The 106,337-nt window shown below is 38.6% G+C and overlaps 4 protein-coding genes and 1 long non-coding RNA gene across 6 annotated transcripts in view; 3 read left to right on the plus strand and 2 right to left on the minus strand.

The window, feature by feature from the left end:
• Positions 1–3,578: 3,578 nt before the first annotated feature.
• On the plus strand, positions 3,579–17,256 carry LOC116042529 (calpain-8-like). The gene is made up of 22 exons (XM_031288725.2): positions 3,579–3,747; positions 5,099–5,353; positions 6,266–6,335; positions 6,413–6,531; positions 6,880–7,013; positions 7,123–7,297; positions 9,064–9,138; positions 9,319–9,404; positions 10,079–10,153; positions 10,876–11,033; positions 12,449–12,606; positions 13,192–13,203; positions 13,327–13,535; positions 13,726–13,765; positions 13,917–13,985; positions 14,302–14,359; positions 14,519–14,580; positions 15,014–15,082; positions 15,215–15,293; positions 16,461–16,577; positions 16,803–16,855; positions 17,059–17,256. Exons 2-22 carry the CDS (start codon positions 5,117–5,119, stop codon positions 17,083–17,085), a joined length of 2,082 nt encoding a protein of 693 aa, XP_031144585.1. The 5' UTR covers positions 3,579–3,747; positions 5,099–5,116; the 3' UTR covers positions 17,086–17,256.
• A 10,748-nt stretch (positions 17,257–28,004) lies between these two features.
• LOC116042430 lies at positions 28,005–28,864 on the plus strand. The gene is made up of 3 exons (XR_004103224.2): positions 28,005–28,118; positions 28,349–28,401; positions 28,606–28,864. It is a non-coding gene; the product is annotated as an uncharacterized LOC116042430 (long non-coding RNA).
• A 3,516-nt stretch (positions 28,865–32,380) lies between these two features.
• On the plus strand, positions 32,381–53,572 carry LOC116042471 (calpain-8-like). Its single transcript, XM_035994945.1, has 20 exons — positions 32,381–32,631; positions 33,541–33,610; positions 33,687–33,805; positions 33,891–34,024; positions 34,134–34,308; positions 36,075–36,149; positions 36,330–36,415; positions 36,707–36,781; positions 37,453–37,610; positions 39,038–39,211; positions 40,692–40,983; positions 42,050–42,095; positions 42,270–42,338; positions 43,696–43,753; positions 43,907–43,968; positions 44,642–44,710; positions 44,921–44,999; positions 46,031–46,147; positions 52,185–52,237; positions 52,560–53,572. The coding sequence occupies exons 1-20, from the start codon at positions 32,395–32,397 to the stop codon at positions 52,584–52,586; spliced, it is 2,175 nt and encodes a 724-aa protein (XP_035850838.1). The 5' UTR covers positions 32,381–32,394; the 3' UTR covers positions 52,587–53,572.
• A 3,828-nt stretch (positions 53,573–57,400) lies between these two features.
• Positions 57,401–86,211, minus strand: tpo (thyroid peroxidase). Of its 2 annotated transcripts, XM_035994673.1 has the most exons (13): positions 85,244–86,211; positions 84,431–84,497; positions 84,146–84,306; positions 83,191–83,320; positions 81,987–82,116; positions 80,919–81,107; positions 79,823–80,314; positions 70,854–71,112; positions 65,550–65,720; positions 60,410–60,647; positions 60,046–60,254; positions 59,760–59,933; positions 57,401–58,173 (listed from the first exon to the last, which is right to left on the minus strand). In XM_035994673.1, the coding sequence occupies exons 1-13, from the start codon at positions 85,449–85,451 to the stop codon at positions 58,160–58,162; spliced, it is 2,442 nt and encodes an 813-aa protein (XP_035850566.1). In that variant the 5' UTR covers positions 85,452–86,211; the 3' UTR covers positions 57,401–58,159. The 2 variants fall into 2 exon arrangements, with proteins under 2 accessions (XP_035850566.1, XP_031144567.1); XM_031288707.2 differs by lacking the exon at positions 80,919–81,107.
• A 7,326-nt stretch (positions 86,212–93,537) lies between these two features.
• Positions 93,538–106,337, minus strand: part of sntg2 (syntrophin, gamma 2) — an 80,482-nt gene continuing 67,682 nt past the window's right edge. Inside the window, exons 15-17 of the mRNA XM_031288699.2 lie at positions 95,472–95,564; positions 94,540–94,650; positions 93,538–94,258 (exon numbers count right to left, since the gene is read on the minus strand). Coding sequence (XP_031144559.1) covers positions 94,133–94,258; positions 94,540–94,650; positions 95,472–95,564 — 330 coding nt within the window. The 3' untranslated portion in view covers positions 93,538–94,132. The remainder of the gene's footprint in view (positions 94,259–94,539; positions 94,651–95,471; positions 95,565–106,337) is intronic.

Genomic DNA, 106,337 nt, shown 5'->3' on the forward strand with positions numbered 1-106,337 from the left:
CCTCCCTACGCCTGCGGGTTGTGGGGGGGAAAACTCTGACTGTTGTTTGTGCGTATGCACCAAACAAGAGCTCGGAGTATTCGGCCTTCTTGGAGACCCTGAATGGAGTCCTGTATGGTGCTCCAGTAGGGGACTCCATAGTTCTGCTGGGGGACTTCAACGCGCACGTGGGCAATGATGGAGACACATGGAGAGGCGTGATTGGGAGGAACGGCCTCCCTGATCTAAACCAGAGTGGTTGTTTGTTGTTGGACTTCTGTGCTAGTCATGGATTGTCTATAACGAACACCATGTTCGAACATAGGGATGCTCATAAGTGTACTTGGTACCAGAGCACCCTAGGCCAAAGGTCAATGATCGATTTTATAATCGTTTCATCTGATCTGAGGCCGTATGTTTTGGACACTCGGGTGAAGAGAGGGGCAGAGCTGTCAACTGATCACCATCTGGTGGTGAGTTGGGTCAGAGGGTGGGGGAAGACTCTGGACAGACCTGGTAAACCCAAACGGGTAGTGCGGGTGAACTGGGAACGTCTGGAGGAGGCCCCTGTCCGACAGACTTTCAACTCACACCTCCGGCGGAGCTTTTCGTGCATCCCTGTGGAGGCTGGGGGCATTGAACCCGAGTGGACAATGTTCAAAGTTTCCATTGCTGAAGCTGCGGCGGGGAGCTGTGGTCTTAGGGTCTTAGGTGCCTCAAGGGGCGGCAACCCACGAACACCGTGGTGGACACCGGTGGTCAGGGAAGCCGTCCGACTGAAGAAGGAGTCTTTCTGGGATATGTTATCCCAGGGGACTCCGGAGGCAGTTGCAAGGTACCGAAGGGCCCGAAGGGCTGCAGCCTCTGCCGTGAAAGAGGCAAAGCAGCGGGTGTGGGAGAAGTTCGGAGAAGACATGGAGAAGGACTTTCGGTCGGCACCAAGGTGCTTCTGGAAAACCGTTCGCCACCTCAGGAGGGGGAAGCGGGGAACCATCCAAGCTGTGTACAGTAAGGATGGGACGCTGCTGACCTCAACTGAGGAGGTAATAGGGCGGTGGAAGGAGCACTTTGAGGAACTCCTAAATCCGACTAATACGCCCTCTATGGTAGAGGCAGAGCTGGAGGATGATGGGGGATTGTCGTCAATTTCCCTGGTGGAAGTTGCTGAGGTAGTTAAACAACTCCACAGTGGCAAAGCCCCAGGGATTGATGAGATCCGTCCAGAAATGCTTAAAGCTCTGGGTGTGGAGGGGTTGTCTTGGTTGTCACGCCTCTTCAACATTGCGTGGAAGTCGGGGACGGTGCCTAAGGAGTGGCAGACCGGGGTGGTGGTTCCCCTTTTCAAAAAGGGGGACCAGAGGGTGTGTGCCAATTACAGGGGTATCACACTTCTCAGCCTCCCCGGTAAAGTCTACTCCAAGGTGCTGGAAAGGAGGGTTCGGTCGATAGTCGAACCTCAGGTTGAAGAGGAACAATGCGGATTCCGTCCTGGTCGTGGAACAATGGACCAGATCTTTACTCTCGCAAGGATCCTGGAGGGAGCCTGGGAGTATGCCCAACCAGTCTACATGTGCTTTGTGGATCTGGAGAAGGCGTATGACCGGGTCCCCCGGGAGACACTGTGGGAGGTGCTGCGGGAGTACGGGGTGAGGGGGTCCCTTCTCAGGGCCATCCAATCTCTGTACGACCAAAGCGAGAGCTGTGTCCGGGTTCTCGGCAGTAAGTCGGACTCGTTTCAGGTGAGAGTTGGCCTCCGCCAGGGCTGCGCTTTGTCACCAATCCTGTTTGTAGTATTTATGGACAGGATATCGAGGCGTAGTCGGGGTGGAGAGGGGTTGCAGTTTGGTGAGCTGGGGATCTCATCGCTGCTTTTTGCAGATGATGTGGTCCTGATGGCATCGTCGGCCTGTGACCTTCAGCACTCACTGGATCGGTTCGCAGCCGAGTGTGAAGCGGCTGGGATGAGGATCAGCACCTCTAAATCTGAGGCCATGGTTCTCAGCAGGAAACTGATGGAGTGCCTTCTCCAGGTAGGGAATGAGTCTTTACCCCAAGTGAAGGAGTCTTGTTCGCGAGTGAGGGAACAATGGAGCGGGAGATTGGTTGGAGAATCGGCGCAGCGGGTGCGGTATTACACTCATATTTATCGCACCGTTGTGACGAAAAGAGAGCTGAGCCAGAAGGCAAAGCTCTCAATCTACCGGTCAGTTTTCGTTCCTACCCTCACCTATGGTCATGAAGGCTGGGTCATGACCGAAAGAACGAGATCCAGGGTACAAGCGGCCGAAATGGGTTTCCTCAGGAGGGTGGCTGGCGTCTCCCTTAGAGATAGGGTGAGAAGCTCAGTCATCCGTGAGGAGCTCGGAGTAGAGCCGCTGCTCCTTCGCGTCGAAAGGAGCCAGTTGAGGTGGTTCGGGCATCTGGTAAGGATGCCCCCTGGGCGCCTCCCTAGGGAGGTTTTCCAGGCACGTCCAGCTGGGAGGAGGCCTCGGGGAAGACCCAGGACTAGGTGGAGGGATTATATCTCCAACCTGGCCTGGGAACGCCTCGGGATCCCCCAGTCGGAGCTGGTTAATGTGGCTCGGGAAAGGGAAGTTTGGGGTCCCCTGCTGGAGCTGCTACCCCCGCAACCCGTTACCGGATAAGCGGAAGAAGATGGATGGATGGATAAACAAACCAGATCAAAATGAGTTCAGGCTAAAAATAGGAACTCTCTCTCTGTCTTTCTCTTTTTTTTCTATTAAAATTCTAAGCTTAAAATTGTCAGCTTTTGTTGTTCGCTTCACGCTACTAGGGAGAGGAGAGGGAGAGAGGAGGAAAAGAGGGAGACAAGTACAAGGAAGGTTCTACGCAGGCGCGCGGACTTGGTGGATCACATTTCACACACTTTTGCGGCACCGTATGCACGCAGATTTCCCCCCCCCATAACGCTTGTCTAAACGCAAAATAAAAAGTGAGAATGCAATGCTACTTTTGCGTTTTCTCTTCAGATCGTTTCCGTCTAAACATAGCAAAAAAACATGAACTTGTGTCATTTTAGTCTATATACATTAAAAAATAGCAATGAATAATTTTTCCAACAAATTTATTTATGCTTGCCCCTTTAAGGGTTAAACAACAGCGCAGCTGTAGTTCCAATGAGACAACCTGTAAGGGGACCAAAGCGGGAAAAGTTACATAGTGTTGCTTTAACCGACTTTGTTATGAACCTAAGTCCGTGACTTGTTTTAAGCCAATCCATGATCTTTTCTTAACCCTAACTAAGTCTTTTTGTTGCCTAAACCTAAACTTAAGTAGTTCCGTTTCACAACGTTAAATCAAATGGTCATGTGTTACGGTGACATGATTACAACTTCCACCGCGGTTGCATGTTTAAAACTGCCAGTGTGACCGTTAAATAGAACGATCTTATATGTCATTGTTGGAGCAATTGGGAATTGCCCTCTTCTGTTATTTAGGTATGACAGATATAGGGCACTAAAAATCCAATAAAATTCTAATGGACTTCGTCCTTCTGGAGAAATGGAGTTTGGCACTACAGCTCTACTTCTTGAGAAGTGTGAAAGGAAACATCTCCTGACAATAAACGTTAGAGCCGTACTAGATTACGCTGCAGGTGACCGCAGGCAGTGTTTATTCAAAGATAAAGATAAGTTGTTAAGAAACACAAGTTCCTTGTCAGCCAAGGTAGCCTCAGGCATTTACAGACAAAGCCTCTCCGTCTCTTACCCGCAGGTCCAACCACACTTTCTCTCTCGAGTTGTTGAGGTAAGATCTTCAAAAGTGGTTGATTCAGATTTCACATTTTAGCAGATTGCTGCATATTGACATATAGCCTAGCATAGTGCAATAACTTTTGCTGCAGAGAATCAGGCATAATAACATGTTCTAGTTTACATTTTAAGAGACTGAAGTGTTGTCTATAGTGACAGGGTATTCTAAGGAATAAATGCTGTACGTTTGCACTTTGCACTGTAAAGTGATATGTTATGAAGATATTGTTTCAAATATACTTTTACTATTTATTTTACTAATAGTATTGATGGTAATATGTTTTATAAATTACAGGAAGAATAGTTTTTCTTTTGGACTGCAGTGATTTTTGTATAGTTCTAAGTCACTTGTCTCTTGAAAGTTGTTGTTACGTATCTGATACAGACAGGTGACAAATTAAATGCAGATGTTTCTACAGGGCACAACGGTCACTGAATAGTAATAAAATAATATGAATATGAAATGTTGGACCTAAGTGAAAGATAACAACAACAAAAAAACTTACTTTTACTCCTCCTCACAACTGATTTATTACATTTCTTATTACTTAAAAATAATCTTAGACTTAATTTGATTAAGAAAAGATCCTAGATGGCTGCAGTACAAAAACAGAGGTGTGCCCATACCATCATAATAATACTATGATGAATAATATTCTTGCTCATAATATATAACTTTTAAATACTGATTTGAAAGCAATAGTATTTTCAAATTAGACTAGCCTATTATTTGCATTTCATTTGTAGATTTCATACATACAATGTGACACCATTTGTCATCTATTTTATATTTTTTTTAGGAGTGCAGACAACATTAATTTTAGTGGCTCAGTGGTTAGACTACAAGATCTGATTGATATTTTTTAACAAACTGTAAATAAAATATAACTAAGACAACCCTTTGCTCTGAACACTAAAACGCTTATCAAAGTTATAGTATCATTTTGTAAAAGTGTGAAACATTGTTTAGGCAGAATATCAGAGCAATTTACATTCTATTCCTAAACCTGTCAGTTTCTGACCTACTTTTTTTCCTACCTTCCCATCCACCTATCACTCTCTGCCATCTGTGCTGTCCTATTTTATACAGTCTATATGGTGCAGTGAGGTCGCTTCTTCTTTTTTTTCTGTTTATGACGGGTGGCAACCAGACTTAAGGTGCATAACCACCGCCTAGACTGAGGTCGCTGACCAGGCTCAGTAGCTTGTAAGCAAACCCCTTTGACAGAAAAAAAGAAAGCCCCGTGATAGTTCTGATTTCCTTTGATTTCTCGACCATCTCTCAAATTTGTATGCAAAATAATTGTAAATGTCAAAATGGTTCTGCATCTTATTTTACTTAACAGAGCCCAAACACTGCAGCAATGCCTCCTCCCGGTGTGTGTCTGAACATTATGGAGGCTCGTCAAAAGCAACACGGTTATGGTAGCTTCACCAACCCTGACAGGTTCTTCAACCAAGACTACCAGGAGCTGAAACAGTGCTGTGTCGCCCAAGGAGTAAAATACATCGATCAAACGTTCCCCCCGGACAGGAACTCCATCGGCCAAGGGATACTGAGACCCTCTGACCTGGCCCGTGTTGTGTGGCTGAGACCAGAGGTGAGTGCTTTGCACGGGTTAAACAGAAACAGAAGAGAGCCCATATAACAGTAAATGTCATACATTAATCATGTATGTTATTCGTCGTAGTCTGTCACCAGCAGGCCACTAAACCGATATAGCCGAGATAACATCTTTCAGTGATTCACTGTGTAGCACTGTCGACTCAGGTTCTGAGTTCAAAATCAACCTGATTGCAGGTTAGAGTGAAAATGGCATGTTGTCCCTCTGTTCAAATGATTTGCTTCCCACAGTGCAAACACAGGTAAGTGTCTGGCTATGTATGTAACAGCACAAACACAAGTTTGTTTTGTTTTTTACATTTTTTGAATGACTGCTATACTAGTTGCTGATTGAGGCTATACGAAAACCAGAAGTTCAAAAAACAAACGACATTTCTTCAACACACCATTTTAATAGTGTATGTTTAGGGACCGTACTGTACACAAAGTATTGGTGTCGTGTGGGGGGGCTAAACCTTGTATTTTACTTTTTAAAATGTCGTGGCCCTCCCCACTATTATTACAGTTTCTTTGGTACTTCCTCTGACTTAGAAAAAACTGCAACGCCCTCCCTTAAATATCCTAAAATGATAACAGTACAAAAATAATAATATCCAATTATTAATAACTAAAAAACTAAGTGTCTTGGTTGCAGATTAGCTAGCTCTGGAAGAACAAATGATAAAGTATGTGTGGTCAGATCTCCTGTGAAAAAAACATTATGTGATCATATTAGCAATAACTAGCAATATTAGCAATATTCTTTTTATGTCTATGCTAATAAAATACTCACATGCACATTTCTGCATATAAAGAATCATTAGTAATTGTATTGTATTAGATATAAAATGTGAACCTATCCTCTTTTTTCAAAGTCGTTTTTGACTTGTTAACACTCCCTCCGTTTCAGAAAATTGCTCCTTGTCCAGCCTTCGTACTTGATGGGGTCTCCAGGTTTGACTTTGCTCAAGGAGTACTTGGTAGCGAAATTTCTTTATTCATAATTTTTTACTGTTATGCCTTCTTGTCTCTCTAACAACAATTTTTTTTTACTCAGGAAACTGCTGGTTTCTTGCATCTATTGGAGCTCTAACATTCCAGGACGACATCCTTGGACAAGTTGTTCCTCTTGAGCAAAACTTTGATGAGAAATACTGCGGGCTGTTCCACTTCAGGGTAAATACTAACATATACTAGCATAACTGGTTATTATTTTAAGTGCTATATTTTCATTGAACATTGATTGAAGTCAGACTTACTGTGCTGAGTATGTGATGTCACTTTCCACATTCTTATGGACTGCATTTAACATTTTGGCAATTTAATTAGCTGAAATTCATTTTTTACTGTGAATAATGTGAAAAAGAAATATTTTTGCACACCTAAAAATAATGACTGACCACACATTGACATTTAACTTCAGTCATGACACATACAGTGCCATGCTTTACTTGTAAATTGATCTTTTTTCTTTTTTTTTTTACTTATCAACCTTTATATTCTCATCTTTTTTAACGAATTCAGTTCTGGAGATTTGGAAGGTGGATGGAAGTTGTCATTGATGACATGCTACCGACAATCAATGGGAAACTAATCTTTGTTCACTCTAAAGACCAAAATGAGTTCTGGCCTGCTTTGATGGAGAAAGCCTATGCCAAGTATGAAAACAAAAGCACATCATTTCTCAGACATATTTGTTTTGTTAGCATGAGTTTTGTCCTATATCTGGAGTATCTGTAACAATAATATCACATCCATTTGTGTCAGAGTGTGTGGTTCCTATACCGACATGAATGCTGGAACTCCTGCAGAGGCTATGATGGACTTCACAGGTGGTGTTCACATGTGTATCAATCTGTCAGATCCCCCTGCAAACCTGTGGACGCTAATGTGCAGAGCTGGCCTATCCAAGTCACTGATGGGCTGTGGCACACCCCAAGGGGTAAGCACAAATATACCACACAAAACCAACCATGGCTGGTTCTTTTGTCATCTCACTTTACCAAGTCATTTGTTTCCAAATGCTCTTATAGTATATTGTATAGTTTTTATTTTTTATTCTACTGGAACTAAAGCACCGACACATCACTGACAGTATGATAATAACATCCAAAACACAAAATTCACTTTCAGTGGTTTCTGTGATGACAAATACAATATATGAAAAAATACTTTCAAATATGTTTAAAAATAAAAATAAAACAGCTCAAATACACAGAGCTACCTGTGGCATCGTGGACAAAGCAACCGAATGAGTATGTTCTTCCAACACATTCTCACTCTCCCATCACGTAAAATACGGACGCTTGGTCATTTGCCTTTGGCGTTTGTTATTCTCACTAAAAGTGAGTCCTTTGGCGTTTGTTATTCAGGCTGAAAGTCTCCTTTAGCGCCGGGACTCTTGACGTCACTTTTGACGCTCTGGGTCGGGAACCGACTTACATATGGCACAAGAATGGGACAGTTAGGTTTAGGAAAAGATTGTGGATGGGGTTATAAAATGTACGTTTCAGTGACACACAGCACAAGAACGGGACACGAACCCCATGTCTCCTGGGTCAAAGTCCTATGTTGTTTGACCCATCCACCACCCCAACCACCCTCCTTACGCAGCATTTCGGTCTTTCATTCTACTCGCTATCGTTGTCGCTCTTAATACTACGTCATCTTACAGCGGCAAGGTCGTGCTGCTCTGCCTGGTGCGTTCCATACATACGCTGAAGGGTGCTTTTTGCGTCGTACCTGATGCTGAGAGCCACCGACCAAGCGTCCGTATTTTACGAGTTGGGAGTGAGAACGAGTTGATACTTCCGCTTATGCACAGGACGTCAGTTGAGTAGGCGGTCCTTCAATGTGGCCAGGACACATTGGCATGACCACCTCAGAATGTGGTATGAGCGATCGGGTCTCAATCCATCCTCAATACATCTCGGGTAATATTCCCACCTGTACATAGAGCTGTCCACTTGTGATCACTTAGGACGTATGTTATTAGCAGGTCTGAACAGGGCCATAGACTAGTTAGAAAGATGCTGAAGAATAAACTGAACTTCAACTTGAACAAAAATACATGTTGAAATTGAAGTTATATTCCTCAAGTGAAGAGCTGCACTGGAGGCAAAAAGAGCCAGAGCAAGCCTGGTCACTTGATGGGTTCATATTCTTCCTGCACAAATTGTTGAAGAGACATGTTTACATTATTTGTGTCCACACTTACTTAGCCATTAAAGCTGAAGAAACTTTTGGCGGAAAGAAAGACATTTCTTCTTCAAAAAATGTTACCACTGTCATTTCTGTCTATGAAATATAAAGCTACAGCCAGCAGTTGGTTAGCTTAGCTTAGCACAAAAACTGGAACGGGGAAACAACTAGCCTGGCTTAGCAAGTTTTTATTTTAAAAATTGGGCGCTATCTTAAGGTCCAGTATCCAGTTCTCATGGTCGAGAGCATCCTGTTTCCAGTTTTTGTGCTAAGCTAGCTGTCGTCTGTATCTTCACATTTAAGTACAGACACGAGAGTATACTATCTAACTCTAAAGCAAAAAGTGGATTTCCCAAAATGTTGAAATAATGTTATAGCCATTAGCTAACATCCATTTTCGTTTATTGTAACGGAGACATGAAAATCACTGTTGTGTCTACAACACATATACTGCATTGTTTTTTTGTCAGTCAACTTTTATTAACGACAAATGTTTCTGGCTTGTAGGAGACACCTGCCAACAACAAATTGCCAAATGGATTGATCCAAGGCCATGCCTACACTGTCACGGGTGTGAAACAGGTGAAGAATTATGCTTAAGAATGCACTTGGAATTGGAAGTAACAACACAACAAACATGTATCTAAAGGTTATCATGAAGATTGTATGATCAACAGCTAGCAATCAGGTTTTTAAACTCCTACAGAAGCATACCTTTGCAAATGATTAATGGAATACATTCTGTTTATGATTGCTGGTCAGATGATAAGCCGAGGGAAACCAGTAAACCTGGTGCGTTTGTGGAACCCCTGGGGCCAAGGAGAGTGGACTGGAGACTGGAGTGATCAGTGAGTACGACTGCCACTCATTGACTCTCTCACAGAGACATGACTCTGATTTGCAGAAATATTTTGATTATTTTCTAATTCAATTCAATTCAATTCAATTTTATTTATAGTATCAAATCATAACAAGAGTTATCTCGAGACACTTTACAGATAGAGTAGGTCTAGACCAAACTCTGTACTAATGACAAGATAAGTGAAGATGTATTTATTGTCACGTCATGTCTTTAATATTCTTATCATGTGCGCAACAATTGCAGAGAAGCAGTTGTTGGCAATGAAAATCTTAGGCCTCAGCCACAACCCAACAATGCTCATTACTCATCTACTTTTAGCTGAAAGCCACCAGGTTGGTAACAGCCAGGGATCTTCTGCTTTTCTTTTACAGTACACATAAAAGACTTAAACAGGTCATTTGGAAGAGGTGCATGAGAAGCCTGTGAAACTGTCCAGTAATCTGCTGTAATGTCCTGCCTTAAAGGCAACTTAAAACAAGTTTTTTTCATTCACAGAAAATACCACCTGTACTGTATTTGCATACTATATGTGTTGAGAAGAAAACTGAGAGGCAGCGTTATCTAAGCCTCAGGACGTATGTTAGAACTTGCCTCTGAATGCCTCAAAACAACTCATAATGAAATATTATCTCCCTTCTTGCTTCACAAACTGTTTTCAAGGTCATCTCTGTGGAAAACCGTGAGTGCTAAAGATTGTGAAATGTGCCAATCAGTGGATGATGATGGAGAGTTTTGGTAAGCAAATTCAACCCAATGTTAGAAACTTTTCTAAGCATCTGGATGTTTTCTGTCCCACTCATACCCACCATACAAAATAACTACTATAAAAACTATGCTATGTATTTAAAAAGTAAGATATTCCCAAACAATGCTTTACAATGGCAACAAATAAAACAGTACTACTTATGTAGCATTATAAAATATAACATATTTAAACATTAGAAAAATTGAGCCAATTTCTATTTTAAATAGATTTTACTGTGGCGGTTAAGATATATTTGTGATTTTAGTGTGATGTCACACTAAAATCACAAATATATCTAGCATATGCTAGGTAAAACGCAGCATGCATACTGTGTAGAAAAGAATGACAGTTGTCTGTTACAGGATTGTGAAAATACTGTGAAAGCACCTTGAAGAACTTGCTTGTTTGTCGCTCCTTCACAAACTCACTAATTCACAAATACACAGAGGGAGCTGTTGTTTAGTAGTAGACGTACAGTAGGTATGTTTGCTGTGTTGTGAATGTAAAAGATTCCATCTACACTCCTAAAAAAATGAAATTTCCCAAGAGGGATTAATAATAAAAGTACTTCTAACCCATACTGAAACAGACGGAATATATTTATCTTTATGAATCGTATACTGTATTTCTCAAGGTCAGGGTTTCTTAGTTTCAGCATCACATCCAGAGGGAAAAAATGACATTATCCTAAATCAATATCTAATGTCAACAGGATGACGCTGGAAGACTTCTGTAAGTTCTACTCGGATCTTGACATCTGCTCCCTATATCCCGACTTCCTTGATGGAAATTCCTCTCACTGGAAGACCTCCATGTATGAGGGCAGATGGGTTGCAGGAACAACTGCTGGGGGTTGCATGAATAATAAAGGTAATTCCAGGATGTCTGGACTCAAATTTAATAAGACCTGGTATTATTTGTCATACCATGTGTTTGATAACACCATAAATTCTAGTACGTGGCATCTGCCATATCAACATTAACCACAATTTGACAATCTGTCACTGCAACAGACGTGAATATCCTTTTAACCCTCTTAGATTTGTATTTGCCTTTTGTCTAGGAAGTTACTTATTCAAAAGTAAAAGCAAAATGCAGCAGGGGAGAGTTCTGCACAGAGAAAGCTGGACTAAATGAGAGTGGAGCAACAACCAGATCATCCTTCATATTCCCAACTCCCTTCGAGCCTTCAAAAAATAAATAAATAAACACTAGAATAAACCATAATTATAAATTATAGAACACATTGTTAATAATACAAATAATAATAGTATGTCTGTACTGAACAAATAGATTATCACTGAAATTCTGCACCAAGGTGTTTTGGGCAAGGGCCATTATCTACACTTAATATTTATGAAAACCACAGTTCTCTTCTTATCTTATAATATATAATATAATGTATGGATTTATGAGAAATCCATGTTGAAAAAATTAAGAGACTAAAGCAGTAATGGAACTAGCTTCAAGAGCCCAGATGCTCAAGTTATCAGTGCAACTGTGCAGCACTGTCAAACTTGTTTTTATTTCCGTAGCTTCAGCCATTGTTTTTTCAGTTATGATCCCAGCTGAGTTAGGACCGAGATCTTGAAATGCTGTCACTTACAACAGGTCCAAAGGGGCAACAAGTTATCAAATTATTAACCTAATTTGCTTTATTAACAATTCCTCTCAAATGATACATATGTTCCACACACTTAAGATTAGATTAGATACGGACGTATCTAATAAGCAAACCTTGCTCACAGTCACATCAATAATTAACATCATGCTGTAAAAGCAGGACAGTTTAAATTTGCAATAAAAAGAATTGTGTCACAATGTTTGTGTTTGGATTTAGCGCTGGTAGAGAGGAGAGGCTGGTGTGTTTACGCCAGCAGCTAACTTTACAAGAATTTGTTCAAATTTCAAAATTCGCGGCAGACTAAGATAAACAAAAAAATAAACTGACAGCTTTTATTTAGGCTTGTTTGTAAAATCACTATTTGCAGAGTAGCATGCTGTTTGTGTAAATTACAAAACTTATTCAACTACTTTACTTTGTTATATAGTACAGAATATAAAAACTCACAAATCCTCTACTGATGCAAGCGATGATACTGTAGATTCAATAACAGATAACATTTGACATTTTGAGAACAATTCAAACTTAGTGAGATTGTTTTTCAGTTCATTAGTAATAACTAAAAAACATTCAATTTTAAACCTGATAATCAAATCACTTACCCTACTCTTTGCCACATGATACAATGCAAAAATATGTTACTCCTCTCTTTGTCTTCCAGACAGTTTCTGGACTAATCCTCAGTTTCGGGTCAAGATTGACGGTGAATATTTGGAGACAGATGGAGAGAAAAACGTGCTGGTATCTCTCATGCAAAAGTCTGACAAGAGGAACAGACACCTGGTCCAAAATCTCCACATTGGTCTCGCTGTATTTGAGGTAAATATTAGCCTTTGTAATATTATATAGAAGTTGTCAGTTTAAGTAAAAAAACAACATAGAATTTTGGTGTAGACCACAGAGCATTTAGTGCCATGTTGAATTTATGGGAATACTACTGCTGGAGCAGAGAAAATGTCTAAAAAATAAAATCTAAAATGGGATGACCACGATATGTGCCTTTCACAAAATGCCAGCTTCACTTGTATGATTCCACACGTGTGGCTGTAAGTCAATAAGAATAACTGTGGGTTGTAAGAATTTCAGAAGAATAGAAATAATAAGAGAATGAATAAGTGACTTAATTAGGGTTAGAAGGCTTAGGAACCATATTCTAGGACATGCATCCGGCAGAATTTGCTGCAGCACCGGAGCAATCGCGGAAGTGAAACGTCAAAGATATAGACTAGACAACAGTCGGCTAGCAATGCTAAAGGCTAATTCAGAGTCTGCTTTTATTTGCAGGAACTGTATGTATGCATACAATAATAATACATGATTTTAACTGAAAATTTGACACTCATTTATTGAATTCATGTTTTGTTGTCCCTAAAATGAACTCATCTTCCACTGATTTTCCTCAAGGTGAAGGACAACGTAAGAAACATTTTTTTTTATCTTAATCCCTATCCCATAGTAAACCTTCTCCATCCACATTGTGCAGCTCAGGTAAATGATATAAACTGCAGAAAACTGAAAATAATATATTTTTTACTACAGTACAAGGCGCAGAAGGGAAAATTCCCAGCCTCTTTCTTCAGCAGCCACGCGCCTGTTGCCCAAACTAAAACCTACATGAATGCACGTGATGTGATGGAGTTCCTTTTGCTAAAGCCTGGTGAATACGTGATTGTGCCATCCACCTTCAATCCCAATGAGATATCCTCCTTCATCCTGACCATCCTCTCCAAGGAAGAGACCCACGGCTAGTAAGCTCACTCTCTTCACCACCCACTGCTTGTCTCACTGTTTGTATTAAAAATGACAGACATGACACCATGATGCAAAATCATCCCAAAATAATCTGCATGGCATATGTTGCAGATTACTGGTGTTTTATATTTGGAAAGATTGAAAAACAATAATCCAATTTGGAATGTCTTTGGTCTTTCCTGACAGTGAGAATTCTGCTGACCATAAGCATGAGCCAGTCAGGAAGGTGCGCGAAATTTAACGTCATATGTTGATGATGTTCATATTATACTGATATTGTGTTACATTTTCTTATACTTTATGTGAAATATGCTTTGACAAATTTTATTTGGGGTAAAATGACTTTCTCTTTCAATTCCTCTTCTTTTATTTCCCAGTTCAAAAAAGTCATAAATGTTCAGGAAGACGAAAATAAGAGAAAGCTTTTCAGCCAATACTCCGACAAGGTAATATTTGTATACTTGCTAACTAGCACATTTCTATTGAGTTTGATTACTATTTGGAACCTCTTATTAAAAATGTATTAAAAATCTATCCATTTTCTAACTGCAGTAATCAATGTTTTTATATGAACTCAGTCAAATAACTATGTATATAGTGTACTTCTTATCACTAATGTAATATATATATATACACAGTATATAGTGTATATAATACATACATATAGATAATACATATGTGTGTGTGTCTACTGACTAACTAATGAAAGCTTAAAAGAAAGTTTGCCACAGTTTATTATACCTTGTTTTTATTTATTTGTAGTATGAAGAAGTGGATGCTGAGCAGCTTCAAAGGCTTCTAAATGAAAAAATCCTGAAAGGTTTGAACTGTTAAATAACAACCCAAATAATATTAATAGCCTTGGCAAACAGCATAAGAGCTCAACAAATAAATTAATGAATAAATGATATGTGCATTGCTATATTGCCAGGTTTAGGCCAAAGTATGTCTCATACAAATTTGTCTTCTTATCTTTTAGGAGACTTGAAATCTGGAGGCTTCAGCATTGATGCCTGTCGCAGCATGGTTGCTCTGATGGATGTATCCTGTTGTGATGCATGTGACATTGATTATGATTTGGTATATTTTACCCTGTAAATAATAGATTTATACTTTTTTAAATTTTCCTCTATTCAAGCTGCTTAAATGTTAAAAGAAAATACCTCACAATGATTGTAGCTACACATTACATAGAATATATGTAATGTATTGATGTCAGATTTGTGAACGAATTGTTCTTTTTTTTACTTTAAAAGAGAAACTTTCGCATTGGGCTGATGGCTATTTTGCTTGTGTTTTTTTTAATAATTGTGGCATGTTATTACAGAGTTACCCATCTTCTTATGTAATACACATGAAAAAAATGCCAAAACCTGCCTGCCCTTTTGTCTATTTTAAACACACAAATAGATTTAAAGGTCAGGCTAAGACATGAAACAACATATACAGCGCTTATACCTTAATGTTGGGTTAGACATCAATCACCGGCAAACTGAATGGTGAGGAATTTGTCCGTTTGTGGAGAAAGGTCATCACATACAAGGTAAAATAAACCAAGTCCAGGTTAAACACAACTGTTTTTGTATTACTGTATAGCAGCCTCTTAATTCTACCATTAATACATTGATATGGAAGATTGGCCTGATCATTGTTGGTCTTTTCTCTTATTCACCAGGACGTTTTTTTCCACACTGATGTTTCGCGAACTGGAACACTGTCACTGAGTGAGCTGAGGAATGCTTTCTTAGCTTCAGGTAAACCAGTTTAGGATTCATTCATTCCCTTGAATATAAATATATTGAATGGCTTACAACAACAGAACTAAATGACTGTGCCATTTACAAGTCAGTGCCAAACAACACTGGGAAACATAACAAAGTTGACCAAAATGACCAGATTTGCAGCAGCCTACCTACCTACAATTTGCAGCTGGGAAATCCAGATTGTTTAAAAAAAAATTCTATATAGCATCTTTCAGCTCATTGTTTTGGCTTAACAGCCTGCAACCTTAACATTTGGGTTCAGTCTCGCTACTCTCATACAAGTCGTATTGTATACAACATCATCAGAGTAGGCAGCTGTTTTTAGCAAAAAATCTCTAATAAACCCAATTTACACCACAAGCTCAGCATTAAACAGCAGACAGGCAAAGTTAGCGACTAGCTGGTTAACATACTGGAGCATTTAGCAGCTAAAGAGCCAGATAGTTTCGCCAGGAATTGGTGGAGACCAAAACAGAGCTAAAACAGGTTAAATATTTGACTTACATGTGCCAGGTGGCCAGAAACACAATTCCAAATAACTGCTCTGTATCCACTCGATGTGTCGGCAACTGTTTGCTAACAAGGTGATAGTAATTTGCCAGTTATGTGTTCACAGCTTGTTTCTGCTGCCCCCAAGTGGCCTTTACTTTAATGCTTCCCACCATGCCATGTAGCACTATCGAGAAAAACACCTAAAAGTTAAATTTATGTATTAGATTTGAATTAGTTAATCGGAGTGATACATAGCCTAGGTGCAATCACTGTTTGACATGATAGGTGCTAGGGAAACAAACTCCTTTCCACTATTGTTACAATGATGAACAATATTTATTTTCGGAGATTGAAGCCTGATTTGTATTTGACTTGTATAATCAGAAACTATTTATTCCAGTTTGATAATTGTTTGCAGAAAATTGTTAAAAATGTTGCAAGACCTTGTGCATATTGCTGGGATTTGCAGAGTGCCAGACCATGGACAGCATATTTCCAAACAAGGTTGAATGTGTTTGTTTGTGTTTGATGCTGACATGCATTTGTGGCTAATTGTGTAAGATGGAACTTGGCTTGTGCAAACATGTGATTTTACCCTAAAATGCTAGAAGAATAAACTAAATTCCAAAACTTCTCCTAAGCTCTTGCTGTGTGTATGTTTAACAGGAGTCAGTATCAGCGATGACATGCTCAATTTGATGGCTCTGCGCTACGGGGCCTCCTCTGGACACATGACGCTGGAGAGCTTCATCAGTCTCATTCTTCGCTTGGACTGCATGTACAGTAAGTGAAGTCAAGTGGGACAAATGATGACAATAAATGACACTATGTACTGTAAGAAGTAACTGTCCACCACTCTTGCTGTGTAAAATGTTAAAATAAAATACATATCTTCATATTGGAAAGATTAAAAGTTCCCAATTAGTAGGTCTAGTCTATATTACAAATGTATCAAGCTTATGGCATAAGGTGATGCAATTTATTCACAATTTGTGTGTTGCTCAACAGAAATCTTTAAACAACTGTCTAATGGAAAAGCCATGAATCTTCAAGAGTCAGAGGTAATATAACTTATACTTCTTGTCAGAAATTCATCTTTGAACTTTACACACACAGTTGTTGATCGAGAAGACAGAGAAAATAAATACTTGTCTTAGAATTACACAATTACATAATGTAACTTAATTATATGTCCTGTGATAAAAGGTATATTATTGCTTATATGTTCTACTTCATTAATAACCTGTCTCTTCTTTATTTTCAGTGGATCTGCATTTCAATGTACACTTAACCCAACAAGGGAGATGGATGGTACAAAATCATCAGGACATACAGGAGTACATATTTCAAAAGAGTGTTTTCTTTTCATTTGCCAAATTGCATATTAGAAAACAAAGATGTATTCCTCTGCGAATGAGCCATTAGACATTATCTAACTAAAGAGCATTTTCTTTTTACTACTTTGTTAAAGATCCCATATTATGCTCATTTTCAGGTTCATAATTGTATTTTAAGGTTGTACCAGAATAGGTTTACATGGTTTAATTTTCAAAAAACACCATATTTTTGTTGTACTGCACCGCTCTCTCTCACTGCTGCAGATCCTCTTTTCAGCTGGTCTCTGTTTTAGCTACAGAGTGAGACCTCTTTTCTTCTTCTTCTGTACTATCTTTGATTGCACTCCCACATGTGCAGTAGCTCAGATGTAGATCATGTCAGCTAGCTAGCTCCATAGACAGTAAAAGAAAGGCTGACTTCGGTCAGTTACAAGGCAGGATTAGCTGGGAGACTTCTAAATGAGGGCGCACATGTAAGTAGTTCTTTTGTATATTATGGTGAACTTGTGTGTGTTGTAGCAGTGCTTTGCTATTGAGAACGAGGTAGCATGCTAGCGTTAGCATTAGCGTTAGCATGCTAACGCTAACACTATGAGCTAATGGTTGCGGTTAGCCAGCTCGTTTCGGCTTGTGACGTCACAAGCCGTGCCGATTTTGAACAGCTCACCCGGAGACTGAAGGCAGGACACATTCAGAAACCGTATCTCACTCTAAACAGCATGGATGTTTTTTTTTCAAAGTTTGTATGTGTGTGGAAGCACCAGAGACACAAAAGAACACCCCAAATAGCCCAGAAAAAGTGTTTCATTTTCATAATATGGGCACTTTAATGCATTGCATTGTGAAAACATTACATAACCAATCTTATAACAAAAAGCAGAAGCACCTTTGTAGACTTTGTGTTTGATGGAATATTATAACAATGTTAAAATGATAGACTGGGTTTTTGAATTATAATTGTAATGTCTGATTATCTCATCACTAAGTGCTTTAGAAAACAAACACATTATACAAATATATTTGAGGTTTCATACAAACTATACGACATGGCTTTATTTTTACTGCAAAAAATATGTAGACTAAAAATATGTGAGAATGTGTGTATCTGTAAAGGGTTGGAAGGTGATTTGGGCTGTGCACCTTTAACATACTGTATGTCAACCGCCTGTTTTCTGCAATCAATTATTAATTATTAGTAGTAGTTCATTATTAACACATTGATTTTATCACAGAGAAGAATATCAACCTTTAATCACATTTATACAGTCAAAACCCAAAGGTCTTTCTTTTTTATTGGAAAAGCACCCTGGTCCAGTTTACTAATCACATTAGCTATTTTCTAAATCATAATGAATAATTTCTTGCTCCATGAAATTTTTCAATCACAAAGTGTTACAATGTAAAATTAAACTACATTGAAAAATGCCCATTTTCTGTGCTCTTTCAGCAAAGAATTGAGAAGTATGAGGTTCTCCTCTCAAACTATTAGATGTTGCAAACAAAGGTTGAATGTTAATTCAAAGGTGTACGTCTAGCCTGGTTAGGATAAAAAAGGTGTATAATTCAAGTTTTCATAAAGACTTTGCCACTTAGATAAGTAAGTGTTTCATTCTGGCTCTCTTGTGGCTGAAAACAGCACAGGGTACAATCTGAAGATTTTTAGAATTAAAATCAGCTTTATTGGACAAGTATGTGAACTGAACACATACAAGGCATTTGACACTGGCTTTTTGTTGCTCTCAGTGTACACACACAACATACACAGAAATGTACAGCTAAAACAATGGCAACAAAGCTGAACAAGGTAAACAAAATTTGCCTACTATGTACAGATATAAATATGAAGAAAAAAGTAAACGAGATGAAGTGCCCTATAGGGTGCTCTTCTAGTGGAGAAAAAGTGGTAAAGCGTCCTTACAGTGCCCTACCATTCTCTAGCGCTGACGCAGAACTGTGGAGATATAACCTATTCCAACTTCTCCAACTTGAATATTTACAGATAGAACATTTACAAATCTCAGTACACTTGTATATCTGAATACAGATCTGGAGTTTTTGTTTTTTTTTACACATTAACCAATCTGATTATGTCAGGAGTGGGGGACAGAACTCAGGCGCAGAATCAGATTTTATTGAAACAGAGTGTGAGCTGGCAGTGGGGGTGCTTGGTCCGAATATGGTTTGGGGTCTGGGCTGTGTTCCTCAGTGTGGCTGCAGACTTGATGATCCAGTGTGTGGCGTGGCTTATTTGTAGCAGATGATTCCAAAGGTGGGTTATTTCTGAGGACAAAGATCTTCCAGTTAGACATGTCAGGAAACAGGACAAGACAGGTAAGTACAGAGACAAAAAACTAGACTAGGCATAAATATCAAAGGCTGGTGAATGCACATACTCAGACTATGTTTACACGTGGCCGGCTATTTTCATAAACAGACATTTAGAACGTCTACGTTTTTAGAAAAGTGTTCGTTTAAATGTACCCGTGTATATATGCCGTCAATGCCGTCAAGAGCATGCCACACCTTTAGGTGGCAGTGTAACAAGAAGCAAAAGCCCACGTTAGCCAATCAGAATCCCGAAAATAGCAACAACAGCAACGACTCACTTCCTCTTTCTCTCTCTTGGCTGCCTAAACCTCGAGTGCTGAAAAACCAGTGAAACCATGAGTCCTCTAACTTACGTCTGAGAGGTTTAAGACAAGACCAAGTAACGTTAACGTTAACTTAAGTGGTCTCGAAAACAAGAACGGCCTTGAGTAACGTTAACATTACTACAGCACTGTTATACTAAATCAAGTTACTGAATTCGTTTTCAGCAAACAAAGGTTATAGTATAAATATAAAGCTATACATGCAGATATTGTATCAGCTAGTATTAGATTATTTTCAAATAAAATGAATGCTCGCTAAACCTTAACGTTACTTGGGTTACTTAACTAAATGCTAGTGAACCAATTAAGGCATTGTCATTGCTAGCAGGAGAACAAATGTAACTGACCATTAACGTAAACTTAATAAAGTTACTGAAACAAATAAGAAATAGCTTTTGATAACAACAAAAAGATGCAGTTACCTCTAAGTGTTTTTTTCAAATTCGATGGTGAATTCTTGAAAGCCAGCAGTTTGTGGTGTTTCGGTTGGCACAATTTGCAGCACATTATAACAACGTATATTCCCATCCAATGAGGTTGAATTCTGTATTGATGACACAAAAAATAATAACGGTAACTCCAAATGCTCACAGACCCCGCTGTCAGCTGGAAGTCTCTCAATAGAATCATGGACAAGTTTATTTCCTGAAATATGGCTCGTTTTCCATTTGAACACATTGTCATCAATATTAACAAGGTTTAAAATGACCCTTTTTTCAAATTTGGATATTGTTTCAAAATCGGAAATCAAATGAATGAAAAAGTACACGGGCCCAATTACAGTAATTACATGAAAACTTCACTTGCATGAAATGTCGTTTGAGTTTAGCCTACGTCATCAGTTTCTATCATCTAATGTGAAACAAGAGGCCAAGCCAGCCTGGTAGCAAAGCTGCAAGCCAGATGCTCCTCAACTGTATTTCCCAGCAGTCAGCTCCCCCTGCTGTCCATAAGGTGCCTCTACACCCCTTTTGTTTCAGACCCTCCCACCAGCCTTTGGGCCACGCCTCCACTTTTTGACATCTGTCAGTGGAAAAGCCGAACGTTGAATCGAAATGGGAAAGGCCAAATGTTAAATCGAAAAGTCTATTGTTAAATCAAAATGGGAAAAGCCAAATGTTAAACTGAAAAGCCAAATGTTAAATCGAAATGTAAAATTCAAAAGATAAATCATTTTACATTTCAACTTTGCCTTTTCAGTTTCCTTTTTCTTTTTTAAATTCAATTATGGCATGGTTTTTCCTAGTAGCGTAGTAAAATAATAATATTTTTAATTTGATCTTGCTTCGTTTTCTCTTTGGACTTTCAATTTGAATTATGAATAAATATATCCTCCATAGATAGATAGATAGATAGATAGATAGATACTTTATTGATCCCCAAGGTGAAATTCAAGGTCCCAGTAGCTTGATGATAAAATAACAAATCCACATGAATAGCATGGACAATAAAAGAAAAAATACTTAAAATAAAAACTAAAAAATCCACATGAATGTACTAAGGGATGTATAAGCATGAGACGCTTGCAGTGACAGGGCAGGAACTGACCTTGTGATTCAGTATGAGAGTGTGTCATGGTGGTAGTGCAAATAGGTCCAATAGTGCAAGGATAAAGTCTAGAGACCAATCTATAGACCTAGTTGAACAACAAAACAATTTTGAAATTAAAATTAAAAAGCTGCCTTGCCTTGCCTTGCCTTATAACTCAATGGTGCCCTGGCCAAGAAGGCAGCAAAGTTACACATTGATAACATACATACATACAATAAAACACAAATGGTACAGAGTAAACATATCCACCTTAATGAAATCCAAGGTGCAGTAGTTACTGTTTAAATGGGTTAGCAGTATCTTTCCACAGATATTGAGACACGCCTACTATACTGGGATATAAGCTATAGATGCGCCAATGATCACATCATTTCTGCAGAACAAATATTTGAATAGATTCCAGTTTTACTTGGTAGCTGTTGAAGCATGTCTTGCACCAATGATAGCTTCTTCTTCTCTCTGAAGCTTCTTATGAGCCTGAAGGTGCAGTGGTTAATCTTTCAATGGGTTAGCAGTGTCTTTTAACAGAAAGTGAACCACACCTACTAGTCAGCTGCAAGTATGGCTTGACCCCAAAATAATTCTAACAAAAGATTTCTCAGTGGTTCACAGTAGTATCAGATGTACTTAAAAACATACTAAAAGTTTACAAAAGTTTGACTCCAAGAAAGGCCCCATTTTCAAAATGGCGGCCGTCAGGTCCTTAAAATGACCATTACTCCTTTGTATTCCTCCTAGACCAGGAATACTGGTGCCTATTACATTTTTTGGCCATGTAATATTCTAATTAGCATATTTGCATGATAGATAAGTGATTACAAGTACAATTATATATTAAAGTGCCCATATTATGAAAAAAACACTTTTTCTGGGATTTGGGGTGTTATGTTGTGTCTCTGGTGCTTCCACACACATACAAACTTTGAAAAAAATCCATCCATGCTGTTTACAGTGAGATACAGTTTCTGAATGTGTCCTGCCTTCAGTCTCTGGGTGAGCTGTTCAAAATCGGCACGGCTTGTGACGTCACAAGCCGAAACGAGCAGGCTAACCGCAACCATTAGCTCGTAGCATTAGCGTTAGCATGCTAACGCTAATGCTAACGCTAGCATGCTACCTCGTTCTCAATAGCAAAGCACTTCTACAACACACACAAGTTCACCATAATCTACAAAAGAACTACTTACATGTGCACCCTCATTTAGAAGTCTCCCAGCTAATCCTGCCTTGTAACTGACCGAAGTTGTAGAAACAGCCTTTCTTTAGCCCTGTCTATGGAGCTAGCTAGCTGACATGATCTACATCTGAGCTACTGCGCATGTGCAAGTGCAATCAAAGATAGTACAGAAGAAGAAGAAGAAAACAGGTCTCACTCTGTAGCTAAAACAGAGACCAGGTGAAAAGAGGAGCTGCAGCAGTGAGAGAGAGCGGTGCAGTACAACTAAAATATGGTGGTTTTTTTAAATTAAACCATGTAAACCTATTCTGGTACACCCTTAAAATACAATTATGAACCTGAAAATGAGCATAATATGGCTGCTTTAAAGCAATTGGTTACAAGCATATTTATGTGAAAAATAAGGGTGAATACAATTACATACAATTTAATAATACAATTTCCCTTAAGTAATTGCATATTTCTCCTTTCTCATATGTTTGAATAAATTCATTAGAACTGTGTGGTACTGTAAAATTAGTCAAAACAGGGCTGCCATGTGATGGCTCAGTACCGCTAACCCCTTTTATTTTTTGTGTTTTATTTTTTTTTTTACAGATGTTTTAATATTTTTTATAATGCGTTTTGGTTTTTTTGCCTTTTGTTTTTCATACTTTTTTTTAATACTTTTCTTATTTATACATATCTTTTTCTATTTTCTTCAGTTGTTTCCTCTTATTCTGGTTTATTTTTTAGACTTTTTTGCACTGTGACCTTCACTAGATTTACCATTAGTCGTCACACTCTTCCTCCCATAGAGGTTGATTATAGTCAGTGCTTAATTTGTAAAGTGGGAGGTCCCGGAGCGCAGAGGGGGGGTGGATCCGGCGACTCAAAACGGGGGTTGGAGGTAACGGAACCAAAACAAAAATTACACCTGCCTACGTATGCTTCTCTGACTCTGACTAAAAAAGCCTAAACAACGCTGTGTGTACATCAGGGCAATGTTTATTTTTATTTCAGAACGTGCACTGCATCGGTGCGAAATGTAAAAAAAATACACTGCAACGATCGTTTTCAAAAGCAGCAACTATCCATCGGACAATTAAAACATAAAACCCACCGTGGTCTCCACATTCTTGATCGGCAGAAACGATTTTTGCTTGTTTGGGATCCGACTGGCCAGCGTATTTGAAAAAGCAAACTTTGTTGTCTTTTTGACATTTTTATCCTCAACCAGCACAAGCGCTTGTGTCACTTGGAGTGCAGCGCCGCGCTGTTGAAGTGCCGATCCCCTCCCTCCGTCCCTCTCCAGCAGGCAGGTGAGAACGTGGCAATCGAACTTGGGTGCGCACCAAAAGCAGACCAAACAAGCGTACCAAGACCTGCTTGAAGAGGTGGTCTCGGTACGCTTTCAATCGAACACTGGAGCGGTTCGTTTGTGGTGAGAACGTGATCTGTACTCGAACCGCACCAACTAATATGTACTCCGCAAGTCTGAGCTAATGTCTCCTGTAGTCAGGTGTGTTTAGCAATCTGTGATGCAGCAGAGCAGCAAACTGTAGCAGCTTGCAGTGTTTCTCTCACAGAAATAGACTGCGGTCAAGCTCGCCGTCTGTCACTCGTATCTCTGTGGTCAAACCAGCTGCCGCTAAAATTGGACACAGACGCCGGCAGAGCGAAGGAGGAGTCAGGACCTTCTTCCTGTATTTACTTTCGTGCTCCCTCCCCCAGACATATCCGACCAATAAGAGGGCTGGACGTTCTTGCCTGATTTGTAATGACGCATTTTGGTACGCTTGGATTTTTCCAGGTGTGAAACCAAACCAAACCAAACCGACCAAGGGCAAATCGCTCCAAGTTTACTATCTCACCAACTGATTCGGACCAAAGCAAACGAACTACAGGTGTGAAAACGCCCTAAGTCTGTATCCTCCCCTATCAAGGTTTTGGGCTAATGTTCTGAGGCTTTGACTGCAGCTTTGACAATGTCAACGTCTGCATCACCTGATGCATTGATAGCAGTGCAGCCCTTCTTCTCTAGCTCCTCGGTCATAAGATTGATACGTCCTTGTTTGTTGCAAGATCTAGAAAGGAAATCATCCTTTCTTCTCACAAACTCAGTCTCTGCATTGAAGTTAACAATGGGGTGAGTGTTTTCACCACGTCTCTGATGCGTATTGTCTTTGATGGAAGGACCTTCGCTATAACCAGTGGTGGAGGGAGTACTGAATATTTGCATATTACCATTTTAAATGGTAATATGCAAATAAGAAAAAAGGTTGGTTAGTTCGTTAGTTTGCACCTTGGTCAGTGAGGGCACTGTGTCTAGCGACCCGTGGTTTACAAAGGGGTGGTTCAGTTATTTTGATGCTGAACTTCGACAGTATCCATACTGTCCACTACCACAAACAAGGCCTGGCTTTTAAAAAAAGTTCCTATCCTAACCAGCATAAAACGAAAATATGTTGTTAGAATCGGAATGCGGTTGGTTTTATTCATGGATGTATTTTAAGACAGTTTTATTTCCTTTAACCATGGGAGCGTAAGCAAATAAAGTGTGTGAAGCAGTGGAAAAGGGGGAGCAGATGTGAAGAGGTCCAGCCAAATAAATAAGATATGAACGCGTGTTACGAAGCCTGGCGGAGAAGTAAACAACACTGTGGAGAGAAATAGATGGCAACTATGATTTAAAAACAGGAATAATAAAAAAATAAAACATTTTCATTTTCACTTTTACCGGAGGCTGTATTACTGAGGGTCAGCGGCGCTGCGACCGGGCTCTGGAGCACCGGAGCTGTCTTGGAAGCCGATGATGGATCGGCGGTGCCCCATATCTATGGCAACCAAACTTCACTAGTGAGACAAACTTGTGATGGTCAGGAAGACGTTTTGGCAGGGAGAAAAACTAATCAAAAAATGTAACGGAACGTTGTAGAAATGTAGTGGAGTAGAAAGTATAGATAATTGCTGCAAAATGTAACAAAGTAAAAGTCAAAAGTATGCACTATTGATTCTACTTAAGTAAAGTACAGATACCTGAAAAATGTACTTAAGTACAAAGTATTTGTACTTCGTTACATTCCACCACTGGCTATAACCATCAAAAACGACTGTTGCTTTACCATAATGGCGTATGGTAAAGTCTGCATATGACTGTGCAATGGCACCGTAACTGTAACCCTTTTTCCATGCCAAGCGGTGAACCAGGGAGACACCATCAAGAACATAATGCTCAGTTGGTGGGATGGACTCCAGGACAGTTTTGTTAGATTTCTTTCTTGAGAACTCAGTGACTGCCTGTGCTAGTTGGGGCTTGTTGGCTTTACAGAAGATTTCCTTGCCTTCGAACAGGGCTGCAGGAAATGAGCAGAGCTCATAGCTCATTACCTTTTCCAGTGAAAACCATCCTGGATGGAATCCAGGATAGTTTTGTTAGATTTCTTTCTTGAGAACTCAGTGACTGCCTGTGCTAGTTGGGGCTTGTTGGCTTTACAGAAGATTTCCTTGCCTTCGAACAGGGCTGCAGGAAATGAGCAGAGCTCATAGCTCATTACCTTTTCCAGTGAAAACCATCCTGGATGGAATCCAGGATAGTTTTGTAAGATTTCTTTCTTGAGAACTCAGTGACTGCCTGTGCTAGTTGGGGCTTGTTGGCTTTACAGAAGATTTCCTTGCCTTCGAACAGGGCTGCAGGAAATGAGCAGAGCTCATAGCTCATTACATCTTACAGTGAAAACTGTCCAGTTTTCGACATGATCAGGAACTGTTGGAACAGCAAAGCAGGATCAATGGTTCGATCTTGGGCAACTTTGATGGTGGAGTCAGGTTTTTGCCCGGTTTTTCCGTTTGAAGGATATTCCAAAATGTTAAATCCTTACTTCTTCTTCAAAGCCCTGCCCAGGGGAAGGTTGTCTATTAATTAAGAAAGTGACTAATCAAACTTCTTGGGAAAACACTTGTGTGTTCAGCAAAACAATTACTAGTCAGATTCATCTCTTATTAAAAGAAATCTCATTGTAGGCAGTATTGGCATCACTGAGTACCTGTGTGTCGACCAGTGTTGTTAAATTATTTTTTTGATAATTATTGATACTCTGGTAATAATGGCAGGAGGAGAGACAATATTATTTATGGTATCAAATAAAACCTTGGGGTTTCTCTTGGAAGAAGAGATTAAATTAGAAAAATAGGCAGACCTGGATTTCTTGACTAAATTATTAAAATCCTGCATAAGTTCCTTAAGAAACAGACGGTGTACTTCAAGCCTAGTGGATTTCCACAGGCGTTCAATCATACGGCACTTCCTCCTTAGACAACGCACATTGTCCGTCATCCAAGGCGAGGCATTACAAATGGGATTAGATTTTATCTTTAAAGGAGCCACTTTGTCCAACACAGAAGAGCAGAGGTTGTTAAAAGACTGCATTAAGAGCTCAACATCATTACTACCAATAGTATTAAAGTCACAGCTAAACCGAGAGATGAATTGCTCGACAGTTGTTTGAGTAATAATGTGCAAACGTGCCAGACGTTTCCGGCAGGGGGGGTCATTGTTTTGGCTTAACAGCCTGCAATCTTAACGTTTGGGTTCAGTCTCACTACCTTCATACAAGTCGTATTGTATACAACATCATCAGAGTAGGCAGCTGTTTTTAGCAAAACATTTCAAATAAACCCAATTTACACCACAAGCTCAGCATTAAACAGCAGACAGGCAAAGTTAGCGACTAGCTGGTTAACATACTGGAGCATTTAGCAGCTAAAGAGCTAGATAGTTTCGCCAGGAATTGGTGGAGACCAAAACAGAGCTAAAACAGGTTAAATATTTGACTTACATGTGCCAGGTGGCCAGAAACACAATTCCAAATAACTGCTCTGTATCCACTCGATATGTCGGCAACTGTTTGCTAACAAGGTGATAGTAATTTGCCAGTTATGTGTTCACAGCTTGTTTCTGCTGCCCCCAAGTGTCCTTTACTTTAATGCTTCCCACCATGCCATGTAGCACTATCGAGAAAAACACCTAAAAGTTAGATTTATGTATTAGATTTGAATTAGTTTGATAACTTTAATAATGGTTAATCGGAGTGATACATAGCCTAGGTGCAATCACTGTTTGACATGATAGGTGCTAGGGAAACAAACTCCTTTCCACTATTGTTACAATGATGAACAATATTTATTTTCGGAGATTGAAGCCTGATTTGTATTTGACTTGTATAATCAGAAACTATTTATTCCAGTTTGATAATTGTTTGCAGAAAATTGTTAAAAATGTCGCAAGACCTTGTGCATATTGCTGGGATTTGCGGAGTGCCAGACCATGGACAGCATATTTCCAAACAAGGTTGAATGTGTTTGTTTGTGTTTGATGCTGACATGCATTTGTGGCTAATTGTGTAAGATGGAACTTGGCTTGTGCAAACATGTGATTTTACCCTAAAATGCTAGAAGAATAAACTAAATTCCAAAACTTCTCCTAAGCTCTTGCTGTGTGTATGTTTAACAGGAGTCAGTATCAGTGATGACATGCTCAATTTGATGGCTCTGTGCTACGGGGCCTCCTCTGGACACATGACGCTGGAGAGCTTCATCAGTCTCATTCTTCGCTTGGACTGCATGTACAGTAAGTGAAGTCAAGTGGGACAAATGATGACAATAAATGACACTATGTACTGTAAGAAGTAACTGTCCACCACTCTTGCTGTGTAAAATGTTAAAATAAAATACATATCTTCATATTGGAAAGATCAACAGTTCCCAATTAGTAAGTCTAGTCTATATATACAATTTATGAAGCTTATGATGAAGCTTAAGATGATGCAATTTATTCACAATTTGTGTGTTACTCAACAGGAATCTTTAAACAACTGTCTAATGGAAAAGCCATGAATCTTCAAGAGTCAGAGGTAATATAACTTATACTTCTTGTCAGAAATTCATCTTTGAACTTTACACACGCAGCTGTTGATCTAGAAGACAGAGAAAATAAATACTTGTCTTAGAATTACACAATTACATAATGTAACTTAATTATATGTCCTGTGATAAATTATTCTATTATTGCTTATATGTTCTACTTCGTTAATAACCTGTCTCTTCTTTATTTTCAGTGGATCTACATTTCAATGTACACTTAACCCAACAAGGGAGATGGATGGTACAAAATCATCAGGACATACAGGAGTACATATTTCAAAAGAGTGTTTTCTTTTCATTTGTCAAATTGCATATTAGAAAACAAAGATGTATTCCTCTGCGAATGAGCCATTAGACATTATCTAACTAAAGAGCATTTTCTTTTTACTACTTTGTTAATGCATTGCATTGTGAAAACATTACATAACCAATCTTATAACAAAAAGCAGAAGCACCTTTGTAGACTTTGTGTTTGATGGAATATTATAACAATGTTAAAATGATAGACTGGGTTTTTGAATTATAATTGTAATGTTTGATTATCTCATCACTAAGTGCTTTAGAAAACAAACACATTATACAAATACATTTGAGGTTTCATACAAACTATATGACATGGCTTTATTTTTACTGCAAAAACTATGTAGACTAAAAATATGTGAGAATGTGTGTATCTGTAAAGGGTTGGAGTGTGATTTGGGCTGTGCACCTTTAACATACTGTATGTCAACCGCCTGTTTTCTGCAATCAATTATTAATTATTAGTAGTAGTTCATTATTAACAAATTGATTTTATCACAGAGAAGAATATCAACCTTTAATCACATTTATACAGTCGAAACCCAAAGGTCTTTCTTTTTTATTGGAAAAGCACCCTGGTCCAGTTTACTAATCACATTAGCATGTAGTGTTTGACATGACGGTGTTGGGTAAAATAATTCATCTAAATCATAATGAATAATTTCTTGCTCCATAAGATTTTTCAATCACAAAGTGTTACAATGTAAAATTAAACTACATTGAAAAATGCCCATTTTCTGTGCTCTTTCAGCAAAGAATTGAGAAGTATGAGGTTCTCCTCTCAAACTATTAGATGTTGCAAACAAAGGTTGAATGTTAATTCAAAGGTGTAAGTCTAGCCTGGTTAGGATAAAAAAAAGGTGTATAATTCAAGTTTTCATAAAGACTTTGCCACTTAGATAAGTAAGTGTTCATTCCTGCTCTCTTGTGGCTGAAAACAGCACAGGGTACAATCTGAAGATTTTTAGAATTAAAATCAGCTTTAAGTATGTGAACTGAACACATACAAGGCATTTGACACTGGCTTTGTGTTGCTCTCAGTGTACACACACAACATACACAGAAATGTACAGCTAAAACAATGGCAACAAAGCTGAACAAGGTAAACATAAAATTTGCCTACTATGTACAGATATAAATATGAATAAAAAAGAAAACGAGATGAAGTGCCCTATAGGGTGCTCTTCTAGTGGAGAAAAAGTGGTAAAGCGTCCTTACAGTGCCCTACCATTCTCTAGCGCTGACGCAGAACTGTGGAGATAGGTCTGGCAATGTGAGATACAACCTATTCCAACTTCTCCAACTCGAATATTTACAGATAGAACATTTACAAATCTCAGTACACTTGTATATCTGAATACAGATCTGGAGATTTTTTTTTACACATTTACCAATCTGATTAGGCACACAGGGATTTCGAATACACATTTGCTGATTACTGTACACAGTAAAAAATGACATTGCTGCTGGCCTCATGACATAGTGATACACTGCATTGCAAGGCAACCAACAGCCATGAGATGAGGTTGCCGTCTTTACATACATAGAAAATGGTGGCAGATTTATATTGCAAGCAGCCAGTGTTCATGTGACAGTTTTACGTCTTAACTTACTGCTGCGAAGATACAGGTTCCAAACATTTGACCAAGCCAGGAGCAGCATGACTTGATGAATGAAATGAAAGCTAATTAGAGTGTTGTACACACTGCTCTTAAATAAATAATTTAAATTAAATTAAATAAGACTCTCTATTTGTCTAACCATCATCTGCGTCTTCCTGCATACTGTACGCAGCTGTAGCAGGTAGAATCTCATGTTACCTCAGGTGGAGTTCCATAAAAGAAATTCTGCGCTGACAGTAGTAACCTCAGGCATTGGCAGGTGTCATATAAGAACGGGAGCTTCTTCACTAATACTTGCTTTGGCACCCAGACTCAACACGTTCCCTTTCCGGCTGGTGAGGTAAGATTACAGTTTTTTACGATCGCTATGACACTTTTTTAATACTTTTAACAACTTTCCTAAACTCTTAACACAGTTAGCACAACATCCGTCTGTGTAGGCTAAACAATTAACACATTTCTTGTTGCTTTGACACAAAATGCATAACACAAATTTAAAATGCTTGAACTTCTTTTACACACAAGCTCCACCAAGACCAAAACAATGGATTTTTATTGCCAAATTTACAAATGCTTTAACTCTGTATGTCAGAACAGATAACATTATGTTCTAAACCTAACTTATAGGCTAAAGTCAAAGTGAACAGCTGATCGTATTGTAAATTGAAACACAAATATATCCCCTGCATTTTATACATGCATTTATTGAGAAACAGCTGATTGAAGTTATGGAAATAGATCAATCACAGCTGATTCCCTTCTAGGAAACACACTCAGGTGTTGAGGTTCTTTCAATCGCATAATCATATGGTAGTACAGTAAAAGAGATATTGTAGATGAACACAGAAAATTTGAAAAATGCCTTCACGAGGGAGAGGAAGAGGAGTACCAGGACAATTCTGTCTCTGTCTCCTTTTTTTCATAAACCGTACATTCTATAAAGCTACTCTGAGATGGGTCATTCATTTTTTTTGTATTGAATTTCTGCAGCAAAAGAAACAAAATGGTGGCCGGGTTTTATGTGTCAGGGCAGACCTGACATGGTATATAATAATGCAGTTTCTGTAATTCCATCTGATGTTAGTGTTTTGTATGACATTGTGCAGTGATTGACTAAATGTTCCTGTTGGGAGAGAACAGGTGTTAGTGCTTTTGAAGAATTATTTGATTTTGAGACATGTTTGCATTGTTTTGGTAGACACAGTGTATTGTGTTAGTGAATTATTGTATTTTGAAAATCAGTGTTGGAGTTTAGTTTACAATGTGTGATTTTGAGCATGAAATTAACTGTTTTGCCAATTGTGTGTTGTTGGTGTGTTGGTGCGTTAAGAGTTTAGGAAAGTTGTTAAAAGTATTGAAAAACTTGTCCTGAAAAACTGTAAGATCTTCATATGCCAGTAACATTAAAACAATGGTTGATTTACACCTTCACATACAGTCTAGCAACTTGTGGTATCCTCATAGATGTAGGCCCAGTTACTCCTGTATTATGTGACCAATGTTACATTTGAGACACTGATAATTACTGTAAGTGCAACAGTATGCCATGATTGGCTACAGTGGGGCTATCAGAAGTGTAAGGTGCCTGCACTCTTTTACGTCTTATCTTAGTATTGGGTTATTTTGATATCTGTGGTCCCGAAAAAAATAAGATAAACCGAAAGTCAAATTTGGAAAGTAACAGCCTCAGTGTCGTATGTATTTTACTGTACATTACCTACAGAGTCAGTGGATGAATCTCAACTCCGCTTGGTCTTGAGTGCATGTTCTGGCTGTGAAATGCAGTCTTTCATGTGCAGCTATGTAATAGTAAAGGATTTGAATGTACAGTAGGGTGAAATGACAATTTTTTAAGGTTGGTTTGAAAATAATCGGTTTGATGTTTACACATTAGGTCAGTTACCACATATGACTTAGGCTATATAAAAAAAAGAAAGCCCCATGATAGTTCTGATTTCCTTTGATTTCTCGACCATCTCTCAAATTTGTATGCAAAATAATTGTAAATGTCAAAATGGTTCTGCATCTTATTTTACTTAACAGAGCCCAAACACTGCAGCAATGCCTCCTCCCGGTGTGTGTCTGAACATTATGGAGGCTCGTCAAAAGCAACACGGTTATGGTAGCTTCACCAACCCTGACAGGTTCTTCAACCAAGACTACCAGGAGCTGAAACAGTGCTGTGTCACCCAAGGAGTAAAATACATCGATCAAACGTTCCCCCCTAACAGGAACTCCATTGGCAAAGGGATACTGAGACCCTCTGACCTGGCCCGTGTTGTGTGGCTGAGACCAGAGGTGAGTGCTTTGCACGGGTTAAACAGAAGCAGAAGAGAGCCCATATAACAGTAAATGTTTAATCACGTATGTTATTTGTTGTAGTCTGTCACCAGCAGGCCACTAAACCGATATAGCCGAGATAACATCTTTCAGTGATTCACTGTGTAGCACTGTCGACTCAGGTTCTAAGTTCAAAATCAACCTGATTGACAGGTTAGAGTGAAAATGGCATGTTGTCCCTCTGTTCAAATGATTTGCCTCCCACAGTGCAAACACAGGTAAGTGTCTGGCTATGTATGTAACAGCACAAACACAAGTTTGTTTTGTTTTTTACATTTTTTGAATGACTGCTATACTAGTTGCTGATTGAGGCTATACAAAAACCAGAAGTTCAAAAAACAAACTCGACATTTCTCAACACACCATTTTAATAGTGTATGTTTAGGGACCGTACTGTACACAAAGTATTGGTGTCGGGTGGGGGGGCTAAACCTCGTATTTTACTTTTTAAAATGTCGTGGCCCTTCCCACTATTATTACAGTTTCTTTGGTACTTCCTCTGACTTAGAAAAAACTGCAACGCCCTCCCTTAAATATCCTAAAATGATAACAGTACAAAAATAATAATATCCAATCATTAATAACAAAAAAACTAAGTGTCTTGGTTGCAGATTAGCTAGCTCTGGAAGAACAAATGATAAAGTATGTGTGGTCAGATCTCCTGTGAAAAAAACATTATGTGATCATATTAGCAATGACTAGCAATATTAGCAATATTCTTTTTATGTCTATGCTAATAAAATACTCACATGCACATTTCTGCATATAAAGAATCATTAGTAATTGTATTGTATTAGATATAAAATGTGAACCTATCCTCTTTTTTCAAAGTCGTTTTTGACACTCTTAACACTCCCTCCGTTTCAGAAAATTGCTCCTTGTCCAGCCTTCGTACTTGATGGGGTCTCCAGGTTTGACTTTGCTCAAGGAGTACTTGGTAGCGAAATTTCTTTATTCATCACTTTTTACTGTTATGCCTTCTTGTCTCTCTAACAACCTTTTTTTTCACTCAGGAAACTGCTGGTTTCTTGCATCTATCGGAGCTCTAACATTCCAGGACGACATCCTTGGACAAGTTGTTCCTCTTGAGCAAAACTTTGATGAGAAATACTGCGGGCTGTTCCACTTCAGGGTAAATACTAACATATACTAGCATAACTGGTTATTATTTTTTTACTTAACAAGCTTTATATTCTCATCTTTTTTAACGAATTCAGTTCTGGAGATTTGGAAGGTGGATGGATGTTGTCATTGATGACATGCTACCGACAATCAATGGGAAACTAATCTTTGTTCACTCTAAAGACCAAAATGAGTTCTGGCCTGCTTTGATGGAGAAAGCCTATGCCAAGTATGAAAACAAAAGCACATCGTTTCTCAGACATATTTGTTTTGTTAGCATGAGTTTTGTCCTATATCTGGAGTATCTGTAACAATAATATCACATCCATTTGTGTCAGAGTGTGTGGTTCCTATACCGACATGAATGCTGGAACTCCTGCAGAGGCTATGATGGACTTCACAGGTGGTGTTCACATGTGTATCAATCTGTCAGATCCCCCTGCAAACCTGTGGACGCTAATGTGCAGAGCTGGCCTATCCAAGTCACTGATGGGCTGTGGCACACCCCAAGGGGTAAGCACAAATATACCACACAAAACCAACCATGGCTGGTTCTTTTGTCATCTCACTTTACCAAGTCATTTGTTTCCAAATGCTCTTGTATAGTTTCTATTTTTTATTCTACTGGAACAAAAGCACCAACACATCACTGACAGTATGATAATAACGTCCAAAACACAAGATTCACTTTCAGTGGTTTCTGTCATGACAAATACAATATATGAAAAAAATACTTTCAAATAACTAATGTTTAAAAATAAAAATAAAACAGCTCAAATACACAGAGCTACCTATAGCTGTGGCATCGTGGACAAAGCAACCGAATGAGTATGTTCTTCCAACACATTCTCACTCTCCCATCACGTAAAATACGGACGCTTGGTCATTTGCCTTTGGCGTTTGTTATTCAAGCTAAAAGTCTCCTTTAGCGCCGGGACTCTTGACGTCACTTTTGACGCTCTGGGTCGGGAACCGACTGACATACGGCACAAGAATGGGACAGTTAGGTTTAGGAAAAGATTGTGGATGGGGTTATAAAATGTATGTGTCAGTGACACACAGCACAAGAACGGGACACGAACCCCATGTCTCCTGGGTCAAAGTCCTATGTTGTTTGACCCATCCACCACCCCAACCACCCTCCTTACGCAGCATTTCGGTCTTTCATACTACCCGCTATTGTTGTCGCTCTTAATACTACGTCATCTTATAGCGCCGAGGTCGTGCTGCTCTGCCTGGTGCGTTCCATACATACGCTGAAGGGTGCTTTTTGCGTCGTACCTGATGCTGACAGCCACTGACCAAGCGTCCGTATTTTACGAGTTGGGAGTGAGAACGGGTTGGTACTTCCGCTTATGCACAGGACGTCAGTTGAGTAGGCGGTCCTTCAATGTGGCCAGGACACATTGGCATGATCACCTCAGAATGTGGTATGAGCGATCGGGTCTCAATCCATCCTCAATACATCTCGGGTAATATTCCCACCTGTACATAGAGCTGTCCACTTGTGATCACTTAGGACGTATGTTATTAGCAGGTCTGAACAGGGCCATAGACTAGTTAGAAAGATGCTGAAGAATAAACTGAACTTCAACTTGAACAAAAATACATGTTGAAATTGAAGTTATATTCCTCAAGTGAAGAGCTGCACTGGAGGCAAAAAGAGCCAGAGCAAGCCTGGTCACTTGATGGGTTCATATTCTTCCTGCACAAATTGTTGAAGAGACATGTTTACATTATTTGTGTCCACACTTACTTAGCCATTAAAGCTGAAGAAACTTTTGGCGGAAAGAAAGACATTTCTTCTTCAAAAAATGTTACCACTGTCATTTCTGTCTATGAAATATGAAGTTACAGCTAGCAGTTGGTTAGCTTAGCTTAGCACAAAAACTGGAACGGGGAAACAACTAGCCTGGCTTAGCAAGTTTTTATTTAAAAAATTGGGCGCTATCTTAAGGTCCAGTATCCAGTTCTCATGGTCGAGAGCATCCTGTTTCCAGTCTTTGTGCTAAGCTAGCTGTCGGCTGTATCTTCACATTTAAGTACAGACATGAGAGTGTACTATCTAACTCTAAAGCAAAAAGTGGATTTCCCAAAATGTTATTTAAATATTATTGTTTAAATTGACCTCAAGTTATTCGTAATTTAGCCATTAGCTAACATCCATTTTCGTTTATTGTAACGGAGACATGAAAATCACTGTTGTGTCTACAACACATATACTGCATTGTTTTTTTGTCAGTCAACTTTTATTAACAACAAATGTTTCTGGCTTGTAGGAGACACCTGCCAACAACAAATTGCCAAATGGGTTGATCCAAGGCCATGCCTACACTGTCACGGGTGTGAAACAGGTGAAGAATTATGCTTAAGATTGCACTTGGAATTGGAAGTAACAACACAACAAACATGTATCTAAAGGTTATCATGAAGATTGTATGATCAACAGCTAGCAATCAGGTTTTTAAACTTCTACAGAAGCATACCTTTGCAAATGATTAATGGAATACATGCTGTTTATGATTGCTGGTCAGATGATAAGCCGAGGGAAACCAGTAAACCTGGTGCGTTTGTGGAACCCCTGGGGCCAAGGAGAGTGGACTGGAGACTGGAGTGATCAGTGAGTACGAAACTGTCCTGAAAATCTCCCTCCAGTTATTCTAAACTGGGTTTGCCATTTACAGTGAAGTAATCTGCTGTAACCTGCCTTAAAGGCAACTTAAAACAAGTTTTTTTTCATTCACAGAAAATACCACCTGTACTGTATTTGCATACTGTATGTGTTGAGAAGAAAACTGAGAGGCAGCGTTATCTAAGCCTCAGGACGTATGTTAGAACTTGCCTCTGAATGTCTCAAAACAACTCATAATGAAATATTATCTCCCTTCTTGCTTCACAAACTGTTTTCAAGGTCATCTCTGTGGAAAACCGTGAGTGCTAAAGATCGTGAAATGTGCCAATCAGTGGATGATGATGGAGAGTTTTGGTAAGCAAATTCAATCCAATGTTGGAAACCTTTCTAAGCATCTGGATGTTTTCTGTCCCACTCATACCCACCATACAAAGTAACTACTATAAAAACTATGCTATGTATTTAAAAAATAAGATATTCCCAAACAATGCTTTACAATGGCAACAAATAAAACAGTACTACTTATGTAGCATTATAAAATATAACATATTTCAACATTCGAAAAATGGAGCCAATTTATATTTTAAATAGATTTTACTGTGGTGGTTAAGATATATGCTAGGTAAAACGCAGCATGCATACTGTGTAGAAAAGAATGACAGTTGTCTGTTACAGGATTGTGAAAATATTTTCAGACACAAAACACCTTGAAGAACTTGCTTGTTTGTCGCTCCTTCACAAACTCACTAATTCACAAAGAACACAGAGGGAGCTGTCGTTTAGTAGTAGATGTACAGTATCTATGTTTGCTGTGTTGTGAATGTAAAAGAGTCCATCTACACTCCTAAAAAAATGAAAAAGTTAATAGATAAAAGTACTTCTAACCCATACTGAAACAGAAGGAATATATTTATCTTTATGAATTGTATACTGTATTTCTCAAGGTCAGGGTTTCTTAGTTTCAGCATCACATCCAGAGGGAAAAAAAAATGACATTATCCAAAATCAATATCTGATGTCAACAGGATGACACTGGAAGACTTCTGTAAGTTCTACTCAGATCTTGACATCTGCTCCCTATATCCCGACTTCCTTGATGGAAATTCCTCTCACTGGAAGACCTCCATGTATGAGGGCAGATGGGTTGCAGGAACAACTGCTGGGGGTTGCATGAATAATAAAGGTAATTCCAGGATGTCTGGACTCAAATTTAATAAGACCTGATATTATTTGTCATACCATGTGTTTGATAACACCATAAATTCTAGTACGTGGCATCTGCCATATCAACATTAACCACAATTTGACAATCTGTCACTGCAACAGACGTGAATATCCTTTTAACCCTCTTAGATTTGTATTTGCCTTTTGTCTAGGAAGTTACTTATTCAAAAGTAAAAGCAAAATGCAGCAGGGGAGAGTTCTGCACAGAGAAAGCTGGACTAAATGAGAGTGGAGCAACAACCAGATCATCCTTCATATTCCCAACTCCCTTTGAGCCTTCAAAAAATAAATAAATAAACACTAGAATAAACCATAATTATAAATTATAGAACACATTGTTAATAATACAAACACTAATAGTATGTCTGTACTGAACCAATAGATTATCACTGAAATTCTGCACCAAGGTGTTTTGGGCAAGGGCCATTATCCACACTTAATATTTATGAAAACCACAGTTCTCTTCTTATCTTATAATATATAATATAATGTATGGATTTATGAGAAATCCATGTTGAAAAAATTAAGAGACTAAAGCAGTAATGGAACTAGCTTCAAGAGCCCAGATGCTCAAGTTATCAGTGCAACTGTGCAGCACTGTCAAACTTGTTTTTATTTCTGTAGCTTCAGCCATTGTTTTTTCACCCCAGCAGAGTTAGGACCGAGATCTTGAAATGCTGTCACTTACAACAGGTCCAAAGGGGCAAACATTTGCTTTATTAACAATTCCTCTCAAATGATACATATGTTCCACACACTTAAGATTAGATTAGATACAGACGTGACTGTTTTTTCAAAGAAGCAAACCTTGCTCACAGTCACATCAATAATTAACATCATGCTGTAAAAGCAGGACAATTTAAATTTGTAATAAAAAGAATTGTGTCACAATGCTTGTGTTTGGATTTAGCGCTGGTAGAGAGGAGAGGCTGGTGTGTTTACGCCAGCAGCTAACTTTACAAGAATTTGTTCAAATTTCAAGATTCACGACAGACTAAGATAAACAAAAAAATAAACTGACAGCTTTTATTTAAGCTTGTTTGTAAAAAAAAAAATCGCTATTTGCAGAGTAGCATGCTGTTTGTGTAAATTACAAAACTTATACAACTACTTTACTTTGTTATATAGTACAGAATGTAAAAACTCACAAATCCTCTACTGCTGCAAGCGATGAGACTGTAGATTCAATAATAGACAAGTTGACATTTTGAGAACAATTTGAACTTAGTGAGATTGCTGAGTAAGACTTGCTTTGCTTTCAATTTTTCAGTTCATTAGTAATAACCAAAAAACATTCAATTTTAAACCTGATAATCAAATCACTTACCCTACTCTTTGCCACATGATACAGTGCAAAAATATGTTACTCCTCTCTTTGTCTTCCAGACAGTTTCTGGACTAATCCTCAGTTTCGGGTCAAGATTGACGGTGAATATTCGGAGATAGATGGAGAGAAAAACGTGCTGGTATCTCTCATGCAAAAGTCTGACAAGAGGAACAGACACCTGGTCCAAAATCTCCACATTGGTCTCACTGTATTTGAGGTAAATATTAGCCTTTGTAATATTATATAAAATATACCCATTGTGTCTGACACATTATGAGGACTATCATGGACAGTAGATATAAAAGGTAGCTGAAGTTGTCAGTTTAAGTAAAAAACAACATAGAATTTTGGTGTAGACCACAGAGCATTTAGTGCCATGTTGAATTTATGGGAATACTACTGCTGGAGCAGAGAAAATGTCTAAAAAAAATGTATCTAAAATAGAATAATTATACCCCCTGTAACCTGGAATACTGGACAAAAACTTCCTATTTAGTTTAGGCACCAAAACGAATGGTTAAGATTAGAAAAAGTTTGTGTTTTTGGTTTCAAATAACTACTTCTTGGACACAAACACTGGTCCCCCATGTGAAAGTCCTGTGTTTTGGGACATATCCACCACCCTGACGTCCTCCTTACACAGAGTTTGGCGCTCTAACTGTATACTAAGTGACATGATTTCCTTTTTTGCTCCTGTCATAATAACTACGGATGAGGGATGACCACGATATGTGCCTTTCACAAAATGCCAGCTTCACTTGTATGATTCCGCACGTGTGGCTGTAAGTCAATAAGAATAATTGTGGGTTATAAGAATTTCAGAAGAATAGAAATAATAAGAGAATGAATAAGTGACTTAATTAGGGTTAGAAGGCTTAGGAACCATATTCTAGTACAGTGGTTCCCAACCTGGGGTCCGGGGACCCATCAGGGGGGCGGCAAAGATCAGAGGGGGTGCGCAAGTCTTTATCTGGTTTGAGGTTGAGGTAAAAAAAAAATATTTGCACATGTTAAACAAATTATGATAATACACTAGAATATATAATGTATACAAAAGTCTGTATAAAAACTATATATTTTTGTTCTTGCTTAAACTTGTAGGCAGGCTACTTAGTAGGCCAAACCTCCAGGACCTCTTAACCTGTGGCCCTTGCTGTCATCAGGTCAGCTGCTAGCTGCTATCATCCTCATTTTTCCTGCCGCCATGGCATCACTATTTTATGAATGAAACATGGCGGAGAAACGTAAAAGTGCTGATAACTCCTCTGTATCAAAAAAGAAAGTAAGGCTCTATCTCGAGAGTTACCTCAACTTCGGTTTCAGAGGGGGGGGCTCAGCTTAAGTAGTAGCTCGGACGTAAGTAGGGGGGGGGCGCCAAGGAAAAAAGGTTGGGAACCACTGTTCTAGGACATGTATCTGGCAGAATTTGCTGCAGCACCGGAGCAATCGCGGAAGTGAAACGTCAAAGATATAGACTAGACAACAGTTGGCTAGCAATGCTAAAGGCTAATTCAGAGTATGCTTTTTATTTGTAGGAACTGTATATATGCATATAATAATAATAATAATAATACATGATTTTAACTGAAAATTTTAACTCATTTATTGAATTCATGTTTTTTTGTCCCTAACATGAACTCATCTTCCACTGATTTTCCTTAAGGTGAACAACAACGTAAGAAACAATTTTTTATCTTAATCCATATGCCATAGTAAACCTTCTCCATCCACATTGTGCAGCTCAGGTAAATGATATAAACTGCAGAGAACTGAAAATAATATATTTTTTACTACAGTACAAGGCGCAGAAGGGAAAATTCCCAGCCTCTTTCTTCAGAAGCCACGCACCTGTTGCCCAAACTAAAACCTACATGAATGCACGTGATGTGATGGAGTTCCTTTTGCTAAAGCCTGGTGAATACGTGATTGTGCCGTCCACCTTCAATCCCAATGAGATATCCTCCTTCATCCTGACCATCCTCTCCAAGGAAGAGACCCACGGCTAGTAAGTCACTCGCAACTCACTAATTTGTGTTTAAACACATGTACCATTAATCTATATGCCACAGTCCACATATTATAAGCCTTGCACTGCAGTGCAACAGGCAATGTTGAGTAAGTTACTTGAAAATTGTAATCAATTTATCACATTCCTTATTTTAATTATTTAGCAGCAATAGTGTCAAAGTAGCCTGGCTCCGCCCTCTTACTTACTTCCGCTCAATTTTCATTTCCCTTCAGTACTCCGTCATGGTTTGCGGTATATTCTTAGGTTTTCTCCGGTCAAATATTTACCGGTCCAATCAGCGAACAGAGGGAGTGGCTGAGAACGATGACGTTGAGGACGTGCACTAGAAAGATGCGAGCGAAGCCATTCGGTCCGTTGTGGCAGTAATGCTGCCGAATATCCAGAAGTTAAAGCCCAAGCAAGAACAATCTTTGCTGAGTTGTGTTGGTGGCCATGATGTTGTGGCCCTCCTCCCCATGGGGTTCGGGAACAGTTTGATTTTCCAGCTCGCTCTGTTAGTGGTGAAGTAGTTGGCTAAAGCTATCGCTAGCGGTGCTAATGCTAATAGCCTTGATGGTCTCCCCTCTTGTTGCACATGCGCATGGCATACGTCATGACCAAATTGGTTATGATTGCGGTTAGTGATTGGTTATGGCAGATCCAGAGTGGCTCTGGGCAGATCCAATAGTTTAAAACTTCAACAGAGTACCCGCCTTCAAGGAAGTTAACACTTGTCAATGGAGAGAGGCCAGACTCTCTGTACAAATGAAATGTACGAGAGTCTGGTAGGACCAGGCTAGTGTCAAAGGGGATTTTAAACAACTCCAAAGCACAGATAACAAAGTTACAGTATATTAACCCTCCATCTAACTCCTTTTAAGACAGCGAACAAGCCAATCCCCCAAAATGTCGATGTACTGTAACGGAGTGTTACTGGGATTTAGTAACTGTAAAGACATTACTGAATTTTAATCACTACTTGTTACTTTAATGCATTAGAAAGTAATGTGTTACTGCTCAACACTGTCCACAAGTAATGTATTTATGTGGTCTTTCCTCTCAGTGAGAATTCTGATGGCGATAATCACAAACAAAGGGAAGTAGAAGAGGTGTGCAAGATTTTTAAATACATGGTCAATGTTCATATTATTTTGATATTGCTGTTGTGTTACATGTTTACTATGTTGATTACATTGATAACATACATAGTATATAGCTAATGTACATACATATCAAACAGTGCATTCATTCATCTGGAGCTGAAAGCACTCAATCTTTTGCAGCCCATGCGAACCGAAAACGTAGAGGATGACGACAAAAAGAGAACCTTTTTCAGTCAATACTCTGACAAGGTAATTTGTGTGTCTTAAGGAATTAGTTCAACATTTTGGAAAATATGCTTATTTGTTTTGCTACATTCTCCACCAGCATAGACTCCTGATTTCACAGAAAAAAGTGAAATAACCATGTCCTCTGAACATTGCATTATGTACCACCACCACATGTGTTAAAATTACATGTCGGGACCACGCAAGCAATTTAGGTCCAGGCAACAAAACTACTTGGTTAGGTTCAGGAAAAAAATCATAGTTTGGGTTAAAATAAGTATTTTACATACGTAATTTAAAGGTGCCCTGCCACACAAAACCGTTTTTACTTGCATTTTTTGAAATATGTTAGGTCCATATGTGTTTGTGTTATGTCGTGAATGTGAAAATGAACTGCTACCTCCTCTGTCAGCTCTAGCCACTGAAAAGAAATAGGCGGAGAAATCAGGCCAATTACAAAAGCTGGTCAGTCTGACATCATGTTGCCTGAGCTCATTACTATTCATGAGGTCACCCAGTTCCGCTAGGTAAAGGATGCTGATAGCCAGGCTCTCATTGGCTAGCTGTTAGCCAATCAGAGTCAAGCAGCTTAGCTCATTTAATATTAATGACAACTGGCACAAATCGAGTTGAGTCTTCCTGCAGGCTTTCTATACCACGCTACAATGGCTTGAAACAAGGTAACCAAGGCATTTTTTCCACAAAAAAATGTTAGAGTCCATGGTAGAACTTCAGTCATTACCACAAAGTAATGAAATATGTGTGGCAGGGCACCTTTAAGTATGTTACGGCTATGTGACATAAGTTAAGTATGTTATGTATTTTATCTTACGCACATAAGTAAAAAAAAAAAAAGAAGTCATAATTGACTTTTGGTTTCACATGGGACACGAACAGCAGCTTCCATACATAGACTGTGGCTGTGTGGGTGTGTTCAACCGTGGCGTGATGTACCTTTGTACCTTTGAGTTTCCATTGGCATTCTTTCCGTGGTACTGCCACATATTTTAAAATATTCCATGCCACCACCACCAGGTAGTGCGGTGTTATGAGGTTGTGGTCATTTCACGTAGTTCTGTGAGATCAAGCTGCCGAGAAGTTACCAAGAAATAGTCACAGAGAATTGTTTTTACACTTTTTGTACTGCATTATGCTAAGCTAACTGCCTGCAGCTTTTAAGTGTGCACTGTATTTTCTATTTGAGCTATATCATTATTCCTTTGGGGTTTTGTCTTTTCTACTGGAATTAAAACATCTTATGTAATTTCTTTTAAACCCATAAGGTGGTCATGCTATTATTTTCCCTAAATATAAAGGTAACAAAGATCATGACAGCTAACATATGAGCCAAATATAAGTCTTTCCTTCTTTCCATTTCTAGTATGAAGAAGTCGATGCTGAGCAGCTCCATAGGCTTCTAAATGAAAACGTTCTGAAAGGTTTGGACTGTAAAACTACAAGAGGCTAGACAGCATATGAGCTAAACGTATATATTCAAATAATATAATAATAATAATAATAATAATCTTGTGTAGCACTGCTATGTTGTATGTAGTTAAATTCAGTCTCCTGCTATTTCTATTTTTATTTAGGAGACTTGAAATCTGGAGGATTCAGCATTGATGCCTGTCGCAGCATGGTTGCTCTGATGGATGTATCCTCTTATGTGATATTCATTGTGAATGGGTTTACTGGTCTCCACCTCAGCTCCCAGTTTGCTAAAAGGGACATCTCTCACAGTAGTTATATTAAACACATAAGTAGTGTACATGCCAAAACCTGCCTGCCCTTTTGGTGGTTTCACAAACATGAACTGATTTAAAGGTCAGGTGAAGACATGAAGCGACATGTACACCAAGTCAAACTTTTGCTTCCAGTTGATGCCTATTTTGCTTGTGTTTATATGATTGTGGCATGTTATTACAGAGTTACCGTCTTCTCTACTAACTAATGTAATGCACAAAAACCTGCCTTCACTTTTGTATATTTTAAAGGTATAGTAAGTGATTTTAATCCAATACACTTTTTGTCAAATTCAGCAAATATATCCTCATGGTCACCTAGCTCTCTATTTTCTGTGTGCACTGAAAAAAAACAGTGTTAATACACAGTCCTGGCTCTGTAAATGGAAAACAAACAGGAGTGCATGAGCCATAAAACACTATTCCAGGCGGTGACAGTTGATGGTGGGGGGGCGGAGCTTATGAAGGGAGGGTTGTATTCTTTTGGCAGTTGAGTTCAAATACCTTTAACACACAACTAGATTTAAAGGTCAGGTTAAGACATGAAATAACATATACAGCGCTTATACCTTAATGTTGGGTTAGACATCAATCACCGGCAAACTGAACGGTGAGGAATTTGTTCGTCTGTGGAAGGTGGTCATCACATACAAGGTAACAGGAACCAAGTGAAAGTTCAACACTTCATAATAAAACAAAGATGCCTGGTGGCTTCCTAATAATTACAGACATGACTGTATGAGTCTGCTCATTCGCCCATCAATGCAGGGTTAGGGTGCGTCCTGATTCTGTGTATAGGGTCTGTGTGTTCTCGCTGTGTCAAGCTCAGAGATTTACAATACTAAAAGTCTTTTCTTTTACCAGGACATTTTCTTCTGCACAGATGTTTCACAAACAGGGACACTGTCACTGAGTGAGCTGAGGAACGCAATCATGGTTTCAGGTAGATGATCGACCAACTTTTCTTTGTCTACTACAGACAGAACTGAACCATCCTAGAATTTTTACCATGATTTAAATCTTATAAATTGTACACAACAACAGAAATATTTCCAACTCTAACTAATTGTTTACATTTGTGAACATACAAGTGAATACACACAGTAACCAAGAATACACGCATTGCACACAAACTGGTGTTTATAAAGACTAGTATCATGATTGTCAATGTACTTCCATGCATGTTAGTACTCGCTGTGATAATATCTCAAGTAGGGGTTACATAAACAGAAACACTTAACAATAAATGACTCTAGTTACAGCTGTGCCTGGTAGCCAGCAGTAACAAAAACAGAACAGCAGGCTGTGATGAACCCATCTAGAATGTATTAATTAATTTCAGTAATGCTAATATTCCACAAAACCCTACACAGTACTATAATTGGGAGATGAATGCATGTGAAGCATTAGTAGGGCTTCTATATTTATACAAGGTTGATGCGTGACAGCAATGAGCATACACAGGGGTTTTAGTCTTAGGCCTACAATGAATGAAATGCATTTGGCCCTACTGGCACTATGTTTGTAGATTTTGCTGCGCTAGGCCAGAATAAGCATGTAGCAGAAAATTCTAAAGGAATGTTTAGTAAAGTTTGGCGAGAGTTTTATTGGCTATACTCCCCAACTTTAATTCCTCAGGTCAGGAGTAATAATAGTACATCAGGCTTGTCTGTCAACTATAAAAATACTGAGCTGTAGTTCAAATGTGTAATGTTAAACACCTGCTTTGTGTTTAACTGACATTGATGATGAACATTTATTTACTTAAACAGATTCCAGCCACTTTTAATTCATTCAAATGCAAACACAGGTGTTACTAATCACACTAATTATGGTTCTATTCATGTGTCCCAGTAGGCCAGTGACAGTGTCAGTGTCATGTCTTAACAAATTGAAAAATAATCAGCAAATTAGTTGCAGCCCTAATATAAATCATACTTAAACTTTTGTCCCATATACACGTATCTTGTTCAGGAAAGAGGATCAGAGATGACATGCTGAATTTGATGGCTGTGCGCTACGGTGGCTCCTCTGGACAAATAACGCTGGAGAGCTTCATCAGTCTAATGCTTCGCTTTGACTGCATGAACCGTAAGTAAATTTAGGCAGCTGATGACAGTAGATAATAGTTAAAAAAAAAAAAAAAAAAAAAAAAATATATCAATCAATCAATCAAACTTTATTTATATAGCACTTTACAGCAACCAGCAGGTATCCAAAGTGCTTAACATCGAAACCAAGAATAAAAACACATATCATACAATATAAAGAAAGTACATGTAAAATCAGAAATAGTTACAGAGAAACAGAAGAACGAAATCGTCACACCACTGCTACGTATTAAAAGCCTGACTAAACAGATGCGTTTTAAGTTTGGACCTAAAAAGAGCTACATCTGTAATAGTGCGGATATCAGGGGGTAACTTGTTCCAGAGTCTCGGGGCAGCAACTGCAAAAGCCTGGTCACCCCACCGTTTATATCTAGACCTTGGCACTTCTAAAAGTCGCTGGTTTGAAGACCGCAATGACCGGTTGTGCTCCCGCAAAGTTAAAATTTCGGACAAATACTCCGGGGCCAGACCATTTAAGGCCTTGAAAGCAAACAATAAAATCTTAAAATCGATTCTAAAACGCACAGGGAGCCAATGAAGGGTGTAGAGAACAGGAGTGATATGTGCACGTCTAGATGTGTTAGTTAAAAAGCGAGCAGCTGCATTTTGCACAAGTTGAAGACGTGAGATGGAGGTCTGATTCAGACCAACGTAAAGAGCATTACAATAATCCAACCTAGAACTAATAAAGGCATGAATTGCCTTTTCTAGATCGTGCCTGTTGAGGAAAGGCTTAACTTTAGCCAGGAGACGAAGCTGGAAAAAGCTCATTCTAACAACATCACTGATCTGCTTGTCAAATTTCATGCTGCAATCAAAAGTAACCCCCAAATTTTTGACAGCTGACCTAGTGTAGGATGCTAGAGCTCCCAAACTCAAAGCTGGACCATTTTGCGTGCCTGAAGTACTGAAAATAATACACTCCGTTTTATCTTCATTCAAATTAAGAAAGTTTTCTGAAAGCCACAGCTTAATATCAGTGATGCAACTAGGCAGGGAGTTTAGTGCGACACTGTCATTTGCTTTAATAGGCAAATAGATTTGCAAATCATCTGCGTAACAATGAAATGACAGTTTATGCTTTCCTATAATAGCCCCTAAAGGCAGCATATATAAAGAGAACAGAATGGGGCCAAGAATTGAGCCCTGGGGAACCCCACAAGAGAGAGGAGCAGCTGACGAGAAGAGGTCACCAATCATGATAGAAAAGCTCCTATTAGCCAAATAGGAGCTAAACCATTCAAGTGCCGAGCCTCTGATGCCTACACTATGATCAAGGCGAGAGAGGAGGACTGCATGGTCCACTGTGTCAAAAGCCGCTGTGAGGTCCAAGAGCACTAAAACAGTAGGATTCCCGGCATCTACAGACAAGGCAATGTCATTATGTACTCTCAACAGTGCAGACTCAGTACTGTGACGTGATCTAAAACCAGATTGAAATTTTTCAAACACAGAGTTCTGCTGTAAAAAGGCTTGTAACTGTATGAAAACAACTTTTTCCAAAACCTTAGAAAGAAAAGGCAGATGAGAGACTGGTCTAAAATTTGTCAACACTGTGGGGTCAAGATTAGGCTTCTTAAGTAGGGGCCTGACCACAGCATGTTTGAAGGCAGCTGGGACAGAACCTAAACTAAGACAAGAATTAAAAAAAGTAAGAAGACTAGACCCAATGGTGCTATTAAAAACCTCCTTCACCATTCTGGCGGGAACAATGTCTAGGGGACCGTTGGAGGGTTTCATGTGTTGTACAACCTCACTAAGTAACGTCAGTGAAACTGGTTTAAATTCCTCAAACACAGCTGAGTGTGCAGGAGAAGCAGGTACAAACACTTTAAAATTAGCACTGGCATTTTTCCTGACAGATGCTACTTTGTTGATAAAATAACAGAGAAATTTCTCACATGTACTGATTGAAACATCTGTTGGAGCAGAGGTGCATGGATTTACAACAGAGTTAATAGTATTAAATAATACTCTAGGTTCATGGCAGCTGCTAGCTATGACGGAAGAGAGATGGTGCATCTTTGCCACCTTCACAGCCTTCTGGTATGCTGCTAGACTGTCCCTTAGTAAACCCAGTGATACATGTAAATTGTCCTTCTTCCATCTTCGTTCAGCTTTTCTGCAGTGTTGCCTAAGGGCCCTTGTGGTGTCATTTAGCCAGGGGTCCGCCTTAGGTTTAATAGATTTAATCCGATGAGGGGCAATAGAGTCTAGGATTTCAGTGCATGTGGAGTTGAACACAGAGAGAATGTTATCTGGGGAAGAGGGAGATACCAGACCATTCTTTACATAAAACTGTGAGCCCACAAACGCAGAAGCAAACTCTCCAGCTGAAGAGGAGGTGATGCAGCGGCGCCTAGAAGCTGAGGAGACAGGCTTACTAGCAGGTAGTGGAACACTGATCTCAAACCTGATGGGGAAGTGATCTGAGATACCAGTTTCTGTTATTTCTCCCCGAGAAACTGAAAACCCGTAGGAGATGATGAGATCCAAGGTGTGGCCTAGATGGTGTGTCGGCCCTTCCACACATTGATTAAGGCCAAAAGAGTTCAAAAGTGTTTTAAAATCATGAGCAAGTGGGTTTGAGGGACAACACACATGGATATTGAAATCCCCACAAACCAGAAGCTTGTCATATTTAGGAACCACATCAGCTAAAAACTCAGAAAACTCACATATAAAATCCTTGTTGAGTTTTGGTGGGCGATAAACAACTGCACACAACACAGGAGAATCCAGGTCAGCCACAAACAGCTGAAGCTCAAAGCTATTATAACTGAGTGCAGGTAACAACCTGCATCTGTACTCATCTTTGAAGAGAGTGGCCAGCCCACCACCTCGACCTGACACTCTGGGCGAGTTGAGGAAAGAACAGCTGGGGGGGAGGAGCTCCGAGAAGGCGCTATCATCACCTGGTTTCAGCCAGGTTTCCGTCAACAACAGAAAGTCCAGCGCATTTGTCGTAAAAAAGTCATTCAATATAAAAGTCTTATTTGTGAGTGATCTAGTGTTGATCAGCGCCATGCGAATCGGGCGCCTTTCAGTCTGTTGGGAGGCACGACTGAGCGGGCGGAGATTCCCATGCACGCAGCCTCGCTTGGAGCGCTTCCTGTTCCAGCAGCGGGAAGACGGGCACTCGGAGTCCGGTACAGTCGGCCGGAGCCACCGGTAACTGTGGACCGGAGAAAGCCGCAGATTGCAACCGATGAACTCCGCGGGAAACCCGACACATGGATGGCCCAGATCGCAGGTGGAGGATGATGCCAGGTACGCTCTGAGCCTGACACGTACTCCTCCTCTCTTGCCGCGTCTCCTGCGGCGATTGTTGCGGAGCGGCAGACAGGGCTGACGCCGTAGAAAGGCAGGAATGGACGCCAGGAAAGGCGGCGGCGGCGTACCTGACTGACCGTCAGAGCCGTAAATTGGAACTTTCTCCGCAGACTTATATATAGTTAAAAGAGTCAGGCGGTCATACACCAGCAGCGGTGATACATTTCGAGTGACAAGCAATAGAAACAGGCAAATCAGCAATAATCCCAGCAGAGGTAAGCGGCGAGACACACACAGCGGCGCCATCTTGACATCTAAAATATATATATATATATATATATATATATATATATATATATATATATATATATATATATATATAACAAATACTTTTCCTGAAATTTTATTGACTTTGAGCCTTTTCTGTATGATCAGCAAACTATTTTTGCTTATTTCAAATGTGTAAATGAATGTCTTGTGTCATTAGCAAATGCTTCCATTGAAGGTAAAATGGCATTACAATTTCACTTTAGAGGTGTTTTAACATTAATATGAGTTCCCCTAGCCTGCCTATGGTCCATTAGAGCAGTGGTTCCTTGGCGCCCCCCCTACTTATGTCTAAGAAAACCTGAGCCCCCACTCCGAAACCGAAGTTGAGGTAACTCTCGAGATAGAGCCTTACTTTTTTTTTTTGATACAGAGGAGTTATCAGCACTTTTACATTTCTCCGCCATGTTTCATTCATAAAATAGTGATGCCGTGGCGGCAGGAAAAATGAGGATGATAGCAGCTAGCAGCTGACCTGATGACAGCAAGGTCCACAGGTTAAGAGGTCCTGGAGGTTTGGCCTACTAAGTAGCCTGCCTACAATTTTAAGCTAGATACAAAAATATATAGTTTTTATACAGACTTTTGTATACTATTATACTATATTATATATTCTAGTGTATTATCATAATTTGTTTAACATGTGCAAATATTTTTTTTTTTACCTCAACCTCAAACCAGATAAAGACTTGTGCACCCCCTCTGATCTTTGCCGCCCCCCTGAGGGGTCCCCGGACCCCAGGTTGGGAACCACTGCATTAGAGGCTAGAAATGGCGATAGGTTTAAACCAAGCCCTGGGTATCCTGCTCTGCCTTTGAGAATATGTAAACTCAGATGGGCCAATCTGGAATCTTCCCCTTATGACATCATAAGGGGAAAGGTTACCTCCCCTTTCTCTGCTTTGCCCATGGCAAGCTGGTCAAGGCCACACCCCCACCCTCCACCTTGCCCCGCCTCTCTCCTCCTCATTAGCATTTAAAGCTACAGACACAGAAATGGCACGTCCTAAGGAAAGCTCATTGTGGGACCGGCTCGTACAATCAATCAATCAATCTATCTATCTATCTATCTATCTATCTATCTATCTATCTATCTATCTATCTATCTATCTATCTATCTATCTACTGAGGCTAATTGGTGATGAGGCGCAGCTGGGTAGTGAGGTGATTAACTCAGGTGATAGATCAGACTACCTAACGGGAGCTGCTAGTGGGAAGGTAAAGACCAGCAGAGAACAGAATACTGTATGTTAATGTACAAGACTGTGAGGATCTGGATGTAGATTAGTGAGGAGAAGCTAACACAGCAGCAGCAGCAGCAGCGTTTCCATTATTATTGTGCTACATTAATTAGTGATAGGATGTAGCAAAAGAAAAGTCATGTGAAAATGCCACTGAATATTGTCATAATAAAGCCAGTTTGACACCCAAACATACCTTATTTATTCATTAATTTAGTCATTCCATTGACAAAACATGAAATTAATGTCTGTCAATCCAGTGCCACCATTAGGTTCACATTTGTGGTTTAAAGTAACATTTCTCAACAACCTTTGGATGGTTTGCCATGAAATGTGGTATATACATTCATATTCCCCGCAGGATTAATTGTAATTACTTTTCACATCCTCTTTTTATTCATATCTGTGCAGTGCTAATTGGCAAATGTTAGCATGCTATCACATTACACTAAGATGCTGAACATGGCAAACATTATACCTGCTAAACATCTGCACGTTAACATTGATTGACTAGTGCACTGCCTGTTCAAAACGTGCCTTTTTGGAATTGGCCGATTGTACCCCAAAATAACTTACAGAAGGCCCCCAAAGCAACTCAACTGTTTACTACTGACTTACTGTGTACTGTTCTACTTCAGAGGAAACTACTACTGCTACATTTACCTGACAGAGAAATGTTACTGGTTACATTGCAGATTCAGATTTTATTCACAAAATATCACAATTTAATATGATGCATAATTATTCACGAAACTATCCAGCATTAAATTAGAGTTGAAATCTCAACCAGATGTTAACTAAATTTAAGTACATTGTGCTGATAATGCCTCTCTTTCCACTTTAACTAAACATTTGAATGCAAGACTTGTACTTTGCTGTCATAGGTGGTTTTACCATATGGCATAGGTAAAGGGCCTCGTGAATTTGTGTGTTTTTTACAAATAAGATTTATAGAACACAACCGGTTACGCATATTGCAGCGCGGCTTAATCAGGCACAACTCGGCTGCAGCTCATCTAGAGATTTGGCGTGTCGCCTATTTGTTCCATGTAGTGTGGTCATGCGGATGTCGGGGACATTATTAACTTCTGTGATGGCATATGACAGACATGTCTAACTCCCACTCCTTGCCTTCATAGTTTCTGAAGTAATAAGAATTTGTGTCTTTCTCAATAGAAATCTTCAGCCAGTTGTCTGATGGGACGAACATGACTCTTCGTGGATCAGAGGTAATAAAAGTTCTTTAGAGGTGTACACTAGGACACATTTCTTAAAACGTGTTGGTAATTTAAGTTTTTAACCAATCACAGCCTGCACAGCTGTTGATCTGAAACAGAGGGAGGAACATGTCTTATTGGTAGGCTAATGGTACTGATGCAAAAAAGTCTTTGTTTCAAATACAATCCCCTTAGTGTGTTGAGGGTGATGTTCTAGGAATTATGGCATTCTTGTACTACATTATTAGTTGTCTGTGATAAAATAATCCTGCTTTTAACCAGTACTACACATACATTGAAGCGCAAGAATAATCTATCCCTTTTTAATTTGCAGTGGATGTACCTTTCAATGTACACCTAAGAGAAGATGGACTGCAGGATTCATTTGGAATTACAGCAGTAGATGATGTAAAGGAAATACAAAAGGTGTTATTCTGCAAATTAACTATTACATGGTATGAAACAAGGTATTCATTTCTAAATTTGCTAATATTAGGGGTGTAACATGTAATGTAATGTAACAAACATTGTGTCCTCCTATCTGACTTGTTGCCTTTCCTGTGTCTCTCTTTTCTACTGCAAAGTAGAGTGGGAGAACAACTGGAAGGAACATGCACAGTGTGGCTACTTTGCTTCCCTGTTATAGACAGTACCTGTTAGAAAAAAATATGATACTCTTCTTCTCTCTGTTAGTATTAAACTGTTTGCATAACAACTAGCCAAAATACTGCTGATATTCTCATGAGAAAAATCTTGGGAGCCACTTCCTGACCTTGTGGGAGACAACAACATCATTTCATATTATGATTTCATTCTTCACTCATAGAAAGCTGCTGTAGAAGGCTTTCGTCAGTCATTTTTCTGTACTTATGCTGTGAAGTGCTGTAAAATTTGACTCTACTTGCAAGTTAATGAACTTTGAGACATTTTCAGTGATTCTGTCTCTTGATAAATAATTATCATAACAGTACCCAAAATGCACATAGCATTGAATACTACAAAATACAATTTTTGGACTGTATCTCATGAGTGCGCTGTTATTCTAACTAAGGTTCAAAATGTTACATTTGTTACAAATGCTGTTTAGAAGTGAAAATATATGTTGTTACTTAAAGTGAATACAAGTGTAGAGCACTATAGCACAGCTGTGTCAAAAACACAAGTGGATCATAAACACAAAAATTGTATGAACTCAATTTTTGTTTTATTGTTACATCCCTACTAAATGTAATGTGAAATACAAAATATGTGAAAATATGACCTTTTTTTAAGTCTAACTTTAAGTCTCTCAGATGTAAGCTACTTTTTTCACTCTGTACTTTACAAAATAAAGACATTATGCAAACAGTTGTAGTATATCCATATTTCTTCCAAACCTTATAAATGCCTTACAGATGTCTTATCAAAAAATGGGCTTCATAAATATGGAATACACACGTATCATAGCTTTGGAGATGGCTAGTTTGTTTTCAACATAAAGGTCAGGATTAAAAAAATTAATGATGATGTGTTGCCTTTTGATCAGACTAAAAAAATTGTCACTTGAGTCCAAACTTAACAATAATGACAATGTTTTTCTTTTTCAATGCACACTCTTTGGAGACTATTCAAAATTAGTGTTGGATTTGATTGTTGTAGGTCAAATCCATAAAAATCAGGTCAGATATATTGATTTTTTAAATTTTTTTTTACAATCGGCTCCAAGAGACTGAAACACAAACGTCCAGTATTTATCTGTATGCATTTATTTATTTGAGCAATAGCAGTGCCGTTTAAAGTATAATAATATATAATGCAGTCAATTTAAGAATTCATTTTTCATTTCATTTTCAGAAGATTTTTCATTCATTTTAACTTGACATATTGATTTAAAGTAAATGTTAGAATAAGCAGTGCTTTTTTTATATTTATTGATTTTTATTTATTTTTTGTGTGTGATTAATTGCGTTAACTGTAAAATATGATTTGTATTTTTAAATGTGTAATATGAAGTAATGGTGTGTAATGTGATGTGTAAATTGTATTGTCACATGATAGATTGTAGGACCCCAGGAAGAATAGCTTTAGCTTATGCTTAAGCTAATGGGGATCCAAATAAAACAAACAAAAACATATGTTTACAACATGAAGAGATAGAGTTATGCGGTAGTTAAGCAGTTGCAATCAAGCAATTTTCTCTAGGCATGGATACATAACTATCAATATTAGTAACTCTCAAGATGTAAGCTTTACTGAAAAATGGATTAGTGTTTTGATTAGAATTGATTGATTAGTTTGATTAGAAGTCACACTGTATTTAGGCTGGTTGTTGTAGTATTTGCAGCACAGTTGCCAGCAGTGCAGCCAGGAATATGGATGTAGGGTGTTTTGCAAACTCTGCTATTAGCTAGAAATCAAAGCCAAAAGCCTTAATTTATACTGTGATTACATTTATCACATAGGAGAATTGTGTTCTCATCGGTTGAAAATATGTAAAACAAAGATTAAGCAAATAAAAATGTCAGTTGAAGCAATGCCACATCATTTATTTACAGTGGGTGAACTTAAATTAGAAGCCAGTAGTTGTTGCTCACCTTTTGTTGTTGTCCCTGTAGCGGTCAGGGTTGGCATTGAGCTGCCTGTGGTTCCTGTGGATGAGATCCAGTCTAGTTAGATGGTGCATTATTAAACCAGTCAACATCCAGCAGTGTTACTTCATGCACATCATTAACTGAATGTAATATTCAAATGGTGCCATTAACAAAAAACACCAAATCTTGTGGGAAATTGGCCGGCTGTGGGAGCCATGCTAAATATATACAAGGTGAATAAGTTTGACATTGGCACTAACATTCTTGTTGTCACTAAAATGTTCACAAACATAGACTGTTGCACACTGGTGTCCTCCTGTGGCACAAACTTAGATATTTAAAGTGTTGTGGGTCCTTGTAGGTGACACTTTTAATTAGTATGCATACATGTTTAGTCCAGTTGACTTGGTCACAGTCTATAAATGCATCCTCTTTGTTAACTTTCATACACTACTGATATACAACTGGAAGAAGTATACAAAAGCAATTTTTACCTGCCACAAGCAATTTATTTGCAGTGGGTAAATGTGTACTGTTCATTAGAAGCCAGTAGTTGTTGCTCACTTTTTTTGTTGTCCCTGTAGTGGTCAGGGTTGGCAGTGAGCTGCCTGTGGTTCCTGTGGATGCATTGTTAAACCAGTCAGCTCGCCGCAGTGATACTTCATCTGCTGTAAATCCACTTTGTTGCATATCCTTAATTAGATGTGAATTCAAATGGTGCCATAAACAATAAACACCAAATCTTGTGAGAAATTGGCCTGTTATGGGAGCTATTCTAAATATGTACAAGGTAAAAAATCTTGACATTGTCACTGACATTCTTGTTGTCACTAAAATGTTCACAAACACAGACTGTTGCACACTGGTGTCCTCATGTGGCTGAAAACAGAACAGGGGGAGGATTCTAACATTTATTAAGTCCGGTTGACTTAATTGGTCATAGTGTGTATACATTTGTTCTCGTTAACTTTTATACACTACTGATATACAATTGGAAGAACTCTTTTTACCAAAGTACAAAGACGTGTCACCAAGCTTGCCCTCATTTCTACAATAAATTTGGAAATGCAAAATGTCCTCCCAAAATGAAACGTGAATCCTTTTATTTCAAGAAAAACATCACCCTCATCAGAAATCCAGGTGAACAAGACACCATCTTGAACCTGACCTTGACTGCTCCTGAATTTGAAGAATTTCAGCCTGAAGACTTTGAGCGGTGGTTCCAGGTCAAATTTGGCTCCTGTGATGGCGAGCCTCCATCCTGGCAGCTTGGTGGTGATCCCCAGTAACATCAGCTGTGCATCCTACGCAGCTATGTAAGAGTTGATATTTTTGAAGTCCACAGCTAGACATTTTGAGTTTGCATGATGGTGTCAAACTTTGGCTCCAGAAAAGTCACAATGATTTCTGTTTTCTTCCTTCAGACTCACTGGTCTTCTGCAAAGTTTGGAATCCCTGCCACTGCAGCTTTCACAGGGTGTGAGATCAAGCATAAAGTAGTTCAAGGAGTCATTCACACGTACGTGGCAAAATGCTCTGCTAACAAACCTTTTCAGAAAAGCCGATTACCAATACTGTGATAATAGCTGTATTGATGCTATTCCTTCATTTCAATTTTCCCTCAAACAGGTTGCTCGGTTCCAGATTCCTTAATGATGAGTTCATTTCTATGGGTGTATGACATGGATAATACAATATTGGTTAAAAATTTACAAGACACAAGTTTGGCACATTAACTTTGTTAAGACATTAAGGTATTTTAACTTTAAGTAACTTTTGCCACTTTACTAACAATTATGCGCTTGTCTCCAGTGCAAGGAGACCCCATTGGATGGTAAGTCTGTAAATTACCAGACATTTAAACTTTGACAACAACATTGCATTCTGAAGGTACAATATCTGATACATGAATATTAATCTTTTCACAGAGGACCTCATTTGTGCTGCAGTCGATAGATAGGTGAATTACTGATTTGTCCGGTGCTGAGTTTGTGCAGGTAAAGTTCTTTTACACAATTTAACTGCGTTGACAATGTTTATTGTTTCCTCAGATCACAACTCGAACAAACCATGTCTGTTGCCAATTCCTCTGAAGCCCTGTGCAATTTTACCAGGTAAGCGCCGGACAGAGCCACGGTGCCTCTGCAAAATAGCCTCGGGAAGGAACTTGTTTTGGTGGAATGTGTACGTTCAAAAGTTATTTTAGTCATGCAACAATAAACTCAGATTGGACAGATAGGCTAGCTAGCTGTCTGGATTTACCCTGCAGAGATCTGAGGAGCAGTTAACCATAGTCCTCATAAATCCATGGAGTTTAAAATTCCAACACAAAAAAAGCAGAAGGTAACGGACATCCTGGCGAGCATGATCCGGCGGAATTTCCGGCAGCACCAGAGCATCCCGGAAATGGAACGTCGTGGATATAGACTATGTGCGGTCTAATAATACTAATTATGCTTAGACTTAGCTTATTTTTTTTGACACCAGAGAAGATAAATATACACACTCAATTAGAAGCATTAAAGTGCTGCATGACCGGCACCTTCATTCCCCGTAATTTGATATCTCTACATACATACTGATGGTGTGATGATGACGCAGGATGACAATCACCACAATCAAGCATACATGCATACAAGAGAAACAAAAGGAAACAAAACTTAAAAAATAGATAACTTACAGTTATGTCATGTTCGGCTCTCAGGTTACACTGCAAGGCAGACCAGGACACCAATCATTTTCATGTTAAGTAACAGGTATGACTAATTTGGCCAGATTTCAAAACAGAATAACTTTCCTGTTTTATTATAGGTGGTTTATCATATCATGTTTCTGCTGCTTTATTAGCAATAACTTTTCTGAAGAAAATATTGCACGATGAGCTAGCGTATGAGAACTATCCAAGTGTCATGGTGATTTATTAAAAATGTGCGGCTGTTTAATGTTGTTTTCGGAAGCTGATATCGACATCTTATAAAAAAAAAAAGTTATGCCATGTTAAGAACGGCAAAAGCTGCACTGAAAAAGTCATTTCAAATAAAGCCTTGTATAAATTGTGCAATGTATTGTAAGAAAAGAATGACGAAAATGGCTTGCATTTAAAGTTAGGTGTATATATTTTTATTGAGCAAAATTCAACTTACTGCAATTAAAGTTAAAGTCTACCAAATACAAAACAGATTAAAGAATATTAGCAGTTATTATTAAAATTAAAATAAGGTTTGATTTAAACAAAAATGTCTTATTACATTTTTTTTAAAAACATACTGTTAGTCAACAAAATCATTTTTCAGCAATGTTTTCCTGAGGTTTCTTTTGGTTATATAACTTGAAGCATTTCTTGATCCGCTGCATTCTCAACAACTTAGTGATGATTCCCTGTAAAAACAAACAACATAATGATAGTGATTTCAGTCAACCATACCATAACACGAACATGTCTCTCCCCTTAGCTTGCATACTTTCATATAACTCACAAAGACAGACAGGTTGTGTTGTAATGTTAACACCCAACTCACCTGAGTAAACTGAAAAATACATGATGTCTCCAAAGAACAATTTGTCCCTGGGTCCCATGCATTAAGATTTTTCCCTTTGTTGATTTAGTATTGAATTGTGTAACCTTGTATGTAGGGTGATTCAGTAACAGTAGTGCGGTGAAACCTGCTATACAGTACACAGAAACCTAACTAAGAATTATGAGCGATATTAGAATTTTTCTCACTCACTGTTGCGAAATAAAATATCTTGTAATTAAAAAAAAATTATATTTGGATAATCAGTAATAAGTAATTTGTCAAAATGTTGTTTATTAAAGACCCATTCACTATTGGGTGTTGCTGGGAAAGCCCTCGGATCCAAGTGAACTTTATGCCAGCTGTTGATAAAAGCAACAGTTCAACAGGAAATAAACTTGGAGCCATCAATGTTGTTGTTGGAAAATTATCTACGGGAAGAGACTGGTAGAGTAATTTCAAGTAGATCGAAAGCAGCTTTGTTTGAGTGCCTGAACAATTTGAGTGACTACAGATGCCCAAGCAATTCTGACGTATTAAAGATCTGCCGGTTTTCAGTGACATCAATGACGATCAATCATCAATAACAATGCCTGACTAAGGAGCTAGTACAAGCTCAGCTTGTCAAATCAAGGTTTGTGATCATTATTTGTGTGCTTGTTTTTTCTTTTGTCATCCTTATCTCATTGGAATATAACAATTAACATTTATCTCATAGTTTCCCTAGAATTGTTTGGTCAAATCATTATGAAAAATGTCTCTTTAGTGAACACAGTGTGATTGCCTAGGTTTTTATGTTGATTGATGCATGTGATTTTTCCACATTCCCACAAAGACCTGAAACCACTATTGAGAAAAACTTTTTAAATCAGTCCCTGCTCTGAACTGTGTTACCACTCAATGATCAACCTTTACTAAATTTGAAAAGACATTCTGTTTACTGTGATAAATTGGCTGCTTGAAAAGGTGGTTAAACTGATTCACTATCTCTTGTCTGACATGAAAAATGGGTGGCATTCAAGTGCTGCAGGTGTGATTTAAAAATGCGGTTTAATAATTGCACTTTAGACTTTGACTCATTGGCAGATTTCAAAACTAAAACTATGGTTAAAAATCATAAAGCAGCCGTATTCCCAATATTTTTCCTATTGGAACATTTACATTTCTCCATCAGTACCAGCAGATGGCAGTAAAGCTCCAGTCAGACAAGAGCACTAAAGTACTGCATGTCAAAGGAAAAACGTGTGCTGGGTTATGATTGCGGTTTATAACCAAATCCTTTCAAAGCTGATCTGTATATGTTTCAATATGCAGCAGTTCATACAATCAGGATAAGATAGCGGACAGTGGAATTTCCCTTTTTAAGTTAAACTACTTCACATAGACAGCATGGCAGTCATTACAAACAAATGGTATGAAACAAATCCATGGCAAAAATAGTTCATGTACCTTTACATTGTGGGGGTGGATCACTCCACCGACATCCCTCACAAACTATTGCAGCAGCACCCTTTAACTTGAAACCATGGTAACAGGAGTACAAAGCGACCAGTTTGCCATATGCAGAGGACAAAATAAAATCCCCATTCTTTATCTTTCTTGGAGTACCACACTGTTCTAAGTCTGGAATTGAGAAATAAAAGTTTTTTTATGTTAATGTGTAGAAGAATAATAGACACAAGAAATGTGTATGAATATTGGGACGAGGACTAGCCCAAAAATTTCTTAAGCCCACCTTGACTCTTCTCCTCTCTCCAAGCTTCCAAATGAATCGATGGCATTTGATCACAAGAGATGTAATCATAGGGGTAATTCCCAAACCTGAAAGAATCAGGAGGAACTTCCCTTATGTCGCTGTTGTCACAGATGATGCGAGACAAAGAACCTTTAATAAGCTCAGCCTTCTGTTGCTGGCTGAATATTCCTTCAGCCTCCCACCAAAACCTGAAAAATACAAACGGTTTATTTCAAATCAAACATTTCAATAAATCTTCAGGGGTACACCAAGAAATTTACTTTAACATATGCCATTGTGGTGCAAGTTGAGGTACATAATAATGATAAATAGCATTTTTTAAATCAAGCAAATATTAATGTACCTATCGCCATCACGAAGTGCTTTCATCTGCTTTCCAATCAGGCAAGCAAAGAGGGGACCAGTTCTTGAGCCTGGCAACATGTTCTCAACAAGCCCTCCAAGCCATACATCAATATTGTCAAGATGTTTGTATAGTTGTGCTATCTTCTCGGCAACCCTGTTGTCTCTTACAACCTCTTTGAAACCATCCAGTGTCTTGATCCGCTTCAGTCCACAGAATGATCTCCAATCATTGTATCCTGAAAAAGTAATTTTAGCACAATACAATTTAAAAGTTAGCACACTACTTGACAGAGGGTTATGTGCTGGACTAAATCTTGGCTAGCACAGTAACTCATGATGGGCAATCAATTTGGATGCAGCAGAATCAGATATGTCATCTTTTTTAGTCCATGCTTTCTTCTTCCTTTTCAAAACCTGGCTCCTACATTACCCAAAATGTAACTCAACAGCCACAGATTTGATCAGAGATTCGGGTGTGTCATGCTAATAGCAGCAAATGAAGCCTTGAGTCGCTAGCCTCAAGCAGAGATAAGGAGCGGGCTACAGGGGTTTGGTAAACTCACTTCTTTCTAACTCCACACCCCCCAGATTTTTTATTAATTTTCAAACTTGTAGTCTTCAGCCCAACCTGTTGACTCAAGTGATATCACTAGAGGCAATTTTTCAGACTTCACACAGCTCCCACTGGAGATAAAAAAAGGCTTTAAACTATTTATATTTTACATATAATGTAGTAACGTCACTCCCCAGGACCTGTAAACAGACTTTGATGTGTGAAATTGGTCATTATTGCGAATAGAACGCTGGTGATGCAGGACCCCGACCCGAAGCGGAGAGGTCTTGAATCAGCCCGAAAGGGTTAAATTCGGCTCGCTCTAGAATATCCTGCTTATTACACACTGCTTATAACACACCTTATTTCATGGCTACTCATAAAGAGGTTACCCACTGATGACGCCTGGGTCCCAGTGGGGACGGTAAACTTCACCGCTGATGAACACGGCTCTCCGGCGGAAGCCAGGTCGCCCTGGTGAGTGAGCTAACCATAGAGCTAACTGATGCTCTGTTTGCACTGTTGCCATTAGCGCTCCTCCACCCTCTCTCTCCCTGAGCTCCGTATGAGCACAAATATTATATATATATATATTAGGGCTGTCAAAATAACGCGTTCATTTCGATTAATTAATCTGAGAAAAAATAACGCGTTAAAAAAAACCCCGCAGATTAATCTATTCCATATTGATGTTTGACCCGGAGCCGTTCTAGCCACCATTGGACTGTAAAATGAAGGAGGGAGACGAGAATGTGCTGCCTGGATCATTAACTGGAACATTTACTGATATGTCTGCTCTACTATACTCGACAGCAGCTAACGTTAGCCTACTGCTAGCTAGTTAACACTATACTCGACAGCAGCTAACGTTAGCCTACCGCTAGCTAGTAGCTGGATTAAACACGGTTACAATGCTGACAGCTAACGCTAAACGGTGTAAAGTTTGACTGTGTTTTACTGTAGAGGACTGTGACTCAACGGCGGGATGTAACAATCTGCAGCTGCCGTCGGGAAAAACAACACAGACTTGTGTTCATTGAAACTGGTAAACTACAGCTTCGTGGTGCATTTGAAGTTATTGTAAATTTCCTTGGTGGTTGTTTTTGTCGTTCAACAGCAATTTACTAGTGAAATAAGTTATTGTTTTACATTATTATTAAATCATTTAATTTTGACCATATGGCCTTAGCAATAAACAAGCCGTTCTTTAATGTCACCAACTGTTGTTTAGTACCCTTTTGTTTTCTTTTCTTTTTTTACTTTCTTAAAAAGTATCGGTTCAGGCACCGTTAATTATGTATGCGATTAATTTCGATTAATTAATCACAGAGTCTGTAATTAATTAGATTAATTTTTTTAATCGATTGACAGCCCTAATATATATATGTCAGTCCATGGCAACAGTCTGTTATATTTAGCAATGGTCTGTTATACAGTACAGAAATAGCAAACCGCAGACCAATCACAATCAAGGATTTTAAAAAGCCGTGTAATAAGATAAGATAATTTATAGTTTGAAAACAGATGACAGTAAGTCTTAAGTTAATATGTGCATTTCCCAAAATGTGAAACAGTACTTTTCAAAATCAATGTGAATAGCTTTTCAGTCAGTCAGTAAAATGGATTCTAGGAATTCTGTAAGTAGGCCTACACCTGTTTGTATGACGTGACCATCAGCTCATTATCAATTCTGTTGAGATAATAGTTGAACTGTTTTTTTGGATTTTATGCCCTCTAATGGGGAAAAAAAGTCATTTCTAGCTGTTTGTAAGCCAGTTTAGTTTGGTGTCTTGTGACCTTTGAGCTACAAAACTGTTGAGTAGACATGGGAACTGAACAACTAAACAACTTGGGTTGTTCAGGTCCCATGTCACGTTGTCTACTCAAGTAAGTGAATATTTCCTCTAAACATCACCTTGTTTGTGAATAGTTCGACAGACAAATACTTTGTCATTAAAAACATATTTAAAATTCGCTATTTTCGCTATGACAATTTTTTCAATACTTTTAACAACTTTCCTAAACTCTTAACGCACCAACACACCTACAACACAATTGACAAAACAGTTAATTTCATGCTCAAAACACACATTGTAAACTAAACTCTTAACACTAATTTTCAAAATACAATAATTCACTAACACAATACACTATGTCCACCAAAACAATGCAAACATGTCTCAAAATCAAATAATTCTTCCAAAACACTAACACATGTTCTCTCCCAACAGGAACATTTAGTCAATCATAGCACAATGTCATACAAAACACTAACATCACATGGAATTACAGAAACTGCATTATTTTATATGTCTGTGTTTATAGGTCTGCCCTTATACAATAGATAATAGTATGATGTATTGATCATAGATTGTTTTACACTGCAGTTTCTCTTGAAGCCTCTCTACATTTGTGTTTTGTTGGGTTTAGTAAATGCATGCATTTTGTTTCTTTTGCTGCAGAAATTCAATACAAAAAATGAATGACCCATCTCAGAGTAGCTTTATAGAATGTACGGTTTACTGTATGAAAAAAAGAAGACCGAGACAGAATTGTCCTGGTACTCGTCTTCTCACTCGTGCAGCAATTTTTCTTACTTTCTTTGTGTTCATCTTAATTGTTCCTTTTCCACACAAAATCAGCCCAAATAGGACCTCTTTTACAGTTTTTTATGATCACTGTGACACTTTTTTCCATACTTTTAACAACTTTCCTAAACTCTTAACACAGTTAGCACAACATTTGTCTGTGAAGGCTATACAATTAACACATTTCTTGTTGCTTTGACACAAAATGCATAACACAAATTTAAAATGCTTGAACTTCTTTTACACACAAGCTCCACCAAGACCAAAACAATGGATTATTATTGCCAAATTTACAAATGCTTTCACTCTGTATGTCAGAACAGATAACATTATGTTCTAAACCTAACTTATAGGCTAAAGTCAAAGTGAACAGCTGATCGTATTGTAAATTGAAACACAAATATATCCCCTGCATTTTATACATGCATTTTTTGAGAAACAGCTGATTGAAGTTATGCAAATAGATCAATCACAGCTGATTGCCATCTAGGAAACACACTCAGGTGTTGAGGTTCTTTCAATCGCATGATCATATGGTAGTACAGTAAAAAAGGACCTATTTGAACAATATACTGTAGATGAACACAGAAAATAAGAAAAATGCCTTCATGAGGGAGAGGAAGAGGAGTACCAGGACAATTCTGTCTCTGTCTCCTTTTTTTCATACTCTGAGATGGGTCATTCATTTTTTGTATTGTATCTCTGCAGCAAAAGAAACAAAATGGTGGCCGGGTTGGCTCAGTGGGTAGAGCAGGCGCACATATACTTGGAGGTTTATGCCTCGACGCAGAGGTCCAGGGTTCAAATCCGACTTGTGACGATTTCCTGCATGTCTTCCCCCTCTCTCTCTCCCCTTTCTCAACTAGCTGTCCTGTCAAATAAAGGCAGTAAAGCCCAAAAAATAATCTTGAAAAAAAATATGCATGCATTTACTAAACAAAACAAAAATGTAGAGAGGCTTCAAGAGAAACTGCAGTGCAAAACACAATCTATGATCAATACAATCACTATTGTCTGTTGTATAAGGGCAGACCAGACATATAAAATAATGCAGTTTCTGTAATTCCATGTGATGTTAGTGTTTTGTATGACATTGTGCAGTGATTGACTAAATGTTCCTGTTGGGAGAGAACATGTGTTAGTGTTTTGGAAGAATTATTTGATTTTGAGACATGTTTGCATTGTTTTGGTGGACATAGTGTATTGTGTTAGTGAATTATTGTATTTTGAAAATCAGTGTAGGAGTTTAGTTTACAATGTGTGAATTTGAGCATGAAATTAACTGTTTTGCCAATCGTGTGTTGTAGGTGTGTTGGTGCTTTAAGAGTTTAGGAAAGTTGTTAAAAGTATTGAAAAAAATTGTCATAGTGATTGTGAAAAACTGTACTGTATGTACTACAGTAACATATGGTCATGCGATTGAAAGAACCTCAACACCTGAGTGTGTTTCCTAGATGTCAATCAGCTGTGATCGACCTATTTGCATAACTTCAGTCAGCTGTTTCTCAGTAGCAATGGAAAAAAATGCAGGGGATATATTTGTGTTTCAATTTACAATATGAACAGCTGTTCACTTTGACTTTAGCCTATACGTTGTACCTATAGGTTTAGAACATGATGTTATCTGTTCTGACATACAGTGTGAAAGCATTTGCAAATTGGTCTGTAAAAATCCATTGTTTTGGTCTTGGTTGAGCTTGTGTGTAAAATAATAACATTTTAAATTTGTGTTAACTGTATGCATTTTGTGTCAAAGCAACAATAAATGTGTTAAATGTATAGCCTACACAGACGGATGTTGAGCTAACTGTGTTAAGAGTTTAGGAAAGTTGTTAAAAGTATTGAAAAAATTGTCATAGCGATCGGAAAAAACTGTAACACAGGGAAAGGACAAGGAAACTAGTTTTTATTCTTAGGATTAAACAGGGCATGGTTGTTGATTGTCACTCTGATTTGACAGGCATGACTGGATAGCACTGACTCAGCCCAGCCCTTACCTGGGAGAGCGTGATCACGTCCTCTCTGTAGGTTCAATGAAGCCAGGTCCATGTGCTGTGACACATTCAAGAGTAACAGCCTCTCTGTTAACTCCTCTGTCATCAGCATGTTTGCGCTGACAGCTGATGCTGCAGTTCCAATTGAACCTCTCAGAGTTGGTTCAATTCCACCTAGACACAAAAACAGAAACAAAATTGCTTAATCTTTTCATATTCAGTAGAAAATAAATTTCTTTACTCTATAATCCAAGTGCACATAACAAGATAAGTTTCTTGTTAACATTTCATTTTTGAAAAATTTGGACATCAAAACTAAGAGATCAAGTGAGTTGGTGTCACAAAACTGCAAACAGCACGCTCACTTTTACTTATTTGTAATCCCTTATCCTCAACAGACAAGAAAACCATAGTAGGGGAGAGCCGGGACAGTTGAAACACTTTTTAATTAAACGTAATTTACAAAGCGATCATATCGCACAGAAAGCTAATATTTTGTCACTAGCAACCTACACCTGTCATCTGTCAAATACAGTTGCATTTTCAGCTTTGAACAAAACCGTTCAGGAATTATTACAGCAAAAGTGGGATGTGCATAATGTTTCATTCGTCCCTACTGGCCCGGACAATTGAAACAGCATGGGGGGACGGATGAAACATACAGTTTAAGCCATTTAAACTTCCCACAACTTCAATATTTTACTACATATCATGAATGGTACTCCCAAAAGGTGTTATTTTAGATAGATTGTTGCTGGGCTATACGTCTTTGTGAATGTCTGTTAACAACTAATCGCCGTCATCATGAAGCGGTTATTGAAATATCACGCACTGTGGATGATTCTGCCATTTTTATAGCTAGAACAGTAAGTTTTCCTATTTATATCATGTTTCTATTGTGGAAAATGTCGTTTCATTAGGTTTTTACGTGGGTTAGGGCACTGCACATCCAAATAAGTGCCCTTAACAACCCACAGCCCGTCAGTCTCCATAGGATAACATGGGAAAACTCGACCTGGTGGGCTCAAATATATTTTCATCTTTCTAAAACTGCTTTTCCATGTCTCACCTCCATAAATTATTGTATAAACACAGACATTTGTGCATTTACTTAAAATACATGGAGTTACAGCCAGGTCGGGATGGATGAAACAGCTGTTTCAATCGTCCCGACATAGATATATGCCATTATAGCTTGTTTTGCTTTCCATGTAAACAAGCATGCAATATGAAAGTCTGGGATTGTGGAGAACACTAAATGGTCTACTGAATAAGCATGTAGTCGAACCTTTAAACGAAAAACACTCATTAATAATCGAAAAAATTTACTCGTTTATCGCTTGTAACTCTGTGATAAAAGGAAATAACAGGAAGATATTTGGCTGATAGGAGGTTAACATGCTCTATGTTTTGACCTAAGGAAGTCTGTCTATCATCGTTGCACTCGGAGAAAACTGGAATGTTTCATCTGTCCCGCGTTTCAATCGTCCTGGCGCTCCCCTATATATTGTTGGCGAGTACAGTTTTTTGCTGTTCAGAAAACAGGCTTGTATACCACTCCTTAGTTTGGATTTTCTGCTTCCCCTGGGCTCAAATTTCATTTGAGCAAACATGATGAATGGGCTGTTGGGGATAAATACACTGTTTACCATAACACATAGTTTCATAAAAGGAATAGGCCTGTGCTCGGTGGTATGCATTGCATACACAAACCATTTTCTTAAACTTCCCAGGCAGTTTACCAGTGAAGACAAGAAGAATGAAGGAGAGATACAAATGCAACATTGTAGTCTAGATTTAAAGCCCATGTTGCAGGTTAACCACCACTGTTGATTAGTGGGTACATAAAGCACTCAACATATGTATATCATTGTTAAAAATGTCTCTAAATAGTGTTAAAGGCCAGTTTTTGTCGTTTTTGGTATTAGTGGGTTTTTTTTAACGCAATTCGGTGATGACGTCATGTTGGGGAGACGTGCCTCAGCCTAGTACTAGAACTATGGTGACTGACTGCGATGAGGAAGAGGTGTTTTTACTGTCAGTGAATAGCACCGAGTGAAAGTCAAGGTTTTCTTTATATCTAGTGACAGTGATCATGTCGTTAGTATAGATAAGTACCGGTAAACTAATCTAGATCTAGAAATAGAAGGCATCATGGGCTAACTTGCCAGTCCCCCGACGTTGTAAACACATTTTCGATTAGATATTTCACATTTTGATGGTAGCCTACTAGCTCCAGTAACAACATTTGCCTAGTGTTTATTTATTACTTGGACGGGGATACTGTTCGGCTTTTCACAAGTTTATAGACAGCTAGCTAACGCTGTTGCGCTAACGTTAGCAAAATGTCGGCATAGCGTTAGCTAGCTGTCTAGACAGCTAGGTAAATATTACGACTGCCTTCGGAGTTTCCTATATCTGCGACCACGTTGTCAACATAAGACATGTGGCGTTAGTGCTCCTTTTGTACCATAATTGTATTGAATGAAATGTTAAGCTTCGTTCCTACGAGATGGGTGGGTTTCACACAAAGCTAACTGGCTATAGTTAACCTCTATGTATGCTAGCGGAATTAGCTAACATTGCGTAGCCAGCCAGCAACTTCAGCAGTACTTTCAGCAAGCTAACCACGACAGCTAACACATCCACATGTGTCTCCATTTCAAACATCACTGCAGGTTGACTGCTTTTAGCAGCAGAGGTTGATTGTGGGGGCGACAATACTGTTGTGGTTAGCTCGCCGAAACTACTGCCGATTGCCGAAGATGCTGGCTGCCTACGCAACGTTAGCTAATTCCGCTAGCATACGTACAGGCTAACTATAGTCAGTTAGCTTTGTGTGTAACGTAACAAAAACACACCCATCTCGTAGGAGCGAAGCTTAACATTTTATTCAATAAAATTATGGTACAAAAGGGGCACTAACGCCACATGGATGCAGATATAGGAAACTCCGAAGGCAGTCATAATATTTACCTAGCTAGCAGTCTAGCCTAACGCTGTTGCGCTAACGTTAGCAAACGTCGGCGTAGCTAGCTGTCTAAACTTGTGAAAAGCCGAACAGCATCCTTGTCCAAGCTGTGTTTCACTTTCCCTCCAATATTATTATACACATAATAAAGACACATGGACTCGGTCGAGACCAAAAGCCATATTTTGCAAGACCAGTGGCACAAACCGAGACCATAGCCAGTGAACCGAGACAGGGCTTTCGCGCTTTTTCTTATATATATGTCAATGGGTTTTCGTCTGTTGTCTCCCCAACGTGACGTAATGCAATGCATTGTGGGGGCAAAGAGAATTATTGCAAACCTCTGTAAAATACACTACTTTTTCGTATTTTATTCCGTTTTGTGATATCCATTGTATTTGATGTTGTTGGGTAACAGTTTAAATGTTTATTACCAAAAAAGCAAATTGCGCAATTTCGTTAGAAAATAAACCCTGGGCTTTAAACCAAGACACCAGCAAGCTAATTTCTGTGTTGGGGTAGGACTCAGAGACAAACATTTGGAATGATTTTTTAAGACATAGCTATACCATATTTTCGATGATATGAAAATTCGAATGATACTTTGAACAGTTGAAAAAGTTATATTACATTGTACAAATTTTCACTCCTTTTTTCATTTCAAAAGTTTAAATGCTAAACACAATCTCCTTCAGCATATATACAGTACTATGCAAAAGTTTTAGGCAGGTATGAAAAAATGCTATAAACTAAGAATGCTTTCAAAAATGGAAGTGTTAATAGTTTATTTTCATCAATTAACAAAATGCAGTGAATGAACAGAAGAGAAATCTAAATCAAATCAATATTTGGTGTGACCACCCTTTGCCTTCAAGACAGCATCAATTCTTCTAGGTACACTTGCACAAAGTTTTTGAAGGAACTCTGCAGGTAGGTTATTCCAAACATCTTGGAGAACTAACCACAGATCTTCTATGAATGTAGGCTTAGGCTTAGCCTCAAATACTTCTGTCTCTTCATGTTATCCCAGACAGACTCGATGATGCTGAGATCAGGGCTCTGTGGGGGCCATGCCATCACTTCCAGGACTTCTTGTTCTTCTTTACGCTGAAGATAGTTCTTAATGACCTTGGACGTATGTCTGGGTCGTTGTCCTGCTGCAGAATAAATTTGGGGCCAATCATACGCTTTCCTGATGGTATTGCATGATGGATAAGTATCTGCCTGTATTTCTCAGCATTGAGGACACCATTAATCCTGACCAAATCTCCAACTCCATTTGCAGAAATGCAGCCCCAAACTTGCAAGGAACCTCCACCATGCTTCACTGTTGCCTGCAGACACTCATTATTGTACCGCTCTACAGCCCTTCGGCGAACAACCTGCCTTCTGCTACAGCCAAATATTTCATATTTTCTCATCAGTCCAGAGCACCTGCTGCCATTTTTCTGCACCCCAGTTCCTATGTTTTCGTGCATAGTTGAGTCGCTTGGCCTTGTTTCAATGTCGGAGGTATGGCTTTTTGACTGCAACTCTTCCATGAAGACCACTTCTGGCCAGACTTCTCCGGACAGTAGATGGGTGTACCTGGGTCCCACTGGTTTCTGCCAGTTCTGAGCTGATGGCACTGCTGGACATCTTCCGATTTCGAAGGGAAATAAGCTTGATGTGTTTTTCATCTGCTGCACTAAGTTTCCTTGGCCGGCCACTGCGTCTATGATCCTCAACGTTGCCCATTTCTTTGTGCTTTTTCAAAAGAGATTGAACAGCACATCTTGAAACACCAGTCTGCTTTGTCTGGGAGAGACCTTGCTGATGCAGTATAACTACCTATATACTATAATTGGTTGATCATACACCTGACTACAATCCTACAAAATCCCTGACTTTTTGCAAGTACCTATACGAATTGATGCTGGTTTGAAGGCAAAGGCAAAGCTGGTTTGAACACCAAATAGTGTAGTACTTAAGTACTGTCTTATACATAAGTATGAAATAAGTAATGTATATTTATTGGAAAAGGTCCCAGCTGTGTTAGATGGATTATTGCACCTTGTGCAAAGAATCTCCTAGAACTAGGAGCACACGTCATAGACTGTACTAGGCATGACACAGTATTAGTGCATGTTTTCATACTCTAGATAAAAGGATGTCTATTCAGTGGTCTAACTTACACGAGTCAGTAGAATTGCATGCAAGTAATTATTACACTAAGACAGACATTAATGCTGAACAAAGTCATAAAAAAGCTGACCTAAACAGAGTATTGTTTAGTGTTAAGTGCTTGTAGGATACATATTTAATCCCAATAGACAGCTCCATAAGAGTGTACTGACCTTGTTTGACTATTCTCCATGGACTGAAAAAAGTGTCGTCCAATCTCAAGTGGGGGAAGTGCTCATGCTTCTGGAAGCTCTCGTTCAGTCTGCTGAGGATCGGAGAGATGGTAGCGTGGCCGAACCTGAACGCAGCGGTGGCAAACACATTGGCAGCTGAGGGGTCTGTAGTTGGATCATATCCACCATAGGGTCCAATGTAATGTTCAAAAGCCTCCTGGCCAATTATTTTTGGAACATAATCTCGCATGGTTATGATCTGGGAGTCAGAAAAGAGAGAGGGGGATCACAAAGAAGCAAAAAGAATGTCTCAGATACTCATGAAAGAAATTCTTAAATCTAAGGATTATGTTTGTAACAAACATGCCATGAAGTCAAGAGAGATTGAATAAGAACGTGGTTCAACAGATTACTAAAACATATGCCACTTGTAAATTATTAACAATATATTATGGATGTGTCTATAGCTAAAAGAATTTCTCAGTTTCTCAGGTTTTCCATTAAGATGAGTATTTCTGTAATATCACAAGCTTGGACAAATGATTGCACATTTGTTCCCTCACAGTTCACCGCAGAGAATTTCATCCATCCTCATCACTATTTATGAAGACCTCAGTTCACCACCTGAATCTTAACACTAATGCACACACACACACACACACACACACAAACACAAACACGAGTGGGATCACATATGGTGATACTAATATTACAACATCTGCCTTGTAAAGGCAAGAATCATGGCATACACTGGGTAATTTAACTGCATTAGCTGAATTGACTCACTGAATAGCAAGAGTCTCAGACTGCAGTGTGACTGAAAAGGGTTTGAAGTCAGACTTTCAGATTGATACAATTAAAAACAGTCCTAACTGGAAACCTGCAAAAAGAAAATATATTCTCTTAAAATATATTAAAATATAGCATTCTAATATGAGTTTATTATGTTTTAGTGACATGCAAGCAGCATTCTGCACAAACTGAAGCCGAGCCACAACATGTCAACTGTGACAAGAAAACACAGCTTAGACTGACTCAGTCCAAAGCCACAGTTGTGGAGATAATCCATTTGAGGAGCAGTCAGACTGCAATGTCAATCTTTCTGAGATGAGCAGTCTTTTTATTCCACGATTTAAAGTAAGGGGAACAGTCATGGATGCATTGGTGGAAAGTTACTCATTACATTTACTCAAATACTGTATACTTAAGTCCAATTTTAAGTACTTGTACTTTATTTGAGTATATTTATTTTGTGCTGCTTAAATTGGGAATATTGTAGTTACTTTTCCAATACATTTACCTGACAACTAGTTACTTTTCAGATCAGTGTTTTACATTAAAACATTAAACATGTGATACGCTTATAATATTTAAGATTAAACCAGTGGTTTTTGGCTTTGACCCCTTAAAAAATGTCTCAGAAAGTGTCAAATTTGGGGCCCTTTGTCACATCTCAGATGAGTTGTACGCCTTCAACTTTGCATCCCCCGTATATGGCAGATGATTTATGGTCTATAAATAAGTATAGCTATAGAGAATATATGAAATATTTAATGGAATATACACTCTTAGGTAATTGACTGAAACACTCCAAACAGAACAGGTTTGGCACTTAAAACTGTTACTTTTAAAGCTTTTTTACAATAATCCTTCTTCTATGTCCTGACTACTTAAAAACTAAATGGAACCTATAATGTTGTCCCCTTACACTACAAACTGGATAAGAGACAGCCTTGACTACTGTGGACCAAGATTGAGATGCAGGTCAGCATTAAACCAGATACTGTTAGTTGATCATTTTTATTTCCTGTTTCCTGTAAATAATAGGCTTTTACTCGGTATTAAAATGGCTTATGACCTTTCCATTTGTTTTCAGCAAGCCATGTAGAGTACCACATTCCCCCACTTTTTTCAATAGGTTTCACCTGCCTGCCTGCCTGCCTGCCTCCCTCCCTTTCTCACTCTCCGACTGACTCGAGGAGTAGGTTACTTTTTATACATGGCAAATATATAATGCTTCAAATAATAACAGATAGCTTCTTGCTGACACTAACATGTACACATGATGCTATTTAGGTGGTAATTTATGCATAAAGAACAAAACAAGCATTCATGGATTAAAATGTTCCCTTAGTGACCTATTTAAGTGTTAAGTGCATCAAAACATAGCTACTGTGTCTTTTTTAATTATCCAATAGCCAATCATAAAAGCAACAATTGTGCCACAAGATGGTGTAACACGTTGGGTTTGGGTTTTCAGATGTTACTGTTTGAATTTGTGACTGTTTGACCAAACAAAAATATCTGTATTATTATGTGGATAAATGAGATTAGATTGTATTGTAAATGTTTTTTACATTACAAGCAAAAGGAAAGATCAAATAGTACTCAGTGTATTGTATTATATTCAACTAAACTCCTGGTCACTGCCAAGGTGCTCTTGAGCAAGGCACTGAACCCCCAACTGCTTGGGGCGCTCCTCTGACATCTCTCCATTAGTGTGTTTAGCATGTATAGGTCCTGAGCATGTTAGTAATTCAGGCCTGTGTTCAATGTGTGTGTAACTGTACTAACAAAGTGAAAATTGTGAATTTCCCCTCGTGGGATAAATAAAGGTATTCTTCTTCTTCTTCTTCTTCTTCTAATAGATTCTTCAGAGAACAGAAGTTTGGTGTCTGACATACACAGAAGAAAATTCCATAAACAGGTACACATCCACTGGCATCCACGTCATAGCACTAGCATGAAAACACTTTCAACAGCGTAACTTTTTAATTTCCTGCCCAATCACACATTACCCTTGGCCAGTAATTATACTGCCATAGCACATATTTTAATGCATTAAAGCAGTGTTTTTACAGTAACTTGTCAAACAGCATTCAACATTACATTCACCCTGTGTGAGCTTGTTTGCTGGGAACAGCTGCCTGAGGATTTAAACGGGGGTGGGGGGTGGGGGGGGCTGTTGGGATTCAACCATATGGGCCGACAAACCACAACAATGAGCTGGAAGCTGCTCAGAGCTGTGAAGGGCTGCAGAGTTGGATGTTTTTTTTTCTAAGTGGAATTGGATAACTAGCAAACTTTTCTCATTCCAGGCAGACATTTCAACATTAATTATAAAATATTATACAGAAACCCAACTAAGCTACATTAGGCATTCATTTATTTCTTAATCATCATATTTTGTTATGTTTATGAATTAACAGTAGTGGGGGGTTGTTATTGGTGTAACATGAGACAGCTTTCTGATTGGAACCCAACATTGTTGGTAGAGTCATGTTATTATCATGAATGGTGGTTTAGCTTAGTGGGTGACCACCACAATGCCAAGTTATGTAGGTAATTGCATTGTTTAATTAGTTGAGCTGCCGAAGAGATCATGTTCTACTAATAATTGAACTCACCTGGTTTATTGTTGAGTAAGAATGAAATGTTGCATACTTTGGGCACAGTTTTGGCCCATAATATGCCTGGTATGCTTGTATTTTAATCATAAAATACCATGTAATCACATTACCATAACTTAGTGGTTAAAAAAAAAAGATAAGAAAAAGATCCTGTTGCTTCTCTAAATTAGCTTGTTGTGCTGAGCATTTAATCAACAAATTCTCAAACTAACTGAACTAACTCATCCAAAGCTATAAATCAAATAATAAAGCTAAAGGCAAGACTGTTTGTGTTATGCTCATTTTATCATCGCACATTGGAATTCACCTTATCAGAACAATCACTTTTACATATAACATTACTGGATCAAATTCCACACAAGCCGTTTTCTCTCAACATCTCAATTAACAGTAGTCTGCCATGGTGGTTTTAGCATTATTTGACTAACTGGAGTTTTCTAGTAAGCCTTTTTTATGGCCTTTCCTGTGTTACAGTAATTTGCGTCCCAGAACAATGAAATTTGCATAGAAATGAAATGCACAGCCACAAGGGGCACTGTCTGTAGCTTACCCTGACCTCACTGAGTGGAGGGGGAAGACAAAGAGATAATACTGTAACAAAATGGAAGATGTGAAAAAAAACAGGGAGCTTTAGTGCTTCTTTAAGTCTTCATCTCAGCTTTGACTTTTTCTATGAAAAAAATCGATAACGTTACAGTCTGCTGGTTTGCAGGCTGGTCAGACCAGATAGTGCCTCACATTTTACTCCACTTCCAATACAGGGATTTTCCAAGCTGGTCATGGTTATAGCTACAGTATGTAAATCCTCTACCTGCCTTTAACACTTCATCCTCACAAATTCTTTAAAGAACCCCTCCACCTTAGACCCAACTCTTTTTAATTCTGTAAATCTCTTTCATTTGGCATTGTCCCTGAGTCACCTGAAAAAAGCAGTTGTTAATCCACTGCTGTGGTCAAATGTCAGCCCCCAAAGTCTGACAGATTGCAGACTTATTTTCCCTCTGCTCAGAAATGCTGTAGAAACTTTAGAGCCGTGTACCAGGGTCCCCTTGTCCCCTCCACTAAGCAATGAATCATTTCCATTAAAACTTTCCATTAAATAATTTTTTATGTAAAATTTACAGTACCCAACATTTATTTCACCTTTAATAATGCCCCCAGCCTACAGCTAATAGAACTTCTATCAACAGTCAGTCCAATCAGTCATCGCTGCCGAACCTGCCTCCCATGCATCACTACTAAGAGGCTGACAACTACAAAAAAGGTAGCAACAAAACCTACCTTTCTACATCAAGAAATAAACACAGAGACAATAGCAAGTTGACAGAGTGTTTTGTCTCCACTTGGCTCTGATGGCTGCCCTGCTATGAAGAGCCTCATGTTATCCGAACAAAAACGCGTCTGGGTTTTGCACTGAGTAAAGCAGAGCCACATTAGCAGCACTCTGGTTCAAATGGATATACATATAACTACGAAGAAGAGACCGTTCAAAGACACAAATTAGAAACCACTGAGGAAGTTGTTTCTGATTTACAAAAGAAAAGAAGAAAAATATACAGAGAAAGGGAAAAAAAAAAAAGCCAAGGATAACTAACACAATGTCTACACAGGAATAAAAGAAGTGACTCATTTTAAGCCAATCCCTGATGTTTTACTATCCATACCCAAGGTATTTCTGTTGCCTACACTTAACTAGTTCTGTTTCACAATGTTTACTACGTGTATAAACTGTTCGTGTTACATTAAATAGAAAGGTCACATGATTTAACCACCACCATGTGACCGTAAATAGAGCGGTCGTATGTGTTGTTTTGGGAGTCTTTGGAAATCGACCTATGATGTTTAGGCATGAGGATGTTTTGGTTCACCAGTTAATTGTTAACTGTGTTTCTCTGCTGTTTAGTGTTGAGCAGATAGTGTACAGTGGGTTTTTGGGCCTTTTTCTGTGAAAACAGTTGCCAGCTGATGCCAAAAACAATGCTATGATAGCAGTGATAGTGAACTAAAACACTAACGTTTAGGGCAGTAAAAACCAAAACAATGAGTTTAAACCCTCAGTAGAGCTGAGGGGAACTGCTTGGGTTTGTCATTACGAGCGACCCCTTTCACCATCGTTGTTAATACAAAAATACGGGTTAAAGCTCATTTAAACAATAATGGGCTCATAGAGGAATAGTTGGAAGCCAACTTTGCCTCCAAGTTTGGAAACTACACCATCATCACTCAGGTGATTTGTATAAGATCCTTCTGAGAGTTTGCAATGACAGCAAAGCAGTGGGTTCCACGGCTGGCTGATTCTTACAGTCATCACACTTAAAACTTTTTTTTAAAGTTTTTTTCCCCATATATATATATATATATATATATATATGGGGAAAAAATGAGAACAGGCTGTTCTCATGAACCATTCGTACATAGAGCTACGAAAAGTAAAGCACTGTTATTCGTATGTATTCCACGTATTTATTGTTTGCACAACGTTGAACAGTGGTGTATAAGACCACTCTGGACCACGTAGGCAGGAGTTAGGGGTGGATGGGTGGCTCATAAAACATAGGGTTTTCAAGGGGGGGAGCGGAGTTCATGTCCCGGGGAAAACACAAGACTTTCACCCAGGAAACGCTTGTTCGTGTTCCAGGAGTACTTTTTAAGGGGACCAGTTGTTTTAATCCAAAGCACAATATTTTTTCTAATCTTTACTAGTCGTTTTGGTGCCTAAACTTAACTGTCATCGCAGTTTTGTCGATTGAACTTAACTGTAACGGCCACTGAAATGACCTGTCACCTCACAGTGCTCTAGGGGTGCACGATTCAGAAAATGTCACGATTCGATATTGATTTTCAGGCTCAAGATTCAATTCAAAATCGATTTTCGATTAAAAAAACGATTCACAGTATGTAAATGTAGTTACTTTTACCATGTGATTGCAGTAGACATATGATAAAAACATAAAAATAAAAAAAATAAAAAATATGAATAGATTTTTGGAATTCTATGAATCGATTTTGCATCGGTAGAGCTTGAATCGCGATTTGAATGTGAATCGATTTTTTTTGCACACCCCTAGTGCTCTGTACCCGGCCCAAAGTCACCTTTTGTCAGCTGAACTCAACTGCAACAGCCTCTAAAACGACAAGCACCTCATGGTGACGGTACCTGGCTCACAGTTACATGTGAACATTCGTCAAGTGACCAGCCAGCGGTCATAAGATATCAGGACCAGCATAGGATATCATACGAATTGTTGTGCATAACTTTTCGTATGTTAATATATCTGAGATTCAAAATTATTGTCCTTGGAATCTATTCAGCAGCTGCTCTAGAGCTTTTGATCATATCATCTGATCTTCCTCAAAATATGTCCAGTTTTCATTGAGTAGTAGATGGTTAAATTTACATTTCTCCAAAACATTTTAAGTACTTTTTGTCCATATTGGCTCAAAAGCTGTGGTTCAAATTGACCATTCCGAAGAAACAGGACAGAAAGTAACTGAAATAAAGATGCTGTTCTGAGGCTAAAGCGAGTGTTTTTCTTTTGAATTTTTGTACAATTCTGTATTTCTATGTGTATAGAAAGAGGTAATTAAAAATATGTGGTCCCTCAAGTGATACTGAGGATGTAATATGTGAAGTACCTGACCCCAATTCAAAACTAGGTGAATAGCCGGCTTTATGAATTCAACACGTCGGCACAGTGATTTAGTAAAGCTTTACTGTACTTCATTACTGTGCAATTTACAATCAACAGTAAATGCAGGAGTTCTTTTTTGCAAAAGCTCCAATCAAGGCTTATTTTTCTCTGCACTGAGAACACTGTAATGACCCTAATTCAGTATTCACCTCATAAGAGAAAGAACCTATTGATGTCCTCACTACATCTTACATCTTATCAGTCTGCCCTTCTCTAATAACATGTAATTGCCACATGTGCGCACTCCTGACATCTCCTCAATATAAAATCACCACGCTCATAAATGCTAGATTAGTATGTTTCCCCTCAGACATCATTTGTGTTTCTCCAAAGAAACATTGGCCTTTATTTTCATCATGTGTCTCCTGCCTTTTCCAACAGTATCTACTGTGCAGGGAGAGCAACAGCAATGGTCCAGCAGTAAGGAATGTCCAGATTGTAGGGTACAACATGTCCATAATCTGCATTATAGACTTTATATATTTAGTAGTAAATAGCAGGTCTGTACAGTTGTGTAAAACCAGTCCATGGTTAACCTCACTGCAGCACAGTGACTACAGACTTTAGAAGAAACACGAAGTGATGACTGCAATGTCACTGAAGGGACGTTCTTCCAACAACCACTGCCGTCAGAAGTCATCGATGTCAGTGGTTGCAGCAGGAAACTACTGTAAGCTGCCACAGCTGGTTGCCGCAAGATTGTGAACTATACATTATAGATTTACTAACCCTAAGAATGTGACTACATGGGAAGAAGGATGGAAAACACATTTTTTTCTTCTGTGACAATCTCAGGTAACGAGATTTGAAGCATTAAAATAGGGTACATAGGCTGTTTTATGAAAACTGAAGGCTGAGCAAAAGGCACTTTTTTTAAAGAAATTTTTGCGCTTAAAGGTGTTTTACTCGAAATAATGTCGCGGCCCTCTGCGTCAGATACCGCCGCATAAGGCACACCCACGCACGTGCGGCAGTAGGACCAGCTATCAACACAAAGAAGCTCAGATAACAACACGCACAGAGGGAGTGTGACTTTATTCTCTGCTGAGGACGTCATTACTCCACTATATCTTTACATAGCAAATAGGTGTTTACTTCTATATTAATGTCCTGAATTTCAAGTGCAGTCCCTTTAAAGGGGCGCTATGCAGTTTTGGCCATTTCTTCGCTGTTTTCTCGCTTTTTGCTCGCAGGTTTCTCTATAGAGCTCCTCCTACAGCTTCGGAATAGATATTTGGCAGCTCCTATGTTTACTTGTGTCTGACTCCTCGCTCGGTCAGTCTGCCGTTTCCTATTTCTCTGTTCCTCCAACAATGCTTTCCTAGGTTTCTGCTTCTTTTTTGGCGGCTCAGCCATGACATGATAATGTGAAAAACTCCATCGCTACCTTGTTAGCCGGTTCCTGAATGGGCGCATGTGTGCAGTGCCGTTGCATCGCGAGACCTGATATCACGCGATACTTCCTGACGCTGAGGCCAGCGACTCGCAGGCCCAAAGTTGCAAGGGTGGTTTTTCAGCTCAAAGGCGCTAGAGGGGAGCGAGACGACCACCATTCAACTCGAAAAAAGTCATATAACCATTCCAGTGACTCCAAAGCTGTTCAGTTAAGGTAAATTAAGCTAAAAAAAACTGCATAGTTCCCTTTTAATGTAATGTCTAATTTTCTTTTAAATGTGTTAACTTGTGTCACATTTTTGACGTTTTATAAACAAAATAAAGCAGATGAATAGATAATGAAAAAAATGTATACTGGTAGTTGTTGCCCTAATTGTGTCAGCATGTCAGCCCAGTGAAGTTTCAGTTCAATTAGTGTAAAGAGGGTTTTTACTTTGGCATACTGAAACAATTTGAGTTACTAGTCACATACCTGATGCAGAGCTCCAATAATTTTGCGAGTTTCTTGGTAAATAGTCTCTGAGTTCCAATGACCATTAATGCGTTTCAGTGCCTCTGCAATCCGATTGTGTTCCCTAAGCCACACTGTATGCAGAACGATCAGGGGAAGATCCTCATTACAGCGAGTGTCTCCAGCATTGAAACAATCCACTCTCTCCCCGTGCGGGTTCTGATTGCAGGCTGATGGCAGAGAGGCTACGAATGGAAGGTAGGGTCTTCCTTTGGGATCTCTGAATTGATCGTTGACAGCAAGTTTCCCATTGAGGCCAGAGAGGTCACGGAGGAAGCCAGCCCGCCTTGGAGTGTTGCCATACACAAGTGAAGCATCGATGAATGATGTGATGGCATTTATCTGTTGTAACTGCAGAGCTTGACGAATACTTGATCCAAAATTGACTATGCAGGCTGGTCTGGAGCGATGAAAAGGCATGCAGCCTTGTGCACCAGTGATAGCATCACCTGTCTGAGGAGAACACAAAATTATTTATTTTTAACTTCTGATCTATCAAATCAAATGTATTGTTTTTGTGACTTAAAAATTGTAAAAGAATAGTTTAACACTTTAGGAAATGCGCTTATTTGCTTTCTTGCCGAGTTAGACTCCATTTTTATGTTTGTCCCTTTAATATGAGACTGGAGCCAGTAGTCAGTTAGCTTAGCATAACAATTTGAAACAGGGGGAAACAGCTAGCATGGCTCTGTCCAAAGATGACAGTATTCACCTATCAAAACCTTTAAAGCTCACTAATTAACACTTTATATCTCGTTTGTTTAATCTGTACAGAAAACGATTACCGGGGTTATGTGCCACGTTGTTCCGCCTAGTCCAACCTACTGTGCTGTGATATTCTTGGTCAAGAACAGAGCAGTTTATATTCAACAGACACATTTGAGAGTGGTATTGAACTTCTCATCTAACTCTTGACAAAAAAAGCAAATAAGTCTACTTCCCAAAATGTGGAACTAATTCTTTAAATATAGGATTGTTACCAGAGAGCAAGCAAGACACAGTACATGTACTGTATCTGCAGGAAAGCAAAATGTCCAATGTTAAGCTTTTAGTTTACCTCAATGGGAAAGCATGGATGCACATTTTGACATGTGTTAAAACAGTCCACCTCAGCACTGCCTTTGCTTTGAAGGGTAAAGGTTATGTCATGGTCGATGTACTGGCCCCAATCCACCAGCATGTGAGAATAGACATCATCTGGCCGTTTAACGGAGCTCCTCAATATTTTCTTGCTGACTTCCCACGGCTGTTAACACAGTAGGAATTGTTATTTGGGATGACAGTGAGAACTACTTTTTACAGTGTGCAATTGCATTTCCCCCCAGCCATCTCTGCAGTGACTTGCCATTTATCAGTCAGTGTTTTTCTTATCTCATCATTAACAGAAATGAACATATTTTCTAGGGAAGGGCTATTTTGTCCCAGTCAGGGGTTATGATGGATGATAGCTTTCTTGTTTGTGTGACCTAGTTCATTCTTTAATTCATTAGGTTATGTTATAAATAGAAAAATGGCCTAAACTCAACAAAGGGGCTCCGACATATTGTGGAAAACCTAATTTCTCCAACAGTAAGGACTTTGGCAACTGATTAAAAATTTGTTATATGCAATACATAAAGTATCCAAGATATTATTTAGTTGACCTGTTTTTATAAGAAATGGATAGTTAGGATCAAACATTATTAATGATCTAAAACACTTAGTAATCATATCACCTATACAGTGCATGGAGTTACAGTAAACTGCATGCTGGATACAACTGATGCATATTTGATGAGTTCCTCCATTACAAGCCCTCACTCTATGTAATGAGTGCATGAATAAACATTGAAATCCAATGCACATATCAGTTCACGAAATAATGTTTATCCACCAACTTCTTTCAGGCTATAACAAATAATGTATTTTAAAGCACAGGGCACAACATGCAAATGCAACTGTAATCTGTGTCATCTCACACACACTTCTGCTGATCCTAAATTGCTGTGGACTTTATCTGCTGTAAAACAGGTTAGAAAAATAAATGGAAAGCTACATTAACTTGGGTTTGCAGGGTGAGCTCGCTTCATTTCTAATTTCTTCAGCAAGACTTTTGTGTCCATCGGACCAGGATTTTGTAGATTACCGAGGGAAGTTGGAATCCATTATGGAGCCGTCCTCGGTTCCAACCTTTGGGTTCTCTCTCTCCGTCTTCATATTCAGCTGGAAGCCACCTGACCAAGGGAGTGTTGGCTGCTCCCCAGAGAGGATTTTGCCTGACAAAAAGAATCATGAAGCGTGTCCAAAAATACTGCAATACAAAACAGAGTGTGCCTTCACTGAAAGCAACATCATCTGTTTTCCTCGAAGGTCATCAAGAGTTCAGGATACTACATTTTTACCAATACGCAATAGTGATTCTGGGTGTAGTCGGTTCATGAATGTGTTTATTGGCTGTAAGAACAGGTTTCATGTTCTATGTCCTATGTGTTGTGTTAGGTTTTAGCAGCAAAAGCATGTTGGTTGATTTTGAAAATTAGGGAAATAATGGGGTTTGGGTTCAATTTTAATAAACATGCTTTATCTTGTGCTTCAAGTCACTGTGGAGTTTTCTGTATTGAACTACAAAAAATAACTTTCCCCAACCTTAACCTGTTAGCTTATATTGGAAAACAAATTAGATACATTGTCAGTGAAAATTGTACAAAGTTCAAAATAACGTTTTACAACTTGCCAGATACATGTATTAACATTTTCTAATTATGTTGATCAAGAATGTAATCCAGACTGAATTGTAACGTAATTTCAAGGAGACAGGATTGGTTAGAGGCAGAATATACAGTAGCCTATAGGATCTGTTCATAACTGTCAATTTTAACATGAACTCAGCCATTAACATTTTTGTATTTACCATTTGTATGCCAATTATGTATGACACAATCTCAGTTTAATTTAAAAAGAATGGGTTTACATTTATTTTGATGTTTTGATGTGTTGAAGTGAAAATTCTCAAATCAATATGAAAAAGAAAACTCCACTGACATTTGTTTTATGTACCCTATGTACCACCTAAGTATTTCCTTGCTTCAGTAAAGAATTAAAGTAAATTGAATGTGAATTGGACTTTGCATTTTCAATTTGGCATAAAATGTTCCACATAGCTTTAAGGTGGAGGTGTGGTGTGGGTTGGTGTTACCAAAATGGTGAGAAGTGGCTTTTACCTCCTCTCACTTTTCAGAACTTCCTTCATTAGTGGTTACCAGATGCTTATTTATTCACATCGGTTACCAAAAAAATGTATTAAAGTAACAATATAGTCATTGTTATTTGACTTTAAGGTAAGAATTTACCTGTTGTTGCAGATGCCAGATATAGAGCGGTACTTGTTGAGATGACTTTGCAGACAGATGGCTGGATGTGTTGGAGGAGGACATTGAGAAAGCTCTGCAATCAGCTCCACGTCCTCCCAGGAAAGCAACTCTAGCATTGTGACAAAGTAAACACAATAAAAATGTGATGGAATTTAATCTTGATAATCTTTTGAACATATCAAACCTGAAAGGACACACAGTGTAATTGAAAATTACCCTCTTTTGACTTTTTAAATTTCCTTTATTAGGACTTTGGTGATCGATTAGTTTAACCCTTGTATTGCCTTCCCGTCGACCATGCACCTGTTTTCCTCTTCTGTTTTGCTTTTTTACAAAGCATTAAGTATACATTATTATATGTTACAACTTCTTTGCCACCTTTATTCTTACATATTACCACTAGTGTTACACTTCTTTTTGGAATACATGGTCAATAAACCTTATATATATATATGAAATCATACAAAATATTTAAAATGATGAAGTATTTTGACTAATAGTTAACATCAGAGGAAGATTTGTTGATGGATAATCACAGACTGGTATACATCAAAGTTTAGTCAGGATACTTTTTTAAAACCATTTAATTCTTTTTAATGGCAGCACATAATCACACCTGTTCGCGCCTTGGTTTGCCTGTTTGTAAGGCGTACTTATAAAGTATCAACCAATTCTGTGTTAAACTTTAAATATTTTAATTATGAAACCCAAATTTCTGATGAGACATTTTGAAAACAGGTCACATTTTACTCGAGGACAACAGGAGGGTTAAAGTATCCAGTGTTTTGGTGGACTGTTAAAATGGTTAGAGAAAGTGGACCAATTAGACATTTTGGTTATGTTGAAGTTGTTTTGACTCTATGGTGTCCAACTACCTCTAAAGGTTTCTTTCAAGGTGAGATCCTGATATTTGAGAAAAAGAAAGCAATTCTACCTGTTGCCGTGACATCCCTTTTATATCTCTGTCTCACGCTGTTCTTCAGGACTTGCAGAGTTGTTTGAAAAACCTCTGCAGCTCGGGAAATCTCCAGGGTCTCAGGGTCGGGTTGTCGAAGGAAAGTAAACACATGCGTGGAAGACGAGGGTGACCTTTGTCTGGGTGCAGAAATTGACAGATAAAAGGAAAAACCTTAAAAGTGATTCTGTCCTTTCTTGGACATGTTTTGTTTCAGTTAAACCAGAGACAGACAATTTGATAACACATTTGATAGTTTATTACCGTTTTCGAGTGTGGAGCGAGGCTGCATCTTGATATGAGGAGATAAGCAGTTCTCTGACAGAGCGGGCTAGAAGATATAGAGTGTCAACAGAACAGCATCAAAATCTGTGACTAGAGTATCATCTATATAAAGTGGTGGAAAGTAAATATTTACACACACAGGTACAGTACGTGTACTTTACTTGATCATTTGATAGTATTCACAACTGCTTCTACTCTACATTTGGAGAAACATGCTGTATTGTTGTTACTATCAGATTATGATTTTACATTTTTTTTTTAAACACTGGATAAGTCTATAAAATACAATGCATTGTTATATATTAAACCAGTTGTTGAAACCTTTTTTATGCTGTTTTCCTGGTTTCCACTGGCAATATGTAAACAAACTGGCATTTAAAAAAATTAGATGAATATTTGGTGGTGATGATCGGGACTGATGTGGGTTAAATATATTATAAAACCTCTATTTCACTCAGTAAAAGTGGAAAATAGTATAAACATATAGTATGTATTTTTATGGCAGTTTTAGGAAGGGGACATTTCTGTCCTCTAAGGTAACAAGTGGGAGGTTTTTTTATTACACAAAAAATGCACAAGAAATTAAAATGCATACAAATATGTGTTGTTGCTAATCATTGACATATCCCAGACTGGGAAAAATATAAATAATAAAGAAATCCCCCTAGCACTTAGTATACAGAAAATAATTACATTTTTTGTGATGCAGGTGAGTAAAAAAACTTTTGATGATCAAACATTTGAGATGAAAATAAATGTAAGCAAAAAATATAAAGAAAATGTTTTACTTACAGTTTATATGACTGGCTTCATCAGTTGAAAACCTTGGGAGAATACTGCAGAGCAACATAACAAGGGAAATTAAATTAAAATAACAAGCCATTTTTTGTGGGCAGTTTACTATAGAAGAGTCAACTTTCACATGAGCTATAAAGACGTATCTAAGTGCTGTGTGCACTGTCAAACCTGGCCTTATATACAGATAAAGCAGGAAGCACATTGCGGAGGTTAGGTTAACCAGCCCACATTAGAGTAACTCAGAGATTCAGTGTTTCTCTTGTCCTTGGTTGACTGGTTTGAAGAATAACATTTTTTTCCCGTCCATTATCTCAGCCACTTGGATATTTGGCATGTCCTGCCAGCAAATCCACCAAAAGCAATTCCAAGCGAATGAATAGATTTGGCCGCAACACTCCATTGTTGTAAATAACAATGAATCCCACCACTAATTAAATAAATTCAAACTTACAGTGAAAAATATTTTAGCCCTTGAATAGTATTCGGGCTAATGTTCTATGTACTATAATACACCTTAGTCTAAAAACAACGCTTTTGAGTGTAACTATTTATTGGATTTTTAGGACTTCTCACTACCCTTCTGTCACACTTTACTTCAAGGACATAAAACAAAAGAGCAGCAGCAGCATTCATTGCAGTCTTTTAATTGGTTTGTGGTCCAGCTTCCTTCGATGTGCCTTCATCCTCCCAAGCCTATTTTCAAAGTTTTAGATGCAGACTGTAGGGATTACTAATAATGAGAAAGGCCATGGCAGCGGTCCTGAAGCTGCCCTGGAAACTTCCTCTCATCAAAAATACTTCAGTTAGCATCCAGGGTCCAATGCCGCCAGCAGAGTCAACTGTGAGAGTCACGGCCCATTGATAGTTGAGCAGTGTACTTGAAATTCATGCTTGACATGGTGCTGATGCAACTTGATGATGCTGTCTGTGTGTGTGTGTGTGTGTGTGTGTGTGTGTGTGTGTGTGTGTGTGTGTGTGTGTGTGTGTGTGTGTGTGTGTGTCAGCAGCAGCAGGCTGGAACTTCAGTTGTGGGTCTCTTGTTGTCATGGTGCCTGGTTTAGCTTCAACGCAAAACTGTTTCAGACAAACTTTCAACAAATAAATCTCAGTTTGTAGAGAATGAGGCGAATGACATTGGAAAAAAAGTTATGGCATACAATATCTGAATATTTTGTGCACAATGTGGTATCAGGCAGACCATTTTGAAATACTAGTATGAGTATTTCTAATTATTTTTAAATAAAGGATATACAAAATAACATTTTCTAATTATGTTGATCAAGAACGTAATCCAGACTGAATTGTAACGTAATTTCAAGGAGACATGATTGGTTAGAGGCAGAATATACAGTAGCCTATAGGATCTATGGAAGTTCATAACTGTCAATTTTAACATGAAATCAGCCATTAACATTTTTGTATTTACCATTTGTATGCAAATTATGTATGACACAATCTCAGTTTAATTTAAAAAATAATGGGTTTACATTTATTTTGATGTTTTGATGTGTTGAATTAAAAATGCTCAAATCAATATGAAAAAGAAAACTCCACTGACATTTGTTTTATGTACCCTATGTACCACCTAAGTATTTCCTTGCTTCATTAAAAAATTAAAGTAAATTGAATGTGAATTGGACTTTGCATTTTCAATTTGGCATAAAATGTTCCACATAGCTTTAAGGTGGAGGTGTGGTGTGGGTTGGGGTTACCAAAATGGTGAGAAGTGGCTTTTACCTCCTCTCACTTTTCAGAACTTCCTTCATTAGTGGTTACCAGATGCTTATTTAGTCACTTTACATCGGTTACCAAAAAAATATATTATTTTATAAAAATATATAAAATAAATCTGTTTGTAGAGAATGAGGCGAATGACATTGGAAAAAAAAGTTATGGCATACGATATCTGAATATTTTGTACACAATGTGGTATCAGGCAGACCATTTTGAAATACTAGTATGAGTATTTCTAATTATTGTTAAATAAAGGATATACAAAATTATCCCCTGTACAGTATAATGCCTTTTTAATATTAATTAATAGCCTACTATGCAGGTGCAATAAATGCTACCTTTCCGAAGTTTTTCACTGTGTCAGTAGGTGTTGAATCCACTTCATAGACATTTCTGCTACTATAGTCTGTTGTGTTGTTATTGCTATTACAATATCCCTTAAAATGTCCTGAAGTCAGTTTTGGTGACAGCCTCTTTCTGACCGTGGTTGCTTTTTGCAAAGACTTGTGAATGATGTAACTTGGAAAGTGAATGTTTAAGAATAATACACCAGCATTAAGCAGCAACTCTCTGGCCTCTTTTTTAACCTGTAAGTTGCATAATGATGCCTTAAAAAAATCACAACTATATGGTCACTAAAAGCTGAAACACACTGCAAATTGGTATTCAGCTTGTCTCGAACTGCCAGACCTTCCTCTACAGCGCTGCGGAGGAGGGTCTGGCTCCAGGAGGGTCTAGTCCACACTGCATTCCGGGATGGGAGAAAAACGTGCTCTGGTTTATTGGCATTTCTTTAAACCAATCACAATCGTCGCTAATTAGACTATCATCTCGCTAACTACACATGTTCCACCAAAACAAGTTCCTTCCCGAGGTTATTTTGCAGCGGCACCGTGGCTCTGTCCGGCGCTTAGCGCCACCCAAGGATATTGTGATTGGTTTAAAGAAATGGCATTAAACTAGAACATTTTTCTCCCATCCTGGAATGCTGTGTGGACTAGCCAGACCCATCTCCGCAGCGCTGTGGAGGAAGGTCTGGCAAAGCGAGACTAACATCAATACAACAGCATGCTGCATATTAAGTCTTTTGCACATGCAGGTAAGATAACAGAGACGGACTGACTCACAGAAATTCCTACCCTTACAGTGGGTGCCTTTTAAACCGCTATATACAATAAATGTATTTTTATTATGGCTGTCAGCATTAACGAGTTAATCGCGATGTGATTAAGGGCTGAGCATAACGCGTACATTTTTATTTTTATTTTTTAAATCGCATGCCGCCATTTATTAATTTATTTTACACTTCACTCAGCTTCGCGTTGTGCCTAACAGGCTACTATTTTGACCCTTTGCCGCACCTTTAGAAAGCACCTTGGAAAGTAAAAAGCGCCATTCAGAATTGTGTTTTCTGCTGTCTTTCTCCATCATGCCTGCAGCCTGCAGCAGGAGGAAGTATGGCAGCTTGATGATAAGCTTTCCTTGCATTCATTTGATTCCCAGTCAAGATACACTGGTAAGAATTGCTTTCCATTGTTAATATGTACTTAAAAACAGTTCTGAAATGGAAAATAGAATTTGAATCGTGATAAAACGTGATTAATCGCGATTAACTACAGAAATTCAGCGATTAAAAAAAATTAAACGTTTGACAGCCCTAATTATTATGATAATGATGATGATTATTATTATCATCAACCATGGTGGTGGATAGGTAAAATGTTTTTCGTGCTTCGTGGAACATGAGGCATCCAGTGCCACTATTTAAAATTAGAAACTGCTTGGACTGTTGAATGTTCATCATCTTAAGATTTATATTGTATTCCTTAAAAGGGAGGATCATGTCAAGTTCAGTTCAGTGATAAATTATCACAGATTACGAGCTTGTGGTCTATATAACCCTTTGTCCTCTATGACTCATTGATGTCCAAATCAACATTTAGCCAACACAATGGATAAATAATCAAGGAAGGTGGAGGTTCCCACAGCTTGCCAAGCCAAGAGGGCATATACCTATAAATCAAATGAAAACACACCATTGTCCTATATGTGTCATATATAAAATACCCGTTGAAAGGATTTTCAGTATCAACATATCTGTGGGAAAAAAGAGGTGAGTAATGAACCCATCAGATAGGTTTGAGCATAACTGATCCAGTGTTATGATCAATCCTTTGAGCTACGTCTGACGTAATTTATGACTTCCAGGCTCATATTTTTGTGGGTGACATAAAAAAAAATTAACTGTATAACCTGAAAAATGTCTTAAGGGTTTGCTTTACTTTGAATCACTGCACTAATATTTAGTTGCGGAACCATTATTTCTGAGAACTGCTTCACATCTGTGTTGCATGGAGTCAACCAACTTCTGGCACCTGTGAACAGGTATTCCAACCCAGGACGATTGAACTACATTCCACAATTCCTCTGCATTACTGGGTTTTGCCTCAGAAACAGCATTTTTGATGTCACCCCACAAGTTTTCTATGGGATTGAGGTCTGGGGATTGGGCTGGCCACTCCATAACATCAATCTTTGCTCGCTTACTGGTGTGTTTTGGGTCATTGTCTTGTTGAAAGACCCATTTCAAAGGCATTTCCTCTTCAGCATAAGGCAACATGACCTCTTCAAGTATTTTGATGTATTGAAACTGATCCATGATCCCTGGTATGCGATAAATAGGCCCAACACCACAGTATGAGAAACATCCCCATAACATGATTTTTGCACCACCATGCTTTACTGTCTTCACAGTGTACTGTGGCTTGAATTCAGTGCATGGGGGTTGTCGGACAAACTGTCTGCGGCCCCTAGACCCAAAAAGAACAATTTTGCTCTCATCAGTCCCCAGAATGTTGCCCCATTTCTCCTTTGGCCAGTCAATGTGTCCTTTGGCAAATTTCAACCTGTTCAGTACATGTTTCAGCAATGGGACTTTGCAGGGGCTTCTAGCTGATAGCTTTGCTTCACATAGCCTTCTTCTGATCGTAAGAGTACTCACAGGTAACTTTAAGTCTTCTTTGATTTTCCTGGTGCTGATCATTGGTTGAGCCTTTGTCATTTTGGCTATTCTTCGATTCCACTCGAATGGTAGTTGACCGTTTTTTCCCACGTCGTTCAGGCTTTGGATGCCATTTCAAGGCATTTGAAATCATTTTGGCTGAGCAGCCTATAATTTTCTGCACTTCTTTATATGTTTTCCCCTCTCCAATCAACTTTTTAATCAAAGTCCGCTGTTCCTCAGAGCAATGTCTGGAACGACCCATTTTGCTGAGTATTTCAGTGTGAAATGCACTATAACCAGCATGCACAACATTTGCTTCCTTCCTTCCTTAAATATGGGCCATAATTGACACCTGTTTCTTCACAGAATCAATCACCTCACTAATTGAACACAACACTGCTATTATTTTGAACGTGCCCCTTTTAATTACAGATTCAATTACACAGAATGAGCAGCATGCATGTCATGACTGTTGGGTCTGTTGGTTTTCTATGACTCTACAACACTTACTAGTAAATTATTTCCATGTAGAAATATCACTTCTACCAAACAATTTGATGTATGAGGTTAGTGATGTTGGACTGCTATTATTTTGAACACAACTGTACATTACATAAGGTAAGACCACTTGATGGTTAATTTGGGCTTATAAAGTGTAACCTACTTGTGTTTGTTATATTTGGTACCAGTTTGCCTTGCTGTCAACTGGTTTTGGGGATGTTATTAAATGATGCATAAACGTTTCTCTAATTTGTGGTTGAGAGTGGCTTATCTGGTGTATATTTTTTAATGAGCTGTTGGCTTTGAGTATATGCACTGCAAATCCTGTGTTGTTGAGATAAAGGTGAATTAATTTATTTTGCTGTGTTCAGGTAAATCCTACTGAGATATGCATGTCTTGCACCTCTCCCTCCGTGCTGTTTGCTCGTTGCATTGGCTGGACGAAGTGTGAGTCTTATTTTTGTTTCAGAGCTGGAGTTAAATGTCAGAGATAACTTTTGTAGTAGGCCTACTACAGTGAGTAGTTCTTGTCCCCAACATGGTATCGTATACATACCCACATACACTGTGAGATCCCGCTTCTGTCTTTAAGATAACGCAGCTCATCATGGCAATAACTTATAAAAAAAAAAAAGGTGCCCACTTGTGAAAACCCTGTGCCCCCTTATTGACATTTGTCTGACGCCGGCGCAGGTCAAGTCATTAGTTAAGCTAAGTCAAGTCCAAAATCAAGTCACTTTTTAATCAGCAGATTACATTCAGCAGTTCGCTTTTTTTCCTTCGTGTGTAAATTTTAAATCCAAAAGTGATTACTCGTGGCACAGACGCAGCCATTGTGGTGGTCTGGTCCGACTAATGAGGCTTCAACAGGGGTCAAGTCGACTTGAGTCCAAAACACAAAGTCTCAAGTTCACATCTCTGGAATATAGTGCAAAATATGACATGTTTAATGGCAGTGTTGTATGCCAACCTCTTTAATTTGGCTTGTGGATTTAAAAAAAAAGTCTTTGAAACAGAGTATTCTTTGTTGACATTTTAGCCAATGTTCTTGCTTTGTTATAAAAGTTCTCTACATTGCTGGTGGCAGTGTCTGCCATTTCTACCAAATATGCAAATATACTGAGAAAATTATGCATGTAGGGTAAAAAGCACAACAGAAAGCCAGGGTTCAATCTCCTGCAGCACCTTAAGCTTGGCCAGGTGCCCGTGCACTCACCAGTGGGAGATCATGTCCTTCATGGTGCACTAGCAACACATAGCCTGTTGTGTCAGACTGACTCTGGGGAGTTGGGACGGGGGGGTGTGACCAGAAGCAGCTGGTCACACACACTCAGTGACCAGAAGCAGCTGGTGACTTGTATCAAAGGAAAATCATCCCAGACACCAACAGCAGCAGTTGGCAGCACCAAGGACAGTAGGAAGAGGAATATTACAATCCAAAGAAAATAAACCCAGGGTTAATGTGCCCTGACTGCTTCCGTTTGATTTTAGCTTACTTCTTAGCATTGACTACAATTATGTTACTCATCTTACTTCTTAAGATATCGCTACGCTTACGAAACACGTACCGAAAGAAGTGTCACATTTTAACAAATACGCTTATTTGCTTTCTTGCCGGGTTATATAGAGTAAACCATCAATACCACTCTTGTATCTGTCAATTAAATATGAAGCTACAGCGAAGAGAGGGTTATTTCATCTTAGCATAAAGACTGGAGTGCCTAGCCTGGTCCTATCCCAATTTAACAATGTATTAATCTGACGCGCCAGATTCTTTTTTACACACAACAATCTGAGAAGCCCTCATTGGAAACTGTTTGGAAAAGGGCAGGCACTTTCAAATGCTTGGCAGGTGAGAAGAGTGAAAACATATTAAACTGTAAAGCCTGTGTTATTGTCAAACTAATGGTTTAAAATAAACTGTAAGCTAATGTTAAGTTCAGAGTGGAATGATAAAAATCACCTGGATGAAAGAAGTACTACGTGTCAGCTCAGCTCATTTTATACCAAAAAATAACTAATAAATGACTAAGACTCAGTGAGTACAATCAGACAAACTCAAGCAAACAAATAATGTCAACTTATAGTTTTGAGTTCAGCAGCCAACAGGCTAGTAAGGTAGCGCTAAGCAGAAGATTAGCAGTTTAGTGGCTGGGCTAAAGCTACATCCACCGCCACCCCTCCACTTTCAAAGCAGCTGTACAAACGCACATGGAGCTGTGAGAGGCAGTTATGCTTTATGAGCAATTTATTGGAAACACAGCAAATATGCATTTTCAGACTAAAACCATTACAGAAAGCAACTGAAGAAAGACAGTGTGTTCACTGTATTAGAATTGGAGTTGATAAAAGCAGGAATTTAAAGCTATAGTGCGTAATTTCTGTCGCCCCCATGAGGAATTCTAAGTAATGAACAAAACTGTCAGCGCAGCCACATGATACAAGCCTTCCTTGGTCGCGCACCACCACCACCACCACCCCCACCCCCCTCCCTCCATGCAGTTGCTAGTAGCCAAGGAGTACACTGAGGATTAAAAAACATGGACTCTTCAGAAGAGGTAATTATTTCGCTCGAGTTTCTGCGCGGGAAAGTCACCGGATGCCACAATCTTCTGAACATAGCCATACTGAGAAACACAGAGAGAGTTGTGTGGAGCTGATAGTCTTAATTAGCTTTGTAGCAACTCATTTGGCAATGGCTGGAATGTAACGGACGTTCATTAATATCAAAAAGGTACGCACTAAAGCTTTAACAATGCTTTGAAGCTAAAATGTCACATTTCAGTGAAATGTCCTCATTGGCCAGATAGATTGTAAACTCAGGAATGTAGCCTTTATTAGATACAAAAGATGGTCACAATAGCACAAACATCATACAATTTAATCTAAGCCGATAAAGTAGCCCAAATGCTGACTTATGTTCGATTTGAGTTGGGACCATATCAGAGAGGTGTTGATTCAATGCAATGGTTATTTGGAGGCTTATTAGACGGCATTCTATTGTAAGGTGTTTGTGTTCACAGACATGACAAAAGACTGGGAACAGAGAAAGGTTAGCATTTTCATTTCTGTTCAACTGTAAATTTAAAATAAAATAAATCCCTGTCAAAGACCTGTGGCAAATGTGAGTCCCCCCCCCCCCCCCCCATGACAGTAAGCCAGCATCAGATTAATGTCTGTTAAAATGTACTTACTAGATTTAGGTACGGCATCATTATTCTTCATAGATACAGCATCAGCTGAGAATTTCTGCTAGAAACAGTGGCAGTTGATATGTTTAGCCATTCGTGTCCTGTTGTCAAATGTATGGCGGTTATACACCATATGGTTGCACGGGTGATGCCTTTCAAAGTGACAAGTAGACGATAACCTGCGATTAGAATCAGTGTCCATTATGTAATGGGAGAAAACATATTAAATAAATGGAAGAACTGTGAATCCGTTTGGATTGTGTTTTTTTTCTACATGTCAAAAATTAAATAACATCTTCCTTCCGCCATTATTTTTCACACATCATCTACCTTTACAGTCTTTTACAAATAGTAGTTCATACAAAAATAGCAAGAACAAGTTATACATTTCAATTGGCTTTGTGCCCAAAATACTGCTGATTTGCCACAGGTGCACATGACGATGAGGACAAGTCAACTGTTCATGTAATTTCCAGGGAAGGAAAGGGAAGGGAAGAGAGGGTCCATGGAGGCCACTTTGGCAGCGATAAAAGAATGTATACAGTGAAGGACGGCTGTTAAATTGGCAAACTCTAGTTCCTGGAAAAAAAAAAAAAAAAAGACAGAAAGACATCAATTAGTACATCAGGTTAGGTTCATACTTTAAATAACAAATTCAAACTTAAGATCTCTTAAAAAATGTATTTACCACACTAGTCACCAGACACTTGGGAGGAAAAGTCTCTCACAAGATCTTCAGTAAATTTGCGTGTTAGCTCATTGGTATCAGCGAGCAAAAACTGGTGTAAAATATAATAAAAATTCGACAGGTCATTATGTACCTTTGATGTTGATGTAAAAAAAAAAAAAAAAGTCATTACCTTCATCTCTATTTGGTTGCTTTCAGCATTCTTGAAAAGGAGTTTTACCCTGGTTTTCCCATCATCAGAGGAGCCTTTAAGTTGAGAGAACTTATATCGCCACAGTGCGGTCTACAAAGGAGGGAGGGGATTATAAAGCACAGCAGAACAGGGATTTCAATAATGAGGACAGCATTTAAATACCATGTCTAACAAAAGGAAATCAGTGCTGTAACATTGTTGCAGTGATTCAATGACCACCCATTTAAAATGTAGTGCACTCAGACAGTTGTATAGTACATTTTATTGCAGAAACAATATTTGATATCTGTGACCTCGTAACACTGTTTTGTGCAGATGCTCTCTCTGTTGCCGTCATGTTGAATAAACAGAACAGTACCCAAGGACAGTCTGAGTAAACAGGACGATTGGAATATTAAAATTGGGATGAGACCATCCTGTTATTGATTAACTAAGGAGCGGAGGAAAGAAGCAGGAGGGGAATGACACTATGTAACATGTACCTGTAACCAGTTTAATTTAGTTATTTTTTCTGAAGAGAAAAACTCAGGACTTTGTGTATACAATATTTTTTGTGTGCAATAAAGTACTTTTAATTGAAGGCCCCCTTCTACCGGATGATTTAGCCCACCACTGTAGCAAGGCTGCGAAAATAATCTCAAAATGTACCTTTTCTAACAATAGCATACCATTCTCTGAGATACAGTAATTCTCCACTTTATTCTGGAAAGTTCATCGTGACATTTGAGATACTCTCTTTATATTTCAGAGTTATTTAAAATATGTTTTCAAATATAATGGAAGCCTAAGCCTAAGTGAATAAGGAAAAGTACAATATAAAAATATCAAGAAGCCAAACTGCAGTCTCAGGAGCTATTAAGGGAAGAACAGAACCAGGATGTCAACAACAATTGATCTCATTAATACTTCACCTTTGAAGTGCCTTCTGAGCAGATGAAGCCTAATCCAAAATCTATGGTGAAGCACAGCACATTCCCCTGGCTGCTGCACATGTAGCTTTTAGACTGTTGAGAGAGAATTGATATCCATTAACATATTGATTTCATATTTCTGTAATGACATACTGTGCAAATATTACTCTCTGCATGAGCATCCAAGACAACAACCATACAATAAGACCATAGAAGCACATATTATACATATTACTTGTAAGTATGGCTGTACTGTATGGAAATCAATTGTACCTTAATTGTGTTCCCTATTTGTGGAAGTGAATGCAGCACACTATTACCAGGGGATGAATATATTATTCACTTAGTATTCATCAAACATCTCAGTCTTAGCCCTCATTTACTGTCTTCTTAAATAACACAAAATAGTTTTTTTTCCCCTGCAACACTGTGACTTGTTATAGCAGAAACACAGGTCTAACTATTATTTACAATGGCTATATTTTATTTAGGTATGTGTGAGTAGGCCAAACCAGTGAGGCAGTGTTCATAATTGCACTGGCACACCTGAGTGGAATGTTATTAGTTAACAACTCAAAATGTCCACAGTGGCAGGGGTCTATAAGGAAGTTATAATTAATTGAATAATTAGGCTGAAGAATGAATTGTAAAATGATCCTTCATTTAATTGAGGTACCAATGCGTGGTCACACTTGAATGTGAAACAGCAAAATAAAACTAATTTTGACAACTTTGCATCGTTGACTGATGTCTTGGCAGAACTTGAGTGCCCAAAATGGAGAAAAAAAAAATACTTATACCTTTGTGCCTACCTTCATTCAAATTAAATAATGCTGCTTGAGGCTGCATAAGTTGCTTGGTTTTTATGGAGGCAGCTACTGTATGTGTGCAGCATTTGAGTGCAAGACAAATTTCCATTCGGGGACGACAAAGAAAAAAATAAAAAATATGATATTGTATCATCCATCTTTATTTATCCTCCTCTGCCGGAGTATACTGTACACTTCTCAGATTCGGATGCAGATTGGTTTATTGTCATTCGAGCATGTTAAAAAAATGAAGGAACAAAATTAGTTACCCTGCTACAGCAGCGTAAACAATAAATAACATGTGCAGTGTTTTAGCTAAAATAGACCTTCTAAATAATAAAAACAAACAACCTAAAACCTATAATAAATAGAATACTTAGTTAAAAAACCGAGCAGCATGTTATAAGAATAGTGCATCAATAGCTGCATGCAGTCGCCACAGGAAAAAGTGCAGAAGATAGACTTAAAGTCAGAGTTTCATATACCTCGCAGCCTCTGGGAAGAAGCTGCCTTGTTGTTCTGGCTTTGAGGCTGTGCAGTCTTCTTCTCTTTAAAAGATGAAAGTTTTGAGTAATAATTCTCCTGAACAAACTGAATTCAAAATCTTGAACAACTAAGTTAACACACTTGTTAACTGGTGATTAGCAGGCTTGTTAGCCGGGCCTTAATATAGACATTCTGGGGAATGAGAAACCCAAAACTCAACCCGTCTGAGACCTTGATCCTTGACATCCATCAGTGATCAAACAGGCAGCCACACAAACTTCCACTAACTGGCTGGCTATCATTGTTTTGCGCTATTGGGCCAACACAAATTCTTATCTCTTATTTGAAATATTTGATTCCCACAGCAGATGTGGAATTGAAATAATGAAAACACATAATGTCCCAACAATAACGTCAACACTGGATCTTGTATATTGTGTACAGTTGTTCTTGGCAATGAGTAAATACATTGAGAGCTACAGGAAACATGAGACAAATTTCTGGCATGCTTACACATGCTTGACCAAAAGGTTATGTATGATCTCTTATCCTCCCATCCCTTTTTTGTTAATGAAGCTTCGCAAACTAGTTTGGCATCCATAAAGCAGCAAGTTCAAGGCAAACCGTCTGTTGTATTCTATTCTGTGTGAGTAAAAAAAGAGCAGTAATATGTGAACCCATTTTGCAGAAAGCAACCACTAATCTAGTAAACATCCATTGTTTCATCCAACTCTCAGCGTTGGAACAAGTTGCTGTAGGTTTGTGTCACGAATCCCCATACAGACAGAGTGTGCTTGTCCTTTTAATTGTATTTTCTGCTCATACTATTCTTTTTTTAATACTCACAATATTATTTTGCCCATATATACATATAACGTGTTCACATGAGAGTTGGGAAAAGCAGAAAAGACACATGACAGAGGAAACCCATTATGGACGCCATAAATCGTTACCATTCATTTTGCTGCTACGACACAAACAACAACATGTCTCACAATTCATTTCACAGGTCTTTTGAAAGCACTGATGTGTAAGCTTTCTACTCTCTGTGGAGCAATATCCCTCTAAAGGCTTTTCTTGCCACATGACTTCATTTCTGTGTCATCCACTCCGTTGGAATACCAAGAAGTGTACGCCAATTTCTTGTTCCTGTTATATATGCCTTTTATTTCCGCCTCTGTTTTTTCTTTCACTTGAGAACACAGCGGGGACATGGTGATTTCAATTATAGAGTGCAGTGTGCAGTGAAAATGGCATGGGACTGTACAGTCCTTTCACTGAAAGTGTTTTCTGCTCACAGCCCTCAACCCTACTGTCTCTAGTGGTGTCGGTAATTCAGCTGTGACGGGCATAAAAAACAGCGGCAGGCCAGCCGCTAAGTTCTTCCTGTCACCACATGCAAGACTGTGTTGTGACATGGTGAGCTGTGACTACACTTCACTAATTGGAAGGGATTTTTACTGGGGGGGGATTAGCAACATGAAGTCTGATAGAAGTATAGGGCATGTGTAGGAAATAAAACAGGTGTAGTATTGCACTGCATCTGTCTTTTCATAACTTGGCCACAAAGAGTGAGACAAAATAAAAGGTAAGGAGACAGTTAAAGGTAAGTATCTGGGATGTGAGACCCACAGCTGCATCTTTTGAAATTGTAAAAAAGGAAGCTGCTAAATACATATTGATATCTGTCTCACCTGGAGGCACACCCAACAATGTCCCGTGCACTAACCACAACTGAGGAATTTGCGTGTCATCCTTGCCCAGGGGCTTCATGCCTCTGTATCGATTCCAATTTTTGGAATGCACTCTGTGCACGTCACCGCAGCAATGTGAGAACTTCAGGCACTGGATGTCAGCAAAAGACATTCTGCTGCCGTTAAGTTGCTCTTAAAATGCGAGATGGGCTATTATTTTCATTTCTTTTCTTTATCTCGGTTCCCCATTGATACTAGCATTGTTTAAAAATAATTGCGGTGTGAAAGTGAACTTACACCTACCATAACGCACTGCGCCGCACAGGACCAATAAACACTCCCTTTGGTGGGTGTCATAATGCGAGCACTTCACAGAATCAATATGGTGGCCGGCTGGTAACAAACAGTAAGCTAAAATACGTTTCTGAAAACATTTTTTAGACATTTAGACGAGAAACAGGCAATGCAGCAACATAATCTTGGTTTATATTCGATTGGTGTTGCCTAGTTTTACAGTTTAATCTGAGTTTGGTCTGAGTTTAAGAGAGAAGAAGAGAAGGGCAGCTCTCTCTTTCTCTCTCTCTCTCTCTCTCTCTCTCTCTCTCTCTCGATCCACTTCAATACTCTTTGTGTCTGTACACTGATGTAGAATCTGTAGTTTGATCAACAGCCCTTAAGCCAGCGAAAGCGTTTCGCTACGGAGATCTGGGTGCTGGCAAGATGGAAGTAAGTTTACCATTGTTGCTTTACACATACTACCCACATTGTTCTGATACAAAGCGGTTTGAAAAATCTGCAAAGTATCCGTTTAAGACTCGTAGATGAAGACAAGTCAAGGTAATACCTTCTACCGTTTTAAGAAGTGCCACCTGTTGACAATCATTTTTCTATTTGTAGCTTGTGTGAGTTGGTATTATACGCTATATCTTAAACCTGTAATAAGTAAGATTGTTGCCACTTGAGGGCAGTGGGCACAAGCTGTGAAGACAACACTTGCCTGGTAGCAAACAGTTTATTTATACATCCAGCTCGTACAGAGTTACATTTATTGGGTTTGGGGCAGTTTATCACGTAAAGCTTAGGACTCAGACTGGATTATCTTAAATTGTAACAGACAATTCTCTCCGTCTTTCTCTCACTGACTCTGAGTGCACACAGCAGACGCACATGTAACACTACCAAACGAAGAGCAATATTCACTCTCCTTTTCGCTGTTTTGGTCTCCACTGACTCCTAAGTGAGATCTCTGGCTGTTAAGCAGCTATATGCTTCACCATATTCACGAGCTAATCAATCATTTTGTCTGTCTGCCGTTTGTGTACTGGGCAGGTAGCGTACGGTGAGTTTATCAGAGCTTTATTGCTGAAAACCGCTGCCTGCAGCAGCCAAAAACGACGTTATGAGAACAGTGGGACTGAGCCAAAACAGAGTTGTGCGGGCTGTAAACCAGAACAATGAGCTGAAAAACATTGTAAAGCTCTGTAGAGCTAATGGGAACTGCAGGGTAGGGTGACAATTCTCTGGTAGTTTGTCACTCCAAGCAAACCCTTTCACAGTAGAGTCATTTTATCCATTGTTATTATTAAATTATTAATAACAGCCACTAAACTTATATATTTTCTGTTGAATACTGTAAAAAGTACAAGTTAATAGAGCTCAGTGTCCGTGTCAGTCTCCAGCAGGAGTGATGGTGCTGGTTACCTTAGCCAGAGACCCCAAAAGTGGAATATGAAATAACGTGACTGCTTGCTGTGAGCTAAAAGACCCCATCAATGCCATGTTGGGCTCCATCATCTCCACACACAAAAAAAGAACAAAAAGAAAATAAGTAGGGCAGATGAGAGAGAAAACGCAGGCTGGACAGTTTTGTCAGTTACACCCCCTACTTCTACCTCATCAGCAATGTTTATGTAATGCTCACATCCAGTCAATGTGAAGGTTATCCTAAGTTGGACTGTGCTGCGTGTTCCTTAGAAGCCACAGGAGGCTAGCCTAATTGGCTGGAGAACATAGAATCACAAGCAAATTGAAATGCTTCATCACTTTCATTGGTTTCCCAAAGGATGGTGTCCCACATTTGCATCATTAAAGACTGAAAAAATGCTACATTATCATATTTCATACTTTTACTGGTAAGGGGGAAAACTGCCCATGCAGATCTGTCTTAGTTAGAAGTGTAGTCACCTACAGAGGACAGAGTTATTAAACACCACTTCTATTATTGATGTGGGCCGATCATGAATGTTGACTGTATTCAGGATGCACAAATCATTAAAACACATTCAAATACACCCAGAAGCCAGATGTTGCCACGTTAAGACGATCTGGAATACAAGTAACTGTGTGACTGCAGCATCAAACTCTTTTGCATAATACCATTCCCCCTTTGAAGCTAATGTTTTGTGCAGCAGAGGAGTTCTGCATTGGGACTTGATACTGTTACAGCAAAAGAGAAAAAGGGTAACATGTCCATCCTTTATCTGCTGCTGCAGCTTGTTTTTGCCTGTTCTGGAAAAACACACCACCAGCTTTTGCTGTTGACAGCAAGCGATGCAAATAGATTAACATTACCTAAACACACATCCAACCAGTTCACTTGGACTTTCTGACTGACTTTCTTCCTTTCGCTCAGGAGGTAATCCTTCATCCAAGACTCTTATCGTGGTGAGTGCTTTGCTCCTGTGCTTCTTTTTTTTTAATCCTACTGTACTGGATCCATATATCAAGTAACACACAAGGTGCACAGAGGAGACAAACTCTGGACAATCTAATTAATGTTCAGTTACTTGGGGGTCCACTGCCAAGTTTACAATCTAATCTTAAGATGGCAATACTGAATATATTATATTTCACCATTAACATTCTAATTAATGATAAACTAGACTGCATTATTTTATGGAGACTTGGCTAGCGTCTGACAGTCAAGCTTCACTAACCACCCAACTCCAACTTTGCACAAGCAAATGAAAATTAAAGTATACGATTTCAGCTTTCATAAAGGCCCCTACATGGATCACCATAAATCTTGTTCTTGGCATATATTATATAATATATATATATAATATATATATATATATATATATATATATATAAATAAAACTATGTATACAAAATATACATTTGTTGAAGGCCTTTTGTGGTTCTGTTGTTGTGAAGCGCAACTATGCGAGTTAATTTCTTCAAACATTAACTGCATATGGAATTTTGTAAATAATTCCATTGTGAAATAGCTTACTCATAAAATAAGAATTTTAAGCTTTAAAAACGATGGTCTGCCCTCTTTACGCGTTTGGTTTGTGAGCAGTACATTTTTTTTTCCATTCACAGTGCTGAGGGAAATTACAGCATGCAGTGCTTGGATAGTGCAGTGCCCACAGAGCATTGAGCATGAGGGAAATACAATGTGTTTGTAGCTGCTAAGTCAACACATCAATTAAATATTTTATTCAGCGATACACCTTGTTACAATGAAAGTGTGCTACCACATGCATGTTGGTGGTCACAGGTAGTGTTTCGAGTCAACATTGTTTCCACTTAATTTCAAATCATGCACATGCAGGAGTCTAGAGAACACAGGCACACTTGTTAATTACATATTGGTTGAGTTTGAACAGTAATAGTTATGAACTGGAAAAAGGATTTGTTCCTCATACATGTTTAAGGCAAGAGGCCAATACATGTATTCCCTTTATTATCCTCTCTTTATGACTCATTAGAGTACATTTATAGGGTGTCTACAGTACTGTAGTACCTTCCACCACAGCGCTGCGGAGGAAGGTCTGGCTAGTCCGCACAGCATTCCTGGATGGGAGAAAAATGTGCTCTGGTTTATTGGGATTTCTTTAAACCAATAACAATCGTCTTGGATGACGTGACGGTGCCTCTGCAAAATAGCCTCGGGAAGGAACTTGTTTTGGTGGAACGTGTACATTCAAAAGTTGTTTTAGTCGTGCAACAGAAAACAGATTTGACCGACAGTCTAGCTAGCTGTCTCGATTTATCCTGCAGAGATATGATGAGCAGTTAAGCATAGTCCTCATAAATCGAGCAGAGTTTAGAATGCCAACACAGAGAAAGCAGTAGGTATAATTCCCTCGAAGCACTGGCAGACACAAGTGGTTTTCTTGCTACAGGTTTATTTGAAGCTTCTTCTCCAAATCCACCGTGAAAACTAAAAACACAGTATAACGAGAAAATAAAGACCATATTAGCTTAATATGAACATACAATGACATGCACAGCATGTAAAATAACGTTCACCAAAGTAAAATACAGACACAAAATAACATACCTCGTTGGCTGCATGCTGTACACAAGGGAACTGAGGTTTCCTTAGATCGCTGACATCCGCTATAACAATCTTAAAACTTTATCTTTACTTAGTATTAAATTGCTGCTTCGCTTGCTGTTAGCTCGCCGACTCTCTCACTCACGAGCGTCCCAAAAGGCCTTGCACGGAGATTTCAAAATAAAAGCACTTTACTCTTACCAAATAAAATCACTAAATAATACTAAATGCAATTTATATAATTCTAAATTATGACATTGGTTGAAAACAAATTATACATTATTATAATGTAATTCCAACAATTACAGAAGGTGTGGAACATCCTGAACAATCCTGGAAGTGGAACGCCGTCGATATAGACTAACAGTACTGTAATGGCCATACACTGGGTCTTCAAGAGTAGGTTCTTAGAGTGAATAGACATTTATCAACAGAACTACCCTCAGAAAGTCAATGGCTAAGGTCAGTCAGACAATTTGACAAAACAAAAAAAAAACAAAAAAAAAAAAAAAAAAAAAACTACAAAACAGGCTAAAAAAAAGCTTTCCACACATAAACAAGACAGCAGAGGCAAATGTAGCATGAGAGATTAGAGCTACAAAGATTAATCGATTGGTTGTCAACTCTTAAATTAATCGCCAACTATTTTGATAATCGATTAGTCGGTTTGAGTAATTTTTAAGACAAAAGTAAAAATTCTTTGATTACAGCTTCTTAAATGAATATTTTCTAGTTTCTTCTCTCCTCTGTGACAGTAAAGTGAATATCTTTGAGTTGTGGACAAAACAAGACATTTGAGGACGTCATCTTGACCAAACAACTAATCGAATAATCGAGAAAAATAATCAACAGATTAAATCGACAATGAAAATAGTCATTAGTTGCAGCCCTATAAGAGATATCAATAATTTTATCTGCATGAGGTCAGTTTCACTTGTACACTAATAAAAATGTCATGTTGCTGTATATAAAACATACAGGTCCCCTCTACATTTAAACATGTTTTTTAAGATGTAGGATTAGCATGTGCAGAAATAACTGGATGATGTAACTGAGTCCAGTAGAATTATGACTCTAAACTCTCAGTGACCACATGAGCCCTTCAAACATAAAGGGATTATAAATGGCCCCAAAGACTTTGAGATTGACGGTTTTTGCTAAAGAGCCAGTGTCCCGTGCCAGAGTCAACCAGGCTGCTAGTATAATACTCACATATACTATTCCAAAGGACAACTGGTGAAGCCATTTAATTATATCTGGTTCCCATGTTGACCCAGAAAGGATTTCGGTCTGCTAGTGATTGGAATATCTTCTGACAGGTGCTCTGCTGCAATATTTATAAATCCCTTTTTAAAGGGTCCTGAGCACCAAGGGCCTCAGGCTTCATAGCTTTTTTTAGCCTTTATCTTTGGTTGGCCGCACTTGAGGAGTGAAAGGGTGGGAATGGGGTTAAAATATAAAAGGCACCGCTGGCCATTTCATGAAGAGTCTGATCTGACATGTGTGATCATGGCAATGTGGAAGCTTAAAAAGCTAATTACCAAAAATAATTCCAGTTGTGCTTTTAGCAAGGAACCCTACGTCTGTGCTTATGATTGAGCTACTTACAGTAGGTGACTCATTAAAAAAAAAGGGAAAAAAAGAAAACGAGTCTACCAATGTAGCTCTTACCAGCTTTGTCACCCTTCCTTCCTTCTTCCTTCCATTTCTATACATGTTTGTATTATTGATGGTATCATTTTTCTTGTTGTCTTAGTTTAGTTTGTATGTTCTGCTATATATATTTTAATTATGCAGTTGCAAGTTGTACTGTTTTATCCATCTTGTACTATTTATTGGTCAAATAAAAAGTTGATTACAAACATGTATATACATTTGTAGAGATTAAAATTGACCTACAATTTGTTTATAATGATCTCATGTGTGTATTCTCAGACTTAATGTGTGAATGTCATGAGTTAAGTCAAGAAATTCCAGCTCCATTATTTACAATGAATACAGAAAACCTCTAGGCAACTGTAAAGACTAATCAATATGTTTAGCTTAGTTAATTATATAGTCAGAGGGTAATCTGCTTAACAAGTCACAAAACACATATCATAGAAGCTTTAAGGATATTTACACACATACAAATAAACTGGCATAATTATGTCGGAAAAGAACAGGAAAATCCATGTACTGTATTTGTGTTTGTGTAATTTGACTGCTGTGACATAGGGAATGAAACCGTGTAATAACCGCGTATGTGTACTCCTAAATTAGGCTTTGGAAACAAAAACAAATCACACATATACTTGTTACTATTGGTATGAGGTATTTCCCAGTTGTATTCACAGAGTAAGTGTGTACTGAAAGTAGCATCAGAGTTTTTGAGCGAACTGACTCACGTCAGTTAAAAATAAGTAATAGCACAGGTAGACAGGTATCAAGCATAAATAATAATAAGTCATAAATTGTATGCAGGCTAATTTAACTGCAGTGCAAGGTGGTGTGTTTGGCCCTGCATGTAAGTGCTGGACTGAAAATGGAAGCATAGTGAAGTAAATAATGAAAAATTAAACACAATCGAACATGAAGACAACGAAACCTGGAAAAATAACCCCAAACTCATATATTTTACAAAGAGTGTTTGTGTTGGAGCCTATTGACGGACACGAGACAGCTGTTGCTGAGAACTGCTTAACAATGCACTCCACAACAGTTGATAGCCTTTACACTTTTAAACATATTTGCTTAAGAGGCAATTTAATGGCTCATTGATGTGAGGACTAATTCTTTAGGTGACTTAAGCTAAATACATTTAAAGTAACAATAACATTTATGGAAAACTGAGTGCTGCCTAGCTGTCAATTTTAAATTCAATTAATTTCTTAATAAGAACATTTAAAGCACATAACCTATGATGTGTCAACAGAAAAGACTTTTCGTCACATGAAATCACTTCTCACTGATGAAGCATTAAATTGGTAGGAAGGAACAATACTGATTAGAAATGTTCTGAAAAACTGCCTGCGTGGCGTGAGCGTGGCTTTTCTTTTGCGTGTCTGTTGCGTGGCGGCTGCGTGGCGTTTTCTATGTCTTTGTACACCAGAAACGTGTCTGATGCGGCGCTGCTGCTGCTGCTAGCCTTGTCTGATTTACTGCACTCAAGCAGTAGTAATACTTCATGTTAAACATAAATATATACTGGAAAGACAAAAAAGTCCAGGGTGCTCAGGAAGTTCAATCAAATGCTTGAAGGTGCTCTTTGGGGTTGGGAATTCAATTGAATGTAGAGACGTCAGCAGTATCGACGGCAAAATAGGATACAGAATATTTCGTTCTGTGTTGACAGTGCAATATTTGGAAAATCGATAATTTTTTTTTAAATCATTTATATCTGCATTTATGTCAAAACCTAGAGACTTTCAAACATCAACATGTCATTTATTAATATGTATTCGTGTCAAAGTGACATATAAACATCTTTTTGTATTCTATTTTGCCTGGAAACGCTTCCAATACGCTTGCGTGTCGCGTGAAAAATATGTGTCGGTCCTATTTCTAGCATGCGCGCGTTTTCGGTGCGAGCCGCGCCTGAGACGTGCGT

Source organism: Sander lucioperca, chromosome 18 (assembly GCF_008315115.2).
Source record: "Sander lucioperca isolate FBNREF2018 chromosome 18, SLUC_FBN_1.2, whole genome shotgun sequence".
In the NCBI taxonomy this organism is placed as follows: Eukaryota; Metazoa; Chordata; class Actinopteri; order Perciformes; family Percidae; genus Sander; species Sander lucioperca.

What these genes read in the sequence shown, in the direction of transcription:
- LOC116042529 (XM_031288725.2), top strand. Translation starts at nt 5,117, where the DNA reads ATGCCTCCTCCCGGTGTGTGTCTGAACATTATGGAGGCTCGTCAAAAG. An exon ending in GGGTTGCATGAATAATAAAG is followed by an intron (nt 11,034 to 12,448) that starts GTAATTCCAGGA and finishes TTTGTCTTCCAG; the next exon opens with ACAGTTTCTGGACTAATCCT. An exon ending in GAATGCTTTCTTAGCTTCAG is followed by an intron (nt 15,294 to 16,460) that starts GTAAACCAGTTT and finishes TATGTTTAACAG; the next exon opens with GAGTCAGTATCAGCGATGAC.
- LOC116042471 (XM_035994945.1), top strand. Translation starts at nt 32,395, where the DNA reads ATGCCTCCTCCCGGTGTGTGTCTGAACATTATGGAGGCTCGTCAAAAG. An exon ending in TGAGGTAAATATTAGCCTTT is followed by an intron (nt 39,212 to 40,691) that starts GTAATATTATAT and finishes CATATGCCATAG; the next exon opens with TAAACCTTCTCCATCCACAT. An exon ending in TCGCTTTGACTGCATGAACC is followed by an intron (nt 46,148 to 52,184) that starts GTAAGTAAATTT and finishes CTTTCTCAATAG; the next exon opens with AAATCTTCAGCCAGTTGTCT.
- tpo (XM_035994673.1), bottom strand. Translation starts at nt 85,451, where the DNA reads ATGTGCTTCCTGCTTTATCTGTATATAAGGCCAGGTTTGACAGTGCAC. An exon ending in AAGGGATGTCACGGCAACAG is followed by an intron (nt 83,321 to 84,145) that starts GTAGAATTGCTT and finishes TCACAATGCTAG; the next exon opens with AGTTGCTTTCCTGGGAGGAC. An exon ending in TTATTGGAGCTCTGCATCAG is followed by an intron (nt 71,113 to 79,822) that starts GTATGTGACTAG and finishes TCTGACTCCCAG; the next exon opens with ATCATAACCATGCGAGATTA.